At 35.0% G+C, this 141,982-nt stretch overlaps 14 protein-coding genes and 3 long non-coding RNA genes across 34 annotated transcripts in view; 13 read left to right on the forward strand and 4 right to left on the reverse strand.

Annotated features, from left to right (window-relative positions):
• The first annotated feature begins 6,546 nt into the window (after positions 1 to 6,546).
• LOC130740464 (uncharacterized) lies at positions 6,547 to 7,714 on the forward strand. The gene is made up of 2 exons (XR_009020127.1): positions 6,547 to 7,269; positions 7,556 to 7,714. It is a non-coding gene; the product is annotated as an uncharacterized LOC130740464 (long non-coding RNA).
• Positions 7,715 to 8,869: 1,155 nt separating this feature from the next.
• On the reverse strand, positions 8,870 to 11,190 carry LOC130740463 (L-ascorbate peroxidase, cytosolic). Its single transcript, XM_057593084.1, has 10 exons — positions 11,032 to 11,190; positions 10,778 to 10,907; positions 10,498 to 10,672; positions 10,320 to 10,385; positions 9,924 to 9,972; positions 9,751 to 9,836; positions 9,535 to 9,614; positions 9,342 to 9,444; positions 9,161 to 9,219; positions 8,870 to 9,071 (listed from the first exon to the last, which is right to left on the reverse strand). The coding sequence occupies exons 2-10, from the start codon at positions 10,894 to 10,896 to the stop codon at positions 9,056 to 9,058; spliced, it is 753 nt and encodes a 250-aa protein (XP_057449067.1). The 5' UTR covers positions 10,897 to 10,907; positions 11,032 to 11,190; the 3' UTR covers positions 8,870 to 9,055.
• Positions 11,191 to 21,776: 10,586 nt separating this feature from the next.
• On the forward strand, positions 21,777 to 29,975 carry LOC130740465 (uncharacterized). Of its 3 annotated transcripts, XM_057593087.1 has the most exons (15): positions 21,777 to 21,933; positions 22,581 to 22,680; positions 23,166 to 23,293; positions 23,467 to 23,617; positions 23,746 to 23,855; positions 24,046 to 24,129; positions 24,217 to 24,265; positions 24,350 to 24,441; positions 24,658 to 24,787; positions 24,969 to 25,048; positions 25,131 to 26,614; positions 28,536 to 28,649; positions 28,728 to 28,924; positions 29,093 to 29,455; positions 29,665 to 29,975. In XM_057593087.1, the coding sequence occupies exons 2-14, from the start codon at positions 22,588 to 22,590 to the stop codon at positions 29,285 to 29,287; spliced, it is 2,907 nt and encodes a 968-aa protein (XP_057449070.1). In that variant the 5' UTR covers positions 21,777 to 21,933; positions 22,581 to 22,587; the 3' UTR covers positions 29,288 to 29,455; positions 29,665 to 29,975. The 3 variants fall into 3 exon arrangements, with proteins under 3 accessions (XP_057449070.1, XP_057449068.1, XP_057449069.1); XM_057593085.1 differs by having other exon boundaries at positions 28,728 to 29,455; XM_057593086.1 differs by having other exon boundaries at positions 24,661 to 24,787; positions 28,728 to 29,455.
• Positions 29,976 to 35,612: 5,637 nt separating this feature from the next.
• Positions 35,613 to 39,257, reverse strand: LOC130740466 (ethylene-responsive transcription factor RAP2-7). Of its 10 annotated transcripts, none has more exons than XM_057593089.1 (10): positions 38,358 to 39,255; positions 38,204 to 38,229; positions 38,020 to 38,050; positions 37,829 to 37,916; positions 37,590 to 37,735; positions 37,292 to 37,336; positions 37,074 to 37,177; positions 36,843 to 36,967; positions 36,516 to 36,578; positions 35,613 to 36,193 (listed from the first exon to the last, which is right to left on the reverse strand). In XM_057593089.1, exons 1-10 carry the CDS (start codon positions 38,846 to 38,848, stop codon positions 35,963 to 35,965), a joined length of 1,350 nt encoding a protein of 449 aa, XP_057449072.1. In that variant the 5' UTR covers positions 38,849 to 39,255; the 3' UTR covers positions 35,613 to 35,962. The 10 variants fall into 10 exon arrangements, 6 of the variants coding, with proteins under 6 accessions (XP_057449072.1, XP_057449071.1, XP_057449073.1 ...); XM_057593088.1 differs by having other exon boundaries at positions 35,613 to 36,196; XM_057593090.1 differs by lacking the exon at positions 37,292 to 37,336 and having other exon boundaries at positions 35,613 to 36,196.
• A 12,069-nt stretch (positions 39,258 to 51,326) lies between these two features.
• LOC130735797 (uncharacterized) lies at positions 51,327 to 52,534 on the reverse strand. The gene is made up of 2 exons (XR_009018566.1): positions 52,046 to 52,534; positions 51,327 to 51,795 (listed from the first exon to the last, which is right to left on the reverse strand). It is a non-coding gene; the product is annotated as an uncharacterized LOC130735797 (long non-coding RNA).
• A 4,973-nt stretch (positions 52,535 to 57,507) lies between these two features.
• LOC130737173 (uncharacterized) lies at positions 57,508 to 59,704 on the forward strand. The gene is made up of 5 exons (XM_057588935.1): positions 57,508 to 57,752; positions 57,807 to 58,137; positions 58,549 to 59,253; positions 59,472 to 59,529; positions 59,649 to 59,704. Exons 1-5 carry the CDS (start codon positions 57,508 to 57,510, stop codon positions 59,702 to 59,704), a joined length of 1,395 nt encoding a protein of 464 aa, XP_057444918.1.
• A 6,734-nt stretch (positions 59,705 to 66,438) lies between these two features.
• On the forward strand, positions 66,439 to 70,311 carry LOC130740467 (mitogen-activated protein kinase homolog NTF6). The gene is made up of 6 exons (XM_057593094.1): positions 66,439 to 66,712; positions 66,791 to 66,920; positions 67,022 to 67,159; positions 68,982 to 69,314; positions 69,426 to 69,609; positions 69,709 to 70,311. The coding sequence occupies exons 1-6, from the start codon at positions 66,507 to 66,509 to the stop codon at positions 69,882 to 69,884; spliced, it is 1,167 nt and encodes a 388-aa protein (XP_057449077.1). The 5' UTR covers positions 66,439 to 66,506; the 3' UTR covers positions 69,885 to 70,311.
• A 3,877-nt stretch (positions 70,312 to 74,188) lies between these two features.
• Positions 74,189 to 81,119, forward strand: LOC130740468 (two-component response regulator-like APRR3). The gene is given in 13 exon segments (XM_057593095.1): positions 74,189 to 74,341; positions 74,466 to 74,520; positions 75,090 to 75,587; positions 75,590 to 75,886; positions 76,674 to 76,835; positions 76,950 to 77,083; positions 77,356 to 77,517; positions 78,117 to 78,264; positions 78,352 to 78,799; positions 78,898 to 78,925; positions 79,321 to 80,076; positions 80,531 to 80,604; positions 80,697 to 81,119. Coding segments are annotated over 11 exon segments (2,316 nt in total). The 5' UTR covers positions 74,189 to 74,341; positions 74,466 to 74,520; positions 75,090 to 75,559; the 3' UTR covers positions 80,776 to 81,119.
• Positions 81,120 to 92,195: 11,076 nt separating this feature from the next.
• LOC130740470 (probable serine/threonine-protein kinase PBL5) lies at positions 92,196 to 96,412 on the forward strand. Of its 2 annotated transcripts, none has more exons than XM_057593102.1 (5): positions 92,196 to 92,449; positions 93,139 to 93,392; positions 93,607 to 93,796; positions 93,926 to 94,320; positions 95,887 to 96,412. In XM_057593102.1, exons 1-5 carry the CDS (start codon positions 92,350 to 92,352, stop codon positions 96,196 to 96,198), a joined length of 1,251 nt encoding a protein of 416 aa, XP_057449085.1. In that variant the 5' UTR covers positions 92,196 to 92,349; the 3' UTR covers positions 96,199 to 96,412. The 2 variants fall into 2 exon arrangements, with proteins under 2 accessions (XP_057449085.1, XP_057449086.1); XM_057593103.1 differs by having other exon boundaries at positions 93,929 to 94,320.
• A 589-nt stretch (positions 96,413 to 97,001) lies between these two features.
• On the forward strand, positions 97,002 to 98,966 carry LOC130740471 (uncharacterized). Its single transcript, XM_057593104.1, has 2 exons — positions 97,002 to 97,583; positions 97,853 to 98,966. Exons 1-2 carry the CDS (start codon positions 97,325 to 97,327, stop codon positions 98,041 to 98,043), a joined length of 450 nt encoding a protein of 149 aa, XP_057449087.1. The 5' UTR covers positions 97,002 to 97,324; the 3' UTR covers positions 98,044 to 98,966.
• On the reverse strand, positions 98,421 to 100,357 carry LOC130740472 (uncharacterized). The gene is made up of 3 exons (XM_057593105.1): positions 99,449 to 100,357; positions 98,679 to 99,221; positions 98,421 to 98,553 (listed from the first exon to the last, which is right to left on the reverse strand). The coding sequence occupies exons 1-3, from the start codon at positions 100,355 to 100,357 to the stop codon at positions 98,452 to 98,454; spliced, it is 1,554 nt and encodes a 517-aa protein (XP_057449088.1). The 3' UTR covers positions 98,421 to 98,451.
• Positions 100,358 to 104,286: 3,929 nt separating this feature from the next.
• Positions 104,287 to 117,127, forward strand: LOC130740469 (phototropin-1-like). 6 transcript variants are annotated; one of them, XM_057593101.1, is made up of 25 exons: positions 104,287 to 104,416; positions 104,940 to 105,020; positions 106,027 to 106,634; positions 107,920 to 108,102; positions 108,375 to 108,466; positions 109,451 to 109,733; positions 109,839 to 110,058; positions 110,163 to 110,233; positions 110,710 to 110,816; positions 111,161 to 111,210; positions 111,364 to 111,468; positions 111,670 to 111,729; positions 111,808 to 111,897; positions 112,236 to 112,312; positions 112,790 to 112,874; positions 113,101 to 113,181; positions 113,515 to 113,615; positions 114,291 to 114,340; positions 114,615 to 114,721; positions 114,825 to 114,947; positions 115,154 to 115,205; positions 115,786 to 115,898; positions 116,233 to 116,373; positions 116,486 to 116,587; positions 116,880 to 117,127. In XM_057593101.1, exons 3-24 carry the CDS (start codon positions 106,039 to 106,041, stop codon positions 116,582 to 116,584), a joined length of 2,886 nt encoding a protein of 961 aa, XP_057449084.1. In that variant the 5' UTR covers positions 104,287 to 104,416; positions 104,940 to 105,020; positions 106,027 to 106,038; the 3' UTR covers positions 116,585 to 116,587; positions 116,880 to 117,127. The 6 variants fall into 6 exon arrangements, with proteins under 6 accessions (XP_057449084.1, XP_057449082.1, XP_057449081.1 ...); XM_057593099.1 differs by having other exon boundaries at positions 104,294 to 104,416; positions 104,879 to 105,020; XM_057593098.1 differs by having other exon boundaries at positions 104,299 to 104,626; positions 104,879 to 105,020.
• Positions 117,128 to 118,874: 1,747 nt separating this feature from the next.
• LOC130740473 (BTB/POZ domain-containing protein At5g60050) lies at positions 118,875 to 121,449 on the forward strand. The gene is made up of 2 exons (XM_057593106.1): positions 118,875 to 119,695; positions 120,372 to 121,449. Exons 1-2 carry the CDS (start codon positions 119,129 to 119,131, stop codon positions 121,323 to 121,325), a joined length of 1,521 nt encoding a protein of 506 aa, XP_057449089.1. The 5' UTR covers positions 118,875 to 119,128; the 3' UTR covers positions 121,326 to 121,449.
• A 12,045-nt stretch (positions 121,450 to 133,494) lies between these two features.
• Positions 133,495 to 134,744, forward strand: LOC130735798 (chitinase 2-like). Its single transcript, XM_057587692.1, has 2 exons — positions 133,495 to 133,919; positions 134,089 to 134,744. Exons 1-2 carry the CDS (start codon positions 133,565 to 133,567, stop codon positions 134,622 to 134,624), a joined length of 891 nt encoding a protein of 296 aa, XP_057443675.1. The 5' UTR covers positions 133,495 to 133,564; the 3' UTR covers positions 134,625 to 134,744.
• A 558-nt stretch (positions 134,745 to 135,302) lies between these two features.
• LOC130740475 (probable histone H2B.1) lies at positions 135,303 to 136,085 on the forward strand. The gene has a single exon (XM_057593107.1). The coding sequence runs from the start codon at positions 135,397 to 135,399 to the stop codon at positions 135,853 to 135,855; it is 459 nt and encodes a 152-aa protein (XP_057449090.1). The 5' UTR covers positions 135,303 to 135,396; the 3' UTR covers positions 135,856 to 136,085.
• A 3,249-nt stretch (positions 136,086 to 139,334) lies between these two features.
• On the forward strand, positions 139,335 to 140,409 carry LOC130737174 (chitinase 2-like). Its single transcript, XM_057588936.1, has 2 exons — positions 139,335 to 139,689; positions 139,864 to 140,409. Exons 1-2 carry the CDS (start codon positions 139,335 to 139,337, stop codon positions 140,397 to 140,399), a joined length of 891 nt encoding a protein of 296 aa, XP_057444919.1. The 3' UTR covers positions 140,400 to 140,409.
• A 1,094-nt stretch (positions 140,410 to 141,503) lies between these two features.
• The window catches only part of LOC130735799 (uncharacterized), a 933-nt gene continuing 454 nt past the window's right edge, over positions 141,504 to 141,982 (forward strand). The window contains exons 1-2 of the long non-coding RNA XR_009018567.1: positions 141,504 to 141,778; positions 141,887 to 141,920. This is a non-coding gene — a long non-coding RNA (uncharacterized LOC130735799). The remainder of the gene's footprint in view (positions 141,779 to 141,886; positions 141,921 to 141,982) is intronic.

A 141,982-nucleotide genomic window follows, 5' to 3' on the forward strand; every position in this document is an offset into this window, starting at 1 on the left:
GATACATGAACAAAAAGAAAAAGAAGTTACGTACAAAGATTATAAACTTACTAAAAAATTGATTTAAAGTGCCGGATTTCGACGCCTCAATCAAGTCGTGACCGGAAATTACTGGTAGTGTGCGGAGGTAATCGGCGACGCCTTGTTCAGATTCATCCAAGGCGTCGTATGAAACAGATATTTTTCGGCGAGGGTTCTTTGTCCAGTAAAAAGGGAAGAGGGGGTTATTGTCAGAATCTCGGAACAAGTTCTTTATTTCGGGCGACTCCACAACTTTAAAGTATTTCTTCTGCCATACTTTGTAATGGCTTTTAAGGGCGGTAAACCGACTCATGTTCTTACGGGCTAATAGTGGAACCCATTTCACAGAAGTAGGTTTAGTGGTGACTGATTTATAGAAAAGGAAGAACAAGGGATAGGTTGGAGTGAAACTCAAGTGTTCACAAAGAATTTCAAAGCAGCGGAGGAAACCCCAGGCGTTGGGCTGGAGTTGGCAAGGCGCCACATTCAGAAAAGAAAGAACGTGACATATAAACGGCGAGAAAGGAAGTTTAATGTTTAAATCTAAGAAGAAATAGCCATAAACAAAGAAAAAATCGGGCGATCCATCGTCTGGTTCTTTACGCAACAGAACACAGTCATCTTCGCCACATGGGAGGACATTCAACAGATGATCTTCATTATTCGAGGTGGCGGGATCTATCTTCGTGAACCCTTGAGCAGAAATTCGAAGCGAACTAATGCTCCCAACGCTGCTCCAGATAGAATGCAACAGACATTTATCTTCAACTAAATGCACGTCAGAGCGCCATTCAGGTGAAGACAAATCTCCATTAGAGGAGAGAATTGAGTCTACAGAGCCGGCGGGACCGGAATCATCATGGGTAGAAGGCGAGGAATGAATTTCAATTATAGAGGGGGCGACAACTTCCTCCTCCGTGGAGGGTGAAGAAAGTTCTAGGGAAGAAAGGCTAGCGTTTGGTAAAGACATGCGAGGCAGTTTCATAAAAAGAAGATGAACAGAGTTAAAAGTAAAAAGAAGATGAACAGAGTTAAAAGAAGAAAGAAGATGAACAGAGTCAGAGAAAAAAGAAGTAAACGAAGAGTCTCAAGAAAGAGAAAAACTAACCAGAGGGAGAAACGTGAATTTGAGAAAGGAGAACGTCGGCGATAGGGGAGCACCGCGCAATGACGACGGCCGGAGGAAGAAAAGGTTCACCGGAGTTCAAAGAAGAGAATGAAAGCTGCGGTGAAAAGGGTTTTCAGAGCAAAAGTTTTAAAAAAGTGAAAAATGAAAAGTGAAAAGGGGATTTTATAGAGAGAAAGGAAGAGAGAGAATGAGTGGGGGAAGATCGTGGGATCGTGGGATTTGAAATTCGAAAAGTTAGGAAGCGAAAAGACATTACTCCTCGAGACGCGCAACTGAAGATTGCATTTATAACAAATGATGACGAAATCCCGGAAAATAAGGATACGTGCGTCAGTTGAAAAGACGTGGTTGACGGTTATGATTAATGGCGACATATCTTTGAAACGGCAACAAAGGTGGTGAAGTGTGAAAATGGCGATGTAACAACGAAGGTAAAATGGCGATGAACGAATAAACAATAGAGGCGAACTACTAGGTAACATGATGAAGACATTTCAACTCTTTACTCGAGTCTCATGTCTTGGGGGCATGTGGACTGGGCGGGACATAAAGAAGATTATGCCCGCCCAAAATGAACAATAAACCATTGACGATAGCCAAGGCGGGAAAGGCAACATGACGAGCTTCATTGCCCTCCCTTAGGTGATGGACCCACAAGCCAGCTGGAAGATTCCTTTGGATTTGTCTTATGTGTACGGGGATTTGGGCCCTGATTGTCAGGCCCAAATATAGGAAAGATCCATATCATGACCACCCCCTCTATAAAAGGGGAGGTCATCCACTTGTACGAAACCAACTTTTTCAGCATTAATGAGAATATTCCTTTTATGGTAGTTTTGCTATTTTAGTGCTCTGCTAGGGTTTACTTTTTGTCTTTCTCTTACATAAGCTTGCCCTAGTACAGAACAGTATATATTTGCATAGATCTTTGTATATATTTGGAAAGTCTCTGCTCATTGATTGGATCGAAGAAAGCTCGCCATCTTTTGTATTTTAATAAATTTACCTGAGATCACACATGGTGAATTGCAGTAATATCCTGTGCTAAAAGAAAACTGAATAGATAGAGTCAAGAGCATTTAAGTATTGTATGCACAATTTGACTGGTACCTACACCCATATTATTATATAAAATTATAAACTAAAATATTGATTCCATTGATTCGGATTTTGGCCCACAAATAAAAGAAAACAACATATACAACTATTTTTATTCAGGAATAGTTAACTTCTCAAATAATTGATTGATTTAATGAATGACAAATTTTATTGGTTAATCTGTCACTAACAGATGTATTAAAGAAGGACTTGTAATTTTATTTGAAATTATTAAAATAGTACATGCATCATGCATGGACTTTTATTAAAACATTAATATTTATAAATTTTCTTAAACCAGAGCTACACAACAAAAAAGAAGTCTGACTTAGGCACTTAGCCAGCTAAAGAGAATTTCAAAGATGAATATGTCCATATACTCTGCAACTCGTAAGATGATGTGTTGAATTAAAGTGAAGTTCACTTAAATTTTTGGTTATGCCTTTCGAGATTTACTATAAAATAACCATCGTCGGTCAAATGTCAAATATACGATCGATGTCAATGATAGTCGGTCGGTATCACACATCTCACCAACCAATACTGGCTTTGCAATCCCCTTCATCATCAACGCCGATCAAGAAGCCAACTTAACTGATTCCACAATCGGCCCGAATTATTACCATGATGAAAAAGATTTTAATTGCGTCATTACCATTGTGGCTTAATTTCCTCCCTTGTGATTAATGTAATAAAAGATGCTCTTATACAAGGAGCACTCTCTGCCTAGGAAATAGACATGTCCATTTTAGGGTTCTTACGTCAAACTAGCTAAGCTTTGTTTCCACTTTTTATTAGCATTGGTGCCAACCGTGAGGACCGGCCGGTAAAATGTTTCAATGCCTCAACCTCAACTTTAGAATCCATGTTCTTTCACGGAGAGAAGATGGTAGGAGTCAGAAGTCAAAACTTGAACCTTAGAGAAGATGGAGGAATCCAAAGGACTTGCTTCGTGAAATAGTGGAACACATGGGCGGACCCATGTGTAGGCTATGTGTGGCTTTAGCCACACCGGATTTTGAGTTTTTTTTTTTTAATATCGTATATAGCGGCGGTTTGGCATCCGCTGCTAAAAGTTTTATGTTAATGTATGGCAACGGCTGAAGCGCCGCCATAGCTTAATAAGTAAAAAATCAAAATTCACGTTTAACATCAAATTAGAACGCGGTTTTTCTTTCTTTCTTTCTTCCATTGCTGCTTTCGGCATTCATCAACTTTTAAAACATTTTTCCGCAAAAATTGAAAACCTACCAATCTTCACCTTCCTAAATTTCTAATCGCATGGATAACCCTGATCACCGCACCAATCAACCACAATTCAAGAGGAAATTCAATTGATTCATTGTCTCTTAGGTAAATAAACTTCGTAATACACCTTACTACGCTACACATAATTCATATTGGATGATCTTTTCTTATTTCTATTTTTTTTTAATTTTCAATTTTCAAAGAATTTTTTTGGTTTATGAACTTGTTGCACGCGTTGAGTTGGATCTACTTTTTCGGTGAGAATTTTTGCTTGTGAACTCAGCAGATCTGAGTTCTTTGATGGAACCATGTTGGGTTTGGAGCTACCTCCGTTTGTTTTTGCTGATGGGTTTTTCTGTTTTGATTGTTGATTCGTGCCCGCAAATTTTGGAATGTTAAATCAGCAGCATTGTAATGTTTTCTCCCAAAAAAGCAAAATTTGTCCTTTTTACTGCACAAATTAGTCTCAACTTTTCATGGTTGAATAAACTTTTGTGCTTTTTCATGTGAGATTATAGCTACGTCTTGCTTGCTACCTAATATAATTTCTACTTTGTATTTTAACCTAAAATTTCTTTTATATTTAGCCACACCAATATATAATGTCTGGATCCCCTGGGAACATTTGGCTAACTGTGAGCAGATCAGCGTTTAGCTGACTTGACTCATGAGCAAGTCAATGTAGATGGAGGCCAACCCTCATGGAGGACTGCAAACAAAAGGAGACTATAATGGTGGTTTGGAGCAACGAGGAAAGGATATTGTTCATCAAATATTGCAAATCTTGGAGTCTTATTAGACATCAGTATTGAAACACTAGACTTCTGTTGTCTCTATGATGTCTTGGAATCGAAAGTTTTTTTGGATTCAAAAGAGGCTAAATTTGAATACAATTCTTTGGTTTATCAAAACAAAAAAACACTCTTCTTGGATGTATTGAAATCAGTTAATTACCATTCTTTGTAATTGGTCATGTGATTGGAACGTCGAGCTCTGTCATGTACCAGAATTTTGATTGTGATAAATATGCATTGGTGGTGACCATGAGTAATTAAGATATAGGATATGAGTCTGATTCTTCTTGGACTACATAACCTTCTTTATTGTCATGTTTTTTTTCTTGCCCTTAACAAACCAGCAACCGTTTGCAAAGTGGCCAAACTTTGTGGCTGTTGAAGCATTCAACCTTTCTTTTATCAATGAATCACCGCTAGCTTATCATTGTTTCTTATAGGTCCTTCTCTTTTAGTTGAAGATTCAAGCTTCTCAGGATTCGATTTTGGTTTAAAACACATTCGTTCTTGTTGAATCTCTCATTTCCTTTCCACTTATTGTTCTTTTCTTTTTCTTCAATAACTTTCTTGACCACTTGTACCTTAACTAAGGGCTTGATTTGCAGGTCTCTCCAAACTTATCTTAAATATCATTGGTCCACATAGAATTAAAGTGATTTAATCCAAATTCCTTTTTCTAAATTCATTTACTCAACTCCTTTGCACTTTGCACATTAAACATCCTATCAACCTTTGCAAATCTGAATACGTTTACAACTATACAATATATCGAATAATACCTCAACACGCGCAACATGTTTTCCTCTCCGGTTGCATACTAGAAAAGTTTAGGCATGAATAAGTCTCACCAAAGAACATTTACCATTGAATGAACTTAACTTCACACCAACTCACCAAAAGTACGTGTCCATATCAAACACATGTGAGAGTCCATTCTAGCAAGAAAGCAGAGTCAAATTCTATCATGAAATAGCCGAGTAACATACCTCTGGTCTGGCCAAGTCAATACTCAATAGGCAACAATATGTGGAGGTACTTATTTCAATAGTTTTGATAATCATATGAACTAATAACAACAATCATTTTAACTCAGATCAAGAATTATTTTTTCATATATAGAGATTATCTCAGTTATATTTATAATCAATGTGAGAGAGACTTTTTAATACTCTCTCATGTTCAAGGTTTAACAAGCATGAGACTTACAAGAACAATTACAAGTGGCTCATATATGAGTGGTTTCCACTAAACAGATCTAAGATATAGAACTTCTGAACAACATACTCTCTCTTTTCTCTCTATCGACCTCTTCTTGTCACATCACATCAAATTTCGCATTTAGTATTTTTCTCTCTTCTCTTCTCTTCATATATTTTCATGTACACAAAAAACAAAAAAAAAAGTTTAGTCTGCCTTGAATGTACGTGATGAGATGCATATGGGCAGAGTCAACCTGGAAGTCAAATTGGTCCAGTCAACAAATAACAATACCAACGATATTCTTGCCTAATTTCACCAACCAAGCGAGCTTAAAATTTGCAGTTCAAGACGAAAGGCCATAGCAACGGTGACCAAATCAGCGACTGGATAGTGGATGGAAAACCAAGTAATTTAAACAAAACTGAAAACCTCCAAATAATTTTAATCAACATTTTCGCCACTACAGGGTGTTTGGAAACTAAGTGGACCTTTGAGGGGTTCATAATGCACACTAACACGTACCCAATTAAAAATAGAGATTTCAATGTGTACCTCTTGATTAATTGAAAATGAAGGTATAAATCTAAGCGACCTTTAAAGCTTTGGAAAACAACCAAGTGGAGTTGTCCACGCAATATCTTTCATTCTAGAAATTATTCTCTTCACAATAAAAATATTAAGTATAATAGTATATCCTAAATGATACCAGACTCGTAAATAAAAAACTTCAAATCGATGTGAAGAACTCTTGAGCTAAGTGATGAACTCTTCAAGCATCCAACATGTCAACCAGGCAAATAATTTATAAAATAACGAAATAATGATTGACACTTCATAACCTTATCTAATAAAAAATTGCCATAAAGAATGAGTAAGAAAAAAATCTTAGTCAGTAAAATCATATAAAATTAACAAAGTCCATTGAACAATGTGGTGTATCAAGAATTTTTGTCCAGAAAAAACAATACTCCACATGAGTACAAATTTAGGTTCGATGCAGTCAAATATGCATTTAGATTTTAAAGGCGCTCATTCACACAGCCACATAAATTGATGTCCACGAAATATGTCGAAAACCATGGCATCTCGAGTAAAACCACCATGTAAGTTCATAGTTGACCCACACATCTTTAAAATTCACATGGCAGGATTGACTTGAAAAAAAAATCCTTTATCCCAATAAAATAAGATACCTCCTCGTTTCAAAACTATATATTCACAAAGTTCTTTAAAAATCGCCAAATCACCTGATGTGGTTATAGCTTAAATCCTCTGCTAATTAAGGACTAAGCAGGGGCGGACTCACGTTGAACTGAGGGGGTTCAACTGAACCCCCTGAAAAAAAAAATCCTACTTACCCCCCTAGAGTGATTTTTTTTTAACCCCTGAAATTTGAAAATTGCACCCAGGTCTCAGTCAACACTCAGTCACTCATTCCTCACTCCTCTCTCTCTCTCTCTTCCTCACACACTCACTCTCTCACGGTCTCAACTCTCACCTTCACTCACGAATCACGATCCAGAGTTCCAGACCACCACCACGGTACCACCACTACACCAGGCCCCAGCCACCACCATGGATGGCACCACTCATTGATTCACGGTTCGACTGTTTCAGTGTTCACTCTTTTCTCTCTCTCTCTCAACGCTGCAACCCACCAGGCGGCAGCCACAGCCCACCAACGCCACCAGTCCACCACCACCACCACCGCCCACCGGCGGCCGCCCAACGCACCACCACTCTCTCTCTCTGCTGCTGTTGAAGACTTGAAGCTTGAAGGTTAGTTAGAAATTGAAAACCCCAAATTGAAAAACCCCAAATTGAAAACCCCAAATTGAAAAACCCCAACACTTTTTATCAAATCATTGTGTTGCTGTTGAAGCAATCTGAAAGTTAGGAATTGAGTTTGAGTTTAGTTAGTTAGGAATTGTGTATATCATATATGAAGGGAATTGAGTTTAGTTTATTTAGCATAAGCTTGTTGTCCTGATGTAGGAATTGAGTTATAAGCTTGTTGTCTTGCTTTTCCTTTTGCTGAATTTAGTTTGTGTATATAAAATTGAAGTGAAATTAGACTGGGAAATAAGCTTGTTGTCTTGGTTTGAGATTGGAAATTTGGAATGTGAAGGGAAATGATTTCATATTGCTCAAGTCTGTCATGAATGATTTGTATATAACTTCATGTATTAATCTAATTTAAGTCTACTCTATCTTGTGAAGAAAATACCCATTTTCCTTTTGCAAGTATGGAAAACAAACATGCCTTTACTTATTTAGTTTTTTCCTTTTCTCCCCTGAGGAACTCATAAGCTGTGTCTCTAGTATTGATTTTACCATAAAAATGGGGTAGCTTATACTAAATCTGGAAGAGATTAATTTCTATGCACCGACGGTGTAAATAAGTTTTACACCATCATTCAATCACATCCCTCCATTTTGTTAGCTCACAATTAATTTTGAATTTAATAAATATCTAAAATAGAAAATGGAAGGTTGTGATTGAATGATTGTGTAAAACTTTTTACACCGTCGGTGCATAGAAATTAATCTCAATCTGGAATACCTACTTATAAATCTTTCTATTTTCCATGGTGCAACTTGATGTTATGTGGAATTTTGAAGATGTTATATGGATGGATGTTGCAAGACTGCAAATTTTCCTTTTACTGAATGATATTATTTATTACCATGTTTTAAGACTGTCAGTTGAGAATTGAGATGACTATCAACTAAGTTAAGGACTTAATGCCATTAGTGCCTTTAGTGCTGTTGGCTAAGGCTCACAACTCATGGTCTGTCAAATCTGCATGAATGCATAATAATTATACTTTTATTAGTTTTATTGATTAAGTTTCAAGAAAAATCTGTATAATGATGAAAAGTTAATTTAATCCTCAAATTTCTAGCCTACATTTGAGAAGGAAGGATGAGTTTCATGTAATTTTACAGAAGCCACATGTTTTTAATGCTATTGATTGATTTCAAAAATAACATCACACTAGCACTCAGACACAAGTGCTGATAGGGATATACAGCCATACCAAATGTCTAAATGAAGAGCTTTAGATCTGTGTTATCTGATGCCCCCAATAAGAAATTTTCTGATGTTTTGCTGTTAGATTTAGTTAATGGCTGTATTTGCTTCTTAACTTTCATGCTCACTACTATTTGTATTTGTATAAACATATTACAGTTGTTTTTAATTATATTTTTTATCGATGTGCTCATTTGAAAATTTTGAACCCCCTGACCCCGGGGTCCTGGATCCGCCACTGGGACTAAGGCCACACATTCATCACATAAACAAACGGCAAAACGGACTGATACAGTTATAATCAGTTGTAATGGGTAAAGGCGGGGAGGAGCGGCGAAAACACAATAGCATAAGCACTGAGCAATTTTATTTAAAAAAGAACCAACGACAAAGAAAACAGCCAAACTTTCCATTCACCATGTCCAGCAAAATATATTCAACGGGTACCCCAAAGTTTTGATATTAAGAAAATGTCTACGCATTAATTAATAAAAATGACGGATGTTGAGCCTCTTCACCCCCAACTGTTGCTTAGGCATCAGCAAACCTGCAAGGTAAAGTTCATATAACGTGAATTAGTTCACATGTTACAAGAGTCATGAAGCAAAGATTAACCTATAAGATATGAAGGCTTACCCAAGCTCAGAGAGCTTTCGGTGAGACTCAGCATAATCAGCAAAGAAAGCATCTTCATCCTGAAATCATTGGTCAATCAGAACAATGTCAGTGACTTCAGATTACAGCATACACCACCATTTCTTTCACAGCATTTCAAAAAAAATCAATGTTACCAGAATGAATATGAAAATACACATACCGCAGCATATTTGTCAACAAGAGGACGGAACACAGGGTCAGACAAAAGAGCCTTGTCAGTTGGCAGCTGAAGGAGACCTTCCTTCTCACCGGTCAACAACTCACTAATCATTTGATCAAACAACATAGGTAAGAATCTAAGAATTAAAACCATATACATAAAACGACAATGTGAGAGATTCGAATCAACTAACGTGAAGTATGTGTTGTCGAAGATGTGAGGGTTGGTAGTCCAGGGTCCCTCAAATCCAGAGCGCTCCTTGTGTGCAGCTCCCTGCAAAATACATTTGGCATAATTAAAACAGTTACATCTGTGAGCCTAATGTAGCTAATGTGTGTCTAAATATCCATTAGCAATGGTTAGAAACACTTTCAGCACACTAAGTACCAAGTTTAGGATCATAACATACAAGGGTGTGGCCACCAGAGAGAGCAACAATGTCCACATCATTAAGCCCCATGGTTTTGACAAACACATCCCTCAGATGGTCAGAACCTGCAGCAATCAAGAATCAAACCGTAAGCAAAACACAACAAAAATGAATCATAGGCAATTCAACACAATACAGTTCCGAATACTAACCCTTAGTTGCATCGGGCAAGCGACCCTCAGGTGGTGGCTGAGGCTTGTCCTAATGAATAACAAAAACACACAATTAGCATCAAAATCATCATAAAAGGATCAAGACCCACCAAACAGCAAAATAACCACAGCCATTCACCCCATTTTTCAACATAGCAGCAGAATTACAATACAACAATTATCAGAAATATGAAAAGTATATCAGAAAAACTTAACCCTAATCACATGAGCATAATCATTGCATATATTACAAAACAAGTAAAACAGACCATGAAAACACATTTATATGAAATGATTGCAATAATAATTGTAAATCAGTAACCCCAATTTCTGCAATTATCATCGAAAATTTGAAAAACAAAAAAAGGGATATACGATATAGGGAGCAGAATATACCTCTCTGCCAGGGTGGAAAGGAACGTCAGGTCCACCAGTGACCTCAACAGCGACAACACCAGCCAACTGAATCATCACAATTGAAAGCAATAAACATCAAACACAGTCTAACAAACCAGATCTAAGAAAATGAAACAAAAGCACGATTCGAATTATGAAGAGATAGAACACTACTGACCTGGTAGAAATCAGCATAGGACAAGATGGGGAACTGCTCCTTAAGCGGCTCCAACAGCCTCACAGCGATGTCAAGACCATTGTTAGCACCGTGAGCGAGCTCAGCAGCGTGCTTCATGGTTCCGAAGGGACCACCAGTCTTGGTCTTCACATCAAAGGTCCCAGCAGAGTGCCATCTACACACACAATCGCAAAATCAATATTCATCAACACAACAATCTCAAAATTCAAACGCAAATCAAAGTGATAACAAGGACTGTGTGTGAGTGTGAAATTCTTACGCCAAACGGAGCATAAGAGGAGCGCATTTCTTGTCAGCGATGAAGCCTCTGAGCTTTCTCCTGGCCTTCTCGATAGCCTTCTGGTAATCAGCGCTGACGGTAGGGTAAGACTTTCCCATGGCTGGAGATTCTGCAACAACAACAACGAAAATCAATCATGGAGAAAAAGCAATAGTATAATCATAATGTGGATCGGAAGAAGCTGAATCGCAATCGGCGATTGAGAATTGACAAGTGAGAATTCATGGACGAACCTTGGAATCGGAGGAAGAAGATGAAGTGTGATAAACCCTAGAGGCACGAGGAGAACACAAGCCAGAAGTGAAGAGAGAGTGGAATGATAGATATAAGGGGATGAAGGAGAGAAAGTTCTAGTTGATGATTGGGGGCCGTTTGATGATTATGATCCTGTGGTTGATATTGGTTTGGGAAATTGACGGATGAGATAGTTCTGCACGTGTAATGCACGGTGTGGGTAGAGGGGTAGGTGAGGAAAGTTTGCGTGACCGGCCAGTGAAAAATGGACACGTGGGAAGTTGTGATAGGTTGGGTGTCTGGTCGTATGGATGATAAACGTTTTCGTGGTGTCATGCGGTCATGATATTAGCGACATTGACTATGGAATTAAACTTCGGAGACGAAATGACGAAATTACCCTCGCTAAATTGTTTGTTATAAATTTAATAATGTTGTATATTATTAATTTTTGTATTAACCTAAAAAAAATAGTAATTTTTGTATATTTAGTTATATTATTAATTATAATAATATTTAAATATAGAGAATACTTTATAAAAATTAATGATTAATAATAACATGACAAAAGTGTAGGGAAATATAATAATTTATTATAAAATATATTAATTTCACTTTATCATTGCATTAATCACTAATAATGATTTTTAAAATGTATAAAATAATATATGTCTATCTATATTATATTAGTAAATAGGTAAGTTCATTAAATAATTCTATTACGAAATATATTAATTTTTAAAATGGAAAAGCCTTCAAATTACTTTATAATAACATTAATTATTAATAATAGTTTGACTAAGATATATGAAATTAATACTAATATTATCTATATTACATTATTAGAACTAGATATTATACCCGTGCGTTGCACGGGTTTACTTACAATATTTTTTAACATTATATATAAATTATTATAGTTTAAATAAATAATCAAATATTTTTTAATTATAATTGTAAATAAGTTGTGTTAAGACATTTCAATAAATATTATTAGATTTTTTTGTATAAATAATTAATATTACTCAAATTTTATTATTGATATTTAATTATTAGCATAGAAATGATTTTTAGAAATATAAAAATTTATGAAAAATTATTAAGTTAATTTGAAATATTTAAATTACGTAAAAAAATGTTAAGTGCTAGTGTCATGAAATAAATTTTAATATCATTTTTTATACTTTTGTTCTGGAAATGAACACTCAAAAATGGTATAAGCCTCAAACCCTAGTAAAGCATGAGTCTAGTAATAGCCTAATCCTTTAGAATAAATGTTGAATGATCCTTTGCAATGATCATAAAGTCCCCTTTTATAGAGGTTACATGAAACCCTAACTTTGCCACTAATGGGGCTTGTTGGGTCGTACCTCACTCGGCCCAACTCCCTTACATACATCAACCGCCCCTGGCGCTTGCCCTAAGGGGTCCCTAATCTCCTAAGTCCTTTCTCTCGCCCCTAGCGAGTTCCTCTCTTTTAGGTCTTGTTCGTCCCTGGGCAAGTTCCTCTAGGGTGTGGGGGGCTCGCCCAATCCAACTTTTTACCAAGAAAGTCATTTGTTGTGACTTGTCAAGGTCAAGAAAAATAAATTAATTTTAAATTTTAGAATTATGATAAGTGATAACATAAATAGCTTAAAATATTATCAAGCGAATTTAAATTTATTTAACTTATTTGGTTTCCGAATGTTTTCTCAAAGCCGATAGCCAAGAGACTTATAATCTCTCGAGGTTCTACGATCACATTAAATGGATATGCCTCTCACAACGAACATTTGTTCAACTTTGACCATTATTATTTTTCTCTATTATGCTTCCTTAAGTAATTTTTTTTACAACAAAAGATGAATATTATTAATAGCAAATGATTCATGAGAACAACCCTCTCGTGGATAAGTAATTTTTACTAATATATCATAGATCAAAATTATTATTAGATTTTTTTTCAATAATGCACATATATGTTATAGTTAACTTTAAATTCATTTTAGCGGCGCTTTTTAATTTTAAAACTATTTATCTACATTATTTATTAAAAATATTATTTTATTATTAACTAATTTTAATTTTCAATATTTGTCAAATGCAAAACTAAAGAAAATTTCAGTTTTTTTTTAACAAAATTAATTTTTAATATTGACAATAATTTTTTTTAGTTTTTAATTTGAGAATTATATGATTTAATGCATTTAATACTCTTTGCTAATGAGTTTAATGCAAAAGCTCAAGTGAGCTTTATTTATATATATATATATATATATATAGATTAGTAAAGTTGTTTAATTTTTTTTTGTTACGAGAGGAAGAAATACTTGAATGATTTTAAGGCTTAAGTATGGTTTTAGTCTTTGACTTTTTAAGAAATATCTAAATTGATTCTTATAAAAATACTCATTTGTAATATCCCTAAATGGAAACCCCTTCCCTCCCCCATGAAAAAAAAACTTAAACGTGAAGAGACACATATGGAGAGACAATGGAGATGATGGTTATAGAGCAAGAAGAGGATAGGGATGGTGGCTACTGGAGCTTGTAGTAGTACGTGCTGGTGAGTGAATCACCATTTTGTTCCATAAGAAAGTAGACGTCGGTCATAGTAGTCCCTAGAAATCATTAATGGTGAAAAAAATCCCTGAAAGTGTTGACGTCGGTCATAGTAGTCCCTATCTATGTTTGACCGTTAGTCCTTGGGACGAAAAATGCCCATGTGTCAAGTTATGTGCCACGTGGGTTTCAATTTAGTCCCCGATATTATCAATTTAGTCCCTGACAAGCAATTTAATTTAATTATAATTTAAAAAAAAATAGAAAATCCTAGTTAGAACTATGAATTAAAAAAAAATGACTAAATCTTAATTATAGTAGTTTCCGACGTAACAAAATAAAATTATAGTAAAAAAAAAACTACATCTAGAGAGGAACCAAGATCATCAGATGAAAGAGAGACCAAAATCAAACAAAGATCCATCCACACATCATCATCTTCTTCATTTACCGTCACCACCGTTCCCCACGCCATGGTCGAGCCACCACACTATTTATGGAGAAAATCACCACCACCACCTTATCCCCTCGATTCCGGCCAAAGTACTGGACCAATAGACAAACCGACACCACCTTTCGACTCCCCGTGAGGTGCGCAACAAAACCCCCAAGTCAATTTGGCATTTCGCCACAGTCGCCGACCACCACCACCGCCGCCTGAAAATGGCTTTTCCGGACGATTACTTCGTCATTTGAGGAAACAGAAACCACCACGAAAATCCTCGCCGCGAGTAGAAGAGGATCCAGTAGTCTTTCCCCATCGCCTCCATGATCCGCCGTGGAGGGCGATTTCCGACCAAGTTTCGAGGTTCTTGAATCGCGAAAGCATCAGCAATCAAGGTTTGTTCATAAAAGTTCCGACCTTTTCGCAATTTGCGTCTTGATTCGTCCAGATGGGTTACTGGGTCTCTCTGATTTCCCCCCTGAGGCTCAGATCTAGTGTTGGAAATTTCAAGTTGCAGATCAGAGGTTTGTGTCATTCTGGTGACATGGAGAGGGCGGTGAAGTTCATGGGGAGGATGGAGGAACGTGGCATCAGGCCTGGTGTTCAGACTTACAATGTGGGGATTCGTTATTTTTGTGATGCTGGGGAGCGTGAGAAGGGTTTGAGCATGTTTGAGAAGATGGGGATGGTTTGTGCTTGCCCGTTTTGGACATGTATAATGTTCTGATCAGTGCAGTGTTTGTGAGGAAGAAATCAGAGGATTTGGTGGTGGCTGGGAAGTTGTTAATGGAGATGATGGCTAGAGGGTTTTTGCCAAGGAAATTTACTTATAATCGGGTATTGAATGGGCTTGCTCTGACAGGCAATCAAGAGTTTGGACAGGCAACACACAAGTTATTCTAGGTTTTTTTAGCATGTTTTATGGCAAGAAGGATAAGGAAGAAGAAGGATGGGGAGATAAGTGGAGGTGTTGGACATGAGTTTTTAACCATAGAAACATACATGTAGGGGATGTGGCCAATTCCTATCTTTCTCTTAGGTTCTGGGTAGATGTTGTCAAACAAAAAGGTTTTGGGTAGATGCTATATTCAATTTGGGTTTCATGTTTGCTTGATGGTAGAATCAATTTAGGTACTGTTCTCGATTCCTACTACTGTTTTGATTCCTAATTTTTTATTTTTTTAATTCATAATTTTAATTAAATTTAATTCGAATTTTCTATTTTTATTTTTTTAAATTATAATTAAATTAAATTGCTTGTCAGGGACTAAATTGATAATATCGGGGACTAAATTGAAACCCACGTGACACATAACTTGACACATGTGCATTTTCCGTCTCAGGGACTAACGGCCAAACATAGATAGGGACTTATGACCGACGTCAACACTTTCAGGGATTTTTTTCACCATTAATGATTTTGAGGGACTACTATGATCGGCGCTTACTTTTTTAGGGACCAAAATGGTGATTCACTCACGTGCTGGTTATGGCCAAGATTGGGTTTTGCAACAGGAGTTGGTGGTGAAGTTTAGGTTTTATAATAGTAAAAAAATGTGGCATTACTATGTCAACAATAACTTAAGAACAACAATATAAAAGTGTTATGTTGTGAACATAAGCTCGGGTTATTGTGGAATGATAAGTCCGAGTTTTTCAAAACGCACTAAGAATTGCTAGAAAAAATGAAAAGTTGAAATTCTATAAAGAGTAGAGACATAAGATGTGTAAATAGTAAAGTTCAAACAATATTTATTTAAGTTATGTGCAAAATGGTGCGTACATTTTTATATATAGGGTAGATTTGAAATTAGAAAATTAAAAAAACAAATTAAGTGTGTTATTCATGATTTTGGGAATGTTCTAAAAAAAGGATGTTGAAAGAAACATAATTTTATACTTAACATTTTTTTTTAAATCAATTTTATACTTAACTTAAAACAAAGATCATGTGCTATTTCAACTCAAGTTAAGTTTATGATCTTAGAAAACATATTTTCACTTAGCTGAATAATATCTAAATAAACACATTTCTATGCAAACGCCATTTTTCCACTGATTAAGTTATTTTTTAGGCATTGTTTTGTTGAACCCTATATATTTTTCTCAACAACGCACTCATGTAACTAAAAACAATCATTTAAAAAAAACAAAAAACAAAGCATAAATAAATGAAGTAATAAAAAACAAAACACTGAGCAGCATGAACTTCATCATAGGGAAGCCTATTTTCGTAATTCGGCTTCAGCATACTAAAAGGAGCTGGGAAGCTTCTATGAGGCTGAAAAATTAAATATATTTAGTTCCATAATGTTTCAACCAAAAAAATAAAGCTCCATAATGTGAACGCGTTACAATTCAGAAGATGCCATTTTGTGCAATACTAATGTCACCGTGGACGTGGAGGCATGCCCCTCACCTGCTTCCTTGCGCTACTAATTCATTGCAACGCCACGTGGCAAACTGCCAAACAAATTTTTCAGTACTGCGAACCCGGTTTATAAAATTAGATTTTTGGTCCTTTTAGTGAGTCTTGAATCTTGATTTTAGTCATTTGTGGGTCCCTACGATTAGGGAAATGTTTAACTTTGGTCACATCTATTATGAGCTCATGCAAGTGCTTGTGTCAGTTGTGTGGTTAAGTGAACGTTTGTGTTACACATTTATATCATTTTTTTTTATAAACCATAAGAATTATATTGATATAAAACACAAAGGGTATTTCAAATCCAATACAAATGAGAGGGAAAGAGAAAGAACAGAGAAAAAAAACAAGAAAAAATCAAGAGGAGCGAATGGCACTAGAACCAGCAACAGAAACCAGCATTAAGGTCCAATCTGAGCAATGCATACACGCGGTTCTGAAGTTCATTCAAATAACGAGCAGCGAAAGTCCCTATTCATTGTAGTAATCCAGCTCCAGGATCTCCACTGAATGATCTCCAACATGTTGGACCAATCCAGCACCTCGTGCTGGAAGATGAGTTTGTTCCTCCATGACCACAGAGACCACACCACCGCACTCCATAGGGACCACCAAGCCATCCTCTGATTGGAATTCCAGGTACCGAAAGGGAATTGAAGAAAATGTTCTCTACAGCTTTTGGGAAACACAAAGATGATACCCAGCCAATTGGAACACATTTATATCATTTGTCACACATGAACGAGAATGTTATAAGTGACGGGTCATTAAGCGAGTAAAATCAAGTTTTTTAACTCTTTGATAAATCAAAATCTTACTACTCAGAATGGTCGAGTGTTCATATTTTCAAAATCCACTAACACCTAACCAAGAAATGAGCTAGAGTGGTTGGAGTACACACGCGACAAATACTCCATATATGCTTTGGAAAAAAAACAACATCCCTTTATCCTATATTCAGTCTCTTAGCTAATCCTCTAGTTTTATTTCCTCTCGCGGGTAAACTTGGATTTAATTAGTCGCTCATGGGTGAAGAAAGTTACACTTGTCCATCATATTCAACATATTCATAGCCCGATACTCACACAATGCATCTTTGAGGACTTTAACCTGTGAGCAAATTTCATTGTAATCTCCAATTACTAACAAATGATGAGTGATATGGCGTCTCATGTTTACAAGGTAGGACCACAACTCCTTCCTTAGTCGTATTTGGATTCACATAAACAATTATGCATGCCCAAATCCTACATCAATTGCCTACTTCAACAGTAATCGTCCGAGAACGCAAATCAACAACTTGAGCAATACATCACGGTTACAAAATACAAGGAAATTCCTCCATTGTTGACTGCTTTTTTGTAGTGTATCGGGACGTGTTATCTTTCCATTTTCAAACTTCTTGATCGATATCTAAATAAACTCTTAGTTCCTCCCATATTCTGAAAGTAGTTAAGCTCCCCAATACAAGTAAATGGTTCAGACCATTAACTCGCATTCCCCTACAATCAGATGATGTCTCATTCAATGAAGTCAGGGTCCATGAAAATTTAATTTTAATCTGACTCTAGTTCAATTATATATAGAGCTGGGTATGCGGGTCGAAGTCCGTAGGCCGGGCTGCGAGACAGCGGGCTATAGGCCGAAATTAGAGGACCGCTTAATTGCGGACCTACGCATGGCTGGCCAACCCGCGCACCAACTCTAAATATATAGGTTGATTATAAGTGCAAAGTAACCTCTTAAAACCAAAGTTATCCTATTAAAATCGGATGGTCACTCACTTATGACTTCAATAAATGTAGGATCCTCTGACAACAACAAATATGAATTCCTTTGACAAAGGCTTCAAATGATTCAATATACCCATCTAACTTCCCTTGTATGTTAAATAAGGACAACATATCTTATATTTATATCGTCTTAATCTCATCTCATTCATCTAAAAATGATCAAACTCTCTGTTTGGAAGAGCTTGTTTGAGCTTATCTGATAGCATAAGCTCTTTTGTCAGTGCTTGAGAGAGGCAGAGAGCTTATACCATAAGTTGTTTTGAGCTTATTTTTATAAGTTATTCAAGATAGCTTATGAACAAAGTTTATGATTATATATAGTTTATTTTCAATTTATTTCAATAAATTTTTTATAATAACTTATGAATAAATGCTTATGTCATAAAAGCGCTTTATTAAGTTGTTTTTCCCTTTCAAAAAAAAGAAGTTGTTTTCCCAAACGGGACCTCTAAGAAAAAAACAATTTTTGCTTTACATTTTGATTTTGTATCTTACTTATTTGTTTACTATCTAATTTCCATTCAATTTCACACCTATCCTTGTAGAACACCAAAATTATTATTTCTGCTACCGAGATTTAAAAAAAATATTGGTCTTGCTTTTTGCTTCCTTTGGTCTTAAAAAGAAAAAAAAATAGACAATCTATAGTTCTTATTTGACCTTTTTTGTATGACTATTGTCCTCCTGAGTCGTGTTTTTGTCAACAAATCCCAATGGATGTAACTTCTTATGGGAAGTTCAAAAAATAAATTTCTTATGGGCCCTATCTACGCCAACCCAAGCCCAAATATGGACAATATCAGACGCGAGAAGCTCTGTTTAGTTATTGTAGTTCCGGGAAAAAAAAAACTACTGTAGTTCCGAATAAAAAAAAAATTATTGTAGTTTGTTTTCAACTAAAAAAAAAAAATCAGACAAACAATTTATGACAAAAACAAAAAGAAAAAAAAAACTGATGAGGCAATATGCTGCAAAACACTCAACCAACAATGGCGTATCGTCAATCATGGCAATATGCACCAGCGCAACCACGGAGAATAATCCAAAAACAACTCGCACAGGTTTGCGAACAAGAGTGGAAAAAAGTTGTATCTGAAGGCACCTCTAAACGGGTCCAAACTTCACTCGCATGAATGAAATCATGAAGGCAATGAGTAGCAGATTCAAACTGGTTGGGCCACCTAGAACACGCATTCGACAGAGCCAATCCCCTAACATGTCTAAGGGAATTAGTAGGTAGATAATCATGGAAAAGAACCCAAAGAAAGAGTTTTATTTTTCATGAATTTCCAGGTGTTGAAGTTTCATAAAGGTAAGATCAGTTACAGTATCATTCGAAGCCCGCCCATACGCTGACTCAGTAGTATACATACTTGTCGTATTGTCTTTCCAAGTCCATACATCCTCAACGCTAAGGGACAACGAGGAGATAAATTGCCTGAACTGATGCATTAGGAACGAGACTAACTAGATTATTCCGGACACTAGATGGACATAATCCACCCTCATGTATGAAGGTCCGAGACACAACCAATTACTATACCAAAATGAAGTGTTTCTCGACCCCAATTGTCAAGAGAAACCATTCGAAAGCACACTCCAAACTTTCACCAAACTCTTCCAAATACAAGAGTTGTTAGGAATACTAGTGAACAAATCAACCCCATGCATACCCATATATTTGCCTCAAATAATCCCTACCCAGAAGGTATCGTAAGTAGACAACAACTTCCAAAGAAGTGAGACATTATGAAGTATAGATTTCGTGATTCCTAAACCACGAGTAGACTTCGGAGTTGTAACCACAACCCAACTAATGTGATGCAATCCACAAGAGACCTTGTCATTAGACCACATAAACGTTCTAACGATGCGATCAATCTCGTCACAAAAACTACTCAGCAGTCATAAAATTTGCTTGAGATATATAGGGATAGAAGATAAAACTAACTTAACTAAACTAACACGCCTGACCCGATTAAGAAGCGATAACAATGACGATGACAACAACGACAGTGGTGGAAACGACAACGACATTGGTGAATGTGGAGGGTGGTGGCGGTATATTAAATATTTTCACGTAGCTTATACATCATACTCTTGTCTTACGTACATTATCCACCATCTATGAGGTGAATTAAATAACCAACATTTTAATGTATAAGAGAATATTCATTTATAAACTTATACAATACAATGTTGACACCAAACAATAGATAAGTCCATAATGTGATGATGTAGATATAATGCATTATTTTTTCAATTTTTGTTTAAATTCATTGATATTGATACATGATTTTTTTTGATGCGCAACAACAAAGAGAACAAACAGAAAAGAACAGAAAACAAGAAACCCTTACTACCTAACTGTTACAAAACCCATAGAATCCGCCAAAAGCAAAACTTCTATTCCAGGAGGGGATCTTGTAAATAGAGGAGAGCACACTCATGTGAAGCACCAGCTTTCGCCAAGAAATTCGCACAAGCATTCCCCTCACGCAAGACATGAGTCACCTGGGCATTCCAATCTCCATGCATGGTGCAGCAGCACAACCTCCATATTAAAATGAGATGGAGGTGTTTGGATCAAATTAACAGCTAACAATGAGTCAGGGAAGCACTCTACTTGTCAATGCCCCAAGTTCCACAACGCTAGCTCCAAACCATGGAAAATGGCAAGCAACTCCATTCGAAGAACTGGCCCTTGAGCACCAGAGCCCATGAACCCAGCAAGCTAGCTCCCACTAGAGTTCCGAATGCAACCACTCAAGCCAGAACACGCCGACACCCAAGAGAGCTGCCATCACAATTGACAGCAATCGCCGGCGCCACCGGAGCTTGCCAAGAGACCAACCGAGACTGGGCGACGGGCTGCGAAGAAGACCACATTTGCAGAAATAATCCTCGTTGCTCACGGATGGAGTGCAGAAGCTTCTCCTCTGGAATAATCGTATGAGCTATTAGCGCTTGATTACAGGCATTCCAAATACCCTATATGGTAGCGAGGCCAGACGCTTCATCCCCAACGAGCACATGCTTGAGCCACTCAAGAGGAAGGATGCGTGGTGAGGACGAAAACCCATCTGCAACCATATTCTTCGAGTGAACCAGCAATCCCTAAGGTAGTGGAGAACCGTTTCAGGATACACATTGCAACGTGCACATACAACCATTAGAAGGAACAAATATAAAAAGAAAAAGTAAAATCTGTTAATTTTTTCCCATTGCCAGTAACGGAGTCTTGTCTACAAGCACATTCGTACGATCAAACAGCGACTTACGTGTCACACATCCAAACCAACACCTGCACGGGACCTCGCATACGTGTACCACAGAGAACCCAAGCACCAGACCCAGTTGGGTTACTCGACAAAGCAGAAGGGAGAGAGAAAGAGCAACAGGGGCATCCCCGTAATTAAATAAACATCCAAGGCTAGTTACCCTATCCCTATCATGAAAAAAAATGGTTAGCGACGCGCATAACATAAAAAACTGAAAAAACCTTGAATCCAAACAGCGCCTTATTCTCTCTCCTTTAAAAGCCACCCTATGTTTTTTCCCTGCCCCTCTTTGCCCTTTTCGCTTGTGCGTTCTTTCTCTCGTCGTGTGTGATATCGTGTGTGTGCGCTTCGCTTCTCAATCAATCTCCTCCTCACAGTTTCGTCTTCTTCTTCTTCTTCTCGATCTCACCACTGTGAGTCTTCTTCATCGACTCTCAATTTCGAACCCTAATTTCTTTTATCCCTTATCACCTTCTCTCCGATCCCTAATCCGATTCTCAATTTCTCAATTCCCCCCTTTTCTGCTTAATCTCTTGTTGCAAAATCTGATTGTTTTTTCCCTCGATTGCCAATTTTCAATTATTTAATATATATTTATATAGTTATGAATTGTGAATTCTGATTGCTTGTTCAGTTGATCTATGGTGTCTTTAACTTCGCCGCTGTACTTCAATGAATTTCTGATTATTTTTAGTGAATTTTTGGTGTTTTTTATTTATTAATCAATCGGTGCGAGACTCTGACGACTGTGGTTTTTTGTTTTTGTGATATGATTATTATTGAAGGTTGAATTTTTCAATTTTTTGCCAATGCATTATTTTTTCTCCTGTTGTTCCACAGTATACTGTGGGCTTTTTATTGTTAAATTGCTTTATTGAGGGGTGGATGATGATTTTTCACTGTCTAAGTTATGGTTTCTGGAGTCAAAATAGTTTTTTTGAGTTTGCTGGATGTGTTTTTTGTTTTTCTCTGTTCTTTGAGATGATTTAGGACTGATTTTGTGATTAGTGTAATCATGTTTTGACATGTGTGTTTTTTGGTTGGACCAATTTTTATTCAGGGCAATCATGAGTGATGAAGGAGAAAGGACTTGTCCTCTCTGTGCTGAAGAGATGGATTTGACAGATCAGCAGCTGAAGCCTTGCAAATGTGGTTATGAGGTTTGATTCTGTGTTCTTAGTAGCTAATGATTTGGAGGTGTTTATATAATTTTTACAGAAGGAAATGGTGTTTGTTTAATAAAGTTAGTCGCGTCTCTAGTTAGTTCAGTAACTTGTTGTTTGGCATTTATAACATAAGATTTCCTTGCTCTTGATCTTTTTGACCCTTGTCATGGTTTATGGTTCATCTCTCCCTGTTCGTCCTAGGTGGGATATATTTTTGTATTGAGTATATTATATGGTATTCATAACTGAATGCTGTGGTTGCTTTTCATGCTAGTTTGTGCTGTTGAGTTTTTTTCCATTCTAACTTTGAAATGGTGATATGATTGGATTGAAGTGCTATCTTTTCATCTTTTGGTTATTGACTTGTACTTGAAATGTAGGTGTGATTGTCTATGTTCTGTTTCCTGATGTGCTTTGTGGTCTTCAATCGCAAAAGGTTCATTATGTTGAATATGTTTTTCTTCTCCCTTTGATTGCAGATCTGTGTCTGGTGTTGGCACCACATAATGGACATGGCTGAGAAGGATGACACTGAGGGGCGATGCCCAGCGTGTCGTTCTCCTTATGATAAGAAAAAGATAGTTGGGATGGCTGCAACCTGTGAGAGGTAAATCTTTTGTAGGCTTGGAAATGTTGTATCTGATATGGGTTAAAGGAAAATATGAGTTGTTGAATGTTTTGTTTCTTAGATCTTTTAACTTCTCTAGCTATTAATTTTAAGGTAAAATTAGACCTTTTCAATGTGTGGTTCTCTTAATGTTTTTTTTTGGCTCTTTTCAGATTGGTGAGTGAAATTCATATGGAGAAAAAGATGAAGAATCAAAAAAAGTCTAAATCTTCTGATGGAAGGAAGCAACTTAGCAGTGTGAGAGTGATTCAGCGTAACCTTGTTTACATAGTAGGATTGCCTCTCAATCTGGCAGATGAAGATGTAATTTTCTTACCTCCTCTGCTCTCCAGTACCTGAATGTTTCTGTCCTGCTCACAAATTCTCGTTTTTTCCCCTTTGATCTGTTGATTTTTTTCCTTTAGAGATTTTTTATTTATACTCTTTTGCAGCTTCTCCAGCGGCGAGAGTACTTTGCTCAGTATGGGAAGGTCTTAAAAGTGTCGATGTCTCGGACAGCAGCTGGTGTCATTCAACAGTTTCCAAATGATACTTGCAGTGTGTAAGTGCATTGTCTTCATGTTTGTGGCTTAGATTTTTCCTTAATGCCATTATTGTTTTCTGTTAGTTATCTATTTCCTTATCTTTCTGCCATTATTGGTTTCCTTAATGCCACTTTGAACGATTACCTTTATGTAATGCCTTTTAATATTAATATCATTGCTCATTTCTAATCGAAAGTTTTGTTTCAGATATATTACTTATTCAAAGGAAGAGGAAGCAATTCGTTGTATTCAAAATGTACATGGATTTATTTTGGAGGGTAGACCTTTAAGGTACAAATATTTGTTTTATTGAAACATTAGATGCATGGCCTTAGTCTTGCTTATCAATTCTGTACGTTTTTGGTTTGTACATTTCAGGGCTTGTTTTGGAACCACAAAATATTGTCATGCATGGCTCCGGAATGCGGTATGCAATTTGCTTGGTCTTCACAGATTTTGAAATTGTGCCTTATTATTATGTTTTTAATGGAGGATAGATCTCTATGAACAGCCTTGCAGCAACCCTGATTGTCTATATCTGCATGAGATTGGCTCTCAAGAAGATAGTTTTTCAAAAGATGAAATAATTTCAGCTTACACTAGGTACGTATCTTACAATTTTGATATAAGGCTTTTTATGATTAAGATATCTACTCTTGCTGAAAATCAGTATGTATGGTCTTTTCATTTGAGCTGTTTAATCGGCTAAAGTAAAGGGGATTTCTTTACTTATCTTTTGATGGAAAAAGTTGTTTTCATGGTTTTGAAGTACTAATGCTTTTGGAGTGATTATATCTTAATTTTTGCCGTATTTTGAAGAAGTCGAGTTCAACAAATCACTGGGCACGTAAACAATCTGATACGTCGATCAGGGAATGTATTACCTCCTCCAATAGACGATTGCACCAATAATTCATCAGGAAAGCCTATTCTGAAAAGTGCTTCAAGTGTAAGACCATTTCTATGTTTCCTATCACTCCTGTTTTTTTGGGTGTTAATTTCTGTATCATGTCTTAGTTGAATATTCATTTAAATTTTGATCTTTAATTGCCATACCGCTAGGAGAAATGTATAATGCACTCACAGGTTGTATATATGGAAACTGATGTTTTATTTTATTTATGGAGCAGAACTGTAGTAGCACTGTACGAGATTCACCTCCGAATGGAATCTATGGGAGAAATGTAGCTCTTCCTGCTAGTGCGGCATGGTATGTGTCAATTATTATTTTGTATTGGCCTTGAATGTTGAACTTAGCCAAATTAATTGTGTTCCATGTTTATGGTTGTTAGGGGTACCCAGCCTACAAATTGTGCGCCACCTGTTGGAGGTCAATCATATCCAAATGGGCCGTCCATGCCAAAACCTGATACAGTTAGCAGCACACTAGCCTTTTCCACAGCTGTCTCGGGCACAATTCAGGCTTCTGCATTGCATTCTGACATTACAAGGAGGCCAGCATCAAGTGATGGGAGTCATAGTACAATACCTAGAGTGAAAAGTGAATTGTTGCAGCCTGTTAAACAATACAATAGCATGGGCAGTCTGAGTAGTGGAGGTGAAAAAACTTCAGCTTCTGATGTTTCTCCCGTGCCTGTTAGTTATAACGGCCAGTCTTCACCACCATCGTCTCGAGATAGTGATAGAGGCAGTTGTACTATAGCAAATACAATAAATTCTACTAACATTACTGGACAGTCTTTTAACTCTGGTCCTGAGGAAGCAATAACTGCTACCAATGAAGAGATTCAGAATTTGTCAAGTCAGTTGTCTTCAATTGACATTGATAGAAATACTGCAAATGAACACTATGGTGTAGCCAAACCTAGTAGCCCGCCTACTGACTATGTCATGACTAATTCTCAAATTCAAGGATCACAACACGATGTTGGTAGATATAAAGATGCAATAATTACTAATTTGGCCGTTGAAACTTCTACATCAGATAATGGGGTTTGTAATTCAAGGGAACAATCTGAGGAGAGATTGGATTCTTCTCAAACTCAAGTTGTACTAGATACTTTTGAATTGGAAGATGATATATCATTTTTTGATAATCAAAGACTCAAGGATCCGGAAGTTTTTTGTGGTTCTTACTTGCCAAAGGCGACAAGTTTCCTACAGGTATCAAGCCATTCTAGCCCTCGTCCAATGCAGTTTGGTGAACCTGGTTCTGCTGTGGATGCTGGTTCTCTATCTTCTGATGATAGATTTCAGGGTGAATCTATTCTACATGGGTCTAGCTTATTATGTAACGGCTACCCAGAAAAGCTGGTCAGTAGCAGCTCTTATGGTTTGCTGCATGATGGAAGAAATGGGGAAAGCATTGGAAGATTAGTTGGTGAAGCAGTTAATACTGGGTGTGATACTGCAATTGACAAGGGGGAAAGTAGTATAATTTCAAATATTCTGTCCATGGATTTTGATTCCTGGGATGACTCACTAACATCACCTTCTAATTTAGCCAAGTTGTTGGGTGACAATACTGATAGCCAGTCTTTAAAAAGATCTAGTTCTTGGAAAGTTCAAACCAACGATCAGTCAAGGTTCTCTTTTGCAAGGCAGGAGGAATCCAAATTCCGAACTTTTGATGTACATCCGTCTTATGATGTCAGCCAGCAGCAGCCAAGAAGCCACACACTCATCCAGAATTTTGCAGAAAGAGACTTGTATACGCACAAGTTGGGCATTGCAAATGGCTTTCCTACCAGTAACTTTGGAGAAGCTGAAAATATAGGCAGTGTTCATTCCATTGCTTCTTCTAATAAGCTTTCTGGTTAGTATTTAAACCTTCCTTTAACTGGCCTCCGTACCTGGAGTTTTATATGGTGTTTCTATTGAAAATCTTGGCACCCATGTCTCTGCTGCTGTTTCTTTAATTTGTAACTTTAGCTATTGCATTTTTTGCCAAGCTTGCTTTTGAAGGTTGAGTAAATTCTACATAGAAATTTGCTTGTAGAATGTAATTTTCAAATTTTATTTTCCTTCACATATTTTATTACTTAGCTACTTTGAAAATTGAAATGTTGTGCCTTCCATTTGTTGAACGTATTGGAATTGTTTATTACCTGACTGTTTTTGTGCTGGGTGTGGTATTTCGTGCTGAGGATCTCCCATTTATTGAAAGGGGATAATTAGGAAATTGGTATTTTAGTAATTACTCATGACTATTCAGTATTCAATAAGGTTGTTTAGGGCTTGAACTCAATAAGAAATGGACCCATTTTGTGATCAATAAGCTAAAACTGATCCTAACGGGCTTGATAATTCAGGGTTCAAGTAACACGCGTGATAAGATAAAGCCTGACAGCAGAAGACTTGATTGTTAAGGCCTTTTAAAATTTAACACTATACAGTACTCAGAGTAACATTGTAAAGGATACTCTTGTCTGAGATAAAACTATCATTAGTATCATATTTAATGATACGTGAAATGACATTACATAGGATAAAAACCGTTTCGCAAAAAAAATTCTGTACGTTAATATGCTATGTTTACATTTTTTTTTGCTATGCTAATGTTTAGAGATTCACAAAATTCTACTATGATCTGATAGCTAGTAACAAATTTAAGGGCGTTGTGTGAAAAATTGATTTCTCAAAAGTTTCTATGTCAAAATTCACCTACCTGAGCCTCTACGACCAAGTGATCTAGAGTTTGATTATTGTAGCCCCAAATTATTCTTATAAAGAAGTTGTATTTCAGCCAGTGTTATCAAATAGCGGCTATAGCGGCCGCGACCCGCTATAGCGTAGCGGATTTTAGGGCCACCGCAATCGCTACGCCGCGACATAGCGGCCACCGCGAGAAATGCAATTGCGGCCGCGACGGCCGTAGCGGCGCTGTAAGCTAAACGGAAATAGCGGATTTTGAGGAATACTGCACGTTTTTTTTAGTTTTAGGGTTTTTAAATATGGTAATTCTTGACTAGTGGGCCACCAAGTGCCCAATTAACTCCCCATTAATTATTTTTTTCTATATTTACGCTTCATCATGAAGAATCACGGCAGAATTGAAAAGGTTTCCAAAATCCTAATTCTCCTTCTCTCATCCTCCTTCTACAAGCCCAATTAACTCCCCATTAATTCGTTTTTGTTGCATTTCCTTTTTCTGTTTCACTGTTTTAAGACTTGTGTTTGGTTTATGTTGTTTTAAGTCCTTTGACATTTGTTTTGAGCTGGTGGCAGCCTTTAATAATTAAAATTTGGTTGTTAAAAATGATGATTTTATGCAGTTTTTATTGTTATGTGATAAGCTGTTGTTTTTTATGCAGTTTTTATTTGTTCATTTCAAATGTTTCTGCTCTAGTATTGCAATAGATGTCTGATAAGCTGCTGTTTTTTTATAATATTTTACTTATTTTAACCGCTATGTGGTTACCGCTATTTGCCCGCGACGCTATCCGCTAAACACAATAGCGGATTTTGGCCTCGCCGCGATTTTTTGCGATCGCGATTTGACAACACTGATTTCAGCACATGTAAGCACATGGTAGGTGGGCCTGTGCATTGTCCAGCTACATTGACTCCTCTTTATTATTCTAATGAAGGTGGAAAGATTGAATGATTTAAGCTGCTTTGGTTGGTCTACTTGTTTTCCTTCCTGCTAATTTGTGCATTGGCTGGTGTGTTATTTCAGTTCCAGTTATCAGCTTTATATATCAATGTGGTGACCTTGCGTTTTTTATGGTTTACAGCCATTTCAAGAGCACAAGTTTCAGCTCCACCAGGATTTTCAGTTCCAAGCAGGCCTCCACCTCCTGGCTTTTCTTCTCATGAGAGAATGGAGCAGGCTTTTGATTCCATAACTGGTTAGTTGTGGTTTTTTTTTTTTACTTCTACATGCCCTTTTTCATATGCTGGTTGAATAATTGTTATCCTTTTGACAGGGAATTCATTACTTGACCATTCCTCCTTGTTGAGAAATTCATACCAGACATCATCTGCTGGAAACATTGGTGGTGTAGGGGACCTTGAATTTATGGATCCTGCTATTTTAGCAGTTGGCAAGGGGAGACTTCAAGGTGCACAAAACAGCCAAATGCTATCAACATTTATTCCACAATCAAATTACTTAGAAAACGAGGTCAGATTACAATTATTGATGCAAAGATCTATCTCCCAGCAGCAAAACCTTAGATATTCTGATATTGGGAATTCTTTTTCTCAACATGGTGATTCTTATGGTATTTCTTCGAGGTTGGATCAATCACAAGTCAATAATATAGCTCCATTCCAACACCTGTCCCTGCAGCAGTCCACAAATTCAATCATGTCAAATGGACAATGGAATGGGTGGAATGAGGTGCAGAGTGGGAGTGGTCTGGGTGTGGCTGATCTTTTGAGGAATGAAAGACTTGGATTTAACAAGTTATACTCGGGATATGACGATTCAAAATATCGTCTGCCAAATTCTGGTGATCTTTATCATAGAACATTTGGGATGTGACTTTTTGCTAGCTAAGTTATCTATGTTATTATTGGAAATGACAAAACCTTGCAGAGATGGACAAATAGTTTTCTGTGTTGCTGAGGATGGTGGAACTGATCCTTATCTGGTCTATTTGGGCTACCTAATGATGAGACTCCCGAGAAGTGTATTTTGTGGCTGCAGTTGGTAATTAATGAACTTGTTTTCTTGATCTAACTGGCTTTATGACATTTTGCTCATTATGTATGCACACCAAAGTTGCTGCACACACCTCTATACCAAAATGAAATTGGTTTTTTTAGCTCATTTTGTACTAAATTTATTTTTCATGTGTCAAGAAGATGTTTCTTTTTTCTTGTGTAACTGCACTGATTCGCCCCTTTTCTCCTTTGTAGTTCCGGATTCGCAGAAGTGAGCTGTGTTGGGATTTTAACATATCATCTGTCCAACTTGCAGGTTTTAGTCGAGTGTTTTCCTTAAGAGTACAGAGCGTGGAAACTTGTTGATTTAAGTTAAATTGATCCATCCCATATTTATTATTGTAATTTTCCTTATAATTTATCTACCCTCTGTGTGGTAAAGTATGGAAGTTTGATCCCAATTGTTAAAAGGAAATTATTTTGGCCGTGGATATATCTTGGTGGAGTTTGATAATCATGTTGGGTATGAAATGGATTACTTTTTATCTGGGAAGGCCCATGTGATATATCACTGTCGTGCTCTGGATAATGGTAGTGGCTCCGTTTTTGCTGCCACTTCTTTATGCTGTTTGTTTTCTGCTTAGCATTTTGTAGATCTTAAGATGTGTGGATCAATGCTAAAATCATGGTAATTGCAGAAAGTTGCATGCAGTATTTGTTACCTTAATCTGGTTTGTTCCCTGTTGTTTGGTTTGCATTTTCCTGTGTTACTTGTTCTCAAATGTAATATATGTTGTTGGGATGGAGTACCCCATGCCTTGTGAATTGTGATGAACGAATTCGAGCATGGATCTGTGAACATAATTCCAGAGTTGATTTTTGGGTTGTTAGATGAGATTGGTTATATTCTATTGAAGGTTTCTGTTAACTTTTGGGTAGACATTCCATTCCATTTGCAGTGGATGAATATATTTTGTTCCCCCACGATACGTGATTTGGGTGTTTACATATTATCATTTAATATAACCATTTTTTATAGCTAACGAACTGTTTACATATCATCATTTAATTTGGAAATAGGATGGTAAAAATATGATTTTTGATATATTCATATTAACATTAACTTTAATCTCATTTTCATCTATTTTCTATTTCTATCTTTTGCTATCTCATCTATTATGTTTTTCATTTCTCTCGCTTTTATTTCTATCTTTGTTTTGGATGTGGGTGAATAGATTTTTACTGTAAAAATATAAAGAACTCGATGCTTATATTTCCAAATAATCAGAATTTACCAAATCTATTTTGTAGGATCCATTTTCCATTTGTTCATCGAATGGGATTTGATGGGATAGATCCGACAGATGATAATGCAAGTTAGAATTTGTTTTTGGTCAAAATGCAAATTTGATTTGGCTGTGTATGTAAGTGTAATTGACTCATATGTGGGTTTTTTTTGGATGTTAGCCATATGCAAACTTGATCAGTCTAGTGTAAAGCGGCCCTTGTATCTAGACACACCTCTTATTTGGGCTGAGGGCTTTTTTTATTATATGCAATTATGAATCTCCATCGACCCAAGAATAAGTACTTGTTTACATTAGTATTGATTTAGTGCTAGCCAAACTAAATTTGGAATAACCCAAAAATATGTTGGAAAAGAGTGTTACAACTTACAACTCGTTTACTTTCTAGTTTGGGCACCTTGTCTATTTACTTTCTAGTGTTGAGACCTCTTTAGGATTTCCTTTTTCATTGAATCTTTCATGTACCCACAGCCATAATTAACCCATATAATCAGTGCTGTGTCGCATCCTTGTCGGGGACAACGCAACGGGTCAGCTGAATCGACTTTATGGCAATTGGCAATGACAATGGACTGAAAATACCACATATGGTGTCTGTTAGTGGTGATCCAGGCACAGAGAAAAAAGAAACTGTTATAGTGGAGATTAAGCTCTCTCTTTTAATCATTCGTGTGTTTTTAATTATGGATTCAGAAATTCATTGATATAACACACACACACACATATTATAAAAAATATAACACAGTACTATTAAAATTTAAGTATAAATTAAATATACATACAGTTTAGTTCACATTTTTTAATGTACGTCAATAAGTAAAGAGTGAGGCCATTTGAAAAAATAACAACAAAATGTGATATTTTAAATATTGTAAAAATGGAACTAATTAATATTATTTATTAAATAAATTTTAAAATAAAACATTGTGAGCGTAATGTAGAGATATGAATAACTAATGGAAAAAACCTCATTCAGCAGCCTTCTACCACTTAGTGCTTTGATAGAGAGCGAGAGATTGGTCTTACGGTTATTAGTTATGAGATACCTTGGTTAACACTGAAAAAATATAAATATATGAATAAAAATTGAACGTAATAAAAGAAAAGAGAAATGGTCCATAAAAGAAATAAAATAAAGATAGACTCTTCTTATTTTTGTTTTTTAGAATAAAATAGATAAATTTTGTACTCGAGAGAATGATAATGTGAAAATTGGACACTAATAATTTATATTTTATAGGAGCAAATCAATATTTTTTAATAGAGTAAAAAGATTAACTAAGTAGCCATTAATCCATGGGGCAATTTTCACATGTAATATATATATATATATATATATATATATATATATATATATATTGTTTAATTTGCAACAATTAGAATGTTAGTGGGGTAAGTGTCCCATAAGCTTATACATGGGTCATGATAATTTAAACTCGTGATAAGGTAGAGTTTGATCATTATCGCCCTAATTTTTCAAATAAATAATTTTAGCTTATGGTAAGTTGATTTATGCATTATGCATGCTTCAAGGTAAAGTAAGTCCTTGTGTGATGAACTATGTTAGAAATATAATAATTTCATATATGCTTTAGCTAAAAGCTTAATATATATTTTGAAATAATTGATTCATCTATACATTGCTCACGCTTCAAAGTTTGTACCATAAAAAAATTAACCACAACATATATTCAAAGTTAAATGAAGCCAACAAAAATTGTTATTATAATTATAATTGAATTGCTTAAACTATGTAAATATCTAATACCATATCTATATATGATTCTGTTTGGATTACTGCATTTATTGTGTATGTTAATGTTTTTTTATTTTAACAAAGTTATTTGTATTTCTCCATGAAAAACTATATATATCACATCCACTCATTTTATCACTCTCTTTCCAACAATCATTAATTAGTTGAATGATGCTCACTAAAATGTGAATTATAATTTTAATTTAGTAGAACTCACATAAATTTCATCGATAAATAATAGTAAAATATTAAAAAATAAGTGTTGAAATGAATATTCTCGACTTTCTTCTTATCTTTTGCCTTGGTGGAGGTTGTGGTCAGGGACAAAGGTATGAAAGAAACACTGTCTTCACTCTCCACAGCATTGGATTGGTTTTCTTTGGGAGGGTCCGCTAGCTCCACCTTCATGGTCTTTCTAAATGGTAAAGGGTACCAAGTGACTGTCACATGTCATAGGAACAATTATAGGACTCATTTAGAGACAAAATAAGCAAACATGGGAAACAAAGGTACGCCACATATCCTATGGTCCATAATTTCAAACCTAACGGGCTGTCTTATCTGAAGCCACACGTTTTAAATGTTTTTTAATGAAGTGGTGGACATTTATGCACGAAGCCAGGATAGAACCAGAAAAAAATAACGAAACAGATAACACACTAAATACATTTATTACAGAGGACCCATGTTGAAATTTGACATGAACATGCTACTAATATATTCAATGCAAATTAATGAAATCAACCCAAAACTTTCTTTTTTGCAAAGAAATATACACCCTATATAATTTCTTTTAGCGGGAACTAGAAGTTAACAAATAAAATATGATTCATTAAGGGATATGTCCCGGTGTCCGGTGATGGCCGAAAATGGTGACCATATTCTAATACTCTTCCACTTCTTCAAGCTCCATGATGGCTGGTGGCTGCTATGATAGCTCCTGCTAGAGTAAAGTAACAAATCATGTCATTTTCATGAATGGAAAATTTAATTTGCACCACAAGTTTATCTTAATTGTAATTGTTCATTTAAAAATGGTTTATTAAATGATTGTGAGTAAGTCATTAAATTTTAGGTGAGATTCTTATCATATCAACGATTTCCTTCCTCCTCTTTCATGTCGGTAGGGCGACTTGCATAGAGTCAATCTTAATCAATTCTCACTTTTATTTGCATATGATAAGGGTTTTGGGACGTTTTTGTGCGGTGGTGTGTGAGGGGGTTTGCCTATTGGCTTTTAGGGCTTCTGGGCCTCTTTGGGGTGTTTTTGGTTTTGAGGATCTTCTTCTTTTAATTGGATTAGTTTTTATCTTATTGACTTTTTAATCCCTTTTGAGGAGGGTTGTACATCATTTGACTACTTCCTCGTCAATATAATTTTGCTTTTCCAAAGATTATCGAAATAATCAATTCATTGTTCGAATCCACCTCTACCTAGAAAGAGAAAGGACTAGATGAACTCAAAGGGCTTGTTTCAAGATGTATGCGGGCTTGGGAAGATGAAAGTTGTGGTGGTTGTTGGCGGGGGTGTTGTCGGGTTCAGTGGCGGAGGGAATGGGACATGGTGGTTCATGTCTTCCAACCTTTTCAATTATGTTTTTTTACATGTTACACATATGTATGTTAGTTGTAAAAATTATTGTAGGCATGGCAAATTCTTTGTTTATGGCCCCTAGTCTAAAATTTCAGCTACCCAAACCACCACAAAGTTAAACATTTGTTGTGCGGGAGTTTTTACTTCCGCTAAATGTTTTACTCTTCACATTTAGTGGTGATAAAAAACTGTCGTTAAACGCATAGGTCGCTATTTGTCCAAATTATAGGGGTCTAAATATCGGGACCGTTAAAACAATCATGTAAGTTTAGAATTGTTCCATTCATTTATTTTATAATAGACATGGCAAAATTTCATTTGCTTAATAAAAATTAAACACACCACTTAAACTAACCATGATTAAATACAAAGATCTTGATTCATTGAAGCACCTCTCCCTAGAACCGCCGAAATTCTAGCATGATATCTAAGTTTATTCATGAAAATTGTTCAGAAAGACTTTACTATCACTAATTTCCAAAAAAAATCTTCACTATCACTAGTGCTTGTTTTGGAGTTACTCGGAGGAGGATAGACATTTTAAGGTCTGGTCCCCAATAACATAAACACATGAATAATGGAGTAACTACTCTGACAAGTTGCCCAATGAATCTGCCACTCGTGGCATACCTCAAGTTCGCGGGGTCGAGACCTAACATTCGTTCCCCTCTCCTCAAACACCTGTACCCTTGCGGACCCCAAAAGACAGACTCTTTGTTGTTGATTCACCATTGTTCACATTTCATCAGTTCTTCTCACGCTACATTTTTTTATAAAAAAAATTCATTCACATGTGTTAACACTCACTTTGAAGTGTGAATAAGGTGTGGAAAATAAGAGATATGAAAAAAAGATGAGTGAAAGTAAGATGTGTGAGATGATAGAAATGAAAAGTGAAGTGAGGAGTCTGAAAACTCAAACATGATGAATCCATTCGGTTAGTGGTGGGGTACATCGGTACAATATATAACATAAGATGGCATGTGGATAGTAACATCCAATATCATCAGGTTTGGTATGGCTCCATTCATTCATCGGATTGCTATTAAGTATCAAAGGAAGCTGCTCTGCTACCAATTTAGTATTAAGACAAGTACTGTATTGTGACTAGGGCCACCCATTGGCAATTTGGCATTGGCATTGGCATTGGAAGAGAATAATCATTACAACAAAATTACAGTGTCGCACATTAGTCATCACGGGGTAAGAATTAATTTCCTATCCAAACATGGGGCATGATGAATGGAACACTAATATAAACAAAAGAGTAACAAAACAGTAATGTTCTAGCTTTTTTAACCCTTTTCCCTTTTTAAACCCTCTTCACTAATATAAACAGTAACATTGTTCTGCTCTAGTCGCCAAATGAAACTGATTTAACTGTCATTTTAGACAAGGCAGCAAGAGAAGTAAACCTATCCAATCTTCTTAATCTAATTTGTTCACTTTCCCAAATAGTATGGGAAAATATTGAGCACTGCTTTATAAATCGCAAGGAAGTATAGGTAGTCAAATTACTCAAACCAGCTAGTACTAGAACGAAAAATGTAAAAAACTCTTCCATTCCTCCCATTTATAGGAAGCACAATCAGGGCCCATGGTCTCAAGACTGGTGAGAAAATACAATGAATTTCAACTGCTAACAGCTAATTTGAGAATGACAGCACCATTGTAGTACCAGTGCACTAAAAAATGGCATTTCCTTCAATGTAATATGTGCCATAAGGGTTTTAACAAGAGGTATCAATCAAGTGTCGAGCCTCAGTATACACCAATCAGTCCCTGAATCATACAAAGAATTTTGAACACACACACACACACACTCTTCATTCCTATGGTTTGTGTTTCAAGTTTCATCTGTGTTACCAGGAAAGCTAGGGTGGAGCCTGCGGGGACTTAACCATGGTAATAATATTGAGGTGGAGTAAAACATGGACTCGGCAGAATTGAGTTTGTGGATCTTGTTTGAAAGATGGTGGTTGATGGAAAGGTAGCTGAAATTGAGAATCCTGATGATGCTGCGGCCGAGAATGGTGGGACTGGGGCAGTATTCACCTGACCATGCGTTTGCCACGCCCAATTGGGGAGTCCTTTTGAAGGATCTATGCTAATACCCTCTGCTCCTTCCTGCTAAATAGTTTAACAATCTTTTACTGTCTTACAATGATTATCTCATACAAGAAAACATGTCATCATATATTTCTTTCAATGCGCAAACAAACATTGTTCCAAAAGCTCATTGATAAAAATTCATTAGTAAATCCCTAAACATAAAATTAACTTTCACTGTTATGTATGGCATTCTAATGTCAAGCATTCTTCAGTGTTCTAATGATGGCACACTAGCAGGGAAATCATTGTAGTAAAGGTTTTTAATGAAGTGCTCAAAAAAAGAAACAAGCAAACAAATCAACTCTAGCTGAAAACTAACACTAGATGGTGAAATCACCTCATTGGGGAAGAAACTAGGACATATGCCATTCCATACAGAAGGACGCTCTTCAGTTACGACCTGCTCATAAAGAGAATCCAGCCTATTACATCTTAGTAGATCTTGAAGACTTAATAAAACAAAACCAAAACTTTTTTACAAATGTCAAGGACGTCATAGGAAAACCGGTTGTAATTAGCCATACTTGAACTCACAAAGATTACGGGAGCTCTGCTTCCAGATAAGTATATGCTCAATAGTTATCATGATATGAAAAGTGTTATTAAACTAACTCGCCTTAGAAGAAACCTAATATAAATGAAAATATGAAGTTCAGCTATATACCCTTGAACTTCTTCCAGCATGCATGTTGTAAGGGATGGAGGAAAACTGAAGTTGCTCCCGATTTTCCTTTGGAGCAGGTCCTGGGGTTGCTATGCCCAATTTAAGGTCAAGATTTTGACTGCCAACTGTATTGAAAAAACATACAACCATTTTTTATAGAGAGAACATCCTTCAATCCTCAAAATCAATAGAAAGATTAAAAAAATTCGGATGATTATTATGAATTATTACATTCATTTATGGCTGCAGATTTCCTCCCTTGTTCGTATGTACTTGCCTCAAAGTTAGTCACTGCTTCCCTTCCATTGCATTTGATAGCTGCCTTGTCATAAGCCCTGATTCCCAGAAAATCATAAGGGAGATACATGTTGGATGGAATCCAAATGAGCTTGATAACTCATGATAATAAATTCATTACAGGTAGAATGTAAGTCATGTATCATTAGGACCTTGCAGCTTCTACTTCGCTGTCGAATAACCCAAGATATATATACCTGCATGAAAGCATTGCAATCTCTATAACAATAACAATAACACCTTCGCCGATAGTTTCTTCAAAACATGCATCTTACTATCTTAGCCAAGTTTCTCCTAACACGAACAAAGCAAAGCATAAAGAAGCATTGAGACTAAGCTGAAATGAATTCGCTTCGCAGGCCAATAGGTACTCGAATTCGTAATATCTCAAATAATTCACAATATTCATAGTAGACCACTAATTCAGTCGATATACAAATAAGTCCTCACTTTTTGCCAAGCAATTGCCCCATTCGAGCTTCCCAACGGCCACATTTGTGGAGTGTTACTCCACGGTATTTTGAACTCCCCCTCGAGAAACCAGTACTTTGGCGACGGAGTATGTGTATGAATTCTTCCTTGGACAAATTCTCCGTCTGCCCACCAGTAGTAACAAAATGGAGAAAAATTAAACCATAATCAGCATCTAGTTTCCTATCAGTTAATCAAGTGCTTGCGAGTTTTCTAACCTGTTTAAGATCATCCTCATAATCAATCAGGTTGAAATTAATGTCAGCATCAACTCCCCTGAACTTAATCGCAGCTCGATCATACGCTCTAATTTTAAAAAAATTCAAGTCAATTGAGGATCAAAACAATCAAATTCTCAAGAATCAAAACAAAGGACAAAGTCAACCAAAACATGTCCAGAAAAATATACCTAGCAGCAGCATGAGCCGTGTCAAATCCACCTACAATCTCAAATACCAATTTCGTCAAAGGTGCTTAAAATAGTAAATCATAGGATAAATTTTTAATGAGTGAAAAGATCATAGCATATAATTTCAAATAACTGAAATTATGTACCAGAAAAAACTGAAAATTCATGAATTAACAATCCTTACCCAAATAGACTTGTTTCCCGCAATCCCTACACATAATACAAAAATCCAACAACAGAAAAAGCATCAGAAATTGAACCAAGCATTGACATATAATGAAGAAAAAAATCAACAAAAATAGAAACCAAAACTAAATTCATTCACAAAAATTACGAACCAGATATGGGATTCCCATCTTCCAGTTCTTCTGTAAAAGGTGACCCCTCTATATTGCGAGCTACGAGACTTTGGTCCCCTCCTACTCTTCTTCACTTGCTGATGAGGCTGGACCATTTTCACCATCTCGCTGTTCCCTCGGACTTGATCAAACGAGAGATCCACCGAGCGCTGAAACGACGCCGCACCGTGCAACTGCCAGTTCCCGCCGTCCACTCCTCCGCTCACGGGGAACAGCTCCCTCGTCACGACGTCGGTTGCTCCTTCCACCTTCAGGATGTCGAATTGGAAGGTGAACGAGTCATCGGGGCGCGTGGAGCACGAGTCCTCGTTGCTGGACCCGTCCGCATTGACGACGGAGGAATTCGAAGTTCCTGACTCCGCCATTTGATTCCACGAACCTTCTGGAAACTCCTCCGACAGCATCTGCGACGGCGAGTCGCCGTTCTGAGTCGAATCGGCTGAGTAAGCATTGAGATTAAGATCTAACATGACAGTTTATCTTCAACTGAAATTAACTCTTTGAACTTCTCCTTTCCAATTTTATGATCAACAACTAGCTTCGCTTCAACGTCGCCGGCGATGATGATTCCGCCGGCGAAAATGGATCCGATAAAAAAAGATCAGATGAAACAGGTAATGTAAGAAAACAGTTAAGGAAGAGTGGAGAGAAAATCGGAGTAACGATCGCCGGCGGATTTTTCCGGCGAGCGGAAGTGGAACGAAGAGGATGGAGCTCACGGAAACAGGTTGAGACTGAGAGGGGAGAGAGGCGAGCTCAGTTCGCCGGCGATGAGTTCATCGTCGCCGGAAAGTGAAAACGTCGGTGGCTATTTGATTCCGTTGCCGGGAGAGAAGTGTGAAGAAACACGTTTGCTTTGTGAACCGTTTTAAGAGGGAAGGAATATATAAACATTTTATCTCTCATGGAGTAGACTCGTTGGTTAGGTTGCCGGTCACCGATATTGTTAAAGTAGATAGATATTTTTGTGGGTCCACCTAATATACATAAATATAAAAATGCAATGGAGTATATATGGTTACTTAGAACAACTCTAATGGCAAAATTTCTTATTTGGTTTCTTACACACTATTCAGCACTATTTTGCACTATTTTTATGGGCCCGCATTGACACATCAGACTTAAGAAATTATTAAGGAACTAAAGCAAATTTTGCTCCAACCCATAGTTTCTTAAATTACTATTTGAAGGGTCTCACCCGTGTCCCACCATAAATATTAATTAATATTTATAGGAATTTAATTTAAAATTAATTTTACTTATTATTTAAATCAATTAAATTTAAATATCAACATATTAACTTAAAAATAAAATAATAATAAAAAAACTTATAAAAAAAAGAAAAACCGGTCAATTCATGCCCAAACGGGCAGAAAACTGGTTCTAGCCGGTCTAAACCGGTCAATAACGGTGTGATGAGCGGCTTAGCCGGTCACCCACTATATATTCTATCTTTTCCTCTCTCACTCTCCATTCATCCCCAAAACCCTAGCCGTTCTCTTCTTCTTCCTATGTTCTTCTGCAATCCTTCTTCCCTTCCTCTCTCCCTCACCTTCTCCTGACTTCTGGGTTCACTTCTTCTCTCCCTCACTTCTTCTCTGTATCCGCTCCTCTTCTTCTGCCACAAACCCGCCCCCAACCGGCCATCACCGCCACCAAACAGCCACAACCCGCCCCCAACCGGCTGCCACCGCCACTTAACAGCCCTAATCCGCCCCAAACCAGCCACCACCGCCACCAAATAGCCACAATCCGCCCCCACAACCCTTGTTTCCATCAAATCCGCCACAAAGGAGCTTTCTTTTCCATCAAATCCGTCATCCCTGTCACTTCCCTTCATCAACTTCAGCAGATCGGGGCAAAGGTGGTTCCTTTTCCACTTGATCGGAGGAAAGGAGGTCCATTTTCACACATGCACTGCAAGATTGGATTGGAGCTTCCATGGTTTTTTTTTCTCTGTAAAAAATTGACTTTTGTGTTCTCTGTAATATTCAAAAAATTAATGATAATTTTTTTTTCAATTTCATGTCTTCCTACTATGTTCTGCATTTTTGTGTTGGATTCAATTTCATCTTCTACCCTTTATCTTCATTCTGTTGTTTTCCCACTGAAATTAGTTGGGTTTTGGTGAGAGAAAATAATAATTTTTAATGCTAAGAAACCAAAAAGCAGAGTTCCTTGTGCAAGGAACTTTGCACTGTTGCTAAGATCTCAAAAGTGCCAACTAGGCATGCTCCAATGCTGCAAAAAATAAGAAACGGTTTCTTAGCATCTCCACCTGGTCTAAGAAACCAGCGTTGGAGATGCTTTTAGAGCAACTCTAACCCCAAAATTCTTATTTGGTTTCTTAACACACTATTCAGCACTATTCCTGTGGGCCCCGTACTGCCACATCAGACTTAAGAAACTCCTAAGAAACTGAAGCAGATTTTGCTCCAACCCATGGTTTCTTAAATTACTATTTGAAGGGTCCCACCCGTGTCCCACCATATAACATAAATTTATAATATTTATTTTCATCCAATTTAGATTTAAATTTAATACTAAATAAATACTTCAACTTAAAAATAATTTAATTGAAAAACTGATGCCAAAACAGTCAGAAAACCAGTAAAATCGGTCAAAATACCCTCAAATGGGCAGAAAACCGGTCTGGATCGGTCACTAACGGGCAAAAAATCGGCTCAGCCGGTCTCCCACTATGAAAACAACTTTTCGTCTCTCACTCTCCATAACCCTAGCCGCACATCTCCTTCCTCCCTCTTCTTCTTCCTCCTGCGTTCCATCCCTCTTCTTCTCCGACCACATCAACAACCGTCTCGTCTTCTCTCCACCTCTCTGCCGCCATCACCTTCTTCCTTTTCTTCTCAAATCATTTTCTTTTCTGCACTTGTGTGACCAACAGGGCCACCACCTCCGCCCCTCTCTTCTTCTTCTCCAGGCCTAAAACCCCCAACCCGCCACCCTCAGGCCACAATCCGGCCACCACCGGCCCTGTTTCATGCTTTCTAGGCCTTCAATCTCGCAAAGGAGTTTCCTTTCCTCACATGCAAAGCGATCTGAGGTGAGTTTGTGTTGTAATTTTTTTTTTGTTGATTTTCGTCTGTTCATTTACCCTTCTATTGAAACTCTCTCATCTCTTTGCAGATCGGAGCTTCTCAGTAAAGATCAAGATTATGTTTTTTTTTGTTTTTTTTTTATGTAAAAAAACCTGGTGTTCTATTCTGTAAAATCTATGTTCTGTAATAAAGTTGTTATTTTGGTGTTCTGTTCATGTTGTTAAGGTTGTGAATTTTCCATCTTCCTTCATCCTGTTAATTTTTCCTCTGAAATCTGTTAAGCATGTGAGAGAAAATATCATTTGTTTAAGGCTAAGAAACCAAAAAGCAGAGTTCCTTGTGGAAGAAACTCTGCATTGTTGCTAAGATCTCAAAAGTGCCAACTAGGCATGCTCCAATGCTGCAGAAAATAAGAAACGGTTTCTTAGCATCTCCACCTGGTCTAAGAAACCAGCGTTGGAGATGCTCTTACGACTCACGACTTAGCTGCTAACAAAGTCTTACACAGTTCATAAAAATGACTAAACTTATTAAACAGTTAGTTGGGAATTCGATTTGATTCATATGTATTGCATATGTAGAATAATTTGTTAAGTTACGGCTTACGACTTAGTTACTAACAAGGTCTTACACAGTTGATAAAAATAGCTAAACTTATTAAACGTTTAGTTGAGAATTCGGTGTTGTATGTGAACAATAATTTATTAAGACAAACCTACTAATTTAATGTGATCTAAGAACCTTGAAAATACTAGCTCATAGGCGTATACTATTGAGATGCCACAGTGAAAAAAAAGTAGGCGATTGTTATTGCCATCACCTCCACATTTATTCATGTCACATCAAATCGTAAAATTCTAAAAGATCCTTAAATACTTTTTCACTCGCATTTTCTAAGTTCGTCACGTTCTAACTCTCAAAGTGCGTTAGTTTCGCACTTTAACAGTGCGACATAATTGCACTTAGCTTTAAACTGCGAACATGACACACTTTAAACGCCAAGAGTAATGGGCATACGCTCTGTTGCACTTACGATCCTCAATTTAGGTCACACCAAGCTGGTCAACCAACACAATAACAACCTCCTCTTGATTGAGATTGGTGAGTGTAAATAATTTTAACGTGGCATGTTGACAAGGATATGTAGCAATGAAGCCACGTTGTCCAGCGTGATAGTCATCTCGTTAAACGTCTCCATAACACTTTAATGTACGTTATCGTTGCAATTCAAAGTCTGTTACCATCGCACTTCAAAGTGTGTTAGTTTCACACTTAAAAGTACGTAAGTAACACATTTGAAGTACGATTGTGTGGCACTTCAAAGTGCGAAAATGCAGACGACGAGAAAGTGGGTTTCTTAACAGTTCACGACAAGTGCAAACGGAGGACTGGGAGCGAGCGACTAATGATGATGAGCTGCCAGCGACGATAAATGGTGGCAAACAGCGAGCGAAAGTCAATGCTTGGAGGGAGAACAAGAAGCGAGTAAGGAGGGAGAAGCAGAAGACATCTAGTCATGATGGTGGGTGGTTTACATGTAACCGTTACAAAATTTCTCCATAATTTACTGATCAATGCTACACATTATGAACATTATTTGTCACACTTCAACTTATATACCAATACTAACCTTAGAAAAATAGGATTGTCTAACCCGTATAAATTACTAACCCACAACTCAATAGACTAATAAGATTTTTTTATAAATAAGTTAATAAATAAAATATAGAAATTCTAACTCACTTATCTTCAATATGATTGAATGATAGGTTATTTAACAAAACAATTATAATTAATGAATCATTTAGGCAACCCCTATTTCAATAAATTTCACAAATTAGCTCACGAATAAGTAAATATACAATAAATGCTTAATTATGTTGTTAACCAAATTTAACCATATCTGAAACCCATTATTGGTGTGTGAATAAGTGTATATCCTATAAGGAGAGACAATTAACTAGTTGTTATATGATTGCTTTCAATAATTTAATGAGTCCAATGTCTTGTCTGTACATTATTGTCAATTTGTCATTTCAAATACATTTTAGTAGGAAACTGATATGAATGAAAGCATAGCATTGACATCTAATTGTATTCGGGCCAGTAATGTTGGAGTAACTAATAACCTAAATCAATTTTTGTTTGTTCAAAAAAAAATTATCAATTTCTGTTGTTTCTTTCGAGTTTTTTCTTTGTTCAGATTATTTATCTGTCTTCTTCACAGAACCAATTGAAACATTGGTCACGGAGCAATGAACCCATAGATCACTGAACTTTGATAAACTGCTACGTACGGAAATGCTAATCTTCTTCGGAACAAAAATATGATTTCAGTTTTTTTTATTGAAGGTTCATAATTCATTCAATAAAAAGTTACCTGAAGACACTTACAACAGATGTTCATACATCGAATGAAAGAATTGGACCTTAGCCCAAAACAACTTACAAGATAGTTCAATAACAATTAAGTCAATGACTACTTAGTATATCTAAACAACGTTAGAACTAAGTGAGATTTCAGTAAAACTACTTGCAAGACACACCAAAGGAAAACACACCAAAGGAAAGAGGCCCGAAACACAAGCCCAACAGGACATGGATCAGCCAAACCTAAACCTTTGGGTTCTCCAAACCCTATCCAACCTCAGGACTGGGCGGCAGAACGGTGGCGAGGGGAACGACAGCGGCTCCAAAACAAAGCTTCAAGGACCTGGTCAGCTTCATACAAAGGCGAAAAAAGATCTTGCAAATACGAAACGCTTCTTCTTAACCTTGGCGGCTCTGCCTTCTGCAGAATCACAAATCTGCTTCAAGGTTTTCAACAACAGAGGTGCAAAAGCACCATGGCAGAAGCAGGGGAGAAAGCTGAGACTTTTGAGGAAACGTCGTAGTTGGTGACCCAACCAACCTGTACCGCCGTCACAAAGAGGAGCAGGAGAGGTTGAGACTTGGGTTGCGGAGGCACATCACAGGGAACAGATGGATCTTCACCAGAGTCATCACTTCTTCTGGATCTAGAAGTTCAAAACAAGATCTGAAGCCAAGCTCGCGGTTGCAGATGGAAGCGCCGGAAGTGGCCAAGATGGAGGTATGGGCGGAGGGTGGAGGAGGGCGGAGGCAAAGGCCAAGGAAGAGGAACGGAACCAGAACTAAAACAAGAAAAATCTCACTTATTTGGGTAAATAAACCACCAAAAGTGTGACAAAACTCACCTATTGTGAGAGAAAACCCAACTAATGTGCGAAGAAAACCTAACAATAGTAGGTAAAGGAAAGAAGGAAGACAATCCCCCAAGGGGAAGGAGCCCCCAAGGGGAAAAGCTGCAGATTGTAAAGAAACCCTAGCGGAGCAGTTTTTTAGATTGGACTAAAAAACATGATTTTAGTGTTATGTATTATGTTATTATTTAAATAATAGGAAACAATCTTTCCACGCCTGACCCATTTTCACTCACACCTATATTTTTTTTTAAAGGCAAATAATATGTGTATTTATATATAAGACAGCAAACGGCATCAGGGATGCCAAGCCCATTACATGATGAGTGAGAGATATAATGGTTAATGTAATATAAAAAGAAAAGATATATAAATTTTTTTTTGAAAATAAGATAAGAGAAAATATGAGAAAAACTAAAAAAAAACAAACTTTATTAAAGACACTCACACTCCTAACCTTTTTTTTTTTTGAAAGTTCACTCCTAACTTCAAAGTGATTGGTTTAATTTTTCTAATTTTTCAAATGACAACATATGTTTTGATAAATGAGATAAATACGTCTAGTATTTTGTTAATGGACCAATCATATTAAAGTATTTTAGAAGTGTACGTTTACAGGATTGTGTTGTTAATATATATATATATATATATATATATATATATATATATTTGAATTCATCAAGTGTGAATGTATTGAAATTATTTCAACAATATAATAACTAGGGTTGGTTTGGAAATCCAATAACTAGTGTTGTAGGTTTGGAAATCCAATTAATTTTCATGGTTGGAGCAAAAGTGGCTTGAGAAAACTACTACTAGCTAGCTAGTACCTCATATATGAGAAAAAAAATATTTAACTATTCTTTAGATGTAATTTTTGCTGTTTTTAAATCCTAACATGACAGGTAGTTTTAAAATTTTGGAAGTATCTATCAAATTAACGAATTATATTTTTATCACACATCTTCACAACTTACATTTTTAGAGAGATCAGAAGAGAAAGAAATTAGTGATATTATATATAGGCTTAAATAAGTTTTTGGTCCCTAACCATTACTAAATGCTTGGTTTTCGTCCCTCGCCGGAGCAAAGGTGGGTTTTAGTCCCTAACCTTTGTCAAAAGGTTTGGTTTTAGTCCCTCCGAAGCTCTGGGTCAACGCCGGAGCTCCGATGGCCCATGTGGCATTGCCACGTGGGATTTATGAGGCCAGGTGGATTTTTTTTTCATTTTTCATATAAATTATAAAAAAAAATTAACCTATGTAATTAAAACCTAATTTACTAATTTAATCCCTCACCTAATTATTAATTATAAATCTCTTCATCTCCAAATCTTTCATCAAAACCCCAGATTTTCTTCTTCATCCATCTCTTCCTTCTTTTCTTCATCTTTCCTTTCACATACTTACACAAATCCACTCACCTAATTATTAACATCTGAATTGAACACAGATTGAAGAAGAAACATTGAACTGAACAAGCAACAAGAAGCTTGTTCGAATTTACCCAGAAAATCTCCAAATTTCTGTTGTGTTTGCCTACCCAGAAATTCGAACAAGGAATGTCTACCCAGATTGAAGAAGAAATGAAGAAGAAACACTGAATCAAACCCAGAATCTAAGCAAGCATAACCTTGGTGTAAATCTGTCACCCCCAAAAACCAGATTAGGGAGAAATGGGTAAGAAAGGTAGATCTGTGATTTGTCTCTTCCCCAAACCCCATGCCTCGATTTGTCTCCTTTTCTCATCACCTCAGCAGATCTGCGAGCCTAAGGAGCCCTACCACATCGTCGCACCATCACCACCATGTGGTCTCACCATGGATTTCATCTCCCTCAAAATTGTGCGGCGAAGGAACAAATCTGGGGCTTGGTTGCTACAGTTCGCCACCATCGCAATCACCTCTTTCTCCTTCGATCTGCAGTTTTCCACTCTATTATCTTCTCTTTTTCTTATGTTGTGGTGAGTTACTTCAAAGGATTTGGGTGGGGATTTTTGGGTTTGTTGGGATGAGGGTTGGTTTATGGGTGGTGGCTTAATTGTAGAGGGATTAATCATCCAAGGGTATTGAAATGATTAAGTGAAAACGAAGCTTCAGAAAATTTGGTTGGTGGTTTCAGTTTCATGGGGAGAAGAAGATGTTGGTGGTTTCATACTGAACGATGATGAAGCTTTAGAATATTAAGATAACGAATAAAAAAACCCTTGGATGATTAGTTAATATCTGTTTTATAATTTAAGATATAGTTAATATCTATTTTATAATTTATATGAAAAATGAAAAAAAAAAATCCACCTGGCCTCATTAATCCCACGTGGCAAGGCCACATGGGCCACCGGAGCTCCGGCGTTGACCCAGAGCTCCGGAGGGACTAAAACCAAACCTTTTGACAAATGTTAGGGACTAAAACCCACCTTTACTCCGGCGAGGGACGAAAACCAAGCATTTGGTAAAGGTTAGGGACCAAAAACTTATTTAAGCCTTATATATAATATGACGAAAACATAAAAGAGAGACTCAAAGAAAACTAGATGACAATAAATTGTAAAAGTAGGTAAAGTATGAGTATCGCACTACGAATGGATCGCAAACCCAATATACTGCATTAGGTTGCTTGATGTGTAATGTTGCTGATTTGAAGTGGTTCAATTGCTGAGGAGCTGCTGTGCAGGGGTAGGCTATTTCTTTGCCAGGGAGCCGGTGGTATTTATTGATGCTTTGTGCTATTTCTGCTTTTTGGAGTAGTTAATTGAGGACAATTGATGGTGGGGAAATCCTCTGATATTTGTTACGCTTTGCTGTGCTGTGTGTTCTATTTTGATGGTGTATTCCAAGGTTGGAGGAGTAGCTGATCTTTGCTGGGAGTATTGCATATCCTACATGGTTCTTTGTACGTGGAATTTATTTAGAAGACAAACTCTGATGGAACTAATTAAACAGTCTTGGAATGGTGTAGGGGTAGGAAATTGCCATGTACTTGTAATCATCTTAGTGTTTTTTCTTTTACTCCTCGGAAGGGTTCTTCTTGATCTTAGTTAGAGGTACTCTTTTTCCTTCACTAGGTTTTATCAAGGGGGTTTTTCCTAGTAAGGTTTTAATGAGTTCTTTCTTTGATCTTCCTTCCTTGGAGGGGGCGGGTTAACTAAATGGTTTTCTACCGTTTTTCTTCCGGTTGGCTTTTGTCATTTTTTGTGTATACTTTATGTTCTGTCTCTCTTTGTATTGGGTTGAAGTACTCATTGTACTTCGCTTCAATATATTTGTTCTGTTGCTTATAAAAAAAGGTAAAGTATGAGTATATTATAACTAATTAATAACTAGTAAGGAGTAAGAGGGTGAAATTTTGATTGGAAAACATAACAAAGAGTCGTATAGTATTGGTATGCTATGAATCTATGATACATTTATACCATCATTTTATTTACATTTTTGTTTTCTATCCATAACTCTCTTCACATCAGTCAATTATGATCATACATCTCATATTATTCATTCACCTTCTTTGCAATATCCCAGCCAAATCACGTTTCCCCTGTTTGCATTGACTATAAAGCGGCCTCATCTGCATTCACCCATCTTGTTAAATTGCACTGCAACCTCACACTTAAGTTGGGAATACTTAAGTTACATCGAGCCTTAATTACCATATTTTTATTATTATTGTTACTGGATTATTTGTCTCCATGTGATGCACGAAGTTATTTAATGACTAAAAAATAATGTATATTATAATATTATAATTGTAAAACGATTTCATAGAAATCTCAACAATGTAGTTATTAAGGAATGCATGTATTTATTCAGTCTAAAATTTATTTTCTTTAAATTATATAATAGGCTTTTGTGATAATTAATATATACTTTTTTTATACATGTTCTTTATTTTTTTAAAAATATAATTATATAATAAGTTATTTCACTCAGTTTTGTTTGCATTTTCTTGCACATAAACTAATTCATCCTTTAGAGTTATACACATACAAAATTTGGTACCCTTAAAGATTAGTCAATGTTACCGGTGATGGATACCATAATTTGCATACAAAACAATATTAGTGTGTGAAATTGTAATTTTATAAAATATAAGTATACATTTTATTCTATCTTATAGATGTTTCTCACAATTTTTTATATTCAAAATAATATTTATAATTTCACTTACTTATTTTTCATTGCAGTCTTCCTAATTATCAAAAGAAAATGTTAATTTTTTTATAGATCCATAGGAAGATTTCTAGAAAAAAAAAATCATTGGAGGGTATAACACTGCTCATGTTTAAAAACATGCTAATTTTTAGAAGAATACTTGTTGTGTAAATAAAAAATAAGAGTGAATATCAAAACTTATCTTCATTAGTATTTTATAAATAAAATAAGAAAAGTATTTAAATATATATATATAATATCAAGTAAGAGCATTGTTTATTGTGAGAGATGAGAGCATTAAATCGTGACTGTTTGATTTAACATGAGTGGTTGAGATTAAATGCTAATTATTGATCATGTGACTTTTTAAAAAAATCATGTGATATTGACAATTCATGTTAGATCAAATTGTTAAGATTCAATGCTTTCATCTCTCATAATAAACATTGTTCTCACTTGATACGCTTCATATATATATATATATATATATATATATATATATATATATATATATATATATCACAAGAAAGAAGTTGAATCCATTTATTTTGTCTTTTCACAAATGTTGCTACTTGTTCGAGATTCGACTACGTGTCCTTCTCAATAAATGTCTTTTTGAAGATTAAAGCTTCTATTCTAATTTTTATGAGGATCTAGCTTTTTTTTGCAATATAGAGTTATAGAACAAGATATGGTATGTTAACTTTTTGTTTTAATAATGAAATTTTAAAAATTAATATTATTAAAACAAAAATTATTGCTCATCACTTTCAAGTTTCAACACCACGAGCAGGGTTGTCCAAAAAATTACTACCGACTGAAACCTTACATACTCACGCCATAAAATAGTCACTAGAGAAACTGAATCTGAACAATCCGTAGCCATTAATCAGTCGGTGGCGGGTGTTGGTGTTTTTATGTTTTTCACCCGACAAAATCAATTGTTTTGACTTGAGTTCGACTGAAACTAACCAATTAACATCTCTTCTCTCAAACACATCTATATGGTTCACAATTTCACATTACCCCATACCAACTTTGTTGTCTGACTTGTCTCCTCCTTCAAACTTTTCTCTTCTCTTTAACAATCATAAATCTAAATGAATCCTTGAAGGCTAGTGATGTTTTGTCTACGAGTTCCTTCATTCATCATATGAGTGAGATATATCTAAATAGAGTTCCATTCTATGTCATTGTCCTGCACCGTTAAGGTGGAGCCAACTTCGTAGTGCATCTTCTTCTTTATTTTGTGAAATTTGTATGGATTAACAACCCGTATGAACCCACCCGATAAAATCGTGATCCGTGCAAATCAAATTCGAACAATCTATAGCCACTAGTCGGTCGGTGACGGGTCTAATATTTTAATATTTTCCATTTAATAAAATTGACTATTTTAACCCGAGTCCGACCAAAACCGACCGATGGACAACACTAAACACTAACTCAAATAGAAGGGAACAAAAGGTCCACTTGCACTGTGCAAATAGTAATTGGGAGATCCTGAGATCTATTAGATTTATAATCGATTGACTTTCTATGTTCTTATCTTTAGCTCACTTTGGGTTATTTTTAGCTTAGTGGAGCTTACTCTTCTATTTTTTAATGAAAAGTGCAATGAGACAAAACTCAACCATTTTCAAGGATTTTTCAACTAATAATATAGTTTGACAAAACAATTTTGTCTACGAATACGTGTCAGTGACTCGTGAAGCAAGTGATGAACTAATTTTGTATCATTAGATATAGTATAATTAAAATTAAATATGAATATTGATTTGCATGATAAATGAATCGTTACTTTTTATATTTTATTCAAGTTTACTCCTTAAAGTATCTGGTCTAAAGTTCGATTCTTGAGCGATGCGCATGGAAAATATATTGGGAGGTATCTATTCACTAATGTGTTCTTTAAGTTTTAAAAGAATTAATCTCATAATTGTCGGCTATGAGAATATATATCTTGGGGGAAAATATTTTAAGTTTGAGTTCAAAAAGCATCGTCGACATGAAGTCTCCTTATTTTTGCCTAATAATCGGTGACATCAAGTTGCATATGATATTATAAGATGTGAACTCGTGGGGGCGCATAGTTGAGCATTTCCATAAATTGTTTATCAAGTGTAATTTGAGAATATCATGTTAATCGAAGATAATTTTGAATACCACATATCACATAAAACTTTAACGTACATTCACAGTAACTACGCACAGTGGCGGATCCAGGACCCCGAGGTCAGGGGTTCAAAATTTTCAAATGAGCACTTTGATAAAAATTAAAAATAAAAACAGACCATAATTAGAATTCTTAATATATCTCATGAATTAGGGAAATCAATTTAGGGAAATCAAGTTTCACACAACAACCAGAATTAGGGGAAAAAATAGACATATCCAGCTCTGTTTTTTGGTAAGCCAATGATATAATAAAAAGGCACAAGGGGTGTCATCCTAAAGATTACAAGTAAGCAACAAAAAAAAAAGAAGACAGGAGAGGTACAAAGCAGCAAGGCTCCAAACATACAACAAAGGAAAATAGCTAAAACTGCAATTACAGAGTTGATATACATTTTTTTGGTAAACCAAAAGATTGTATTAATAGGAGGCACAAGGGGTGCCCCAACCCTTAATACAAGAAAAGAATAAGCAATGGAAAAAAACAGAAAATAAAAGAATGGAACAAAACACTAAGAAGGTACAGTCTTAATAAAACTAAGAATGGAACAAAGCACTAAGTTGATATACATGAGTCTTAAGCCTTTTCCTTTGAAGTCAATCAAACTATCAAAGCCAAATCACCACTCAAGTAGAAACCCAATCCAACGTCCCCTACTGTCTTAATAAAACCAACCAGCCAAGGACCCCAAACAATCATCAAACATACAAATAATAGCCAAAGACACCTCCCAGTTAGCCATCTCCTGCACTTAAAATTGCAGCAGAACCTAGCAAGTTGCTTGAATGCACATGTGTCTTCCACAGATCCATTTCTGTACAAGACCCCAAAACCAAATCAATTGAACTCCACATTCAATCAATCATTCAATCAAATACAATCAAACACTATCATTCTATGATTTCTATCAATCTAAACCATCCAAACGAGCATTGCATAAAAACAAAACTATAAACCTATTTCTGATTTCTGTAGAAAAACATCAAAACCAACTCAATGAAACTCCACATCCAACATCACATATATTCACATTCATACCAAAAATAAATCAGAAAGAAAGAAACCTTGAGAGTTGAGTGTAGATTCCCAACGCAGAGCAGTGACCCTCTCGTGAGATACGGAGATAGAGAGGCGTGCGGCTGGACTGGTGGACGGTGGTGGCGTGGCGTGGTGTGGTGATGAGCAGGTGGCCGGTGGTGAGCCGTGCTTGTGCTGTGTGCTTGATGAGTGATGACGGTCAAACCTAGTGAGAGACTGAGAGTGAGAGAAAGAGGTTGAGGGCATGATCACCTAGTGAGAAACTCGTGAGATGAGAATGAGTGAGTCTGTGAGTGTGTGAGAGAGGTGTCAATGGGTCTGTGGGTGCAAATTAAAAATCTCAGGGGTTCAAAAAAAAAACTATATAGGAGGGTAAGTAGAATTTTTTTCTTTTTCAGGGGTTCATCTGAACCCACTCACTTAGCTGTAGGTCCGCCCCTGACAACGCAGACTTACATTTTAGTGCATACACAAAATACAAATACACATTTTTTGGAAGGCCAAAAAGAAATGCATAGAGATGGAGGAAGTATAATCCAAAATTCAAATACCATATCACCATATTTTCTGGGCATGTGTTATATAGCAATATTATTATCTATAGATTTCCAAAGGAGGTATGACCAGCATAGAGAGGTAGAGTACAAGATCAACACTGGTCACGCTGCCTTCTATTCACACTTGCCCAATGGCCAGCCTTAAACATCCCACTTAATGAGTTTACTTGCATTCTTGCATAGTTATTGAACAGAGTCTAGCAATAGAGGGGTTATAGATTCCTATCCATCATTTAATTTTCTCATGTTTCATTTTGTGTTTATATGCCTTTTAATTTCATATGTATGTATTAAATAAATATGATAAAAACCTATAAATATTTATGATAGTGGAAAATGCTATAGTGCACGAGACAGACCTGTCGTGTACTGCACGATGTCCTTTTGTGGCGGTTAAAAACCGCTTGTAACACTGAAACTGTTAGAAATTGTGAGTCGGGTTTTCACAATTTGTAACACTTATATGTTTCTGACGGTTTGAAAACACGTTTCGCGCATGTCGTGTCATATAGCACTGCTAAAAAATGTGAATAGAAAATTTAACATAAACATGAGAAAAGAATCACATAAAAGAATCCAACTCCGCTGAGGATAAGAGTATAAGTAAACCATAGTGCTAGTGCTAGAGTCAAGGACAAGAGTCACAAGACCTTTGATATGATAACTTGTAATATAAGGTGACTAGTCCCATCATGGACAAAATAATAATGGCTGAAAGGTGCCCATTTGTCCCTAACTTTTGTTCCTGAATTTTTCTCAAGAAAGGAAAGAGCCAAAAGTGACACACCTACAGGTGGCAGCAGAAACAGACTAAAACGGCAACATACGAGGTTTATGAGGCAATAATATGTACTTTTGTTATTTGCGCAATTAGTAATTCTTCTTACGGTAATCCTCCTTACCTTCAAGCCTTTTGGTAAACTTTGTGTGTGTTTAGTTTCAAATCTGGAAAGGTCAAACGTGGATCAAGAAATCCAAAAACAACTATTTCTTGCTTCTGCAAACGTGGTTCGGGGCTAAACGTGAATCTGTAAAAGTTTTCCAAACACACACTTTGTTTTCCAATTCGGGTAATCGCATCACAGTTTACTCCTCCGGTCACAATTATAAACAAAAATTAACTTTTTAGATTTATTGAATAAATTATGTATGTGTTCATTATTATTCAATGAATCTAAAAAATTAATTTTTACTTATAATAGTGACCGAATGGTATATATAAAAAGTTTTAGCAATAACTCTTTCAAACAAATTTCTCACAAACATTCTTCCTCTCTTGTAACAAAAAAAAAATTCTCACAAACTTTAATCAGATTGATTAAATTTTGAAACAGCTAGCACCTTTAACGGGAGAAAATTAGAGGGTTTGTTCAAAAGAGTAAATTGATAATATTTTTCAGTATAATATTACGTTCAATTTGACATCTAAACGAGTGATAGCTGGTCGCAGAGTGTTTCACTTGTTTATTGAAAGAGAAAATATATATCTTTGTTTTGATGTGAAAGTGAAAGTTAAATAAAATATAAAGAAAATAAAATGATTTTAATTAAGTTATATTCAGATTTAAAAGAAACAGAAGAGAAAAAATATTTTTATTTTAATTAAAAAGTAATTATTTCTCTACATGACATACCATGATTGATTTTCAGTATAGTTTTAACCAACTACAAAACTTTATTACGGGTGTGTTTGGATGCACGTTGGATCAGGCCTGATCCACGTTTAAAGACCTCAAACGTGATTTTCCCATCTCCATTGATGTTTGGATGCTAAATGTTGATCCAATTCTGGCCCCAGAATTGGATCCATCCTAACACAACAATTTGTTGCTTCAGCATCAATGCTGATCCAATTGTCCCCTCACCCTTTTACAGATCCAATTCAAGTCTGTCAGATCCAATTCCTGATAAATGTATCCAAACATAAATCACGTCACTCAAACTCACGTTTACCAGATCCAATTCTTCCAGATTCAATTCTGACCAGATCCAATTCTGCTAACGCTAATCCAAACACACACTACATCAATTGAAATATGGGTCCACCTAATATGCACCACTTTTTAGTGGTGTAATTTTACACCATTATGTTAATTGTCCATTTTACCCCTGTTCAAAAAATTAATCCCATCAAAATCCACCCGATAATACCAATATTTTTTTCTTTTTATAAAATAATTTTTTTAACAGGGGTAAAATGGACAATTGGTATAGTGGTGCAAGGTTGATTATGGACAATTGGTATATTAGGTGGCACCTTGAAATATACTAACTATATATATTACGTTAATTATGTTTACTAATACTATTTTTTCATTATTACATTTGAATTGTTAGAAATGAATTTTTATCATATACTCCTAGCTATCATATTAAAACATGTGTTGCTTAAAGAGTTAAAGTGACGGATAAAAAAATTATAACATTTTAATTCTAACAATAAGACCTAATGAATTAAATTTAGATTGAAATGTTTAAAATATTATGATCATTGCTATTATATTTTATAATTTTATAGTTAAGCATGATTTGTTAAAGAATAGGTTACGTAATACTATATGATAATCCGATCAATTTTTCTGTATTCAAATTCTTAAATACAAATATTATCTAGCTAAATTGCAATAGAAAAATTTGTTTTGTTTTATTCTATAGTTCCGTATGACTCACAGTTTTTTTTGTCAAATGAGTGTTAATTAATTACTTTTTTTTGTCAAAGGATGGGGAAGAGGGCCTGTAACATCGGGCTGGGCCTATAGAACTGTGGGCTTGACTTTGGAGGCCATAAAGCACGTCAAATCATCACCAAGACTTTCTGTTCCACCCTGCATACCTTTTTTTTTAAGTTCTATTTCAGAAGGTTATGTTAAGTTGTTAACTACAAACTGTATTGTACCCAAAAAAAAAAACTTAGAACTCTATAAGATGAAGGGTTGTCTATAAACACCCTTGAGGATAAGTGGGTAAGGAATTTCCTAATTTTTTTTATAAATACTTTCATTATGATGGAGTTAAATCACCCATGAGTTTCTTTCCCGTTTCCACATGTAACAACAGCAACAAAAAATCACCCATGAGCAATGTTTTTAGGACTAAGGATCAAAAGGGAATGAAAGGTTGTAAATTGTATGGTTGACATCGAATTGAGGTCGCAAAGGTACGACAACTCGAGCGATACTCTCTTATGGGTTGAGACTAGTCTTGATCGGGCTGAGATTCTGCAATCCTACTCCCAAATATGAGGCTGCTGGACAAATACAGCTCCAATGAGATTCTAGATTGGATCCAAATCGTAAGACATAAAAAATATCACAAAATCGTGGGATTCTAAGATTCATATCGAGATTTAACAACATTGCCCATGTAGGGATGGCAATGGGTCTCGAACCCATAGGGTACCCGCAAAAAATACCCACTATGGGTAGGGTAAAAACCCGCTAGATGGGTATGGGTAATTACCCGCAAAAAATAGTGGGTATGGGTGCGGGTATGGGCACTATAGTACCCAACCTGCCCCATACCCGCACACACATATATTATTATTATTATTATTATTATTATTTGGTAATATATTAAGTTATTAACAAATTAACCTAAGCAATAACTTTCAAACTTACTCTTTTTTTTAAAAAAAATAGCTGAGTATTTAAGGTATTTATAACTATTGCTAATTTACTCCCACTTATTTTTAAAATTAGTAAGTTAATAACCTACAATTTTAAGACTATATTATAAATCTAAAATTATAAATTTAAAGTTATATATTTCTCGCTTATTCCTTCTAAAAAATTATGCTTAGTTGAATGATTTTACTTGTTAAGTTTTTAGATAATCTTTTGTATTTTTAATTAGTGTTTTTTATTTAAAATGTTAGTTGTATTTTTGTTTTCGATTTTAACAAAAATAGTGAAAAATTATATTTTGGTTAGCTAAATTGCGGGTAGTGGGCACGGGTACGGGCATATAAGTACCCAGAGGGTACGGGTACGGGCATTTAAATTGCTACCCACGCGGGTATGGGGACGGGTACGGGTAATTTTTGAAAACGCGGGTATGGGAATGAGTACTATAGTACCCTACCCAAACCCTACCCATTGCCATCCAAAATGGAATGATATAATCAATATATATACAATAAATATGTACTACTATGTAAGTGTAAATGGAATGATATATGTATAACTAAAATTATACATATTTGTGAATGTTCGGTTTGAATTGGATTGGTTTGTTTCCTCATAAATAATTTTGGTTTTTTCAATTTTCAGTCCGTTCGGTTTTCGGTTTGATTGGATTTCGGTTTTTTGGATCGGTTTGTCGGTTTTGTTTGGATTGGTTCGGTCATGAACACCCCTAATGTGGTTGGTGTGACCAAATGAATAGTGGTAAGAACTAAGAACTAAGAACTCATGATTGGAGCAAAATTGCTTGAGAGTTGCTTAAGTACATGTGGCAATACAGGCCCACATGAATAGTGCTAAGAACTAGTAAGAAATAAGAACTAGCATTGAAGATGCTCTGATAGATGATAAGAGGAGAGAGATAAAAATAAAAAATGTTAAAATAGAGTGTTTGAAAAATGAGTTGGGTATATATCCTTATTCATCTTTCTCCCCATCATATAAACTTTTGTGACTCCTCACCTCCTCTAATTATTAACCTGCGCAGCACAGTTTATGTCTTTATGATCTCTCACTTACTCCCCTATCTATCAACCACTACTTCCAAGAATACTTGTCAGTAAATGATTCACCTTTTATCGAGAATACCACTGGACAGCTCAAAACCGAGAAGGAAATTCAATTTGCAATCCCATTATGCATCTGCATATATGAACAGTCAAAACCACTAAAAGGGTCAGTCACATTCATTGGAAAAACTTTGGTTAAAATTGAAACCAAGCTTCCCAATTTTCTTACTTGCTTGCTACCATGGCTTCTACCACAACTCAAAAAGAGGAACAGGTATCCCTTAAACTCGTGGTTAAAAAAGAGACCGATAAAGTATTGTTTGCTGAAGCAGGGAAGGACTTCATAGACATTCTCTTCAGCTTCTTAACCTTACCTTTAGGAACCATTGCAAGACTAGTGCAGAAGGACTCAACCACGGGTGCAGTTACTCTTGGTTGTCTCAATTCACTTTATCGAAGTGTTAAGGATCTTGATCAACATTTTCTGTAGACGATGATAATCAAAGATCTGCTATTGCGTCCATCACAATTTTATTGCAGGACTGTGAAACCGAACACCGACGATGACATTTGGCCCAAAATGTACTTCATTTGTGCTAAGGCTTCTGAAAATGGTACTGTTGCATGCAACCAGTTTAGTGCTTTTGAGAATCAGAGATGCTCTTGTGGGAATCTTTTGAACCATCCAGTTTTCATGACACATTTTTGTGGAGGGTTTGTTAAAGGTGATGTGAGTTTCTTAATCATGGACGATTTGACTATCTTGCCTGCAAACTCTATTGAACAAACTAGTTTTGGACTGCTACAAAGCTTAGGAATCAAAAGCACTAGCTCAATAAAGGAAATGGCTGTGGATGTCACAAAGGAAAAGGTTTTAATTTGTTTACTGCATGTTATTTTCACTAACTGATTATGAGTTTTGATTCATTTATCTTCTTTCTTTTTTATGTCAATTTCCTTTTTGTTCTCTTCAGTGAGAACAAATATTACCTTAACACCTTCAAGGAATCTGAACTATTTGATAGAACAATCTTACTTAATTAATTTTTTCATTAAAATTGGATGGCTCAAATATTAAGTTTATCTCTGTTATCTTATCTGATCTTGATTAATACAGATTTCTTAACTAAGTGAATTTAGGAATCTCCTGATTGCAAGTCATCCCAATTTCACTTTCACTCTCTTAATCTTTCTTATTTTTGTATCACATTACATATCATATCACATCACATTAAGTGGGATGTCAACCAGCAAACATTTTAATTTCCTTTTTTTCTTTCAGATTCTGGATCTTCTAAAGTGTTCTCTGTTCTCTAACTCAACACTGACAGATTTGTTCTTAAGGAAGGAACCATTACTCGAAATGCCAAGATTTTTTCCTTGTGATAATCAACATGATACTAGTACTATTGCAATAAAAGTGAAGCTAGTAATAAGAAAATCAGATGGCAAGATATTGTATGCTCATGGAGAAAAAGATTTTGCTGACTTCTTACTTAGTTTACTCACCTTCCCTTTGGGAGCAGTGGTTCATCTTTTGGAAGGAAATTGTTCAGTTGGAAACCTTGATGGATTGTACAATGGTATAGTTAATTTAAGTGCAAACTATTTGATGCCATATGTAAAGAGGAGGATTTTTCATCCTCACATTGCCCCGCTTCTCAACTTAAGAAAGCAGATACCCGCGCCAACTTCCGAGGCACCACGATATGGTTGTTATTATCAACGCAGTAGCTTCAAAGAAAGTTTTCTTCATGATGAATATTATGTGACTGAGGATCTTGTGGGTACTGGTACTTATGTTGAATTGTCTTTGGTGAATCCCGGTTTATATGAAGGATGTGTCAAAGATGTAACAACATACATTGCTACAGATGAATTGCTGGTAACACCAGTTTCTCCAATTTCAGCTATATCTTTGATTGACAGTCTAGGAGTTCCTATGAGTGACCTTAAGGAAATGGCTGTCACCATTGGTGTCAAAGAGGTAAGCCAATTTAACTTGCAACTTTAAGCATGCCTGGATCAATTTATTATTTTATTTTTGCAAAATCACATGTTTCTCTCTAAAATTGATTTGGACTTTATAATCAATTGTATAGAAAGATTTTCAAATATGGATTTTGTTGCTGATGGTACTCCATGCTTTTGTGTTTGATGCTGATTCTGATTTAATGATTTTACTTTATTGTCTTGGTGGTGCAGTGTCTAAGCATCTTGAAAGCTTCTTTGACCTCAAAATCTGCTCTTACTAATGGTCTCTGTCACTTGTTCCCCCCCCCCCCCCCCCAAATGAGCACATAGTTGGAACTTGGAAGTGTGCTTAAGACAGTTTAGACTTTAGGAATTTACTGATAAATTGATATATGAATGTTTTGACAGCTAATGTGGATGACCAGATTATTTGTTGTGAGCCAACTAGGCCTCTTAAATCTTAATATATTTTTTGGCCAATTCATGCTTGCTGGAACTGACCCATGTTTTTTTGAAATCGAACTGGCCCATATTCAAGAGTACTGCTATCATAGTATTTGATGAAGTTACAAGTGGCTAAGTTTTGACCAAAAAAAAATAACAAGTGGCTAAGGGCATGTTTGTTTCCGTTTTCAAAACAGCTGTTTGGTATGACATGTTTTCAAAAATTCTCATTTTCAGTTTTTAAAACTAAAAACCTAAACAGTTAAAAGATGTTTTCAGTTTCTGTTTTTAGTTTTCAAATATAAGTTTACTAAATATTGGAAAATATGTCATTTAACCTGTTTTTTCCTTCCGAAAACTATTATTAGAAACTGTTTTTATTTTAAAACTATTTTTCTGTTATTTTCCGAAAATTGTTTTAAAAACTGAAAACAAAACTGCAACCAAACAGGCCCTAAGTCTATTAAACCTTAAATATGTAAACAATACAAAATTTAATAATATAATATTACTCCCTCCGTTCCAGGAAGTTTGTTGTTTTGCACTATTTTTTAATATCCTAAAATGTTTGTTGTTCTAGAAAACCAATGCATTTTTTTTTAATTTTTCCACCTATACCCTCATTTAATACATTTTCTCTCACTTATCACCTTTAATCCAACCACAACTTTTCTCTATTAATTACATTCTTCTCTATCTAAGTATAATTTAATAGTTGCACATCATACTAGTAAAATTAAATAAGGGTAATCTAGTCAAATTATACTATTAATAATTGTTTTCTTACTCTTTGTGCCACAACCTTAAACTACAAACTTTCTTGAACTTAATTCATTTAACTTCAAATTTTGAGAGATATATAAAGCAAGTGTGAAATGAAATGAGCTAAAATTTAATGACTAAATTTAAACACACTTGTATCAAGTGTTTTATAGTGCCGGCCTGGCTTTATATGGGAGAGTGGACCTACCGTACTCATATCGATTAAATCCAAGGTCTGATTTTGATTCCACAAGTCACTTAATAATTTTGTTCACCTTATTTATTTATAGTAGTTGTTTGTTTCAGCTTTCAACAACACCTATTATGTCGTCAGAAATAGAATAAAACAAAAGGAAGAAAAAGTGTATATCGTTTTTATTTTTAAGTTTTAACTGTTAATCACTTAATTCTATCTGAGTCACTTAAAGATGTTGATTGCCGTCGAATGTTTCCAGTTTCAACCTCCAACAACAGTATCTCTTTTTTATTTCGCAAAATAAAATAAAGCAAAAGCAATAAAAGTGCATATTTATATTTAATGGTGTTGCTCTCATTTGATTGATGAGCTTGTTGTTTCGGCTTGCCTTCATGTTTGCTAGCACACATGCATCACTGCACACGCCATCATGGTTTGTATCATAACGAAATCGATACATGGACTTACAAAAATGGGTAATATCCTTTCTACATATGGTTTAGTGGTAAGTTTAAAAATCATTTAAATATGCGTATATATTATATGTTCAACACTTTCTGTGTATTTGCAGATCATTATTCTAGTGAAATAGGACATAAATTGGGGACAATAAACACTAAAACCTTTCCAATACCATATTATTTGCATTTTTTGTAGTATTGATATATCATCTTAACTATAAGTCTCTAACTATGTTATCTAAACTTTACTCAAAGAGAATCAAATATATATCATTTAAATTAATCATCTGTTGGTCCTATTAAGACAGATTATACATGAGACTTTATTTATACATATCTAGAATCTAGATGCATGTATGAGCTGGTAAGTTGCAAGCTGCAAGTGTTTTTTGGTGGATAAAGTTGCCAGTTTGAAAAAAGTTCACCCTTGGAGTTGGGACGGTGCTTGTGGGCTCACTACACCCAACTTTCAACTTCAGCCTCCAACTCTCCATATTTCTTATTGACCCAAAAAAAAAGTCTCCATATTCCTTCAGGTATACATCAAATAACAAAAATATTATACTAAATAATTAGCGTAATTTCCTAGTATTATCACCCAGGCCACTTGGGGCTCATTGACACGCTTCCACGTAGTTTGGTATTGACAGTTAATGATTTTCTTTTAAACATTGGCTTAGTTTAAGAGCACTTTTTTCCTTTTTTAGCCACTTTTCATTTTTTTAAATTTTCTTTCCCTCCTATTATATTCGCACTAATTAATGTACCCCTAAATTCTTTTAAATGTGTGGCGTACAGAAGAGTACCATAATTTAAATTAAAGAATGCAAAATACTACTACCACACATTTTAGGAAAATATTTTTTGTACCCCTAAATTGTTGTATGAGTTCTTGTGAAATCATTTTGAAAAAAATTCTCAATTTTTTAAATTAAAATCCGAAGAAAATGAGTGTAAGGTCGTGCAGTTAAGTGTGTATTTAGTTTCAGTTCATATACATTTTTAACAAAAAAAATACAATTTTTGAGTGTAAATATGAGAATAACTTCTTAATTCTATCGAGTTAAAAATGCTTTAAAATTCTTCTCAACTTACATCCAAACAATTGAAATTTCAGGACAAGTTGTAATATTACGTGTTTTGATGTAGTGCCAAATGCACCTACATCCAAAAAGAAGATGTGGTGTAACAAAAAAAAAAAAAGAAGATGTGGTGACTCTATAAATAGTTAAATACCATCAAAAACCTCTTAAACACAAAATTGTCTCAATTCTCAAAAGCTGAAAGTCAAACCTCCCCTCTTCCCCTCCCTTCTTCTTCCCCGCTTCTCTGCTTCCCTTTCACTCTTCCTGTATCAAACAATTCTCTAACATACTTTTGTGTTTTTTTTCTTCCTTTTTTCTCTTCTTTTACAGATCGAAAAACAGAAAACAAAGAATGGCAACAACTAGTTCCACACCTCCCAAAGAGAAAGCAAACTTTCCACCCAAACGTGGAAAGATAAAAGCTCAGATATTCAGCAACATGGTCAAACTTGTCACCTCTGCAGTCTCAAAGGCTGAGAAAACCAACGAAAATGGTGGCGGCTCAAGCAACTCAGCATCCTCAACCCCACCACCAAGTGCTTACAACTCCGATGTCGCCTAATCGAATCATGTCACCATCACAAAAACCGATTACTCCATCGATGGTGGTTCTCTTACAATGTTTTTCGGTAAGAGAAATCATCAAAAATATATTAAAGATAAGCATCATCCATGTGTCTGTTCCCTTTTATATTGCAGACGTATGGAAGCTGCTATTACGTTCGTACGGCCTCTATACATATACATACATCTTCTTATTATTACAAGTAGAAGATGCGGTGTGTGGTGTGAAGTGTGTGCAAAATAAAATCTTGTAAAACCCATTTTTAATGGTTTGATCAAGAATTTAAGATTTGTATAATTAGTATGGTTTGTTGTGTGGTTGTTTTCGTTTGCCTTGTACTTGGTCCTTCACCTCTCTGGCTTGTGTTTTTATATAGTCATATCTGGAGGAGGTAGTACTCTGTAATCTTAATTTCTTGTCTTGGTTTGGTTTGGCTTGGTTTGGTTTGTAATTTTCCTAAAAGTGTTATGCTAAACTAGTATTGTCCTTCTACTATTCTTGCTTTAAATTGGCTGCTGTTGGTGTTGGTTCTAGTACTTGGGTTCAATTGTTGAAGAGAATCTAAGTTTTTTTTTCTTTTCTTTTGGGTACTGGGTATACTATGATTACTGATTAGTATTGCTTCAATAAATAATTAAATTAATGTTAAAGCAATGTCTAATATACATATAAGGTGTCGGCTGCGCGCAGGATATTCATGGTAGTTTCCGCATGATGACGAGTTCAATATCCAGAGGAGATAACTTTATCAAGAATATAATTGGTGGGGGTTGAAAAAGCACTAAATGGTGAGGTTGAAAAAGTACTTTCGCAGCAATCATCTCTTGTTTGAAAAAGCATTCAAAAAGTGATTCACCAATGAATAGTTGAGGGTTTCATCAATATTTAAAGATTTTATAAATTGGAAATTGATCACTTTGCTTAAACCTATTCATTCCTCCACTACCTTTCACCCATCACCATCACCCCCACCTCTTACGACCCTGCTCCTCCACCTTCGGTAACCCATCTCATTTGGAACATCTTCCGTATAACTAATCTCCTCCTTATTCTTCCATGGAGATTGAGATCAACATTTTCAAACGAAGAGAGAAAAACTATAAGAAATGACAGTTTTAACGTCAAGATTTAACATCAATCACAACAAAGACATTAATTTTGGTGCATTAGCATTAGTGATGTAAAGTAAACGCTATTAATTGAAATAAGAATTTCATAACTTAAAAATTAGCATTGCATATACAAACACTAAATAGTAGAGTTGTCCATTGGTCGGTTTCCGTCATACTCGAGTCAAAATACTCGGCTTTAGCAAGTGAAAAATACCAAAACACCAAACCCACTATCGACTGATTAGTGGTTACGGGTTGTTCAGATTCAGTTTCTCAGGTGATAGTCTTATTGGGCATATCGAATTTCGCTCGGTTGTAAACTCCTGGACAACCCAACTAAATAACGTTGCTCTAATTCATTTTGACTATCATTGCATCGCCAAGAGCTAATATTAATTAAGTGGGGCGTCTAAACTCAATGGCTCACATTGGAGTGTTAAAAAACAATGTCTATAGAGTCGACTTGACCGACACTAAATGTAAACATATACCCTCTCCTCGCAGAAGACGCCACTCTCACAAACCCTAAAACACTCTCATCCCAAAGCTGTTGAGCTGCAACCCATGTCCCTAACATAAAAACTCGTCTAAGCCCCTCCATTTTGGGCTTTCCATCCAGCCCATAAAGTGTTCTAGTAAAAAACTTCTTTAAGTCCAAAGTAAAAAAAAGAGCGGGATTTGAAGAAAATTTCCATAATATTCTATCAAGTCCACTCACTGATACTCTCACACATCCACACACAGACCACATGACTTTGACACTACTACTACCAGTGACGGGTAAATAGCCAAGTTGGTCCCTGAAAGTGTCCGCCGCCTTCAACTTCGTCCCTAAACTTTCAAAATGATGCTCGTGGCCCCTGGATGTGCAAAATCTCTTTCATCAGCGGTCCCTGGATTAAAAAAAGCTCACGCCGTTAACGGAAAGTTGAGGTGGATTTTTTTTTGTAAAGCCAGCAGCTGATGTGGCATTTCAACCCAGGAAACAAAATAGTTAAATAAAAAAAACAACTTCAGGAAATAAAAAGCTCACCGTAAATTAGTCTTCATCATCACATGAACACCACACCAGTACCTCCTTCCATTCTGCTTCCAAATCCATCTGAGATCCTCACTCCCTAAATCAAATCCAACCCATGAAGAACCCCACCCCCCACCACCGCTAGAAGAGGAGTCAGTGAAGAAGGTCCTCTCTGAAACACCCATTTTCAAACCCCACCAAGTTCTGATTTTGATAGCAGAATCGAAGACCCAAATGCGTCTACTTCAACACCCATATCCGGTTTTGATAGAAGAAACAAAGACCCAAATGCCTCTACTTCAAAACCCACCAGAGAATTTCGAAACAAAGGATGTCAGAGAGGAAATATTTCTCAGCTTATAGAAGCATGCAACATTAGCCGCCACCACTGCTACCGTTACAGAGAAGAGAGAAGACGAAGCAACCAGCAAACAACAAAGCGTAAGAGAGGGAACAGGGACGCAAAAGTGGAGTCGATCTCCATCCAGGAAGCAAAGGGTCAAATTGGTTAACGGTCGAGTCTTTGAGGGTTTATTATCTGATGGGTTAGCGGCGGTGGAATCCTTTTCCTTGCGGTGGTCGAAGTCGAGCTTCCACCCTTGCTGCGGCGGTGGTGGGATTCGTGCGGTTGGTCGCCGCCGATGTCGCCTAATCGGACGCTGAGCCTCCTTTGCCGCTTGGTTCTGATGGGTTCCAAAGAGTTCAGAGTTAGGTTTCCGCCGCCCTTGAGCTGACCCTCCGCCGCATGAATCTCTGTCATTCCACTGCAATACGATACTTCGAATCCGTTGAGTTTGGGAGTGTGATCGAGTGGGTAGAAGCAAGTAACTGAGAAAGTGGGTATGGTGTTCTTGGATTGGAGTGGAAGGGTTTGTTTTGTTTTGTTTTATTTGTTCGTTCTCTGAATAAATTGAAATGATTTATTAGCTTACATGAATAATGAATTCTATTTCTCTATTTTTCCTCGTTCAATTTTATTGGAATTTTGTCGGGGTTTTAAGATTGAAGAAGGTGCAATATGATGGTTATGGAAATCGATCGTTTATTTCTTGATTTTATGATTTGTTGGGTTGATGAATTTTGTTTTTTGGAAGGGAAAAAGGGTTGGGGGTGAGGGACAGTGTGAGAGGGAGGGGATGAGGGTGGGATGAAGAAGAAGAAGATGAAAAAGATGGAGATGGAGGAGGGTGATGGTGGTGGACTGGTGGGGAGAGGTAGAGGAAGAAGGGGGAGAGGAAGAAATTATTTTCAACCATTGGGACTAAATTGAAGTCTTTAAAATTTCCCAATAATCATATGCCACGTCAGCTCTGCCTTTACAAAAAAAAACCATGTCACACTTCTGTTAACGGCCGTTAACTTTTTTTAACCCAGGACTGCTGATGAGGGAGATTTGGCACATTGAGGGACCACGAGCGTCATTTTGAAAGTTCAGGGACGAAATTGAAGGCGACGGACACTTTTAGGAACCAACTTGGCTATTTACCCACCAGTGACCGGCAACAGACAAAAGCTCATTTTGAAAATTCAATTTAGAAAGAGCGCACCCACCGCAATGACCTGACCCAAATGCCATTATAACCACTTCCCCCTTTCAATTTTCAAACCCAAACAAAAAAAATGGAAACCAACGGCGCCGAATCTGAGAACGTGAAACCGGTGGAAAACAACGGCGCCGCCGAATCGGAGAACGTCAAGCAGAAAGGAGTTCCGATCGACGGAGGAAAGTACGTCCAGTACAACATCTTGGGAAACCTCTTCGAAGTCTATGCTAACTACACTCCTCCTCTTCAACCCGTTGGTCGCGGCGCATACGGCATCGTTTGGTTACTTTCTCATCTCTCTCACTCTTCTTCTTCTTCAGCTCAATTTCGATTTTGTTGAACTGTTTCGATTTTCTTCAGCTGTGCTACGAATTCGGAGACCAAAGAAGCGGTTGCGATTAAGAAGATTGGGAATGCGTTTGATAATAGGATTGATGCTAAGAGGACTCTCAGAGAAATCAAGCTTCTCTGTCATATGGATCATGATAATGTGTGTTTTTTGTTGTTGTTGTTGTTGTTGCCATTTATGAAAGAGGAATGATTGTGGTTTTTTTTTTTTGTTGTTGAAGAATTTGGATGATTTTTGTGCAGGTTATTAAGATTAAGGATATAATTCGGCCGCCGGATAGGGAGAATTTTAATGATGTGTATATTGTGTATGAGTTGATGGATACTGACTTGCATCAGATTATTCAATCTAACCAGTCTCTCACTGATGAGCACTGTCAGGTTAGTAAATAGTAACTAGTTGTTGATTGCTTATTTTTTGGGGTGTTTTGGCTTGTATGGTAAATGTAAGAGAAATTGAAAGTGTGTGTGTGAGAGATAGAAGTGATTGAGTGTGTGAATGTGTGTGGTAGTTGATGTCAAAGAAAATGATGTAGCTTGTAAGGCAGTGATGAAATGGAGGTAACCAATGCGAGTTGGCGAGGGTGAAATTGAAAGAGTAATGAATGAAAGGAAAGATGAGGGAGTGCAGTGCAGTTTGTGAGCATGACTGAGTTAATTAAAAGAGGAAAAAATTAGGATGAAGGGAGTTGGTAGCTGCAACTAATGTGTAGCATGTATAGAAGAAAGATGATATGTGTGTTTGCATTTCAATGGCAACTTGAAAGAGCTTTCAGTCCTAATGAAGTGAATTCTTGCTTCTACTACTTCTAATGCTTTGGAGAGTGTGAGAAGTTGGTTTGAGGACAAATAACTGAAATAGAAACACACTTAGGGAAGAATATGTATAGAGATAAGTTTGCATTGGCTTGGTATGCGAAGTGAGAGGAGTTATTTGAGTGTTGTGAGGGTTTTTGAAGGGTCTAACCAACCCCCATTCTAGAGTTATGGGTAAGGCGCAGGGATGGTGATGAGATATTTGTAGGATATAGGACGTCAAGATTTCTTACAGATTTTACAGTGGATATGTTTGTGTTTGGGAGTACGTACTGGAGAGATGGACCAAGTAGGATGTTTTAGCCTGCAAGATTTGAAAAAGGGACTCCGACTCACAAGTGAGTCCGTGTAGGAGTAGGGAAAAATGAAAAGAGTGTGTACCCTCTATGTATAGTCTCCCAGCACGTTGGACCCAAGTTCTTCAGGATCCATTAGGGGCGATAGCTGTCATCATAACAGTGTCTGAGCTCCGATAATTTCAAAGTTAACAAGTTATCCTATCTTCTGTAGCTGCCCTACCCCAGGTGCAGCCCATAAGAGCCATTTGGACTGGGCCTATGAAACTGGTCCTGGAAAGTTCTCTTCCCATAATTGGATTTGGTCATATTGGCCAAATAACAGTGTAAGTGTTGTGTTTAGAATTATGCTAGCATATTGTTATTTTGTTTGTTTGTTATGAGTACCACATAATTCTCATATGTGGTAAGTGCATGCTAGAGGTTGTGAGGTGTGAAAAGGGTATCCTGTGTAGGAAACATCAACACTTGCTCATAAAGCAATTTACATGATTGAGTGCTTTTGAGTGATGAGCTGAGTGCACTTTATTCCCCCTTCCCTTATTCTTGGCCTTGAATGTTATGTGAATGTTTGGCAGTTTGTACAGTGCTTATTTATTAGATAGCTTTGCTTAATTATGGAAATGGAAGAAGAACAAAATGGTATTGGCTCCTCTAAAGTGAGTGGATAAAGAAAGACATCACACCATTAATAGTGATTACCTAATTTGAAAAGTCAATAAAAACAACTCAGCCAATGGTGTGATGATTTACTTTACTCCATAAAGTGAGTGAACTCACTTTAGAGGAGCTGGACCCTACAAGATGTACCTTGCAATTTGTGACCACAACCTAACAATCTTAGTGATATTTGACTGGTGAAGGTGAAACTGTAAAAACGGCCAGAGTGTTGTTCTATTTATATTGATGTCTGTAGTTTTCTGAGCCCTGAGGATCTTGCATAGTTCTTCAGTATCAGATAAACTGATTGTGAACTGTTAGCTTACAGATTTAGATTCATTCATTCATTATATTTTGAACATATAGATTTGACTTGTAACAAGGAAATTATAATTGAATAAGCTTAAGCAATGTGTTAAATGTCATTGCAGTATTTTCTTTATCAACTCTTAAGAGGATTGAAGTACGTCCACTCTGCAAATGTTTTGCACCGAGACCTAAAACCAAGCAATTTACTTCTCAATGCAAACTGTGATCTCAAAATATGTGACTTTGGGCTTGCCAGAACAACCTCTGAGACAGACCTTATGACCGAGTATGTTGTGACTCGTTGGTACAGAGCCCCTGAGTTGCTACTAAATTGTTCAGAATATACTGCAGCTATTGATATATGGTCTGTGGGCTGCATTTTGATGGAGATAGTTAGAAGGGAGCCTTTGTTTCCTGGTAAAGATTACGTTCAGCAGTTGGCGCTTATAACTGAGGTATTTGAATTTTGTCCTCTCTTCAATATTGGCAGGAAAATATAACATGCTAGGGTTGTTCTTTTCTGAAATCTTGATGGACAAAGTTCTCATATTTATCTCTCAAAACAGTTATTAGGTTCACCAAGTGACTCAGATCTTGGATTCCTCAGAAGTGACAGTGCAAAAAAGTATGTTAAGCAGCTCCCATATGTAGAAAAGCAGTCCTTTGCACAGCGATTCCCTGATATGTCCCCATTGGCAACTGATCTTGCTGAGAAAATGTTGGTTTTCGATCCCGCCAAACGGATAACTGGTAAGCCTCTTCATGTTTGTTTAATAATTAATAATCCTCCTTTTATATAGTTCTTATTCATTTCCTTGTAAGTTTTACTTTTATTCTATGGTTATGTAGTCGAGGAAGCGCTGAATCACCCCTATATGTCAAGTCTTCATGAGATCAATGAGGAACCGAGTTGCCCAGCTCCTTTCGTCTTTGATTTTGAACAGGCAAATTTGAATGAAGAAGATATAAAGGAGCTCATATGGAAAGAGTCTCTGAACTTCAGCCAGGATCAGGTTCAGGAATAGTCTTGTCATAATGGTCTTTTTCTGTCATTAGATTCTATGGCACAATGGCATTTCATAATACGGGTTACGAGTTGAGTGGGAAAGTAATTTAGTTCTGCAAAACATGTTATGAAAATGGTTCTTTAGAGGTTTGGAGTTGCAAGAATATGTGGTGCTGGTGATTATGTAATCTGTAATCAGAGATTAGGGAGATGGGTTCTCCCATTCAAGTTTGTCCTGAAAGGGCTAGGTCTTTGTGTTTACTTTTTTTCTTGGGTGGGATTATAGTACACCCTTTGGCATTGGTGATTGTTATAGATGAGAGAGGGGCTGCCATGTGATGCCTCCAAGTCTTTGTCTTTGCCTTCGCATTGTATAAATCCAAATATAGTAGTTATACAGAAGTTGTTAAGGATAAGCCACAATGAAGTGGTTTTTTGGGTGCTTACATGGTGGTTTTGTTTTCAATTTTTGACTGTTAGATTCAGGTCATGAGCCAATCCAGCTACCAGTAGGCTGAGTTGGTATAAAAGTAGAATCATGTTTTTCCTACTAATTTGATCATACTCACTTAGTGTGTGTTTGGATTAGCATTTATAGAATTGATATGTCAAAATTGAGTATTGTAAACGTGAGTTAAAATAATGTGATTTATGTTTGAGTGCACCTATTAGAAAAGAGATTTCTTTGAGAGAATTTGTTCGGTTAGCTTTGATTAGAATTGTTTTTAATGTAATAACTAAATTGAGTATGAATACACCAATTGAATGAACAAAAGAGTAAACAAAGGAAAAAACTAATTTCACTTTTTGGAAATTGATTCTATTTATTTTATAAGCCCATCAACATCAAGTGTGATCTATACCTGAGTTTGGGCCCAAATTTTATTGTGATAGAAAATATTCAAACTTGTGAAAATCTATTATCCAATATCCCCTATGTTTTATGCTTTAAAATCAATTATGAGGTTGTCTAGTGATACAAGGTGGATTCGATTCTATTCGAGCCACCTATATCCAGCTTTTATTTTACATATTTTTTGAAATTTTAAAATTAAACAAAACTATATTTTTCAATTTTTTTCCAAAAAGGATAATTATCATATTGTGAGATAGATGTATTGAGTCTTTAACGAGAGTATCAAATTTGATTTTGATGAAAGAAATTTTGAAGAGTCTAAAATTGATATGAAAAATCTACGTGGAAGTTTATGTGGACTAGTGGTTGGGTAAATTTTTTGTCACATAAGCTTTATGGCGCTATAAGAACCATTTCAATTAAACAATTTTTTTCAAAGAGAAAAAAATTATGAATTTTTTTCAATAACCATTTTAGATTTGGTTGTAAAATTCAAAGAGAAACAAACATATTTAACCCTTTTTAAAATTGTCTAAAACAGATAGTTTTTGCCATGGTATAATAAAATTAATAGTTTTAGTGAGATACCCTCCTTGTGTGCCAAATCTAAAGGCTCTCTACCATTTGTCTCTTGGAGCTTTATCTGTGGTCATCCCCCTTAGCAACCAGAATCCCTTATAAAGAAAGTCACTAGAAATATGTGGTTCTAGATTGTTGTCTTACAAACCAAAGCGTATAAGCACGTGATGTCGAAAAAGGTAATTAACAACTCAAAGAAGTTAAGACTAAAAATGAAGGAATCCCATTTCCCCTGGAAAATGGCCCAACTTGTTTATTTAATCTTGTTATTTTCCCACTTGTTTTTCTTTTTTGTGTACCTGAGTACTACATGTTAATGTTCAATGTGCGTTTGACAGCCGCGTTTGACTTGGAGTTCAGTAAGTGAAGTTATTTTGATAATCTAGGCACTTATATTTCTTCAGGAATGAAATGATAAATCAACCTAAAAACCAATGTCAATTATAGGAATGACAATGAACACATAAAAGTAGCAATGGGCAGATAAAATATTGATGGAAACTCTCTAAAGAATTTCAACGACACAACTTACTTCCTTCCAAACCTAGGACAAATTCCCAAGGACCATATGAATAAATAAAGCTGTATCTCTCATTCTCATCCTCTAAATTAAAGTATGGAAGCACCATCAAGTACACTAGGTACGTAGCATCATCCTTTGTCATTTTTCTCATTTCTTGCAAGCCATGCACAATAGTGTCTTTTGATTCTTATCCACACACAAATCAATGCATGTTTGTAGAGAAGCTACTGGCTAGTGTACTTGTCTTATGCGCTTTTGATTACATTTTGACGCACAATCAAACACCCATAAATGAATAGTCTAGACAAATTCCGTCACGCACAAATAACCTACTAGTAGAATAGCAGATTCACAAGGACCACAACACAAAAGTGATATAAAGGGCAAAAAGATCCACTAGATTATTGAGTTAAATATTATGATATCACCAATTTGGTCATCAAGTCGTAACAATTTTTTATCGCTGGAAGAAGAAATAATTATGAAAAAACCCTAAAAATGCAACTGTTACATCAGTCCATCTGTCAACTTAAGTCAACTAATGGTCTGAGACAAATTGACTACCCAATATGATAGAAGTCACACTTGTATTGGAATTCACTTCTAGCCGGTTTTTGGTTAAATGAGCCATATTTACAATTTTTATTAGTTTGAGTTTTATTTTCAGTTTATTTTAATATATAAATCTAGACTATTCCAATTATTAGGATAATGTCAAATGTTAGATAACTCTTGAGAAAAATAAATTGCACCCGTCATGAATCGATTTATGAATCTCCTCTACCCAACTCATATGTTCCCTAGCTCTTACCACTTGAGATTTCTTCAGCTTTAATCGAGTATTCAACCACTTGACTATTTGTATCAAAAAATTGTTCGGATTCACTTACCTATATAATGTGATTTTTTAATATTGAAAAATTAATCTCATAATTGCCGATGGTATATAGTAAAAGAAAATTAATCTAAATTCTAAGCAGGCCTGGCTATTAAGCATGGTTATCAGAACCGGACCGGACCGGCCGGTTTGACTGTTGGAATCGGGAACCGGACTCGTGGCCGGTCCAAAACGACCATAGAACCGGGTGACTTAAAAACCGGTGGAGAACCGGGAAACCCGGCCAGAAACCGGTAAACCGGTCCAAAACCGGCGGTTTGGGCGGTTCAGGCGGTTTAGGAAAACTGCTATTTTTTTGGCACGATGAACTGCATTATACAGAGGCAAAAAAAAAAAAGAACAGGAAGAAGATGGTTTTTTAGATTTGGTTCCCTACTGCGAGCAAGACTATACAAATCTGAAAATATGTAAATGAAATCCTGTAAGAGTGAGAGAAGGTTGAGTTTTATAATTTAGAACTCATTCTTTTGAGCCACTATTTTCCATTTTTTTGATTCTTTTCTCTCTTTTATGATTTGGGAGTGAGAACTGAGAAGGTTACCTAACTGTGTTTTACGGCCGCAGCAAGATTGCAAGTACTTGAAATTAGAAATAATAGGTATTAGGGTTTTGTTGAATCTTTTAAACATGTGGGCCTATTTTTATTAGATGTGAGAGCAATTACTGGGCTGCCATTTTTTTTTTTACGTTATGCACCTATCTCCAATAAAGTGATTAAGAACTAGTATCTCTTTAACTATTTAATATTTTGAGAAAAAAACTATTTAATATATTATACTAGTACCAGACTTAAAATATATTTAGTTTATGTACCAAAAAAGTACCAGACTTAAATTATCAATTTGTTGAGTTGATTTTCAAACTATTAGAAATCAATTTGAACATTTTTTTTTGAAACAATTTGAACATTTTTAAAGTAAACAGAAATTTAACTTCTCTATGAAGTTTGGTATATGATATTTAGTTGTTGTGGTTGGGTAATTTTGATTATATATGTAATTTTGATTTTTTTATGAATATTAGTTTTTATTCAATATTGCCTTATATATTACATATATTTATTATAAAATGATATTTTTTAATTAATAGCGATAATACCGGTTGGACCTCAGTTCAACTACGATTGAACTAATGAACCGTGAACCAGTGCCCTCACCGATTTGATCACCGGTCCGGTTTTAATAACCTTGCTATTAAGGGTAGCAATAGTTGTGAGAGATATTAAAAAATGACACCCTTGGCGTCAACTTGCTTGCAGATTTAAGGGCAAACCTTTAAACTCAAGGTGAATGAGCCACGTGGTGGGATCCAGATCTTGAAAGATTGCATTCGATTCTCGCCTCTATAACCTCCCAGCTTTTGATTTTATTTCTCCAACTCACTCACACCATCAACCTCCACGTTCTCCGGGTCCCACATCCCACATGGACTCTCGAGCCATTCACACCTCCATTTCGTCCACGTCAGCTTCCCCCCAAAGAATATCTTCTCTTCTCTCTCCTCTTCTCCCCTTCTTCTTCACCTTTTCCCTTCGCTATTTCTCTACCAGTCAATCCTCTTCTTCTCCTCTTCCTTCACACATGAAAACATTCTTCTCCGGAACAAGAACACGCAAGAAATGTTAGAACGCTTAATCGCTGACTGATTTCAATTTCCTCAACATGATTGCTATTTTTTGAAACTAGATTTGAAGCTTTGACTATTGTGTTCTTTATTGTTTTTTGATTTTTTTCTTTCTTCGAAGTTGTTGAATCGAGCTTGCGTATGGAGGCTTGGTTCTTGCCAGTGAAGCCGTCAAGGTCTGTTTCATCATCCTATCAGTTTTCTGTTTTAATTTTTGATTTATTTCTTGTTTTGATTTTACTGAAAACAATAATCAACGATTGGAATTTGGAAACGAGGCTTTAGATTGTGATTTCTGGAATTTTTTTGGATCTGTTTGATGCAGATAAATAGAATCTTCATTGTTATATATATTTTTGATGAGGTTTTAAGTTAACTGTTTTTCAATTGAATTGAATCTGTGTTCATTTCCTAATTTCTGAAATCTTGCTAAATTGATAATATCTGTAAAGAGTGTCAGAATAATCATAACTGTTCTATAAGATTTTTAGTTTCAAACTTATATTCATTTTTCATTAGTTGTTTTTTGAAAAGGAATTGGCAAAAATCACTGAAACAAAAAGAAAATTCAAACAAAGAATATGATATTTGAGAAGCTAGCTATTTGAATTTGTGGAGTCTTTGCTGTTATCTCCATGTAAAGTGATATGTGAAGAGTCTTTCAATATATGCATTTGTAATTAGATTTTGTCAGCGGTTTTAGCAACGATGATGAGTGAGTTTAGTATTTGCATTCATTTTTCAGGGTATTGGTATTAAGGAAAGGTATTACCTTGTGCTGAGACAGAAGCTTTGAGGGTTCTTTGTTGCAGAAACAGGTTGTGATTCTGTTTCGTTAAATTTGCTGTGAATTTTTTATTTTAGAGCTTTTGATTACTATCTGGGGCATGGAGTTTGGAGGTATGGATCTATATTTTTCTATCTTATCCTCTTTGAAAAATAATTATGTTTTTATTATCAAATCTAAATTATGTTTAGTCCGTTAACAATGATGTTGGAAAAACACCAGGTATGGGGTATTTTGTCTCTCAGAATCATGATTTTGGAAAAAAGTGCCGACTTAACTGATATATAAGGTTGTGTTTGCAGATCTTGATAGGTGAAGGTGCTAACATACGGAGAATCCAGAATTCACTTGAGGTCGTGTGGTCCTGTTAATTCCTCACCATGTTGTTTTTTGGATGTGGTTGATATAAGCTGGTCCAATGAATAATAATGGGAAAAGAGGTTCGGGAGAACAAAATCATACGCTTTTTGAAAAGAAGAGTCGAACTAATGGAGTAGTTAATGGAGGGCTAGGCTCTGGATCATCAACTGAAGATAACACAATACTTAATAAGGTGACTGCAGCTGGAAACAATGGCTTGAGAGGACGGATTCAAATCCAAGAGAGTTTGCAGGTTTCACAACCACCTCAAGGTCCAGCAGACACATGCTGGGGGAGATTTCTCCCTGTAAGATCGATAAAAGTTCTGCTGGTGGAAGATGATGATTCAACACGCCATGTTGTACATGCTCTGTTGCGGAATTGTAGTTATGAAGGTATTACTATTGTTTTAATGTTTAATCGTGCCTTGGAACTTGAGTGCATGGTTATACTATCATGTTATATATGTAAGTACTACCAATATGATTGGCATGCAAAAATCATATAAATGGGAATTCATTTTCCATACCAATTTAATATACTTATTGGAAAATTCTTGCTATACTATTTAGCTTTCTTTTGGAGTTTCAACCACTAATAGTCAGTGTCTGCATAAACTTTAGAGTGAGAGCTCAGCTGACATAAAAAGAAGATTTAGTCTATAGATGTAAAACTGTAAAGTTTCTTATGTATATGAAGCATTTAAGTTTCAAATTTTTGATCGGTTCTAAATCTTTTGCATGTATTATGCAACCTTGCTTTATTTTCTGTTGCAGGGTTCTTGGCTATGGATCCACTAGGGTGGTCACAGTATTGTTGTCCAATATTTGGAGTCACGTATTTATCTCTATTGCAGTTTTAGAAGATATTTTTGTATGTTTTATGTTGAAACATGGTAACTTATGCGTGGAGTGAATAGTCCTTTGTGATAGCAGTAAATTTTAAGCTGAAATCTGAGGATAATGCTACTTAGTTTGCTGCAAAGAGACCATTTTTCAATCTTTTTGCATGCAACTGTTAATAAGTAGCCAGACTTGGGCCATGGGCCTTGGGGTAGTTTTAATTGTACCTTTATATCTGTTTTATTTTTATGTAAACGAACTGAATGTCTAACAATTAGGTCCTTAAACAATGAAGGCCGTAATTCTTAAAATCTATTTTCTTCACATGTGGTATTTACAGTCACTGCTGTTTCCAATGGTCTTCAAGCGTGGAAAATCCTAGTAGATCCAGAAAGTCACATTGACCTTGTCCTAACGGAGGTAGCTATGCCTGTTTTATCTGGAATAGGTCTTTTGTGCAAGATCATGAGCCACCAAAGTCTAAAGAATATCCCCGTGATCAGTAAGGGCCATTCCAAAATTATACTTTGTACTAAATTTAAGTATATATTTTCAATGACTATTGCTCATTTTCTCATCTTGTTTTGTTTTACTGGTTGCGTTGACTCGCATGCAGTGATGTCCTCTCATGATTCTATGGGTATAGTCTTTAATTGTTTGTCAAAGGGCGCAGTTGATTTTTTAGTGAAACCTGTTCGGAGAAATGAACTTAAAATCCTGTGGCAGCATGTTTGGAGAAGATGCCACAGTGTGAGTTACTTTATATTTCTGTCTCAAACATGTAATGAAACAAATATGAGAATGTTATTTCCCAGCTGATTAAAGGATCAAATGAGGAAGATATATAGTTCATTACCTCCTTTCTAGCAAATTGAATCTTCTTTTTGCATAGAGAAATTTGCCTTAAAGAAGCAGTAATGAATTAATGTAGCTTATCTAGTTTCTGCAGCATGATATTTATATCGAGTTTATTCTTCAATAATCAATGCCATTACTCAGTCTGAATTAATTTACTTCCTCAGTCTAGTGGTAGTGCGAATGAAAGTGGGACACAGCCCAGAAAATTTGCAAAGTCAAGAAGTGATGATGCATCTGAAAACAATAGTGATAGCAGTGATGACAATGACTATGGAAGCAGAGGTTTAAGTGTTCAAGATGGAAGTGACAATGGAAGTGGCACTCAGGTATTGCACAAATCTGATGACATATATATAGATTTATACTAATCGCAGTATTCTGTATCAATAGCATTTTTTGCTCATGAAAATTTGTTTCAAAATGTAAATTTCAATACTGTTTGTTAGTTTTCAAATATTGACATGAGAAGCCAGTCAGCATGGATGACTACAAGCCAAGGTATCACTGAGCCATCCAAAAGTGATGATTTATGGTTTTCAAAATTGAACTCCAGTATGTATTGAGTTTAAAAGAGTAGTAATTTCATACAAGGGAATTTAAAGAGTACTGAACTGGAGCAATTTGATATGGTTGTTTAGATTGAAATTCAGTGCAAGATCTAAATTTCTGGAGGAGTCATATGGATCTTGAAAGCGTGTTGTCTAGATACTGGGACAGACCAATGAATAATGTTACCAAAAAAAAAAAACTATTTGGGCTGCAGTTGACAACAATAAGAAATGAAGTGATTAACACTGGTCTCTGTTATTGCTCCAAAAAAATGAACTATAATATTGTTTGTAGGAATTCCGAAATTGTTACTGCCCCATATTTATTTATTTATGTAAATGCCCAAAAATCACCGTAAGGCTTCTATTTTATGTAGAGTTCATGGACTAAATGTCTAGCTCAAGTTGGCAGTCCTCGTCCAGTTTCACCTCATAAACAACCGGTTGATGCCCCTGATAGTACATGTGCCCAAGTGACGCATACAAAACCTGAAAAAGAGAGCCATGAACTGATTGATCATCTTGGTATGACTTTATAGCATCTATTCTTTTATTTACTTATCTATCTTGATTTCGATATTTCACCCAAATAAGTAATTACTTACTGTCCAGATGACGTTGCAATGGGTAAAGACTTGGCTATGGGAATATCTTTGAATATGCAACAAAAGCATCCGCTTGAGGGTCTGTCAAGCAATCCAACCGGTAAAGGGATAAATAAGATGTCTGATATAGATGGTTTGCAGATGAATAAAGGACAAAGTAATGTCTGTAAAAAGGGACAACCAGAATACAACTGTGATCAAACCAGGGCGCAGGAAAATCAGGCTATGAATGTTGTTGATGTTACTGATAGCAACAGCCCCCAGGGTGAAAGTAGAGATTTGAACACTCCAAATGGGTTTTCTGGTTTCTCACAAAGAAAAGCAAGTTCTTGTTTCCAACAACACCCATCCCTTGAACTGACTTTGAAAAGGCTAGGTGAAGTAAGAGATGTTAAAAGTGTATCAGGTGATGAATGCAGTGTTTTGAGGCATTCAGATCTGTCAGCATTCTCAAAGTAAGGAAATTTGCAATCATAACTACCTTCTAGAAGCAAACCTTGTTGCATTACATTGGTTAATAACATTTTGGGTTTTTTTTCTCTTCATTCTGCAGATATAACACTGCTTCTTCTGCTAATCAGGTGATGTTTTAGACAGTACAAAGTTTATATGTTGACGAAAATTAATTTCTTGTATTTGAATACTCGTAAATTGATATTTACTTGATATGATATGATGTTTTGCAATAAATTAAAACACAAATCCGTGTTTATACTTCTACAGTTGTACTTATTCTCAATCCATAATAAATAAATGATGAAATATAAGAAAATATGGAATAAATAGTTCAGAAGTCACCTGGGAACTCTAAAATATTCTAAGATACAATATTGATTTTATGAGATATTTTTCATATATGCAACTGCAAGCATGAAGTAATGATAACAACATGCTGCTACCTGCTGCTGGATAACAGCGTTTGGCACCAAATATTAATCTCTTGGCCGACCCTTATGTTATCTCTATCTTTTATCAGGCTCAAACTGGAAATGGAGAAAGCTGTTCCCCACTAGACAACAGCTTTACACCGAATGCAGACACAATACACAACTTTCCATCTCATTTAAGGGGCACTCCTCCAAATCAACAGTTTAATGGGAGCAACAATAGCAATGACATAACCTCCATGAATACATATCTTGGCACCAAACCTGAAGAATTTGACAAGAAGCCAGAGTACACAATTGGGATTGGCTCGTTTAATTCTTCTGAACTCCAAACTGTGCAGAACAATGGTATCTCTTCATCTCAGAAGAAAACTTCTGCTGCCAGGGAAGAATATGCAGAAATGGCTAAAGGACAAGTGCGGGGCTCTGAACAAGGATTCCAAGTCGAGCACACTCGCCATCAGCATCACCATTATAATCACATTGCCCACCAAGCTGCTAAAGATCTTCGACCAGACCATGATCTCTCAGTGAAAAGCTCGACCAAAGCTGCTCAGCAATGTATATCATCAAATGTGCGTGGACCAGCAGAAACTAACGCTTTTGATGGAAATGCTAATGAGAGTGATCATGGGAGTAACGGACAGGAGGGAAGCAATACCTTGACAACCAAAACGATAAATTTGGAAAACAACCATGTGATAGCTGCAAGCTTTGAAGTTGAAGTTGGTGTCGTTGATAGGAAAAACACCATGAATGTGGCAGATGAAGAACGAACTGCGTTGAGGGAAGCTGCCTTGGCAAAATTTCGACTAAAGAGAAAAGAAAGATGCTTTGAGAAGAAGGTAACCTATATCTTATTTCACCGTCCATAATATGTTCACTAAAGTTCTTTGTTGCAGGTGTTTGGGAATAAAGTTTTAGTAATATCCTGCTCATTGTGTTACTATAGTTTCTACTGACTGAATTGATGGCCTTATGAGATCCTATCAAGATGGAAGGTTCTGTTAATAAAATCCAATTATACGAAAACATCCTATGAAAATATATTGACATTGAGATTATCTCTTTCTATCCCTAGTTATCTACTCTCCGTTATGGATATTTTATGCTTGTGCTAATTTATCAAATTAATTATGCTTTATCTTAAATAAAGAGGTTCCTGCCTTAAAAGCTACTTGTATGAGGTGTATGTTCTAGTCAACAACCTAACTTCATTATCAATAAGCACATGATATTGTAATATGCCAACATAAACTTTACTTGTTTCAATATTTGGGAGTTTTGTTTACTTTTCAGGTTCGATATCACAGCAGAAAAAAACTGGCAGAGCAGCGGCCACGTATAAGGGGACAATTTGTACGACGAACTGTGTATGTGCGTTGCTCGGATTCATAGTTGATTTTGTTCTTTTGTTTCGTTTATATAAGTGCTGGGTTAACTTCTGTCCAACTTTTCCCCCCAGGTCTGATACCACAGAAGAAAAAGATAAACAAAACGAAAACTTGGTGTCTATGGATAATTCTAGCGATGTTCCGCAATAACACTGGTTAAAATGCTGATTGCTATTTAACTGATTTCTTCCAGTAACTGCTTCGAGCTTCTTGCTATCTGAGTTTTGCACGTTCACTTGGGAAGATGCTTGAAGGCTGTGAACTTAAATTGCCCACAGGTTGACCTATGATGAAATAAGTTTGTCATGTTAGCAGGGGCGGAGCCACCGGGGTGGCTTACCGGTGCTCCGCACCCCCGTGAATTTTAATTTTTCTTAGCGATACTATGTAAATTTTTTTTCTAGCACCCCCGTAAACGATAATATAAAATAAAAGTCAGTATGAATCATAAATAACATGGTGGTCCAGTGGCAAGCGTTATTGCCTTTAGTCTATGGTTCCCGTGTTCGAATCTTGCTTTCCCTGTCGAACCCATTCCCAAAAGAATACTGTGAGAATAAATTACCACTAAACTAGGTGCGACTCTTGTACTTTAATTGATGTTTTAAGTTATTTATACATTTAATTATTAACATCATTTTTTTTGAAATAACATCATTGATCATTATGATAAATATTTTATATTAATTATTATGTGTTATTTTCTCTTATTTTTTTAGATAACAAACACAGTTTTTTGTTGGTATCTTTTATACTCAAACTAATTATATATTTCTTTTATTTATAAAAATATCAATTGAAAAAATTATATTTGATATAATGAAATTTGATAAAATGTGTAAAATATTAGATTTGTATGTGAAAAGTTTTGTAATTCTTGTGTTTCAACACAAAATTGAAATAGAAAAACTATCACATTTCTACATTTTCATTAATTACGTTTTCACACTCATAACATACTTTATTACGTTTACCTGATTTTTTTAAAAAAGATAAAAAAAAATTAAGGTGAATTTTTCTCCCTTAACATACTTAACGAAAAATGTGATTCGTATCCAAACATATTGTTATGTTCATGAGGGAAAAAAATCTTTTTAATAATTGTGAATGTTTGGATATACAATAAAAATCATGCTAAGGCAAAATGATAGTCGACAAAAGCAATTTTATATTATTTTTTCCACTATAATTTTTTTTTAAGTATTACCAAACATGAAACATGCATATATAAATCATTTGTTTGATCTATAGTCCCCCGGTGTGAAAATCCTGGCTACGCCCCCTGCATGTTAGCGTGCACTTTTGGTACATCTAATTTAACAGATTTTGCCGTTCCCTTCCGGAATTATGTCACAGTTACTTTAAATCTAAATCGGTTAGAACTTTCTGGGCTTGAATGAATTGTATGGATAGTTGATCACTTTCTTGAAAGCTCATGTAGTTATTTGATCTTTATGGAACAAACATGTATATGTATATATTTATATTTTTTGAGTTTCAATGTAATTGAAAGAGTGCTTGATTATAGTTGGGGATTTGAGGGTCAAAGAATGTAGGACAATCAGAGGTGGAACTAAGGATATTGAGATATTGTTATATTACATAGAGAAATTGTAGGCTAAAAAGCATTTTTGGCCCTTAATGTTTCAAGTTTGTGCAAATTCTGCTCTTACTCTATTTTTGTCGACGTTTCTACCCCTCATGTTTTTATCTTTTCCTTTTGCAGTCAGAAGGAAAAGATAAAAATCATTTTTCATTTTTTCAACAATAAAGTGTGAAGGAAATGAAATGGATTAAAATGATGCACAGCCAAAGTCTCAAAGAGTGAATGACAATGTTTTGCACTTCACTGCATGGCTAACATTCATCATTTGAAAATCAATTTCGTTTCTTTGAAAAAAGTTTCTTATTCTTACTTAGGGTGTAGTTAATTATAAAAATGATACCTTTAAATCCTAGACTTACATCTACTTCTATGGCAAGTAAACTCCAGAACACTTTGATTCTCACTCTATTCATTCTAGCTCTTTTTGTCTCTCAGATCCCTAGAGTACATGTTTTCTTTCTTTGCAATCCCTCTTAAATATTATCTTAATGAATTCAATTGCTCAAAACTTCTATATTGATGGTGGAGTAATCTTAAATCCTTCAACTGGAAATATCTTTCAAAACTTCTCATTTGGAACAAAATCAGTGGATCTAACTTCTAAGCTTTGTGATATGAAAGATGTATTTTTATTTCTAAAAAGAACTTTGTTGTTTTAGATTTAAGAAAAAAAAAAGGATCCTTCCAAATTCACACTACAAGACTGTAGACAATTGTCTTTGATAACGTTCATCACTTACATTCCAGCTTATAGAAAAAAAATCGCTTAATATTCTAAAATAGAAAGTGAATGTACATAAAAATTGAAGGGCACAATCTATTGATTGCTTCTCACAATGGATCATTATTATTTTCATACAAATTATAATAATACATGACAAAAATTATAAAAATTGTGTTTTCTTATTTTCATTTATTAGAGTGGGAGGAGATTAATTGGAACTTAGAGTGCGATATTTTCAAAACAATTTAGACATAAATAAGTCATGGATATGGCTTTGTCAAAGAAAAGAAACCGCTTAGCTGTCATTCTCCACCAGGCCAGTATTGGTAGCCCAGTTATCATAGGGCCCAATTTTTTTTGGGCCTCCGCTTAGCTGTTGTGTAACCTTTGTGGCCTTTTGCTTAAATTATTGGAAGCTTTTTTTTAATGTAGCTTTGTGTACAAATTAGTGGAATTAGGTGCTTTAATTTGGTTGGGAGAATTATTATTATTTAGTACATTTTGGAGGAAGCTAGTGTTATTGCGCAATTGAAGGAGCAGGAATGCTTGAGTTGTTAATTTTACGGCACTAGACTAGGCTCGTGAAGTGCCATATAGTAACTGTTCGGATTTTTCTACAATCGTTTGAGGTGAGTTCACTTGAATGCTTTGTCCCACACCTCATATCCTAACTTCTATAGCCTGCAAGTTTAAATCTTAGTAATGCTGGAATGTGCCTACAAAGTCCAAATTGAACAAGATCTTTTTGTAGATACTGCTTTATGTTTTTGGTTACAAGAGAAAGAGTAGCAAACTAAAAATCAAAACTAACTAACAACATTCAAATGCAAGAATGCATAAACCAATGAAGAGGGTCGAGGTGCCTCCAAATTTGAGTATGAGCACCTAACAAACTAGTTTTATATGATTAACCTAAATTAAGCATTTTGACTTTAAAAAAAATAATGCACGTGAGTATTATTCATTTTTTGTTGCCAATGGATTATAGAGAGGAAAGTGTGTTTGTCATAGTATAGATTTATGGGTACACAATTTACTAGTTTCCCACATAAGAGGGCAGCATTTTTGTAGTAGGTTATCTTACTAAAGTAAGGACGTACAAATTGTAAGTAAGGACGTACAAATTGTATTAAAGGGATATTTTATTGGACGTTGCTGCGTGAAATAACTTTATCCTCTCGTACTAGTGTTTTTATCCCGTGCGTTGCACTGTGAATATTGATTTCATTATTTAGGCACGTAATAATGAATTGACGATCGTAAAAATGAGTATTCAACCAAGTAAAATAACAATGAGTATCACACAACTTGCAAAATTTGAAAAAAACTTCATATATTTAATCATAAATATTTTGTCAAAAACATTTTTAAGATTGTGAAAAACATACTTAAATTAGATGAAAATTTGTTACCAAGAGTTGCAAAAGTGGTAAGAGCTATGAGACATAAGGGTCAAAGGGTAATAAAGAGTTAGCAAAAATTATTAGTGTTTACATGAATTATTTTTTATGTAAAATGTTTTTCCCGTGGAAGTTTTTTATATGATGTGTGTATACATATACATGTATTAATTAGTTCAAGTACATAGTTCGTACAGTATAGTACATACAACCATATTTCTAAAAAACGTTTTATACAAACATATAATCAGCTTTATTTTTTAATTTTCCACACACGCAAATTATGTTTAATTATTTTTACTTTTTCGAAAATTAATGACTTTGTAATTAGGGAAATAAAACTTACTTGGATTAATTATTTTAGAATCATTAATCACCTTAATTATTGCTTTAAAATTAGAAATCATTAATTAGAAATAAAGTTAATAACGTAATTTTGGCTCATAATTAATTGCATGACTATTTGAATTTTTTGCCTAGTATTGATGTGTAATAAAATAATTTTAATTCAATTCAATTAAATTTATGTTAAATAAGGAAAACAACATTTTCTGTTTTTTAAATAGTAATTAGTATTAAATGTTATATTATGATTTTTTTAAATATGTCAACGAATTAAATGTTTAAAATTGTCAATGATACATAATTAAATTAAGTGATGGTAATCAATGGTTATAATTAAACTGTTTAGAATTAATCATTGAAATTCGAAAAAGAATTTTCTTAAACAAATTGTCATTGCATTAAAATGTAAAAAATTCTTTCAAATGTGATTTAAAAAACGGATATACCATTTATTTTAAAAATTAATTGCATCATATATTTTATAAAAGAATCTGGTCATGATTCCATCATTTATTCGTTTAAAATTAAAAAAGTCAAGCATATTGAATGGCCCGCATGGAATTGTGGAAATTTGATTGAAAAAATGTGGGATTTTCAAATATGATTGAAAAAATGTCAAGCAGCAAAACGTGGAATCACGGGTGAAAAAGTCAAGCATTTAACATTCAGATATCTGATTGCCAAAACAATAGTAACGCTGTGGTTGCATTTAATTCTAATTTTCCAATTCTGAATGTTTTTTGTGTTTCTTGTGCAAATATGACCATTTTAATTGTTTTATGGTTGTGGGCTTTTGGTGGGCTGTGCATGAATTGTATTTGTGAGAGTACATTTAATAGGTGCTAATTTATTAAGTGACAAATTAGATGAAAATAGATTTGTATAATTAAAAATAATTAAATATGTGTATTAATGTGTATTTAATGTGCGAAAGTCTCTTTGGCTGTGACACTTGTCAACCAGAGAGATGGGTGTGAGGAAAGTCATTCTTAGAGTGTCATGTGTTATAATGTTGTGGATAATTATTTTCTTTTATAAAGTATATAGATTCTTATTAACTTCTATAAAACGTAAACTCATATATAAAAATAAAATAAAATAATAAATTAGTTAATTTTTTTTAGAAACAAAATATGATATATATATATATATATATAATAATGAAAGCTGGGAAAAGAACCAGCATCAGCAAAGACTGAGTACATGAACGAAACGAGGCATCCAAAGTCAAAGAAAAACAACAAACGGAAAATTAAGAGAAGTAGCTAAGAAAAAAGAGAATAGGGCATTGAACAAAACAGCAGCCAAGTAAAAAGAAAAAAGAAAGGGATGGCTCCTCAAACCCCCTCAGAACGTCACCAGAGAGTATTTGATCGATTGCAACATGCTTTTTTTAAATTATCAGCAGATGAATTAGCTTCCCTGTAAATATGAAACACACCCAAGCAGTGAACTTCCAACATCAGGAAGTCAATTTGGTTTAAATCATTTAATAGCTTCCACATACAATTTGGTTTAGTATTAGTTATTAAGTCTAGAAAATTTTAATTTTAGATTTAAATTTATTTCATTAAAAAATTCATTAATTTCTCATTTTTTATATCATGTCCTATTATTATCAAGTACACATAAAGTCATTGATATGATAAGAGTTTATCATATTTTGCTCTTATCATATGTGACCACCAAACAAGTCTATATTTTCAATTTGTTAGATTTCATATTTAGGGATGACAATATTACTCGAACCAGTGGGCACCTGTCCGAACCCGACCCGATTTTACGGATAAAACTACATACGATTGGGTTTGAATTTGAGTTTAGTATTGGTGAAACCCGTACCAGAACCTGAACAATATACTGTATATGAAATTACAAAACTACTCTTACATATATCATGTTAATAACTTGATTTGTTAACAATTTGGTTATATTTTGATTTGTTAACAATTTGGTTATATTTGAACAATAAAATATCATATTTTCTTGCAAAAAAATATAAAATCGTTTTTTCACAACAAGTTAGGTTTTTGTATTGAATAAAAGTTTATACATCGAGTTTGATTAAAATGTGAATTTGAAATTACAACGGGTTTGGTTAAATCCGAAACCCAATTAATTTGATTTTAGGTATGAGAGTTCGGGATTGGACAAGACAAAAACTGACCCGACCCGACCCGTTCTCAAAAACAAAATTCATGACAGTTAAGTGTGACATGTGTACGTATCTTGGCATATGTCTTTTAGCGCTCTCAGATAAAACGGTTGGATGCGTACCAAATCAACTACCAGTATCTATTCGTCTCTTTCAATAAGCTCTACTTTACTCCTAAATTCCTTATCTTACAATATTTCTTATTCTTTTTTAACTGATATTATCTCATATTACTCTACGTAATATGGCATGCTTAATTTGTTGTCTGTGTGTGTTATGTGGACATAAATCTCCCCTTCTTTCTTGCTTATCATCGTTTTCCATTATCTAAAGTCTATCTTAACCAAGGCTTATCACTGTCACCACATTTTTATTTTTCATTATTTTATGGCTGATGTTTGAATAGTGAAACTTTCTTTCTTTTATTTTTAGGTCTATCATATCATAGCATAACTTTCTAGATTAGTCACTACTGAGTAGTTTTGGTGCGCCACCATGAAGTGATTAACGTTTCGGGATCTGACACTTGTACATATTAAACAGATGTATCCATCAATAAACACCACCTCTCCCTCTCAATATTATTAAAAACAGCTAGTTACGTTAATTATGCCTTTTCCACCTTTCTAATTTTTAAACAAGTTAGCAATATATTTATTTCTTACACGAAAAGAAATATATTTCTTCTTTATATACTTTATTTTCTCTTATTTTTCCTATTATATTGGATTTTTTTTTTTCATATTCTATCATGTCATGTTTTATATATATATATATATATACCACTGGCACAAATGCTTTTGCCGCCGTCTCCCCCACCACAACCACCACCCATGTTGTACACTTTCACCCTCCACTACCACTGTCACCACCTCATCATTTTGATCATCACCAGCACCACCCTTCATCACTACCAATACGGCTGCCACGACTCTCTAGAACCACCCTTTAGTACCACTAAACTGCCACTACATACCACCGTCCACCACTACATGTAATACCGCCCACAACCAATTTTGGCATTTTTAAAAATAAAAATAAAAACCACCCACGGCATACCAATACCCTCTATTACCACCGATACCATCACAATTTGATAAAGTTAATTATTGTATAAGCTTTATTATACCTCCAAATGATAGCTCAAGTGTGTATATATATAATATTGTTTTAAGAAGTTAAGTGTTTAATATTATTATTTTAAGCGGTTAAGAATATAATTTTCCAAAACTATTTTTTAAAAAACTGTAATTTTTAAAAGTCGACGACTGACCTTGGCTTTCGGTCAATTTGCTTTGAGACAAATTACGCAGACATGCAACTCTTCCATATGTGGAAGAAATCCCTTGGCTCTGGCTCTTACTTAGTTTCGGTTATTAAAGATTGTTGTTTGTTAATTAGTTCCTCGCTTTGATCATGTTTTGATCATGTGGCTTTGTCATTTTTCATAGAACAAGTAATTATGTTGCAGATTTTTTTGTTAAGACCGCCTCCGCTTATCCTGATGTTTATGGGTGGAGGAAGCTCATTGCGAGATCTTGCTTTTGATGAACAATAATGTATTGGCTTCCATATCTGATTCTTCTTTTATATGACACATTTTGTTGTTAAATTAGATAATTGTTATTTATTTAAATTAAAAAAATCTTGCAAATCGAGAAACATTAACATTTCACAGAACATTTTTAATATAAAAAGCTAATTATTAGACCTGATTTGAATTCAAAACATGATAACTGACATGTATAATTAAAGTGGGATATTGTAACCACATCACCAGTTAAAAGTGAGATATTGTAAAGCGATGATTGAAACTAAAGTTAATTAAAATTAAGGACCAAAACTATAATAATAAACGGTGAGACCAAAATGAAATCTAACTGTAAAATGTAGAATTAAACACTTATATTTAACTTATTTATTAAATAGGTAGTAAATCTTATACAATGAGAGAGATAAACAAAAAGATAAAAAACTCTTCCTTTTTCATTTTTTTTGGTTACGACTCTTCCTTTTCCTTTACTAAAAGACATCGTGCTCAACTTTAATTCCACCATGCTCACTAATTTAAGTAAGTCTCATCTTTTAATGCCCAATTAAATGTGTATTAAACTACAATGCTTACTTACATTAAAGAGCCAACACGATCAATTCAAAATGCTGGGATCTACTCCACCAGAATTCACCTACTACTATTTATAAATACTTTACTTTACTCAGTTACCGCGTCCAAAACAAATTCCAAGATGGGTAAAAGCAATGATCCAGTGCTGCCAACCCCAGGTGAAACCGGTTCCTTAGTGGTCCCGTTACGGCGGCGGAACTTGAACGCGTGGATCACCGTCGAAGCAAGCAACGCTGTTGTTTACCTTTTTCTTCGGATGTCGCCGGAACACAACAAAAGTTAGGAACCAACCGTATGAGTGCTGTACGCGTCGGCTACTGGGCCCCACTTGCTACGCCATCGTGTAGGTCCCTCTTGTTGAATATTGCTATGTAGGTTGACCTTTCTTTTAAGATGTATTTTTTAATTCATCTTGTTAACAAGTGTCCAACACACTCGTTAAATATTAAATATTTAATTTAATATAATGTATTAAAAACATAGTGGTTCGTTTTTTAAGTAAGTGGTTGAGGGTTCGAGTTCTAATTCTTGTAAATGAAAAAAATTCATTAGTAAAGTGAAATATTAGTCTCACAATTATCGTATACGCAGATACATTACTAAAGAGTAAAAAATACTATTTTATTAACTATATTAAATACATAACAGTATATTAAATATTTTATTATATTTTAATATAATATATTAAAACTTTATTAATACTATTTCTCTATTCTAAAATGATTGTTGTTTTAGTTTTTAACATATTATTTAAAATTATTATTGTTTTAAAAATTTGAGACTATTTATTACGTTTTCTTCAACATATACCTTCATTTAATGTTATATTTCATACCTATCACAATTCTCATCAATTACTAACCATTAAATATAACTCAATTTTAAATAAGAGTGTTTTAGTAAAATTTTATAAAGTATATCAATTTAATGAACTCTTAAATTATTTGTATAACCTTAAATAAACTGAGGGACAATATTTTATAAAATATTTTAGGTTTTGAAGTGAGAATCTTGATGTTTAAAGTCACCTTAAACTCTGATGAATGTAGTTGAAACTTATGAACCTACTTAAGAAAATGATATTTCTGAATAACTATTTAATTAATAATCTTTGACTCATTTATTAATAATGCATTTTGCATATTTTAGTCAAATTGTGTTTTTGTTTTCTATAGGAGGGTGTGTATAGTAGTATATTATTATTGGGAGCGTTGGATGTTCAACGTGATTTGTGTGTTGTTGTTGTGCCACCGGCGATCGAGTTCTTGGAAAGACAAAGATCTGTTGTGATTGTGAACCAGCTTGCACCAAATTATCCAACGCCAACCATGGTGCGCCACGTCATCAACCACAACCAGTGTTGAAAACTTATTTGGAATTTGCTTCATGCAAACGTGAGAGATGTCCTTCTCATATAAAAAGCATAAAATACTTGAAAAAAATTAAAATTCGCATAGGCCACTTTTACCCCTAATTTGTATTGGGTAGGAGTAGGAGTAATATTTAAAGAGAATATACCTCTCTTCCATATTAATGGTCCAATTTCTTATTAACTTTCTAAAAATAAAAAACTATTCATTTTCTTAATTTACCATTTGAAATATTATATTTCTAATCATTTATTATTTTTCGAGTATTATTTGGAAAAACAACAATTAATCAATCTTAAAATTTTAAATAAATATATATAGAAATTTTATTTTTCCTTTAAGTAAATAGTGTAATAAATACTAGTGGTGAAAATCTTGAAATTTTTCAAAAATATAATAAATGTGAAAGACATTTCAATATTTTATCATATTTTAATATATTATTTTAAAACTATACTAGTATATTTTATTAAAATATACTCCTTTCGTTTCATAATAACTGTTTACTTAGAGAAAAAAAATTTGTTTCACAATAATTGTCTACTTAAAATTGCAATGAAACATTAATTGATGTTTTTTTATATGTAATGCCCCTAAAAAAAGAATAAAATGACACTTTAAAGGATAAAATAAGGAAACACATGATATGTTTTCTAAAGTTAATGATATTAATTGTATTTCTTAATATGTATGCATCTTCTCTTTGCGGACAATTATTTTGAAATGATTGAGTAATATTTTGAAAAAAATATATGTGTGAGTCTTGATGCTTAAAGTTACATTAAAATCTGATTAATGAAGTTGAAACCTATATATAAACCTATTTAAGTAAGTAAGTAATGTTTCTCAATAACTATTCATTAATATATCTTTGACTCATTTATTAATAATTAATGTATTTTGCATATTTGAAGCTTGTTGCTTATTTCAAGAAGTCTATTCAGGTAAATTATCTGTTTCTCAATAAGGTACTTTTTATGTTCCAAAGTGATTGTTGTTTAAGACTTTAAGCTTTTCACATATTTTTTTAAAATGGTAGTTGTTTTAGAAGTTCAAGAATAAAGACTATTTGTCACATCTTTCCATATATACTATCATTTAATATTATCTCTCACACATACCAACTACCACCTTTAATCTTCAAGAATCACAATTTCCACTACCACAAACTTTTCAATATATTTCTTGACTTATAAAAAAAACCAATAATAATAATTATTATCACTATTTAATATACCTCAATTAAATATGATGTTTTAGTCAAATTTCATATCAATAAATAAGCACTTAAACTATGTGCATTACCTTAAACAACAACCGTTTTAAAATGAAGGGAGTATGTGTATTTATTTGATTATTTATTTATAAGTATTATCTAAATGAGACAATCTTATTTGAGTAAGAAACATTTACATTATTGTGGGCTTAGCTCTCAGTAGCAGAGTTTTTCATCTACAAAACTCGAACCGAAAATCTTACTTTCAAAAAATCAAATCGATACCACTTGAATCAACCACATGTTAGATAAGTTATTTATATAACTTATGTCCCTTACATAAACCTTATTTTAGAAAATAAACTTAAATGTCATCTTTCAAAAGAGACTTAACTATATACATCTCCTAAAATTACTTTTCACCTGAGGCTGAGATGATTAAAAAAAAATGATTAACTCAGTGAATAAAGGCGAAATACCGAAAAAGACCCTAGCGGTGAGGAGCAAGGAGCCTTTTGCTGACCCTAATGTACCTGATCACATTCCCCTTTTTTAGAAAATGACAGAAACACCCCTTCCATCTTTTGTCGTTATAGTGGCGTGTTGGTGAGTATGGAACATTTGTTCTTCTTAACAATTCATCTCCACCTCATATATTGACCCAGAATAATATTAAAGCACTCTGCGAATTCCCCAAAATCATCATCACAAGGGTCTTTCTTTGATCTTCTTGATTCTCTCAACATTTGAGGTCTCTGTTCTGTTCTCACCACTGTGAAAACCATGAGTTGCTTTTGCTTTACAGCGAAAAAGTCGAGTGAAAAATCGGTCAGCGATGACTCTAGTAACACACAGAAGAAGCCTACCAATCTCACTGTTGCAGGTAAATCATCTACTCTTTCCAATGTTATCATGGAATGAATGCATTTCACTTTCCCACACTCAAGAACTGTTGTGTTGTTTTTTTTTTGTTACCCATTATTTGCTTGATTGTTTTGATTGTAAATTTATAATCTTTCCGAGTGTTTTCTTTTTACTACGAATTTTCTTGTAATGGGTATGTTCAAAACTGATAAAAGTTCATTTTTTTTATTTGTTATCATCATCATCGTGTATGAAATCTTGGTGGGTTTCGTTTCAATGGTTCTGTTCTGTTTCCGTTTTGAAAGCGCGTTTCCGTCAAAAATGGAAAAGAAAAAGAAAAAAACCAGTCTTGTTTTACGTGGTTTGTTTTCAGATATTAATTTTGCTATTCCGGTAACGTCTCTTCTGGCAGTTTTTTGATGATGTAACTTTCTCTCTCTTATTGGAATTTTGTTGAATGAGTTTTGAATATTGATGATCAACAAATTTTTATGGCTTAAAATTAAATTAGGAGTGCTCAATTTCTTTGATTCTGTTTGATTGGCTGCATGGTTTGAATGATTGATGGAATGGATCCTTGATCAGTAGTTGTGCTTGTTTGCTTTGAAACTTTGGTGGCTGAGGAAATGTTTTGGTTTTGCAGTAATATCAGATTAAAATAATTTCTTGTTTGGTATCTCTGATCTCTTCCACTTATGTGTGGTATAGATAAGGTCAAGAGTGATGACAAAGTAATTGAGAAAAAAGAAGAGGGTTCTAAGGATGATCAACTTGCTCAGGATGTGAAGAATTTAAATTTAAAAGACAATGTTTCTGAGGACGGCAGCAATAAGGGTAACCGGGCACTGACATTCACTTTTAATGAACTTGAAGTTGCAACCGGAAATTTTAGGGCGGATTGCTTTTTGGGTGAAGGAGGCTTTGGCAAGGTTTACAAGGGACACTTGGAGAGAGTAGATCAGGTTTGTAAACAAATTAATAAATTACGGGAGCAGAAACTGAAAATTTTGATGCATTGAATGTGATCCTGTTCTTGTGGATGTGTTACGTTTGGGCATTCATGCTCTATGGTTTGCAAAAAAGAAATTTAATGAGTTCATATGGCATCATGTTAGTTTGCATGTTAATTTTTCTTTTGATTTGTGGTGAGACTAAGGTTTTCTAATGTTTGTCTAGGTTGTAGCCATAAAGCAACTCGACCTCCATGGACTTCAAGGAATTCGGGAATTTGTCGTTGAGGTATTGACGTTGGGTTTGGCAGACCACCCTAATCTTGTCAAATTGATTGGATTTTGTGCTGAGGGAGTGCAGAGGCTATTGGTTTATGAGTACATGCCATTGGGATCTTTGGAGGACCATTTGCTTGGTATAAACTATCATCCTAACTTTTTTCCCCTTTCTTTTCGAGTAGAATAGAATCAATTATTCAATATAAATTCAAGTATTCAACAATGTTCTTTATCACTGGTTCATCTCATTCTCTTCCATCATTTAGCAGATCTTCCGCCTGGTGGAAAACCACTTGATTGGAATACCAGAATGCGAATAGCAGCCGGCGCAGCTCGAGGTTTGGAGTATCTGCATGATAAAATGAAGCCTCCTGTCATATACCGTGATCTGAAGTGCTCTAACATTTTGTTAGGTGAGGGATATCATGCCAAGTTATCTGATTTTGGCTTGGCAAAAGTAGGCCCAATTGGTGATAAGACCCATGTTTCAACTAGGGTTATGGGCACATATGGGTACTGTGCCCCGGATTATGCAATGACGGGCCAGTTGACATTCAAGTCAGATATTTACAGCTTTGGGGTTGTTCTTTTGGAGCTCATCACAGGCAGGAAAGCTATTGACCATACAAAACCTGCCAAAGAACAGAATCTGGTTGCATGGGTATGTCAGTACTCTTCACATGTATTTATTCTTTGCTGTGGAATCCTGGTTTGTTGATTTAATTTTGTAGAAACTTTTCTTGTCAATTTCATAGATGAGCTGAGAATGAGATACTCGCATATGTTATAAATCCCTGCTGTTACTCTCCTCTCGGTTAAGCTTGGATTAGTCTGCATAACTTTTGTAGTATGTTATTATCATTGGAAAAATGTGGCTTTGCATTCATTCAGGATGGCAGCTAGTTAAAAGTATCATTTTTAGGATTTGTAGGAATTGTACTTACACTTCTCAACCATTGCAAACAGACTAAGCTGATTTGTTTGCTCATGCATTTTACCTTTTCAAAACTTCAATAAAACTCACATCTAAGTGATCTAACATTAGTTAAGAGTCTCATCTTACTAATTCTTTGCCCCCCATGGTCTTAATCCCATGCATACGAAAATTGGAAGTTTTACTCACATTTAAAGTACTTACTTTATCTTTTAAGTTAAATGGTTAAGGATAAGTTATGACTAGAGATCACTAATTATTATTAGGTAACATTAATGTGGGTCCCACAAAATAGGAAATTGGACCCAGATTATTGAATGGATCCCACATGATATGAAATTTAGAAAATATGTTAGCTAGCATTCCTCATTATCATTATGCATATAATTGCAAGCCTTTCCTCCTTTTGTACTTTTGGTAAAGAAAAGGGTAATCAGGGATTGTACCCTTCAAACCCGTCAAGGAGCACTTTGTTCTATATTAAGCATGGTGGCTATACCCCTTAATGCTATTCCCACTGGAAAAAGCATACTACATGGGCCCAGCAGAGCACTAGCTGGAGCAATACCATGCTGTGGTAAGCAGTGCCTTTGCGTAGGTTAGCACGGCAAATGTATTTTGGTGAAGAATCTAACATGAGCTCCTATGGTGAAGTTCGATGTAAAACCGTACTTGGAAGAACTTATTTGAGTTTATCTTATAGCATAAGTGCTTATCTAAGTGTTTGGGTGTAGCTTATGACCTACATATGTGTTGATTTGACCTTATTTTTGTAATCTGCCCGGACAAGCCTGAGTAAACACGTATATCCACTTATAAGCTACTTTGAGCTTATTTCTAAAAGTTTTTCAAATTAGCTCATGAATAAGTAATACACACTTTATTAAGCTGTTTATCCAAACAAACCTCGGTGGACATTTCTATTTCATCCACTGAATTGTGTTTGCTTATTTTGTGCTCTAAGCCTCTAACTAAACTGGATCAATAGATAAATGGAAAGCTCAAATCTGGTCAAAATTGGATGACTGTATTACATTATTACTTCAGCTCTTCATTAATGCTGCTTAATTAAGAATAGATATTGGCTTCTACTTTTTTACTATATAAGAAATCTCTGTTAAATCTCCTCACTCTCAGAAATTTTCAGAAAGCTCTGTATTTTTCTTTTAAGGCGCAGCAAATATCTCCATTTTGAAGTGTTTCTATGTCTATTTGATGATTACCTAAACTGACCAAAATTTATTCTCTTACTTCCAAAATCATTACCTTATGGTGCATGTGAATTGTTTGCAGGCAAAACCCTTGTTCAGAGATAGGCAAAAATTCTCGCAAATGGTTGACCCATTGCTTCAAGGTCAATATCCGAAGAGAGGCTTATACCAAGCTCTTGCTATCGCAGCAATGTGTGTTCAAGAGCAGCCTAGTATGCGGCCTGTTGTAGCTGATGTGGTTACAGCGCTAAATTACCTTGCTTCCAACAAGTATGATCCCTTAAATCAGCATGTACAAACCTCTAAAAACCCATCTCCTCCGAAAGATGGAAGGGATGATGATGACCATAGACATAGTTCTAGTAGTGAGCATAACGCAGAAGATCAACAATAAACTAGGAAGATAAGATAGATTGTTTTTCTCTGTTCATATGTGTTGTGCCTAGTTATCAATTTTTGTGTCATAGGAGAGATAACAGGAACTTTTTCAAATGTAAGTCTTTCATGGAAGAAAATTTTCCTACTCTTAGTATCCTTCTCAGTGTACATTTTTTCATATACAAAAAATTTCTTGATCATTAATCAAGTTCATCATTTACCATCTGAAATTCCATCCTAAATGTTTGCACTGAATGAATGACTTGTATGAATGGTGCACTTCAGTTCTATAGGTGACAGCTCTATTGTTTATAGCCTGTTAAGATTGAAAGGACGATGAACTTGGATTTTAGAGTGAAGGAAAGACAGGAATGAGGTGGAGTGTAGTGTGGGACTGTGGGTTAATAAAATGATCATTTCTAGGATTTTTTGTTTGTTTTGAAATTGATCATTTCTAGGTGAGTAGCTTGCATATGTGAATGAATATTTCTTGGAATTGTACGAAACCAAGACTTATATAAGGTTAGCTGGATTTTACGGTGAGATTCAATTTTGGTCCCTGCCATCTAATTTTTATAAATTTGGTCCATGTTCTTACAAATAATTTTTATTTCAGACCTTGTTTTATAAGGTCTTAGCATTAATTGGTGATTTGTCTAACTAACGGTCACGCCCTTGTTATTACATGTCCAAAGTAATCTTAGTAACATTTTGCTTTCAAATCATATCAAAGACTAGTATTTCTTTATATTTAAAAAATCATGATGAAATGAGACTGTTTCTTAATCTCTAATTTTTTTTAAAGGGCTAACGATCGAATCTAACTTAAAAGTAAGTATGTTATATAAGATTACTCTAGACACATGACGATAGTGACACGATTCTTCATATGTGGAATGCGAGAAGCCTAGAACCCTCTTATCTATGGCGTACTCAGTACTCTACCACAGTGATGGTGGAGCACGAAGCACGTGCTTGGCACGAGCAACAACTTTCCCGCCAAAAAGTTGTTACGAACCTAACGAACCAAACCGAGACTCTTCATCTCCGAACAGCTTCAGAGAGTTTCCTCTGAATCGCACCGTAACTGCCATTTCTTCTTCTTCTTCTTCGTCTCGCGTTCTCTCTGTGCATGCATCGAAATGCAGCAGAGATCTGCAACCTCAAGCTCGCGCTGCTCCGGCGATGTGCACAGAGCCATCATCAACATCGGCGCAAAGCGGAAAAGGAACACCGACGACGACTCACTCGACGGCCTTCCGCTTTATCACCTCCGCCGTGCTGCCACCGGAAAGAGAGAAATTCCTCGGCCACGAACGCCGCCGGCAGAGAAATGGATTCACGCTATCCCTGTGCTCGTGCTGCTCTGCCTCTTCACTCTCTGGTGCATCTCTATTCGAGGTTCCATTTCCACCAAACTCCGCTCAACATTAGGTTTCCGTTACTCTAATGCTTCAGATGCTTTCTCATTTTTCCAATTTTCTTTTCTGCGTTTGCTGATTAGCGATATTAGGTTTAGATTTGGGATCGGTGAAGTTTAAGATGCAAGATTAGGTGAATTTAGTTAGATCTTACTGTTGCTAAATGCTAATCCTGCTTAATTAGCGTTCATTGTGAATTTAGGAATTGAATGATCTTCAATTTGCTGATGAAAATTCTTTTGATAACAGTGGATGTGGAGATCAAGGATGGTAGAATTACAGACATACGAGAGAGTGTTATACCAGTGCCGAATGATAATCGAATTGACATTACTATATTGGCAGCAGCTACTGCATCATCACCATTTCCTTCAATTCCTCTAAATCTGTCAGGTGAGAACGAAGAAACTTACCTCATTCCAGCGAGTTCTCCTAATTGAAGAATTAACAGTTTTCTTTATAAGAATGAAGGGGAAGAAGATGCTGAAGGATACTGATGATTTTTGTGAGTAAATTCTCTTCTGATAGTATAGAATAGAAATGTCAATGTCATGTAAAATTGTGCTTTGTTGATAGTTTTGCAATTAGTCTCATTTGTTGCATTAGAGAAGAATAATGAACTTCTCACATAGAATAAGCTGCTTCTATGCTTTTTGTTGACTTTACATTGATGAAAAGAGGGGAGCTAAAAAAACTGTAGAAAGATGAGATCAGTAGCTCCTGACATTATGATCAATGACAGTAGTTTTTCAGTTTTCTTTCTGTGCACTTTCTGATGCAACTAGCAGCCAAGAAAGTAGAGAAAAAAAATAACCTGAATTTGGTAGCTCAATTTTCACCTTAGAGAATCACAAATCACTAACCTCGCCCTCTCGACAATTTCCCACCCATATGTACATAGTTGAGCTCTTTCTTGATGGTTGAACTCTACAACAATCCCTCCTTGGTGACTGCAAAAACAGGTTTTATGATTTAGTCAGTAAAAAAGGACCCATTTAGTGTTCATAGAGTATAAAGAAAAGAAATATCTGATTATGATATGCATGTGTGAATGTGAGTTTGAGAGCATCCCTACCCTTTGCCAGCGAAGAGTGTCTGGTCTTTTTGAAACTATGATGGTATCGATTTCCTCCGGTGACTGCATTGTCCACCGGCATTGAGGAGGTTTAGATTTGTAGCGAGAATAAGTGCCTATAATCTGCTTCCTGGCTGGATCATGTCTTGTTTTGTTCATGTAGAAAAGGAACGCTTTCTGACAAGGGTTTTTAGTCACTGGCCTTGTGTTGAATGCGTATGCAGTGTAATCAGCTCTTCTGTACCAGTTGAGGAAGGTTCTAGTTGGCATCTCTAGCTCTCTAGGGGATAACACTCCCCTCAGAATTTGAACCACATAGCCCCATGAAACGGAGATGGACCAATGTCTTTTCTTGTCATAGCAGATTGATTGTTGCATTATGCTACCTGAGTCTTGCTTCACAGACTCCATTAGATGCCTCAGGGATTGAACTCTGGTCATCTTTGGGAATATCGGTTGCACTACATCAAGGTGGTGCAATGACCCTAATGGGGTCACAGGATGTGCCCCTAGAAGGCCTAAGAGATCCCCATACACATCATACTGCATAAACACAAAACATATACTTAGGAAAATTTCAATTCCTTCTGAAAATTGAGAATTGAAATCACCCACCATTCATAGTAATAATAGTACTTTTTGACGCAGTATTAACATCCCGTTTGTAAACGGACCAAAGAGCACTTATTGAAGTTTATGTAATAGAAAAAACACTAGATAAGATCCAATATGTGCTCTTTGGTCTACATCCAAACAGAAAATATATTCACCTGGTGAAATCCTGTTTCCTTGGTTAATGGCACTCCTAGCTCAGCCATGCAAGCTTGCATTCTGTCATCACTACCATATAAAGAAGGGTATCGCTGAATGCAACGATCTTGCATATTTGCAAGCTCCTTGGCCAATGGGTAGCTTATAGCGAATCCTCCTCCACCATATGCCATGGAATATGAGAAATGTATGTTCTGAACATGGCTTTCAGATGAGCTCCCAACATAATAAAACTGGGTGTGATCATACTTGGAAAGAATTCTCACCACATTATCCACTATAAACACTGTGTCATCATCTCCCATCATGAACCATCTCACATCCTTCAGCCCCAGCCTCAATGTCTCTGTTACCACCCTTGAAATCCTCAAAGCAGATCTTTGCCCCTGTCGATTCGTGTATTTGAATTTCGTGGTGTCCCCGGAAATTCGAGTCTCTGGTAATCCCTCATTTGGCCGAGTCCTCACTCTACTATCCAGCCACACCACCCCTCTAGTTTGATTAGGCTTCCACCACACCTTGATGTATTCTTTTCTTGTGTCCCACAAACTGGATGATGCCGCTATCCCAAAGACAATGTGTTTAAGCTCCAAATCCTGTCTTTGAGATAACTGATCAAGGGGTAATTCTTCTTCGTCCTCTATCTCTTCTTCTTTCTCCTTTATTTTCTTGTCCTCTCTCGTTTCTTTCTCCTCAGCAACTGTTCTTTCAATGTCAGCTTTAGTTGATGATATGTTACCTCTCATATCAGGATGCTCTTCTGTGTTGGAATCTAATAAATGCATGGAGGTGGAACAATCTCTCTTGCTATTGGTTAATAGGAGAAGATTGGAAGAGTAAAGGATGTATAGTACAATCATGATTAGGAAAAACCAAGTGATGATGCGTTGCTTGTATGAAGAGTACATTTGGTTGATCCAGTTAAGCTGAGATGATTTGTTTTCCAATAGTGTTCAATTCCTTTCAGGTTGTTGATTCACTATTTTTGCTCCCAGGTGGGGAAAGACGGTGGTAGGAAGGACATTCAAACTCAGAATTGTTCGGATCACCCTAAAGGTGAGAGAGAGAAAGAGGGTTGGGAATAGAATTTTACTCACTACTTTGTTAGTTTGTTTCTGTTTTTTTTTCGCGCTTCTAAGTGTAGTTTGTTATGGTAGGAAGCGAAGTTGAATGCGGTTAAAATGGAAGCAATGTTGAAAATTGCATACCTAAATTTTATTTCCACCATTTAGTAGGCTTGTGTATTTTTCTGGGTCAATTATAGTGGGCTAGTAGCCCAATCCGAATTTGAATTTGCTTTTGTAAATATTGCCCTTTTTTATTTTGTAAAATTTCCCTTACATAGATAAATATTTTTCGACCATCAAAGATAAATATTTTATCTTTCACAATATAATTTGTTTCAGCTATAACAAAAAAATGTTTCAGTAATATTAATTTAGAAATAGCACTGAAAATTTCACTAATACTCTAAAGACGCAATGACTTAAAAATATGACAAAGTTTATAACAATGATATAGTTTTGATGTGTTATAGTGTTTTATTAAAATTGTTTTAAAGGCGGAGATCACCTTTATATTTAAAACTTTAAGAAAATATATGCGTGTAAGTATCATATCTTATATTGTCTTCACTTTACCACTCTTAACGAATGTGAGATCTCCACACTCACATTGAAATTTGCAATACTCCCCATTAAGAGAAGCTGTCTACACTTAGTTACCTACAAGTGGTAACCATAACTTCAAGTCTTTATGGCGCTAGGGGCTCTATTTTAATATACAAAAGAAATGAATATGATTGCCACAGTTTATAAATGTGTTCGAGCACATCCGTATGAACTTTTTGTCATTGTTATTCGAGAGGCCTAAAACCCCAAGAGATATCTACATTAAAATACAATCATACCACACTAGTGAACTAGACACTATACTATGTTTAGAAGAAATATGTCAATTACTGATAGTCTGCTAACAATGACCACATATCCGTCAATAATTGACTGGATAACTGAGAGTTTGGTCGTCAAAACGACCTTCTATTACGAAAAAATACCATTTTACCCATGATTCGCGCAGTTGGTAAGTGGTGTCTTGTGGTGGAAAAGTTTAGCTGGAAACACTACTGGCGATCTAATTCGTCCGTACATGACTATGTGGCTAGGAGAAAAAAATGAAGAGAAAACTTACATATGTCTATAACATCTGATATAGTCATTGGACATTTCAACCCGCTCAACGCCACCAACATTCTGATGGTTTAAGCCGGTGACAACCCGATCAACAAAAGATTGATAACTTTGTCCCACCTACCGATGGTCAAAACCACTGGTAGCGTAATCAACTTATAACTTACAAATGGAAATATAGACATAAAATATCATCAGTGATCTATATATACAAGTGTGGGCGTCACTTTCACCGCATCTCTCCATCTTTTTATCATATATATTTTCTATTCTTTTTTTTATTTAACTTGTAATTTTTTTCGTTCATTTTGTAGTTTAAGTATGTGTGGCTTTGACGAGATGTATTTATAATGGCTTGCACGTTATTTAGATTAGTAATCAAATTTTGTTATATTGAGCATGTATATATTTTGAGCATGTATAGTTATAAAAGTATGAAATTAATATTTATGAGAGTACATGTATGATCACAATTAAATGTCGGGGATGATGTGTTTCTTCGATGAGAAAAATTTCATTCTTTTTAATTTATTATGTTTTTTCTGATAATGTTGCGATTCTCACTCATTTAAGTTTCATATTACGATCTGCGTTCCTAAAAATCATAAGTTTAAACTGCCTTTTTACTAATAAGATATTATTAAATAGAAAAATTACTTAATGGTTTTCAAATTAAAAAAAAAAATTGAAGTTTGAAAGACCTTCAAATTTATCATTTATATCAACTTAGTCATTTATTCATCGTTTAAGAGTTTTTTAGTTGGAAGAAATAATGTGTTAGCAACACCTTCTATATAGTCTAGTTGTGCAATTTAGCATGAATCAAGATATCAAACTAATAATGTTGAGTATCCTCGTCTATCCCAAACTGTATAGCAATCCAATGTGGGAAGTAACTGCACTCGCACGACACCTACCATTTTAGATATTCTCAAACAACGATCAAATGACTTTAAAGTGATTTAAATGTTAAGTTTGAAGAATTCATTTTCTAAGTTTTGTTAAGTAATTTTCATCATTTAATCAATATATTATTTATGAACGTCAGTTGTTTTGTGGTGCATTGAGAACATAAATAAGAATGAGACTTAAGTGAACAAGAATTGCAACATTGTCAGGAAAGACATAAAAAGATTCAGAGTTGAAGTTTTTTTCACCGACATAACACTTTCATGCCCACAAAATAGATTTTTTTTTTCCTTCCGTTCAATCTGTTGAAATTACTGATGTCCTTGACCATTCGAAATTTATCGACGACTAATACTATCAGAAATACACAGACGACTTATTTCCGACGAGCCCCATTACCGACGTATTTTGAGTTGTTGATAAGTCATCGGTAAATTAACATTACTGATTGATTTTGGATGTCAGCAAGCGAGATGTCAGAAACTCATAAAGGTACCCACACCGGGTTAAGAGCTGTTGAGAATTCAAGTGTGAGTAAGAAGTCTCACATTGGAAGATTATGAGAGTAATAAACACTTTATAAGTGAGAGGACTCATGCACCTAATATCTTAAGGTTTTGGGTGAAAGATGTAGTGTCAAATTCACTTGTGATATACTTTTATTAGTCCAATATAATGTGATGAATGATCCCCAGTTTTATCCTCTTGCAGTCCAACAAGAGCAAACTACACTAATGGCTTGAACACCATATTTTTTGTCATGTATAAACTGATTAACATCTTCTAATGTAGCAATTGTTACTCATACGTAGTATCCCAATATCCCTATAAGAAATTTGAGCCCTGACACAACATAAACTCTGATTTGTTTGTGTATTCGAGCGGGGAGGGTCAAATAAGTAATTATGATGGTGATAAGTTGATATTCGTCCGCAACATCTTTCTGCCCAAGAGAGAGCTGGATTTGACACCCCAACCATTAGATTTCACACCCCTCATTTTTGGATTTTCAAGTTCCGAATTATTTCGGAATCTTAGATTCCGAAATTAATTCGTGATTTGTAGTGCAAAATACATGTAACACCTCACTTTTGAGTGAAAAAATGCTTAGGAAACCTTATTTCCGAAATATTTCGGAAACTAAGTTTCCGTAAGTGGGGTGACATTTCTAATGAGTGAGGTGACAAATCTAATGATCTGCCCAAGATAAAGTTCAACCGTGCAAACTTTTGTCGATTTCCAACCATCCAAATATCTTTTTATCAATTATTTGTACAGTTAAGTTGTAAAACTTCTGACAATTTTACAACTGCAGGTGTATGATAAGAGACCTTGTTCCTCCTCTCCACACCACAAATACCAAAAGATCAAAACTTAAACCTACTTCCCAACCAAATTTTAATTAAAAGTGAATTTGTTTTAATATCTTACTGAGGTGTTACAATCACTGAAATTAATGGCTTCACACAAATCTCTTCTCACCCAACTATCATAGATAAATAATGGAAAATGATGTGTAAACACTTGCATAATCCAGATATCCAACAAACACTCAGAGTGAGAAATGAGTAGTGAAAAAAGAAAAATTCATCTCATATATGATAGAATAGATTTGAACAAGTTGATCAAAGAATAGTTATTTCAGCACTCAGTAGGCAACCACATCAAATGGGTAAACATCAATCATTATTTCCAGCCAAACTTTATGTGAAAATTACAAACTTATTACTGAATCTTGAGGATTATTTGTGGACATGTGTCTCCAGCATCTACCAGCATGGTCTCAAGTGTCCACTTCTCAAACCTATCTCTGTGACCATGCTTTTGAGCAAGCTCTTGTTTTCCTTAATCAGGCAACTATTGCACAAGGTAGTGGGTATATTAATAATCAATTTTCCTCACCCAAAAATGAGTAGATTTTTCATTTTTCCCATCTTGGTTGTCTGATATTGCTTTTGTTAGCCCACCATCTCAGACATAGAAACACAAGCAGTGTTGTCCTGAGATCTCTCTTGTTGCTTTACTTGCATGATAACACTTTTCCAGACTGTCAGTTACTGTCACCAGAAATCATTGAAGGTAAGACTTAGTTAAGAGGCAACATAAGAGGTCACGGTTTGGTTAAAAATTTGAGGTTCCTAATGTTTTAGGACTTGAAAGTGAGCTCAGTGAAGAGGGTGTAGTGTAGGCCTACAGAGTTATAGGATTCTGTGCAACAGCCATGTGAAATTTGTATACACAGGGATGGGAACCCAAACCTTTAAGACAATTATTAGTTTCCCCTTTATATTTTTATTCTAATACTTATGACTTGTCCTCCTATCATTATAGGTCATTTCTAGAAATGAACTTCTAGTTGTTTATATATACTGTGTGCTTTAATTTATTGAAGAAAAAGCAGAACAGAACACAAGTCCAAAACACTTCCCAGCAGCCAATTTCAGAATTCCTGATCCAGCACAGTTAAACTCAGGTATTTCCTATTCTAATATGCACTATACTACATCTTATTTTCAGTCATGTTTATATTTATGTAGCAATTCTCCAACTGTGTTCTCTAATCCCAACAGCTAATAAATCATGCAAGTTTGGGAAGTTGTTCTTATTAGAGATTGTTAGATTGATTATCAATTATCCAGCAAGCAAACCATGCAGTTTTCCTTAAATTCTTTTCCAGGCTAACATAAGAAACATTCTTGGTTAAGCAGCAGAGCTTGCATCAATGACCATCACAAGCAAGCAATGTCCTTTTCCATCACGGGTCCTCCTCTCGGGATTTCCTTCTCTGGCTTTTGGGGACACTTTTTCTCTGACATAATTAGCTAACAACCCAAACTTTGTCCTAGTCCCAGTGTTGATGCATTGAATGGTGTCCCCTCCAAGTGAAAACATGGATGCCCATCTCCTCCATTCATTTCAATCCTATCCCACAATCTGTATACACAAACTATCCTGAAAACATGTGAGATGCTCACAATTAGCCCCAGACAACTCATCCCAAGTCCCTCTCATATCACATCCCAATGTCATTCCAACTATTATCACTACCCCACCATTTCTTAATTGCTCCACAAAAGTGCAAAACTCAGATGAAACTTAACAACAGCACAACACCTAAACTTTGAATTTTCCACTTATAACATGTTTGGTTTCACGATTTACACAGAATCCAATGCAGGTAGCTAGGTAGCTTCTAATCAGAAGTAACTCTAAACTCTAAAGTATTTCATGGTAGAACTAAAGTACCAACCATGCTACAAATAGGGTAGATTAGATTAACCAATCTTATTGACTTTCATATATCAAGTTCAGAGATACACTATATTGATTCTTACAGATGAAAAAGTTAGGATTGAATATTCTTACTAGTGATTCAACAACAAAATGCAGAGCTTCTATTAGTATATCATTCATCAACAAAATTTGTATGATTAATTATATTTGTTTTCTGAGGAGATTTTTACATGTGAATGGAACAGAAACTGAGAGCAATGGAGGCATTTCCAAGAGACCCTCGTGGCTCACTTGAAGTATTCAACCCTTCCTCTTCCCTCACCACCGAGAAGCCAACCAACTCGCCGTTACGCACCCAACACTCCTGGAAGGATTGGAAAGACCCAACACGCGCCGACGACCCTCCAAAGCCAATCGCCGGTTCAAATGCCGATGAAGTCGCGGTCGCAATCAGTGACCCTCCAACCTCCTGGATGGCAATCAGTGAAACTGCGTCACCTCCACCGGTGGTCAGAGAATCCGCGGCGGCGCAGAGGGCGGCGGAGTGGGGTTTAGTGCTGAAAACAGACGCGGAGACAGGGAAGCCGCAGGGAGTGGGGGTTCGGAGCTCCGGCGGGTCGAGAAGGGACTCGAAGACCTCCGTGAGAAGCTCCGGCGAGTCGTCAGATGACGGCGGCGGGGAGTACCGGGGAATACCGAGGGTGTCGGAGGATTTGAGGGATGCGTTGTCGGCGTTTCAACAGACATTCGTGGTGTCGGATGCTACCAAACCCGATTACCCGATATTGTATGCGAGTGCCGGGTTTTTTAAGATGACGGGTTATACTTCCAAAGAGGTCATAGGGAGGAACTGGTATGCATGCTGTTACTATTACTATTTTCTTTCTCCCTTTCTTCTTCTTCTTCTTCTTCTCATAATTTAATTTTCCATCCCTTTAGTATATAACTAATTGAAAGACGAAAAGTATTGATAGACATACACCTTTTGGGACGTCCTTCATACATACTGCTTTGCGACTATTTGTAACCGTCACAAAATGTCAGAGGTTAAAAACCATCACAAAATAGTATGTTTGATTGTTTGAAGATGTCTAACAGAAAATGCATGTCTATGTATCATCACTCGTATAATTTGTATATAACTCTAAGCTTTCAAGTCACTTTTTACTCAAATTTAAATTTCCAATGATTTAATTGTTACAATTTTAATCAGTTCACCACTTTTTATCCACTAAAATCATGAAATTATCATGTTCTAATCAAAATATTCATGAATTTTAAATTTTCCACTTAAAACTTATTGAGTAAAAGATAAAAGTGTATGTAACCCTTCAAATCCTAATATCACATTTTGCAAAATCTTTCTAATTTTATTAAATATTCACTATAATTTTAATTTGTAAACCTTTAAAATTATTTTATGTTACAAGTCTATCACTAATCCTCTCAAATTTAAATGAAAAATGAGAACTGAGAATTTTGATAGAATTTTTTTTGATCAAATGATATATTTGTTTAGTTTTAAAAATTGACAAATTTGACTTTCCCAAAAGAGGACTAAGACTATACTTAGTACAAACTAAATGAACCAAAACACAATTAAGCCTAAATTGAAATATTAATAAATGTCTTAATGATAAATATTAAAAAGAGTTACAAATTAAATTCATACAACAATCTTTTCACCTTTTATAACCATAATATTACTTTATATCCATATCTATCTCCATCACACCAACCATTTTTTTAAACAATGACACTGCAACCATATTATCTCCACTTTTCTCATATCACTTTTTAGTTTTTTAATAAAAAATTCATGGAAAATAAACATGCGCATAATTCATACACTTAACATACATGCAGAGTGAAAAATGAAAATAAAAGACATAAATAATGAATATAATTTATGATGGATGTGATAAACTAATAAAAGAGAAAATTAAGATGTGTGTGGGTTGCCTTCGCTATTTGGATTAAAAATTATACAAATGCATGTTATTATAATATTATGTAAAAGAAAGTTAACACTTGTGATATTTTTTGTAAACACAAACTCATTCCCTCAAATTTAATTGTGTTAAACTTTAAACAAGCGGTTCATTAGACTCATGGGTCGGGTCGGGTCGGGGGTGCAGTCGGTTTATGCAGGGATTAGATACTGATCCAGAGGACGTGGCTAAGATAAGAGAAGCACTGCAAGGTGGAGAGAGTTATTGTGGAAGGTTACTAAACTACAAGAAGGATGGGACTCCCTTTTGGAACCTTCTCACTATTTCCCCGATCAAGGACGACAATGGCAATGTCCTTAAATTTATAGGGTATGTATGTTTTTCTTATAAGTTATAATTGAATCTAGCTTAGCTAATTTTTTTGGATATTTTTGTTGTCACTATATATTCTTGGTTTGTTTGATATTGGCATGGTTGGGACCATACATTACAGTGACAAGAAATTGACTCGTCGTTAGTTTGATCAAACAGTAGTGTGTCACATTTCAATTCCCTTTCCATTTCACTCCATCTTAATCTTTGGATTTTTCCTTAAAGCTTATCCAATGTGTTTTGTTTTGTTTGACTGAAAATGTGATTAGAATGCAAGTGGAGGTTAGCAAGCACACTGAGGGGTCCAAGGAAAAGATGCTACGTCCCAATGGATTGCCTGAATCCTTGATTCGATATGATGGTATGTATTGGAAATGTCTAAATACTTTCAATAAAAGTACTAAAAATAAAAATGATAATACTATCTATGCTATAAAATAATTATTTATAGTATATATATTTATTTTAAATATTAAATTTCTCAACTATTTTTTTAGCTTACCTTGTACCAATATTTATGTTTATTTAACGAAAGTTTTCTGGCGTTTACAAAAAATTAATTATTTTATCAAATTCTAACAATTATTTTTTTTTCTTCAAAAAAAATTAAGAAATGTAGAAAGGAAGAGCATACAATTTTTTTATACAGAAGTAATGCATTTAGGGTTTTATAATTTAAGATGAAATCACATTTTTTTATCCCATTGATATATTTGTGTTATATAACTAAAAAAAAGACATTAGTATGATAATTATAAATTTAAAAATGATATTGTCCAAGAAATTTACTGAACTGAAAAAAAATTGAAATTGAATGAATGGTATATACTTTTCACATTTTTAACTACGGGCAAATGACCAATTGATGATAGAGGACCATAATTCAATAACTCATTTGCTGCCAAACTTTCAGAACCTTGCATTTTTTCCTTAATTACTAGAGCGCTATAAAAATGGCCCCTATCACCAATGTTTTTTTCAGTGTTTTACATATGTCCCGGCCCTTTTAAGGTTAAGACTAATTCATTTGAGAAACTGTTATGCTCTGTTTGTTTCTAAGGATTTTGGAGGGAGCGAAGTGGGTGGGAAGGATTTTGACTGGAAAATAGAGTTCCTTCAAACATATATAACTTTTTGGCATTTTAACTTGTGTTCATAAACTTGAAAGTAATTGTCTTGACCAAATTATTGTTGCAGCACTAAACACTTGAAGAAAAATCAAACCTATGTATAACTGGTGTTCTTCTCGGAGTAAAACTAATTCAGACACATAACATGTAGTAAAAAGTTACGTGAGATCATCATCATTCATCACACATCTTCTAACACCTTGTGTATTCCTCAGCTCGTGAGAAAGAGAAAGCAAACTCCTCAGTCACCGAGCTGGTTCAAGCCGTACGTCGCCCAAGAGCACTCAGTGAATCAACAAACCGTCCCTTGTTCATCAAAAAGCCAACAACAACACGCGATGCTGATCAAGACAAACCAGACAAGAAGCCATCAAGGAGAAAATCTGAGAGTGTTGCTTCTTCCAGACGCAAATCACACTCCGGCGGAGACACAATGCAGCGAATCTCCGAGCTCCCCGAGAAGAAAAACAAGAACTCACGCCGTCGTTCTTTCATGGGGTATGGCAATCTTATTTGTTACATATGATATCTTTATGTTCCAGTCAACAAAATTTTATGCATTTGAATTATATTTCATTACTTTGTTTAATTTTGATGCTTCAGGTTCGTCAGGAAAAGTATGTCCAATTTTGAAAGCTTCCATGATGAAGAAGTTGCTGATGAGGGCTCTGATTCTAGTGAGGATGATGGCAGGACTGATAGCTTTGATGACTACAAAGTACAAAAGAGGGAAAAGAGAAAGGGTCTTGATCTTGCTACCACGCTTGAACGTATCGAGAAGAACTTTGTCATTACTGATCCGAGGCTACCTGACAACCCCATTGTAAGTTTTTATGTTTGCTCCAAAAATGTTGCACTTCAGTGTGTGACTCATGCAATTGAGATGAAGAAGTTGTCGGAGGGTAAAGTTTTTATTTGGTTTTGTAGATCTTTGCTTCTGATAGCTTCTTAGAGCTTACGGAATATAGCCGCGAAGAAATCTTGGGAAGAAATTGCAGGTATGCCTTAAATTGATATATCATTAGTTCATTACCATGAAAACAAATATTAAAAGACTTAGCCGCTTATGTTCATATATACCAACTAAAATTGTTAAAGTCTCACATACTAGTGATATGACAAAAATAGTCTTATAAAGTGTAGAGCAATCATCACCTATGAGTTAGCTTTTGAGGTCGAGTTAGGCATTACCTGAATTCTAACATTGTTTCATCAGCAGATGTCCTATCCTACAAACTTCACTCTCTAGATGTTCATCCCAAGTGTTTGGGGTGTGTTAAGGACTCACAGTCAGTAGAGATATGGTTAAATTAGTCATTATATATGGTAGAGCAAATTTTATTCCTGAGCTAATGTGAGGTGAAAGCTTCTGAAAATTTAACAAGCTTGATCATACCTTAAGATGATCTACAAGGTGTACGCCTAATGCCAAAATTCTGTGCTATTTATTCATGTATGCCATTTGGTGATACAGGTTTCTGCAAGGACCTGAGACTGATCCAGCAACTGTGAAAAAAATTAGACAGGCTATTGACAACCAAACAGATGTTACTGTGCAGCTTATTAATTATACAAAGAGTGGTAAGCTTATTTAATATTTCTACTGGGAAATTCATTTTAATAACCCAATTTATTTAATATTGGGGTTTTTTAGGTATTACATGAACTGTTATTATAGCAATATTTAGTTCAAATGATGAAAACCTATTCAATGTCACACTATGCTGTTATCTTCAAATTTCATCTTGAATATTACCTGTATGAGTACTAGTAGTTCAAAAACAAAATGTTCATTGTATTTCCCTGTTTTCAAATCCTGGATCTTTCTCTTAGTCTGCAAAGGAATATAATTACTTACCAAAGGATGTTAGATAATGTTGCTATAATATTCCACTCGCTATTGAAGATTTCTCTTATCAATTCAGGTAAAAAGTTCTGGAACCTATTTCATTTACAACCAATGCGTGATCAGAAGGTACAGTTTATTGAAATCCTCCAAAGGTGTTGTATATTAATGTCTTGCATATAATGACTTCTGTTTTAGGTAGTTAATCAGATTCCCTTTGCCAAAATCTTTGAATAGAAACAAAGTTTAACTAGTTTCTGTTTTCCTTCTTTTGTTTAACAGGGAGAGGTACAGTATTTTATTGGGGTTCAACTTGATGGTAGTCAACATGTGGAGCCTCTTCACAACTGCATTAAAGAAGATACAGCAAAGGAGGGAGAACATTTGGTTTGGTTTCTATTCAAGTGCTTCATTAGTTTAACATAATTAAAATCTTCATTTTTCTTCTGGGTTTTAATATCCTTAACATAGTCAAAGAGAGGCTTTTGATCTGAAAGTCTTTAAAAGCTTACAGTATCCAATTTCCATTTTGTTCAATTTGCTGGTATTTTCCATGTTATAACAAGTTTGTTTGACATCCATTCACAGGTAAAACAAACAGCAGAAAATGTTGATGATGCATTGAGAGAACTCCCAGATGCAAATTTGGTAATATTTCCTGATTATCTTTGTCCTCTGAATTTTTTTTTAATTCAATTTCATAATTAACCTTTTGGCTACGTTTAGAAACCAGATGATTTATGGATGAATCATTCAAAACTGGTTCACCCCAAACCTCACAGGAAGGATGCTGATGCTTGGAGAGCTATTCAGAAGGTTGTGCTTTTGTACTCGAAATTGTGTCATATTTTCCTGAATTTCTTGTTATTGAATTACCAGCATAAACAAATAACATTGACATAGGTGGTAAACATTTCAGCACGCATTTTATATTTTTTATGGCTTGCATTATTGTTTCGCTTGCTCTCTAGTTTCTTAGATTTTGGAAAATGGTATTTTTTTTATTAAAGATGATTGAATTGGTAAAACATGGTATGAAAGATCCTTCTTTGTTCCATATAGTTGTCATATTTTGGATTTTCTTCCCAGTTGCTTTTGAAATATCTCAAGTAAGTTATGTTTGGCCAATTGATTATGTGACCATGGTTTTGCAGATCCTAGATAATGGAGAACAGATAGGCTTAAAGCATTTCAAACCAATTAAGCCTTTGGGATCAGGAGATACTGGCAGGTTTTTTCTTGTTTCTCTTTTCAAACAACTCAACATTTCAAATGTTCTTGAAGCCTTGAACAGCTTGCACAAGGATTAAATCAATTACAAGCTGAAATAAATTGCAACCATATAGATGTGGTATTCTGGACTCTTATAACTAAGATGAGATCTGAGAATACAAATCTGAAATTATACATTCCTAGTATGTCCAATCCATTTTAGCATGATGGACTTCAGCTGCAACAACCACTTTTGAACTCGCATTTTTATAATGATTTAATTGCTCCAAACATTAGCACTGATCAGTAAAGTGAAACCGTCTAGGTGCTGTTTAACTAGTAATTATAATATTTTGCCAATTGAATTTCAGTATATAAAAAAGACTTGTAGATGACAACTCGAGTGAGCTCATATTCTAAAACCTTATAACTTTCTTCACTGATTTAGTATGAAGTGTTTCAATGTTTATTATATGACTTCTCTACTTCCTTTCAGTGTCCATCTGGTGGAGCTATGTGAAACTGGTCAATATTTTGCCATGAAGGCTATGGAGAAGGGTGTTATGCTCAATCGTAACAAGGTACTGAGTATGATCATTAGAGGTGTCCATATCTCTCTTTTTACCTTTTGGTCTTCTTGTCACCTCTCACTATCAAAAGTTTTAGAAATGTTACCATGGAAGTTGTTCTGTAGTGTATTGGCTTCACTTTCTTGGCCTTTTGGTAATACATTTTACTTTATATCACTTTATTATAATAAAAAAAATTAACCCATTGATTTACTTTTAAAAATAACTAAAACTACAGGTGCATAGAGCTTGCACAGAGAGAGAAATCCTGGACATGTTGGACCACCCTTTTCTTCCTGCATTATATGCTTCCTTTCAGGTATGGAACTCCAGTATTACCTCAAAGCAAAATAGTTATTCATTATCAATGACTAGAGGGACCGAGAGGAATATAGGATCTTTATGAATGCTTGATCACTTCCACCTGCAAGCCTGTGATTATAAAGCACACATATGTCACTAGCTCTTTAACATACACCTTTTCTTACACTATGGTTTCACATATCATATACACAGTCTTTACTTACATTGATGGCTTTATTTCCTTTTTCATTTAATTCAAAAGTTAATAGATAACAAATAATGCCCACTTTGCTACTTTACTTACCATAAAATGAATTAATCAATTCCTTGATACTTGACTAATTCGCAGACCAAAACACATGTTTGTTTAATAACTGATTACTATCCTGGAGAACTATTCATACTTCTTGACCGACAACCAGCAAAGGTTCTCAGGGAAGACTCAGTAAGGTATACCATGCTACTATACAAAGTGTCTACTATTTATAGCATAAGTTCAGATTACGAAGAAAATCTAAATTGGTAGCAGCCTAGCAGGGAAATGAAGAGGTTTGAAAATAATCACAGGCTTCCTTATATTGTAAATGCTAAATTTTCTTGTATGCTCACAACAGAGAACAGCAAGCTCTTCAAGTCAATCATAATAAATTGATTCTTTGACATAAATTCATTTTTTATTTATCTTTCTTATTTTGCGTCCAAATCTTTCATTTTAAACCATATCCAGGTCATTATGGATATCCCTATTTTACAGACTTCTCTTATTTGAGGTCTTTCAGTCTTTCACTTTGCTGCACTAAGGAATTTTTGTCTCTCTGTTTATTTGCTTTCACTCTTATATCTATATCGCTTGATTTTATTGAATTGACAATATTTGGACATTTTATATCAATTCTTTTGTGGTTTCATGTCCACTTCGCCATTTTTGTGCACAGGAATAATATAATTTCTTTCAAATGGATTTAAATTCTTATTAACCTTTTGTATTTGTTTTAATGTAACTTTATTAAATAATTGTTAATACTTAATACCCAGTACTGAAATAGATTATCCATCTTCAACAATGTCAGCTACCTGAGTTTCTTTACTTTCCTGTTACTGACATAAAGTGATTGATAATAATAGATTTTATGCTGCTGAAGTAGTTGTTGCATTGGAGTACCTCCATTGTCAAGGTAGGCTCTCAGTCATTTGTTGTTTGTTTTCTGGGAATTGATAATAGACATTGAGAAGTTCTTAGTGCATTGGCTAACTCCCGCTACAATGTACTAAACGACTTTTCTTACAACTTATGAGGTCTTAGAATTTGACCTATTAGCAATTATATTGATCCTTTGCTATTGCGAAGTTCTGTCCTAGTAAGAAATTTTGTCACTTTTGAATTATATTTTGTATGCTAAAACACTCAAATAACATTCTGAATAATTATTGTTTGTTGTTAATTTACAGGGATCATATATCGGGATTTGAAGCCAGAAAATGTGTTACTCCAGAGCAGCGGACATGTCTCCCTAACAGATTTTGATTTATCATGTTTAACATCTTGCAAACCACAGGTATCTGAGAGACAAACTTCAGACAGTGAAGTTTTTTATTTAGAAGTAATACTTTTATAACTACTGAAACAATTATTTATGTGTCTGATTGCATTATTTACAGCTTGTAATTCCAGCTACAAATGAAAAAAAGGGACAGCAGAAAGGCCAACAGGCTCCTGTATTTATGGCTGAACCAATGAGAGCATCAAATTCTTTTGTTGGCACAGAAGAGTACATAGCACCGGTATGTTGTCAAGGGCTTGGAGAGGATTTGCAGTTTTTATCCAATTCTTCTTGATTAGCTTACCAATTAGACATGTATTCTTATTCCAATATACAGAGTAGAGATCTAGTTCTTTTTGTCTTAGAATATAACTTCATTGCATTTGTGCTATTGAAACTTACTTTGAATTTCAGTTCATTTGTGACAATTCATTAATGTTTGTGCAGGAAATTATAACAGGTTCAGGCCATACTAGTGCAGTTGATTGGTGGGCTCTTGGTAATTTTTAATTCTTATTATAACTGAAGGCAATTAGGCAACTAATCAATTTTGAAAAATCAGACCTTTTGAAAACTGAAAAGGAAAAGCGGAGTGTTTTTTATATTTGTTTATTTGATATATTTATGTTTTTTGGCAGATAACAAATTAGAAAAGTTAGATGTCCTATCAATAAAAACTTTTGTATTAATTGGATCAGATATTAGCATTTAACCTTTTTTTCTGCATATAGTATGGTATTCTGTAAGTTGAGCTTAGTCCTCTTCATTTTTCTTTAACATTTGCCTTGGTCACCTCTTTTCCCCTTGAGCCATGTCTTTTTTGCTAATTTCCCTAATTGAGTGGATTTTATGAGAAGGAGATAAGAATAAAGTGAAAAAAGATAATCAAAAGTATTGAGATGCTAAAGATAAACATTCAACTCTCATCCTTATTGCATCTTTGTAATGGTAAAGATGATTGTCACTGATTGAAACCACAGGCTGTATTTTGACCTGTTAGTCCTTCACATAAAGAACTATACCAGTATGATTTGTATGGATATTAAACATATTTTCACTACTTGGATTGCTTTTTTCAGGAATTCTTCTATATGAAATGTTGTATGGTTACACTCCATTCAGGGGAAAAACTAGGCAAAGAACATTTGCAAATATTCTCCACAAGGATCTTAAATTTCCAAAAAGTAAACAGGTGAGATTTTTCTCCTGCACAATTGGTTGCAATTCAGTGAATCATGTATTAATGTTCAAGCAATCCTCACTAGTAGTTATCTACCAATATGCTTTCAGACTAAGCTGCAAAGCAATATAACAATAGGCTTAATCTCAGGAATTTAAAAATTTGGACTGTTCAGATGAAATATCAACTTTTTAGATCATTAGATGAAATAACAAAAATCTCATCCGATCAGACTTTTGTCATGAGTTACATGCATCATGCAGAATGAAAAACCTCCAAAAGTTCGAATTCACCTGTGACTTGCAAATGAATTAGATAACAATCAAGTGTGTGATTCATGATGCAGGTAAGTCTGAGTGGAAAACAGTTAATGTACCGGTTGTTGCAGAGAGACCCCAGTAGCAGATTGGGCTCAAAGGAAGGAGCAAATGAAATTAAGCGCCATCCCTTCTTCCGGGGTATCAACTGGGCCCTAGTTCGTTGCACGGTAACATGAGTCAACATTATTAGCATTAGCTTCCATTTTGTTGTATGTTCTTTCCCTTCATCCTCTATTTGCCAATATCTGTTTGATTGGTTAAAAAATCTTCCTTTTCCAGAAACCTCCTGAGCTTGATGCTCCTCTCTTTGGGACAACTGAAGAAGAAAAGAAAGCCAAATATGTAGATCCTGTGAAAGAGGATATGAGTGTCTTCTGAAAGGTCTCTTTGCCTATCAGTCTCTCACACACTTGTAGTTAAAATTGCATGTCTGTCTCTCTTTTAATAAGTACAACTCTCGAATGTTTGGATCAACTTATGTTTCTCAGAATCAATTATGTCATTCAGAGTCTATTGAATTTGACTCTATAATTAATTGTAAAAGTATTTCCAATCATGCACTGAATATTTATTAATAAAGAAATAGACATAAGATTTCACATTTTACAATTTATTGTGACATAGGAAGAGGGTCCTCCTGATCCTAGCTAAAGCATTTTGTACTGATCTGTAGGTTAAAGGATGACTTCATATCAAATTCAGGAGTACAGAATGAGTTATTTGGATTCTTGAGCAATTAATGGAATTTTGAACTCTCTTGGTGGCTAAGGCTTGAGGCTAGTCCAGTTCAGCAATCAAAGCTTGATTATATAGTTGCATGTTTCATTGTAATTTATGAATGGTGTGATGAGATGTTTCTAATTTGCCAATTGATGGTGTAAATTTGTTCTTGTCATAATTTATTTTGTGATTTTCCTTTTATGTGTCCCTCTTCTCCTTTCTCATCATTTCCACCATACATTCCAACAGATAACAAACCATTTGTTGGACTAATTTGTGTATGATTAACTCCCCTTTAATCATGACATGACACATTGTCCTACCTACCTACGTTGTTAACGAAGTGGTTAATGGAGATTTACAACATTTATTGAAGTTTGTGCAACTTGCCTGGCCAGGGTTTGGGGTCATTGTATGTACAGTTGCAAACACTTGTCAGTCAGTGACCTCCACTCAGAACTCTAGTACGAATCCACATGAGAGTAAACAGAACTCATTGTTTATTTATATTCAATTATAATAACGAGGATGTAATGTAATTATATCATAGCTCATAAACCCTTAGACACTCAAAAAGGGTGGGAGACTAGCATATTAAGGAGCAAACTTTAAACGTAATTCTTCACTAATCATGTTTGAGCTGTTTGGCTACTTCCATTTTCCTTTTCCTGTTAAAATCAAGTGTTACAATTCATAGTGTATGTATGAACCACATTAGTGAAAGACATTGCATCGTTCATAATTTTTTTGAATGTTGTTTATGTGAGACTATCTTTTACTTCACTAGTATATAGCATGAAATAAGATATTGATATATTTTTATATACCACATTGTGTATGAGTTTACAGTGACATCTTTCATCAAATATTCTAAGGAATTGGTTATAAGAGTCATTTCACTGATATAATGTTTTATACTCCCTCCGGTCCTTTTTATAAGAAATACTTTGGAGATTTTTCTTGGTCCTTTTTATAAGAAACACTTTTATAAAATTAAGTCAAATAATCAATATTAATGCAAAGGGACCTATTCCCAATACAAAAATATGGAGGGAAATTGCAAGCACTCAATAGGTATGATCAATATTAATGGTAATTAGCATTGTTGTTGTAAAAAGGTAGGTAATGTTGAAAATTCCAATTAAAATCACATTAAGTTTACTTGTACTTAAGAACACAATCCTTCCCTTGGTAATTAATATTGTAGAATGTGAGATTCATATTCGTGACTCGTGAGGACCAGATGGGAATAAAGTACATTAAAACACAGCTACATAATATTTATATTAAATAGAATCTAAATAAAAAAATTTAATAAATAAACTATGAAATGTAAAATATAAAATGATTAAAGATATTATACATGACAAAATTCATAATGTCGTAAAGAGATACCCCTTGCTGTCAAAAAGGAAAACAGATTCCCCTTGGCCTTTTCACACTCATGGCCAGGCACTTCAGAAGCAAAAAAAATGAAGGCAAAATCCGATCCCAATAAAACAATTGACTAAAAGCAATAAGAACAACAAAATAACTAATTCATGTTTGCCAAAAAAAATACTAATTTATGCTTCTAAACCATAAACCCTTTCTTAATGAGAGATTATATATGAAGTATCACTGAGGAATCACTTTCTTTAAGAAGATTGAGTTCAATTTTCATCACCAATATCTCAATATTAATAGCGACTAATGACCTTGAATATATGTTATTGAATGCATGCTCCGACCGGTGATAGCATGATAGTGACCGAAATCGAATTCATCCAACATTTTCATTAGCAGACAGATTAGTTGCCAATCAATTTCTCTCATATAATTGTGTGTTCGACTTTCATCACCAATATGAGAGTTGTATTAATAAATGATATCTATAAGCGACTTATGATCTCAAATACATGCTTCGGCGTGTGATATATGATGATGACGGAAACCGAACTCATCTAACCTTTTCATTAGCAGACAAAAACCAGTCAAGTAGAAAAGTAGGACAGTGTGTGCACATGGCGGCAATAACCTCTGTCACTCACTCCCTCACATAAACAGTTGTATTTATTTGTTTGGTCTCTCAAACCACGTTGTCCTTCTTGGATTCTCTCAGCTACTCCCTCAAATTTCTCACTGTGACTCAGTTTCCATCTCTTCAACTTCACTAGTTCAGTGATCTCTTCTTCACAATTGCGTTCTCTGAATTCAAATCCAATGGGTGGAGAAAACGCATTGAAATCCAGAGAGGTATCAGCGATGATAAAACAAGGTTTCATAGCAGATTCAACCTTCTCTTACTCACCTTCTAGAACCTTCTCTTCTCCTCCTCCTTCCTCAACTCGCCCGAGTCAGACTCAGTCTCAGACCCAAACCCCATCTCTGTCTCAGGCTCAGACCCTTTTTGACATGATGTCGGAGGAGCAAACCCGCGACTCCAAATTCTCCTCCGACGACCGGCGCCGGAAAATGCAAGATCGGGTGTGGAAGCTTCTGGAGGATGCGCCGTTTGGCGGCGGCGGTGGTGACGTGATGCTTACGGTGGTTTCCAAGGACGGGTTCAGGGTCTCGATGGAGGTGTACAAGAGTGTGCTCGCTAGCAAGAGCCGCTTCTTCGCCGAGAAGCTTCGCTGCGGCACCGGTCTGTCGCACTCGGTGGAGATCAGTGACTGTGACGATGTGGAAGTGTACGTGGAAGCTGTCGTTTTGATGCACTGTGAGGATCTCAAGAAGAGGTTGAGGATGATGGGTGAAGGGGTTTCTAAAGTTTTGAGCTTGCTCAAGGTATTGAATTTCTATGGTTGAACTTGAATTGAATGATTTTGACTTGAATTAGAGACTTTTGGACTTTATATTTTGGAGTCATAGTTACTTGTCTTGTACACAATGTTTGATTTTTTCCTCTGTTGTGGTTGACTATGTTCTTGGCTATTGAGTGTGTGATTAGCTAATTGTGTTATTGTTTAGAGTTTTATGATTAATAATTCCACATTCAATGTCATAGTTAATCACATTAGTGCTTAGATGGTACTTTTTTGTTGATCTTGTTCACACATTAATCCTTAAACCATAACCTTGTGGATCCTCGCAGAGCATGTTAGTGCATACTACCCCTTGTGCAGTCTGATTAGGATTGTTTATAGTTTTTTTGAAACTAAAGAATTCATTAAAGAAAACAAGTTGCCATAGAGGCTATTACATCAGCATGAACCAAAGACACAACTTCCGGCGGAACCTCTTCAATCCACACAGAATTGTGGAATTTTGAGGAGTTCAGACTTTGGATTCTTTTGTTTGTTGTGTCTTATCTTATAATTAGCGCAAATTAAAATTAACCATGAGATTATATTTCACTAAGCCAATCCTTAATGTTCATTTGTTTTCTTTTTCTTTTCATTTTGTTTTTGTTTCATAGACCGAGACCTGTTAGTGGTTTTCATTTTTTCCCCTTCTTTTGTAGGTTTCAGCTGCTATCATGTTTGATCTTGGGGTTGTGTCATGCCTAGAATATTTGGAAACTCTTCCTTGGACTGAGGATGAACAGGAGGAAGTTATATCTCAGCTAGGTCACTTGCAGCTAGATGACTCTGCATCTGAAGTTCTTCTTAGAGTTTCATCCGATCCATCTATGTCTTCTAGAGCTGATGACATCTTCATGAGCTTGCTGAGTGGTGTTCTAGAAGCAAAAGATGACAAAGCTCGTAGGGAAATGAAAGCTCTGCTATCTAAATTGCTTAAAGAGAATGCATCTGATGATAATAGCTGCAGACTTGATGTTTCCAAGGACACACTTTATCATCTTTGCCACAGGTGCATCAAGTCTCTTATCCGGTGCCTGTCCGAAGCAATCGGCCAGGATGATAGGCCGGATCGAGGGGTTTTGATGAGTGAAATAACTCGGGAAGCTGACAATATTCAGTGGATTGTTGACATTTTGATAAGCAGAAAGATAGGTGATGAATTTGTGAAAATATGGGCAGAGCAGAAAGAACTTGCTGCACTTCATTCCAAAGTTCCGATAATTTATCGCCATGAGATCAGTAGAATCACAGCACAACTATGCATCGGCATAGGAAGGGGACACATACTGGTGCCGAAAGAAATTCGATTTTCATTGTTGTCAACATGGCTTGATGCTCTATATGAAGATTTTGGATGGATGAGGAGAGCTTCTAGATCTGTTGACAAGAAAATGGTTGAGGATGGACTGAGTCAAACTATACTGACTCTGCCTTTACTCCAACAGCAAGCTGTGTTGCTCAATTGGTTTGATAGATTTCTTAATAAAGGAGATGATTGTCCGAATATTCGGAAGGCATTTGAAATTTGGTGGAGAAGAGCCTTCATCAGACAGTACTCAGCTGAGCCTGATAATTCCCAGTTACAAATAACTCTATTTGATTACCCTCAATGAAAAGTTCCAAGGGACCTTTAAAGAAAAGAAAGGTAAATATTTTCACATTTGTAAATAAGAAATGACAATTTGCATTCCCTTCTTCTGCTTTTGCCTGCCATATTCAAATCAGATTTTTCATTTTTCCCTTTTCTGTATTTTGACCTGACATTAGATGAAAGCAGTTTAACTTGGTCTCTGGAGAACATTTGAAAGGTGGGAGAACCGGAAAACATTTATAAAATATGGAAAGACATTTCTCATGATTGCTAAAAGTTAGTTTATTAGTAATGATACTTAGACAATACACATACAGCCATATTTTCTCTCTATCTCTTATCACATTCATTACTTCTCTCTCGTTTCTTCTTTTCTCACTCTTTGTATTTGTTAGTGTATATGCACTATGATGTCTATGAATCATTTACCATGAAGAGTTTCCACACCCGCTTCTTTCTTGCACCTGTCCTCATTACATCTTAAAATTAAAAAAACTTTGACACCCTAACCCCCTTATTACCTCTTGAATAATGCCAAAGATGAACCTCCCTTTAGCTTACTCCCATCGCTTCCCTTCTTCTATGCTAAGTTATCTTCTTTTTCCCCTTACATCGTTTCACCTCTTTTTATCTTCTTACCTTTTATTACCTTTTTTCTTCATTGTGTTGGCCATTGAAGCTTGGTTGAGTTGTGTTGAACAGTTTAGTGCTAATGACAATTTACATCCACTCTAGGCTTGTTTCTCTTCCTCTTCTATTGCCTTTTTTAATCATTAATTTCTTGTTCTTTCTTTCTTAAAAACAGTTGCCTTAATGCTCGCAATTTATTCAACTAGATAGTAACCCGTTTTCGTGCGATGCACGGACGAGCAATTCTACGATTTAACATAATAAATTATGTAATTTATTAAGATGAACAAATTAATTTACATACCAATAATTTGTAATTTTTTCAATTATATACCGCGGTTGGCTAAATGACCAATGGAAATGTTTGGATCAAATAACACATGGTTCTAGGTGGACCAATCACATTTAAGATAAGTGAAGTAGAATTTTTATATTTTATTTATTTATAAATAATTTTATTGGTTCCTTGGGATGGGCTAAGTAACCCTCATGATAAAACCACTAATACATAGGTGACAGTAAACCGATTATTAACTTTAATAGATATAAAATAGATCTATTTTTCACTTTTTTTTTTATATAATTATAATACAATAACAATGTTACAATATTTGTTGGAAATGCACAAACGCTAAAATGATAAGTCAAAGAGATATTTTAATGTAGAACCAAACATAACTAAACTATTTATAATTAGTAACACAAATAACATGGTAAATTTTTTATCAATCATCTTACATACTTACATACTGGCTTTACGTTCAACCATAGCATCCTTCAATAATAACTAAGTATAGAGTAGAATCATCACATCCATTTATCATTACAACATGTATAGAAGAAGTACTCACAAAATAGGTTCATTTGATTCCCATCTAAAAAAAACAAACAGATATGGAGCAATCATATAATTGCTCTTCACATTAAACAACATGCATAGTTGCAAGAAGTTTAAGTTCCACATATAAACACACAAAGTACTACAATTCAAGAAAAGTCCAAATGAGATAATCAAAAGAAACTGATCAAAGTTACAACTTCTTCAAGATAGATTATAAGGTGAATACATGAACCCTGAATCTATTTGGCAAAAGGCATTTTCTATAACTGCATTTTGCGAACTCCAACAGTATCACCAAACCTCCTAAATTAAGTCCTATAGAAGTCAAACCACCTGCAACATATCTCACCCTTTAAGCCAGAATTGACAAATCTTTCACCTCTTCTCTCACCAATTGAGTACCAAAAAATTTTCGAATTGGTCCATGATCCATTTGGAAGGAGAACACTTATTTCGGGAGGCAAGTGTACGAAATATTCTTGCTGGACGTGATATGGGAGAATTTGCGTATTTGAACTTCACAACGTACGTAATGCAAATAAATTAATACTAACAACGCAATAGTAAAGAAAAACACAACAAACCAGAGATTCATTCTCATTGATGAGATCAGCAGTGATATCAAGCATCCAAACCAACTGCTCACAATGCATCTTTAACTTCATCATCAGATATCAAGCATCCAAACCAACAGTGCACTTGGTTGTTCAAGTGAGTAATCATGTGAGGAAAATCAAAGGATGTACTTTAAAGTTCTTAAGCAGCAGTGAGGCTCATTGTGTTGTGTCCTCATCTGCTACTTCTTTTTCACTAAATCTTAAGTCAAGAAGGCAAAGAAGACACATTCTCAGCTAAGATTTTCTCAATCAAGCCTATGAAGAAGACAAACCTCTATAACAAAAAAACAAAGGACCTCAAGTAAAATAATTTTTGACCCAGAAGATTTCTACTGCCATTGTTATAGCATTAAGAAAGAAAAATTGGTCATCCAACATATAGGAAACAAAAAAAAGATGTTTATATTCTTATTAAAAATGTAAGTAAGAATGTAAAAGAAAGAGAAATGAGAGCAAATGAGGATTATGATATGAAAATATGAGAGAGCAATGTAAGCTAGTGACTGATACATTTGCTTTTTTTGGAGGGAGGGGGGGGGTTGTTAGGGTTGACAGAAACATCATAATCACCTAATAAAATCACAAACCATTACATCCAATCATCAAACACTTGTTATTAGACTCAATATGAAATAGTATGTATATTCCTAAGTATGAAGAACTTGTGTAAACATTTACATAATTAATAATATATAAATTTAGTTTCCAGCAGTATTAATTTCACTTTGAGGCTGTAAGTTTTTAGAAATACACTCACCTTCAGCAATTAATGGCCCGTACCCTTTTTGGGCCAAGATGTTGATTTTATCTTAATTTATTTTTGATTTATTTATAGAGTAAAAAAAATACATTTTTAAATTTTAGATTTGATTAGGATTTTGGTGGTTTATTTCTTGATTTTATCTTTATTTATTTATTATTTATTTTTAGAATATTAGTTAATATATCTCAAACTTTTTTTAAAAAAAAGTGAGTTTGAAAGCTATAGCTTAAGTTAATTTGTTAATATATTCCCAAATAATAATAATAATAATAATAATAATAATAACATGTGTGTGCGGATATTGGTCGGTTGGGTACTATAGTGCCCATACCCGCACCCATACCCTCTATTTTTTGCGGGTAATTATCTATACTCAACCTCATACCCATTTAGCGGATTTTACCCTACCCATAGTGGATATTTTTTGCGGATACCCTATGATTTTGAGACCCATTGTCATCCATAGATTTAGATTTTGGCAAAGATGGATAGCTTCCTGTAATGACATTGAATTGTCTAAAGGTAGAGAGCTTCGAGTTGCTACCCACGTGAGTATGGAGACGGGTACATGTAATTTTTTAAAACGCGGGTATGGAGATGGTACTATAGTACCTACCCATTGTCATACCTACTTAGTTGGAATAAACACAATAATGTTATACTTAGCTTTATGATATATCTTACACAATCCTGATTTGTACTACTATCACATTAATTTTTTTTAAGATTAATATGTTGATAATTCCTTATATCTATGATTTGTGTTATCGTCTTCATATTTACGAAGAATGTGAAACGAGTTCCTCTTGGTCTCCATCGGGCTTAGAAGAGAAGTCTTTATGTCCACTTTACTCATCAATTCCGACTTTTCTATTTCATTCGTTATTTAATATATTTTTAATAACCAAAGTATTAATTAATGTATCAAATATAATAGACATATTTATCGTGCAACGCACGGGTAAAAAACAATAGTATAGGAGAAGAAGATAATTTAATTTATAATTATTACGAAACTTTTGTGTAAAACAATAATCTGTTACAAGTTACAACTATTAATTTTTTTTAAACACAAAAGTGTCACTTTTTTTGTGAACAATAATAATACCTTTTTATGAACAGATGCTCATGCATGTTGGCGCGATCTAGGTTTTATGTTAATGTTTGGCTTCACTTTTTTAAAAGTTTGACTTTCTCGAAATATCTATTAAAATGCCTTCAAAATAAGTCTATTTATAAAAAAAGATTCTAGGTTAAAATATTTTTTAAAAACGAACATAACTGTTAATTAACCGGAAAAAAAACTAACATACCTATTTTTGCAACCAAACTAATATATTTTAATAATTAAATAAGTGAATAAGTGCTTAGTTCTAAAATATTATAATAAAAATAATATGATAACTTAACTAGCTGTGATCTAAAATTTGTTATTATGCTATTTAATTATACTCGAATAGATTCAGCTTTTAGTTCATCTCAAAAAAAAATTCAGTTTTAAATGAATAAATTATTGTTCTTAATTATTCAAATGAGATAAAAAGTTGTTCAAATTAGGAGATAAGTTTTTACCCATCCCTAATAATTCTCAACTTTTTCCAGAATGGTTACAGTTGAGTTAAATATCTGTCAATTAACTTAGTACTAGAGAATTCGGTTAATTGCTTGATATTTACGCTAACTCTATAATTACCTAACTCTATATAATTAGCAAGAGCTGGGGTCTAAGTCTAATATCACTCTGAAACTAGCTTATCTGATTAAACTCTCTAAGGATTTTAATTAGGGTTCTCCACCATCTCCCAGTAAAGAAGTTTGTGAAGGTGTTTGGGTAAAAAGTTCAATGGGTAGGGCTCCTAAGAACCGTAACCATAACATTGTCATCATGAAGCATTGGAACCATGTAGAACAAGCTATTCTTGAAGCAGAACTCCTTAAGTGAGTGTTTCTTTTTCATAGTCTTTTGCTTTCAACAATTATTTTTTGACATCTTTTTGAATTTCTTTGTAGTTTCTTACGTAGGAATTATGAAACACATGTGCATGATTGAATAATATTGTGGAATAATGAGTGAAAAACACATACGTATACGTGAATGAGTAGATATTGCAATACTCATTAGTATATGTGCAAAGGTTTTATGATTCGCATTTTTCGTCTCATACTCATTAATATTTCCACACAAAAATTAGTATTTCAATACCGAATATCTAATATTTTAATTTCTTGACATCTTTTTGAAGTTATTTACAATTTTCTCATTAATTAGGATCTTTTTAGTTTTTAACCCGTTCAAAACTCATGTAATATTAACTTGGAGTGCGTTCTTTCCATTTGTAACAAAAAAAAAAACTTGGAGTGCGTTGACATGGTTATTTATTTCTTGGTTCATTAAAAAGTGAGTCGAGTTATTTGTGTTGATGATGAGCATTTATTCTTTGTTAATCATTAATTATTTTAATCGAAATTAATTGAACATTTTGGTTGTAGGTATGCATCAAAATGTAAGATAACACGCTATGCGAAGGCTGCACTAATGCTGCATACTAAGAATATTCGAGATGTTGCATGGCGAGTCAGGTGGATGAAGGTAATAATTAATTGAGCTATCTTTTTATTTTACTGTTCAAATAGGTCAAGCACGAATTACATTTTGAAAACATAAATTTGAAATATAAAAAAATACACGTTTACATTTTACTTGAATTTTTTTGTAGGAAAAATGTTCTCAAAATCTTGCAAACAAGTCGTCTCACTTTGCTCCTCAACGCCCCAATATTGTTTCCGTCCATGCTCCAACAAATGTGATGATAGGAAATCTTGATGAAGCCATGTCTCACAAAGGTTTTGTTCAATTCCTTCCAAAAAGATATAAATTAATTAAAATTTTGATGTTTTGATTATGGATATATGTCTCATGTATATTATATTTGCATGTCTCATTTTAGATGTTCAAGCATCTGCTTTGAACTCTCAACCCAGGATGAGTGAGATATTGGAACTAAATGGACATTCCTTGAGTCAAGCCTCTCCAATTGGTCATGAACTTCAATATCCTGTGCATAATGCACACACCTTGAGTCAAGTCTCTCCAAATGATTATGAACGCCAATTGTATCCGGTGCAAAATGCACATACCTTGAGTCAAGTCCCTCTCAAGTATCATGAACTTCAGCGGTTTCCTGTGCAAAATGCACATACCTTGAGTCAAGTCCCTCCCAATTATTATGATCTTCAGCGGTTTTCTGAGCAAAATGAACATACCTTGAGTCAAGTCTCTCCAAATCTTCCCGTGGTTGATCGTGAGGCGGATATGATAAACAATCATGATGACATATCTAACCGCCAAGGTTTGGTTCCTTTCATAGTTAAAATTTTTGGATGTTTGTATTCATGATTTATCTGTCGTAATTACCCATTTATTCTTACCTTATTTGGATATCTCATTTGTTTACATGTCTCTTTTATAGATGTTCAAGCATCTGATCTTTTGAACTCCGAACCCACGAGTACTGAGCTATTGGTGGAGAAAACTGCACAAACTGCCTTGAATGAAGTCTCTTTTGATCCAAATGATCTTTCGTGGTTTCCTGAGTTGGAGGATTTTACAACGGAAAAAGTCTTTCCAAGTTTTCCTCGATTCGATGAGCTGGATATGTATATGATCAATCATGAATACGAAGACCAAGGTTGGTTCCTTTCACAGTTAAATATTTCAATTTGGTTTTTGTATTAATTCATGATTTATCTCTCTTAATTACCCATTTTTACTTTTCAATATCTCATTTAATTATTTACATGTCTCTTTCAGATCTTCAAGATTTGGTTCCTTTGCCATTCCCCTTTGAATCCAGACGTGAGTCCCCGGAGCCAAATGCACAGGCCTTGTGCCAAGCCTCTCCAAATCTTGCTCCTAATATTCAAGTGAGTTCAATAACCTATTGCGTATATAAAATACAATTTCTAAATCGATCATGTTATTCATTGATTCATATGTGAGTTAGTGCATCATGCAATTTTTTCTAATCTATATTCTCTCCTTAGTCTTTTCCCATTTTGCTTCCATGTCCTTTATATTATTCAATCAATCAATCAAATTTTGTATTAATTAATCAAGCAATTTATTCATTCAACATGTTATTTGTGTGAGGAGGATGAATGTAAACTATATTTTACATTTTGCAAACATCAAAACTTTATATTCATATCCATGTTAACTAGAGCTCAGCTAGATTGATGTTTATGAATTTTTTTTTAGGGAGAAGCTTCTCAACTTGCAAATGAGTCATTACCTCACTCTACTGCCGAACCAAGTGGTCTACCGTTGACTTCACCAATATTGACTTTTAAAGACTTTTATGATGATTTACCAATAGTGACTTTTGAAGACTTTTATGATGATTTGTGAGCTCTAGTTTCACCAACAACTTCTAACGAAATTGATGAAATGATCTATAAACTTTTATAGAGAGGAACAATGTGACATGTGATTTTGGCTCGTAGCAACTTCCTTAGTATGTTAGATTTGCTTAGTTTTGCTGTTATTTTGTTAGTTTTGATACATGAGATTTTGTTATGTTTTTCTTCATAAATCCTAAGTGTTATGTTGTTACTACGGTATTCCTCCGTCATAAGTGAGGCCCTTAATAAAAGTTTGGAGGTTCCGTCCTCCTTTAAACAAATTCTAAACACTTTAATTTATTTACCTTATATTTTGGTCTTTTATTGTATTGTGCTCGTACCCATTTTTTGTTCAAATTCTACCCTGTTCAATACAAAGTATAGAGCGGCTTGAATTGAAATTATATGGGGATTGTTGTTTCATAATATCTCTTAACATACTCTTCGATCCTTGCTATATTGGTATTCGGCATGCTGACTTATTCAACTTTGAAATCGTTTTTTTATAATCTTGAAATCATTTAAATAGGCTTATTGAAGCTTATTTAATATTTTTCTAATAGAGAAGCTCCAATAAGCCTATATCCAAACCGGTTTTTTTTGGTACTTTAAGCATCAACCTCTTGGCTGAATTGGCAGTCTGCCCGTCTTTGACTCATCGAACTCCAATAACTGTGCAAGTACACTCTGCTGCTGTATCCTTACCATCTTTACCAGCTTCTTAAAATCACACAACCATGTCTTGAATAATTTCCAATATAGAAGGCAGCTATTGCCTTCCTTTTCTTTAAGTACACCACTGGAATTTGATTCTAAAACACGGATACATTAATATAAACATCTGCTTATTAGCTTCAGCTATTACTCCATATAGGATAAATCAATATAAATATAGTAAATATACTTTCTTGTTAGTGGTGCCAAAGGTGATGTCAATTAATGCTATATACGATGTAAATTTGGTCTATTGTCAATGGTTCCATGTATTGCACTAGCCACTATGAGTGACCAATTTCATGCCTCTAGCTGCTACAAAACTTGCACAACAATAAGTGGCACTAAATCATTTCTTGATGGGGCATGAAGTTTTACACAGAAAATAAATCAAATTCATTATTTCCATCATACATGGTATATATAACAAAACATGAAGCATTGAACACCATAAAATTCATGGATTAACACTAATACGAGAACAGAGAAATGGAGAAATTAAGCAATGAAATGAAACTAACCTGTTTGACTTCACCATTCCCCATATACAATGAGCAGCCAAAATCCGATTACAGCAGATACAATATGTTTTTGAAATGTATCAAGTCCAACAAAATATCATAGAAAAGAGAAGTCCCTTAGGGCCTTACACCATCTATTGCTAACACAACAAATTCATCCTTTTTAGTATGGTGGTGAAATGAGACAACTTGAACAACAAGCAGTCCAAAGTCCTTAAGACCTGGGAAATCAGAGTTGAGCACCCAAAACTCAAATGTAAACTAAAAGTCTAGACAACCCATTGAAGGGTTAAAAGTGCTCGAACAAATTGATGACTGAAAAATATTTAAGATGGTGGATTTGAACCAAATAGTTGAAAAACTGAAAAGTTATGCATATTTGTGGATGAGGCTAAAGCGGAGCTAAAAGCGATTGTGGTAGGCCGCATAATCTCTTATTATTATTTTCAGCACTTACAATGTGTATCCTATAGAGTGTTCAAAAGGTTTTTATTCTACAAATTAATCTCATATGTTCATTGTGTTCTGGTGATACAGGGAAGTAATTTTGATAATGCTGATTTTCACTTGCCAGGATAGATAAATGAGACTCGATTCTCTACTTTGAAATCTAGTTTGGGTAAGAGAATTACAACCCAGCACCATCCTTAATTTTTTGAAGTAATGTGTTGTCAGGACTCACGATCATAATTTTCTTTGTACCTTTAAGGCTTTAACCACTGGCATTTCCTGAAACAATTCACAATTCTTAAATTTATAATTATTCCTTTTTTATGTTTTCTTGTTTTGAAATTTATATTTTTTTCTCTTTTATTAAGTTTACCTTCAGGTGAAAGCCCCACTATATGATGGCAGTGGCACTATAATAGTTTACATCCATATTTTTTATATGGGCAGATGAGTGGCACTATGTTGGTAACTTAGGCTTTCTTATCCCTTAAATTTTTAGTTTCCAGTGTCTTCTTTTCGTTAAATTTTTTTTTGGTAAGCGTCTTATTTTGGTTCAATACTAGCTTTCAAAGGATTTTTGGAGCCTGGATATTTCCTGTTTCTTGTCTCCAATTTTGTTGGCACTTATTTTACTTAATTTGTGACGGGATTATTCCGTCACTGATTTACTTTTTAGTAACCACTCTTTTCTTTTCCATTCTCTTTCTCTCAATCAAACAACAAATCACTTCATTTTTTTTTTCATATATTCATGCCACTCATATTTTTTCTCTAAATATGTTTGCTTTCGACTTGCTCTAAATATCTATTAAAATGCCTACTTCAAAATAAGTCTATTTCTTAAAAAAGAAAATATTTATACTAACTATACTAGTGTTTTTTTTACTCGTGCGTTGCACGGGGAATATGTCTATTGTATTTGATACATCGATCATATTTTAAATTATAAAAAAATTTAAGATACTAAGAATGTAAGAACAATCATAATGAAGCATATGATATACACACATTAATCATGGAAAAAAAAGAATGTGTCTATTATATTTGATACATCGATCAATATTTTAAATTATAAAAAATTTAACATACTAAGAATGTAAGAACAATTATAATAAAGCAGATGATAAACACATATTAATCATGGGAAAAAAAAAGAATGTGATAGTAGCACAAATTAGGGTTGTGAAAGATAAATCATAAAATATGGCATCATTTTGTTTATTTGAAGTAATCCAAGTTTGAGCCAATATTGCAGGGTACCTACAAAATTTATGAAATATATCAGACTTTGTACAAAATTTACGAACCTTAAACCGACAAAAATAATTTTGCATAGATTTCAAATTGGCAAACATAGATTTCTTTTGGTAATAAATTTTAGGTGCAGAAATTTCTCCTCTCCATTTATAACTGGATGCATTCGGTTGGTATCCCATTTGATTTTATTTGAAATTTAACATAATATCAATCAATTGGTTTAGAATATAATGATTGTTTAAAAAAATATAATGATACTTTTTATATAAAACAATATCTCACGTAACGTATACATAAAGAAATATCTAAATTTAAAAAGAAGATTTTAATATTTTATGAAAAAGTTTCTCATATTTAAAATTTTTAAATTAGCCAACATAGATTTGTTTTGGTAATAAATTTTTAGTGCAAAAATTTCTCCGCTTCATTTATAACTAAATGCATTTGGTTGGTATCTCATTTGATTTTATTTGTAATTTAACACAATATCAATCAATTAGTTTAGAATATAATGATTGTTTAAAAAAATATAATAATACTTTTTATATAAAACAATATCTCACGTTACATATGCATAAAGAAATCTCTAATGTTAAAAAGAAGATTTTAAAATTTTCAGCGTAACACGTGTCAAAATAGGAGAAGGATTTACTTATACATAGGTGGCAACACCTTGAAACATCATTACAGCAAACATTGATCTTTGCATGCTCTTTTTTGCCACCATTTATCAAGAAGTGTGGTCCCTTAGAGCTGTATAGTAACCACCAACTGTGTTTATAATAACTCATTTTATACTATCATTGGTGTAGAACTCATGCTCCTTTTCTTGCAAATCCATCACAGATCATCAATCATCGTCATGCTTCTTTGGTAGTTGGGAGCATCAATGTCTTTCTTTTACTCTACATCATTGGGAATGATCTTAAATTGTGCAAGATGATGCATTTGTTATAGAAAAAAAAATACAAAACCAAATTGCAAACCAAGCAAGAGCTTACATTGCACAAGTGAGATGGACAAAACAGATTAAGAGGAACAATGAAATAATGTTTAGGTAGTGGAAAACAATTGAATTACCAAAAAAAAAGGTGAGCAGCAGACATGCAAGTTCATAAAATCCGGATAAGAGTTAATAATCTTTTTATACTAAGCAATCAGAATGTGTGAAAGCTATAATAAATTTCTTCCCTTACCTAAGATTGGGATGAGAAGTGATGTCCATAGAGCTCAGCAAAGTCCCTATCCTCATTATATGAACCCAGAACTGTTCATTCTGCCACTAATCTTATATACTAACTCCATTCCACTTCAGATCAAGAATTGCAGTAACAAAATGGAGACGAAAAGGAGAATGAACCACATGTTGGAAAATTTACTTATTTGCATCATATTCATAATTCATAATTCTAAGATCCAAAATCAACACAAATCAGTAGCTATAAATTTCACTCTTTTCTATTACATTTTTACCCTCACCTTCAGCAATTAATGGCCCGTACCCTTTTTGGGCCAAGCCCACACGAAGTTAGGCATTAGTATAACTTTTAATTCAGGATTAACTATTTGCCTTCTAAGATAATTTACTAACTAGCTTTAGATATATGCATAGATTGCCGTCCACTCCCAACCAAACTATATTTCACTTCTCCTCTATCTCGTGTCTTTGGCCCTTGCACTGTTTGCTTCTTCTTATTGATGGATTAATTTTAGATATGATGATATAAGTTTCAATGAAAATTTGTAAACAACTTAAAATAAAAGAGTTCTTTAATATACAAAAGACTGAAGATTTAGAAAACAGCAAAACAAGCTTCCGCAGCGACCAGAATAATTTAATTGGAATCAAGTCGAGTATACAATAAATAAAGCATGGACATATAGCAACGGCATGCATCCAATTTTATTATAATTTGTAATTCATGTACCATTCAGTTTTTTATGTTTACTCATACTCAAGTACTCAACCCATTACTATATAAGCTTATCAGAACAATTCATGTATTCATCCCAACTTTGCACATTGCTTCTGAAAATACTACCTTTCTTTAATTTGGCATAACAACAATGGAACTTCCTATTCCAAACCTTTGCTTTACCCTTTTCTTCTTCTTATTTCTTGCAACAACCAACGCAAGCTTATTCCGAGAATACATAGGAGCAGAGAACAATGTCAAATTTTCAGATGTTCCTATTAACCAAGATGTCGAATTTCACTTCATTCTCTCCTTTGCTATTGACTATGACACATCATCATCTCCTTCTCCCACAAATGGAAAATTCAACGTTTTTTGGGAAACAGAAAACCTAACCCCAACCCAAGTTTCTTCCATCAAGAGCAAGAACTCAAATGTCAAAGTAGCCATGAGTCTTGGAGGAGATAGTGTTGAAGGTGGCTCTGCTTACTTTGATCCATCTTCAGGTAAGGGTAAAATGGGTAGAAATTTTTTCCTTAATAGAATAGTACTCAAAAGTTATTTTTTCACCCATAAAAAGTTTATATTGCCTCTCTTAACCAATTACTTATTTTTATTTCATATTAAACTTTCGCTCCTCTTACCCATGTTTCTGATCTTGTCCCTGATCATCAGCTGATTCTTGGGTTTCTAACGCCGTTTCTTCGCTTACAAACATAATCAAGGAGTACAACTTGGACGGAATCGACATTGACTATGAGCATTTCAAAACAGACCCTGAAACATTTGCTGATTGCATAGGGAGGGTAATCAAGACTCTTAAAGCCAATGGGGTTATCTCTTTTGCTTCAATTGCTCCATTTGATGATGATCAGGTTCAGAGTCATTACATGGCCTTGTGGAAGAGTTATGGGAACCTCATTGATTATGTTAATTTCCAATTCTATGCATATGACAAGGGTACTAGTGTGGATCAGTTTATTGATTACTTCAACAAGCAAAGTGCAAATTACAATGGTGGGAAGGTGTTGGTGAGTTTCATTAGTGATGGGAGTGGTGGGTTGTCACCAAATGATGGATTCTTCACGGCATGTCATAGGCTGAAGAGTCAGCAAAAGCTTGATGGTATCTTTGTGTGGTCTGCTGATGATTCTATGGGAAATGGTTTCCCCTATGAGAAGCAATCACAAGCCCTTTTGGCTATACCGTAGTAAATTAAGAAAAAAAGTATATGTCAAGAACAATTATAATGTATTGATACTTATCAGACTTGATATTATGTAAATATATATATATACATACATGAATTTCATGCGCATTTTAATTTGGCTTATGATGTGTTTGTGAATTGAGTTTTGAATTATGAAAATGTCCAATTTCCTAATTTTAAAAGGGCCACCACTACTAAAGATATCAATAGGAAAAATGTCCAATTTCCAAATGAAACATGCAACAAGAATCAATAGGCCAGCACCTAAAAAAAAGAATCAATAGGTAAAAATGTAGTGTCCATTGATCATCTGTTCTCAACAAATTATAGCAAAAGGGTAAGAGATGTGCGATATATGGATTGAAGTGGGGAATGTCCAGCAATTAAATCTTGGAAGGTATAATTTATTTTTTTAATATGAAAATAAAATATTAAATGTGAAATTGCCAATTCCATTTTGTGGAAAAGGAGAGAAAGCATCTTAGCCGTCCATCAACATATGCCTCCCAACTTGTCACTCCGCATCACCAAAAGGAAGATCGTGACCGTCCATTATCGTATCCTTTCAAAAACTTAATACTATAATGGATAAAAAAGATTGCCATGTCACCGATCCTCGTGAAATCCCAGTAGCCAATAAGAATTCAAAAACCTTTTTATATATAAATCACTGAAAGCTCCATCATTTCTCACAGTTACACCCGCTTTTGAATTTCGATTTCAATTTCAATTCGAATTTGAAACCCTAAATTCCTTCAATTTCCCAATTCGCGATGGCACCCAAGGCAGCAGCAGAGAAGAAGCCCGCGGCAGAGAAGAAGCCCGCTGAGGAGAAGAAGTCGACGGCGGCCGAGAAGGCTCCACCGGCGGAGAAGAAGCCCAAGGCCGGGAAGAAGCTTCCAAAGGAGGGCGCAAGCGCCGCCGGAGACAAGAAGAAGAAGAGGAGCAAGAAGAACGTGGAGACATACAAGATCTACATCTTCAAGGTGCTGAAGCAGGTTCACCCAGACATCGGTATCTCCAGCAAGGCCATGGGGATCATGAACAGTTTCATCAACGACATCTTCGAGAAGCTCGCTCAGGAATCTTCCAGGCTCGCTCGCTACAACAAGAAGCCCACCATCACTTCCATGGAGATCCAGACCGCGGTCAGGCTCGTGCTGCCCGGAGAATTGGCCAAGCATGCTGTCTCGGAGGGTACCAAGTCTGTCACCAAGTTTACCAGTTCTTGAACTGAGGAAGAGGGTTATGTAGTAATGGATAGAGGATTAATGTAAAATATTAAATTGGATGGTAGATTAATTTGACATTGAAAATTTACTATTGAAGCATTTTGTATCTACTGCATGATGTAGTGTGAGTTTTATGTAAACATTTCAGTTCAGTACTAGGAATTCTAAGGATTGTGTCTTTGATATGATGGAGTTTTTTCTTAATAGAACTATATGTTTTAATATTGAAAGGCTTGCTTGTGAAATTTTTATACACACTTTATTAGAAGTATTACTAGTCACCAACAAAGCAAGTTAAACTTATGAGCTATGACAATACATGTTTCAATCTTGGAAAATGTTTTTGTTAGGAAGGATATGTAATCATTTTTCGAACATTCGAACGAATGTTGACATCCATCAAAGATAAAACCCCGCCTATATGGAGTGGAGGAAGATTAGGTAGGCAAGTTGGAAAGTTGTCGCCCCTCTTTGATTTTGCATGCCCCTATTTTAGAGCTAAAGGGACATAAGTAGGGGTGGCAATATGGGTTGGTGGGCCGGGTTGGGCCCAACCCACCATTAACCCGTCGAAATGCGGGTTGGGTTGGGCTAGCCCACTTTTGGTATTTGGGTTCAAAGTCTCAACCCAACCCATATTTTGACGGGAAAACGGGTTGGCGGGCTAGCCCACTTAGAAAATGTAGTGAAATAAAAAAAGAAATGCAATGAGAAATTTTAAGCAATCTTTCACTTTTTATATGTTGACACATGAAAAAAGTATAATTATACTTGTTCTTTATCTTTAAATGTTATGGGTTCAACTAGAAAGTCTCACCAATAGCAATAACAAAAAAATATTTATCATATGTGGTTATTAAAAGTTGTAAAACTGTAACCTCACTAGCAACAAGAGTTTACTTTAGCCAATAATAGTCAATCAACAGTTATAAAATATAATGTCGAGTAGTCATGAAAGTTTTAGACAAAACATAACCTACGAATAAGAGCAACAACTTATATAGGTGAATCCATTGAAGGGAGTTTTCAAAATATATATATTTTTTTTAATTTAGGTCTGTCGTATTATATGCGCACCTTAAAATAATCTACTGAAAGAATAAAAATAAAAAGAAATTTTAAAAATTTCAAAAAAAAAAGTGAAAAACGGGTTGGCGGGCTAACACAACCCAACCCGTCATTAACCCGCCAAAATACGGGTTGGGTTGGGTTGACCCACTTTTAAATTTGGGTTCAAAATCCCAACCCAACCCGTCAAAAAAGGTGGGTCAAACGGGCTGGCCCAGCGGGCCAAGCCCATTTTGCCACCCCTAGACATAAGCACTTCACTCGTTAGGGGATGAGATTCATTCACTTGCAATGTTTATCTGTGCTTTGCATTTATGATATTTGATTCTTATCTGTTAGCTATTACTAAGTCGTAAAAACCCTGCATTCTTATTTCACACCGTCTAGGTACTTCCATAAATAAGGGAAGAATTCAACAATTGACTAAAATATACAAAAAAATCTTTAGTAGCAATAATCTCGATTCGTGTATGATAAAGACAATAACAACATTTATATACTTAAGTTAAAAAAAAAAATACGTTGATATTCTTTTTGTATTTCTCTTGTTACATCGTATCATATATCATATTTTTTTATCTTTTCCCATATCTTGATATAATTATTTGGTAAATTTACACCAAAGAAAGTGGTTCATCAATCTTTATTATAGCACCCCAAATGAAGTGGTTCAACAAACTGTGGACAGACCAAGTCACAAATGGGAAGCTGATTGTTGATGTGTGGAAAACTGGAGTCAGAGCTGTTGCTGATGAGAAAGAGATAGTGAGAAGAGAAACAATTAAGCATTGCATAAAGGAAATTATTGACACTGAAAAGAGAAATGAAATAAAGAGCAATGCCATCAAATGGATGAATCTGGCCAAGGATTCTCTTGCTGAGGGAGGAAGATCTGATAAAAATATTGCAGAGTTTGTTGCTGCACTGGATCACTTTTGATATAGATTAGTGTACATAGAGCGTAGCTGCCGTAGCATACATACTACATGCGGCAAATTTGGTTTGACTCTTCAATCGGAGTTATATATGGTGAGTTGAATATACAAAAGACTGAACATAAAGTCTTAATTATGTTTGTGGTGCTAATGTGTTCATATGTTTCATCAAATGTGTTTAAATTAGTTGATATGTTAAGATTAAATTAAGATTAACCTTCTATGAATCATAAGGCACGTCAATAGAAAATTCCAAATCCTACTATAACGTTTAGAATCAAAATTTCAAAAACTGAATTATTTTGTAAATAAAGTTATTTATTTAGAAAATTATAAAATTTATTTTAATTTGATTTGAATTTATAATTTTAGCTTTCTCTGGTAATTAGCATCATGTTCACCTTTCTAGGTTCTAACCATAGAAGGAATTAAGGGAGCATCGTGCTACTTTGAACTTTTTGCAGAATTATCGACAAAACCAAAAGGAAAATTAAAGGGGGGAAAGAAAACAAAATAGTGGGAGGCTCTCTTCTACTGGAAAAAAAAACATCAAAACAAACTTCAACTAAAGACTAAAATAACTTATTAGAACGAATGTCCAATAAAATAAAGGATGAACACATAGCAACGGCATGCATCAATTTTTATTATATTTGCAAATTCATCTACCATCCAATTTTATATGTTACATTAATCCTCTATCCTTCACTATATAAGCCTATCATAACAGTTCATCCATTCATCACAACTTGGAGCATTGCTTTTGAACAGGGCCGGCCTTGGGCATGTGCAAGCAGGCCCACAGCCCAGGGCCTCCAAAAAGAAGGGGCCCCAAAAAAAAATTTGTGAGATATATTTCTAAAATATATAAATTATTAATGTTCGAAAATATTCTAATATAGTGATCTAGTTCAATGGAAAAGCACTATGCTCTGGAACCTGTACGAGACGCGAGCTGCATGGCCAGTAGATGCGTTGCCAAGCGAACCAACACATTGCTAGTTAATAATTCCGGACATTAATTCTATATAGCGGTTTTTTAAGAGCTTAATTAGCATTGGAATGTGAAAGGTTTCCTTGGGTTCTTCTATCTAATTTACTAGATAAGTGGATATTAATTGGTGAACCAATTAACTCTGAAAATGCTTAATGGGTTAGCATTGATAGCAATTGAGAATAATATGTTGGAGAATATACAATATGAAAATTGATTGAAAGTTTTGCTTCAAAAAATGCTAGGAGAGAGGCTTTTTTTAAGTAGTTAAATTTTTTTTTGGATTATATTGACTAGAATATGACATTTTGTTTATGTTAGTCACATATTTTTGAAGTTGTTGATGTTATTTATAATTTAAATAGATAATGTTTTTTTTTTAAATTATTGAGGGTCCATTTTTATTATTTGTCCAGGGCCTCCAAAATGTCGGGACCGGCCCTGCTTTTGAAAGTACTACCCCTCTCTTTAGCATAGCATCAATGGAGCTTCCAATTCCAAATCTTTGCTTTACCCTTTTCTTCTTCTTATTTCTTGCATCAACCAATGCAAGCTTATTCCGTGAATACATAGGAGCAGAGAATAATGTCAAATTTTCAGATGTCCCTATTAACCAAGATGTCCAATTTCACTTCATTCTCTCCTTCGCTATCGACTATGACACATCATCATCCCCTTCTCCCACCAATGGAAAATTCAACGTCTTCTGGGAAACAGATAATCTAACCCCAACCCAAGTTTCTTCTATCAAGAGCAAGAACTCAAATGTTAAAGTAGCCATGAGTCTTGGAGGAGACAGTGTTGGAGGAGGCTCTGCTTACTTTGATCCATCTTCAGGTAAGGGTGGAATGGGTAGAATTTTTTTCTTTAATATAATAGTACTAAAAAAAGTTGTTTTTTAACCCATAAATTTTCTATATTGTCTCTTTCAACCATTGACGGTTATTTTTAGTTAATGTTAAATTTCCGCTCCTCTTACCCAGTTTTTTTGGTTTTGTCCCTGATCATCAGCTGATTCTTGGGTTTCCAACGCTGTTTCTTCGCTCACAAACATAATTAAGGAGTACAACTTGGACGGAATCGACATTGACTATGAGCATTTCAAAACAGACCCTGAAACATTTGCTGATTGCATAGGGAGGGTAATCAAGACTCTTAAAGCCAATGGGGTTATCTCTTTTGCTTCAATTGCTCCATTTGATGATGATCAGGTTCAGAGTCATTACATGGCCTTGTGGAAGAGTTATGGGAACCTCATTGATTATGTTAATTTCCAATTCTATGCATATGACAAGGGTACTAGTGTGGATCAGTTTATTGTTTACTTCAACAAGCAAAGTGCAAATTACAATGGTGGGAAGGTGTTGGTGAGTTTCATTAGTGATGGGAGTGGTGGGTTGTCACCAAATGATGGATTCTTCACGGCATGCCATAGGCTGAAGAGTCAGCAAAAGCTTGATGGTATCTTTGTGTGGTCTGCTGATGATTCTATGGGAAACGGTTTCCCCTATGAGAAGCAATCCCAAGCTCTTTTGGCTATACCGTAGTATATTAAGAAAAAAAATGTATGTTAAAAAACAATTTTAATGTATTGTTATCAGATTTTATATTATGTGATATTTACATGTATTATATGTGTATACTAAACTCATTCTATTATACATACTTGTCCATTTTTGCTTCGGCTTACTAATTTTTTTTAATTTTTAAAATTGTTACAATTTAGTCCCTGAGGCCCTTTTATTCTACTTAAAACTTTTGAATTCTATTTTTCTTGGTGCAATCTTTATAAATTAACTTGATTAAATCATATCTACTCAGGACACACCAACCAAAATATATAATTTTACCTAATTTTCATTATTATTTTTTTTACTTTTATACTTAAATTTTATGTTATATCTTTCTATCTTAAACCTCCAAAATGAACATAAAATGAAGATTAACTTAAATGATTTTTTTGTATATTAAAATTGATAAATAGACCAAACTTGATTATTTTAAAAATATAATAAGGGATCAAAATCATACAAAATTCAAACTACAAAGACCAAAAGTTCAACTAAACCTAAAATAAATGTTTAAGAGGGTCATCCACTTACTACTTAGTGTAGGTACTCATAGGCATAGTTATGAAGTTTATCACAGTTGTCGGTGGTGAATACATTGGTATAAAAATTGCCTAGCACCTAACTAGTAACAAAGTGCAATTTTAAATATAAGAAATTAGGTTAGATATTTATAGATTTTTTTTTTGAAAAATTTATTTTTAGATTGATGATTAGTTTTTTCTTATGGCCAGCTGTTACTAATATAAAGTGATAGTTATTGATACTATACCATTTACCAATCTATCTATCTATCTATCTATCTATCTATAAACTATATAAAGGGAGAGTTTTTTGAGCCTTAAGGTCAATTTTGTAATTCAATCATTCAATACACTACAATCTAATTATTAGTATGGACATTTTAGTAAAAGTATACATTATTTCGTAAAGAATCAATGACAGCCGTACATCCTGAATCAAATTTTCCTTCAGCCCTTTCCCCTTTCTTTCTTATGGTTTTTTCGTTCCCAAACAGTCTTCCGTTATGTTTTCGCTTCGCTTCCTTTGTAATTGCCCGTTTCTCATTAGGCAAATAGGGGGCGGGGGCCGCACACACACTAGAACCAGATAAAGGGGAAAATAATCGATGAAGGAAAAAGCGAGTGAGGTTCACCTTCTCTCTCTGGCTGGGGATGGAGTCGCCATTCGCAATTGAGGGTTAGGGATCGAGGTGCACAAGAGGGAGATGAGGGATCAGAAAGGGTATCAACATCTCACCTGCGGATCATTTTAGGTGAGCCTGTGAGGAAGAAGCGATTGATGATTTTGGGAAGAAAGAGACAGTTGTTGCAGCGTCGTTTTTGTCTTCCGCTCAGGTTAGGTTACAAATCAGTTGTTGTTGTTCTTTTCCTTCACTATCATTGCATGTTCTGTTCTCTGCATTCAGTTTTGACACACAATTTCCATTTCTAAATTGTGAACAGGGATCAGAATTCTCATCGTTCTTTTCTGTTCCCCGTAAGTACTCACTGCTAATTGAACTTTACTTTTTGATATGTATTATAGATTGGTTGTTGGTG

Source organism: Lotus japonicus, chromosome 2 (assembly GCF_012489685.1).
Source record: "Lotus japonicus ecotype B-129 chromosome 2, LjGifu_v1.2".
Taxonomy (NCBI): domain Eukaryota; kingdom Viridiplantae; phylum Streptophyta; class Magnoliopsida; order Fabales; family Fabaceae; genus Lotus; species Lotus japonicus.

Bases quoted from the DNA above. Each gene is read 5' to 3' on its own strand.
- LOC130740473 (XM_057593106.1), top strand. From the start codon at position 119,129: ATGGGTGGAGAAAACGCATTGAAATCCAGAGAGGTATCAGCGATGATA. The intron at 119,696-120,371 runs GTATTGAATTTC...CTTCTTTTGTAG, and splicing joins AAGTTTTGAGCTTGCTCAAG to GTTTCAGCTGCTATCATGTT.
- LOC130740465 (XM_057593085.1), top strand. From the start codon at position 22,588: ATGAGTGATGAAGGAGAAAGGACTTGTCCTCTCTGTGCTGAAGAGATG. The intron at 23,618-23,745 runs GTAATTTTCTTA...ACTCTTTTGCAG, and splicing joins TCAATCTGGCAGATGAAGAT to CTTCTCCAGCGGCGAGAGTA. The intron at 26,615-28,535 runs GTTAGTATTTAA...TATGGTTTACAG, and splicing joins TTCTTCTAATAAGCTTTCTG to CCATTTCAAGAGCACAAGTT.
- LOC130740466 (XM_057593088.1), bottom strand. From the start codon at position 38,848: ATGTTAGATCTTAATCTCAATGCTTACTCAGCCGATTCGACTCAGAAC. The intron at 37,736-37,828 runs GTTAGAAAACTC...ACTGGTGGGCAG, and splicing joins ATGAGGATGATCTTAAACAG to ACGGAGAATTTGTCCAAGGA. The intron at 37,337-37,589 runs GTGAGGACTTAT...GCTTTCATGCAG, and splicing joins GGGCAATTGCTTGGCAAAAA to GTATATATATCTTGGGTTAT.
- LOC130740475 (XM_057593107.1), top strand. From the start codon at position 135,397: ATGGCACCCAAGGCAGCAGCAGAGAAGAAGCCCGCGGCAGAGAAGAAG.
- LOC130740467 (XM_057593094.1), top strand. From the start codon at position 66,507: ATGGAAACCAACGGCGCCGAATCTGAGAACGTGAAACCGGTGGAAAAC. The intron at 66,921-67,021 runs GTGTGTTTTTTG...ATTTTTGTGCAG, and splicing joins GTCATATGGATCATGATAAT to GTTATTAAGATTAAGGATAT. The intron at 69,315-69,425 runs GTATTTGAATTT...CTCTCAAAACAG, and splicing joins AGTTGGCGCTTATAACTGAG to TTATTAGGTTCACCAAGTGA.
- LOC130740469 (XM_057593096.1), top strand. The intron at 108,467-109,450 runs GTATGTATTGGA...TGTATTCCTCAG, and splicing joins ATCCTTGATTCGATATGATG to CTCGTGAGAAAGAGAAAGCA. The intron at 113,182-113,514 runs GTATGGAACTCC...ACTAATTCGCAG, and splicing joins CATTATATGCTTCCTTTCAG to ACCAAAACACATGTTTGTTT.
- LOC130740471 (XM_057593104.1), top strand. From the start codon at position 97,325: ATGCAGCAGAGATCTGCAACCTCAAGCTCGCGCTGCTCCGGCGATGTG. The intron at 97,584-97,852 runs GTTCCATTTCCA...TTTTGATAACAG, and splicing joins CTGGTGCATCTCTATTCGAG to TGGATGTGGAGATCAAGGAT.
- LOC130740463 (XM_057593084.1), bottom strand. From the start codon at position 10,896: ATGGGAAAGTCTTACCCTACCGTCAGCGCTGATTACCAGAAGGCTATC. The intron at 10,673-10,777 runs GTAAGAATTTCA...TTGTGTGTGTAG, and splicing joins CCTCTTATGCTCCGTTTGGC to ATGGCACTCTGCTGGGACCT. The intron at 9,220-9,341 runs GTATGTGTATTT...CAATGATTTCAG, and splicing joins TTGTTGACAAATATGCTGCG to GATGAAGATGCTTTCTTTGC.
- LOC130737173 (XM_057588935.1), top strand. From the start codon at position 57,508: ATGGCTTCTACCACAACTCAAAAAGAGGAACAGGTATCCCTTAAACTC. The intron at 57,753-57,806 runs GTAGACGATGAT...ATTTTATTGCAG, and splicing joins GATCTTGATCAACATTTTCT to GACTGTGAAACCGAACACCG. The intron at 59,254-59,471 runs GTAAGCCAATTT...TTGGTGGTGCAG, and splicing joins TCACCATTGGTGTCAAAGAG to TGTCTAAGCATCTTGAAAGC.
- LOC130740472 (XM_057593105.1), bottom strand. From the start codon at position 100,357: ATGTACTCTTCATACAAGCAACGCATCATCACTTGGTTTTTCCTAATC. The intron at 99,222-99,448 runs GTGAATATATTT...GTGTTTATGCAG, and splicing joins AGGAAACAGGATTTCACCAG to TATGATGTGTATGGGGATCT. The intron at 98,554-98,678 runs GTAGGGATGCTC...CTGTTTTTGCAG, and splicing joins ACACTCTTCGCTGGCAAAGG to TCACCAAGGAGGGATTGTTG.
- LOC130735798 (XM_057587692.1), top strand. From the start codon at position 133,565: ATGGAACTTCCTATTCCAAACCTTTGCTTTACCCTTTTCTTCTTCTTA. The intron at 133,920-134,088 runs GTAAGGGTAAAA...CCTGATCATCAG, and splicing joins TTACTTTGATCCATCTTCAG to CTGATTCTTGGGTTTCTAAC.
- LOC130737174 (XM_057588936.1), top strand. From the start codon at position 139,335: ATGGAGCTTCCAATTCCAAATCTTTGCTTTACCCTTTTCTTCTTCTTA. The intron at 139,690-139,863 runs GTAAGGGTGGAA...CCTGATCATCAG, and splicing joins TTACTTTGATCCATCTTCAG to CTGATTCTTGGGTTTCCAAC.
- LOC130740470 (XM_057593102.1), top strand. From the start codon at position 92,350: ATGAGTTGCTTTTGCTTTACAGCGAAAAAGTCGAGTGAAAAATCGGTC. The intron at 92,450-93,138 runs GTAAATCATCTA...TGTGTGGTATAG, and splicing joins TACCAATCTCACTGTTGCAG to ATAAGGTCAAGAGTGATGAC. The intron at 93,393-93,606 runs GTTTGTAAACAA...ATGTTTGTCTAG, and splicing joins ACTTGGAGAGAGTAGATCAG to GTTGTAGCCATAAAGCAACT.